General features: G+C 40.7%; 1 protein-coding gene and 1 long non-coding RNA gene across 8 annotated transcripts; one reads left to right on the top strand and one right to left on the bottom strand.

Annotated features, from left to right (window-relative positions):
- Nucleotides 1-45147: 45147 nt before the first annotated feature.
- LOC120100025 (uncharacterized) lies at nucleotides 45148-46671 on the top strand. The gene is made up of 2 exons (XR_015653256.1): nucleotides 45148-45388; nucleotides 46143-46671. It is a non-coding gene; the product is annotated as an uncharacterized LOC120100025 (long non-coding RNA).
- Nucleotides 46672-72803: 26132 nt separating this feature from the next.
- Hectd2 (HECT domain E3 ubiquitin protein ligase 2) lies at nucleotides 72804-141261 on the bottom strand. 7 transcript variants are annotated; one of them, XR_015628530.1, is made up of 21 exons: nucleotides 140939-141261; nucleotides 126582-126711; nucleotides 111120-111258; nucleotides 110224-110326; nucleotides 109783-109872; nucleotides 106979-107043; nucleotides 98682-98727; nucleotides 97028-97137; nucleotides 95219-95367; nucleotides 94554-94677; nucleotides 92113-92209; nucleotides 89268-89375; nucleotides 88368-88500; nucleotides 87395-87483; nucleotides 84359-84526; nucleotides 82455-82529; nucleotides 81683-81770; nucleotides 81492-81598; nucleotides 79705-79820; nucleotides 79106-79249; nucleotides 72804-75190 (listed from the first exon to the last, which is right to left on the bottom strand). XR_015628530.1 is itself a non-coding variant. In XM_087565150.1 (21 exons), the coding sequence occupies exons 1-21, from the start codon at nucleotides 141182-141184 to the stop codon at nucleotides 75070-75072; spliced, it is 2442 nt and encodes an 813-aa protein (XP_087421276.1). In that variant the 5' UTR covers nucleotides 141185-141261; the 3' UTR covers nucleotides 72804-75069.
- Nucleotides 141262-144179: the final 2918 nt, after the last annotated feature.

Below are 144179 nucleotides of genomic sequence, written 5' to 3'. Positions count from 1 at the left end.
CTTCATCACCAAAGTGACTCTGTTTTCTCCATGACTGCAGCATAAGCCCAATGAGGACGGGGCCTTTCTCATTCTCTGTTACTGTGGATCCCAGTGACCGGCATAGAAACCCTAGGAGTTCAAGAGTTATGTATTTATGGATGAAGAAGAAACGGTAATGGTATTTGATGTCTTCTATTTACAGCAGAGAAACTGAGGCTCAGGTTTTTAGAAGGCTAATGTAGATTTGCTTGGGCCAGATCTGGAAGCTGTGAGCTTTTATCCCCCCAGTAGCTTATTCTTCCGCTTGGACGGGTCTGTGGAACCAACACAGAATCATGGCTTTCCTTACCAGTTTGGAAGGAGGACCATTTTGTTTCTGCAGAATCACCTCATGAAGAAAACTGACAGGAGCCCTCAGGAGCTAAAGGACCATTTGCACACTTAGGCTGAGAGCAGAAACACACCAGTGTATGTATACTGAAGATGAATTAGAATGAGCCAACATGTGGTAAGACAGAAGCATATGAAATGGTGTCGGATAACCAGGGACACGAGTGGACCATTCATCACTGTTGGTGTGAGGGGAGACTTCTCTTTAGATTCTGAAAGGGGAACGAGGAGGCTCTTGAGGATTGATGTGAAGTTCAGGGGCCTTTCTCCAGTACCTGATCAGTAAGAGCTGGTTCTCTTAGCACCCCGAAACTGGATTACTCTGGCTGAAGACTAATCTGCTCCTATGTCTCACTAACTCCCACTGCTTTTCTTATATTTATTCCACAGAAGATGACAAGCAATGAATCATACCAAGCCACAGATGAACCCAGTGTGCTAGCTTTGGTAGAAGGTTACTCAGGGCAGTAAGAAGCTAATAATAATCGTTACCGGTCGGTGCTTCGCCTGGTCCACAGCATCTATGTTCCAGTGTATGAAAGGTTTAGATTTATTACCTCAATTATATAAGGTTGGAACTGTTTTTTTAAAATGGTATTTACTAGTTAACAAAGCAGCCCTTTAATCCTATGCAAAAGGAGTCATTTACAAATGAGAAATGATAATGAAGTTTTCTTTCTGTTTAGAATGATCAACTTGGGTTTTAACCTACTGAACATTGAGAGCAGCCCCATGGATGTGCTAAGTGAGATTAAATTCTTCAGTGTTGGGACAGCCCTGTGGGGTAGCTGGAGCCATCCCTGATTGCCTGCAGGGGTTAGAGAAAGTGGAGGAGTACTTGGTGTTGATTGGTATCCAGACTGTGCTCTTGCAGAAAGTTTGTGGAAGTTTTCACAGGAAGATCTCACAGGGAAGAGCCCGAGATTTGGCCTTCAGCTTCGTGGTTAGTAGAGGTAGAGTTATTTCATGGGACAGAAAATGCAAAATAATGATCCTCATTTACAAGATTTTATTTTATTCCAGACTATGAGTTGTGGCTGTTCAGTGAACTCATCAGGGACACAGACTCCTTCCACAAGTCTGATCCATATTTCCTGTGTATAGCTCCCCTCCCAAGTCTAAAATGGCTGCTGGTGTTCCAGCATTGCATGCAGGCTCCAAACAACTGAAATAGGATTGTATCGTTCTTTTAACTGCTCCTTCTCATCACCTATTCCCTTTTCTTTCTCTCTTATCTTCAGATATCAATACAGGGCTTCACGGTAGATGTTAGAGCCCACTACATTTCACATCTATTTTCCTAATGTATAATAATTGCTCAATAAATGCTTATTTCTGATGGTAAAGAGAACACAAGACCCTTCTTTGTGTTCTAGCTTCTAGGACAGGCTTTTACACTACCGAGCAGGAAGCAATTAGATGGATAAGGTGGTTTGGTACATGAGTAATAAGAAGTGATGGTGACTGTCCTGAACTGGGGACTAGAACCTGCTTGAAAGGCATCATCACTATGCCTTTAGATGCCAAGTGGGAATATAAGATATGTTTTCCTATTAATTAACCAGTAGATTAATAATGTATGATCAATTCATAAATAATTATCAATCAACAATTAACAACTATTTACTAACAGATTAATCGTGTGAGGTACATAATTAACCAATCTACCGATGAATAAATTATTAATCAATCCATTGATTGATGTGTGTATATAGGTACCTATTCATTACATGACATATGCAGGAAGGTCAGAGTACAACTTGTAGGAGCTGGTTCTCTCCTTCTCATCATGTAGGTTCTAGGGATCAAACACAGGTTGTCAGTCTTGGTGGCAAGAGCCTTTAGCCACTGAGACGTCTCACCAGCCTGTGAGCTGGTGAGATACAATCATACCATGCCGTCCTGTCAGTCCTGGAACTCCTGATTCCCCTTCTGTTTCAGCTTCTGGAATGCAAGCCTGATAGGCGAATATTCCACACTGATGTTCTATTTGATTAACTCGGCAGAAAATGGGATGCGATGAAGATTGGTTATTGCGTTGAAAGTTCATTTTGCTAATCACTCTGTTCCTCCCAGAAGACACAACATCTGAAATAACTGGTGAGACAGAGACCCTTCAGTCTGCATCACGTGCTTGTCACCATACTGACTCCCGTGTTGCTCCAGTTCTCTCAGGCTGGAGTCTCTGCTACTTAGAGGCAGAGGCCATCTCATTTATCACATCAGCCAGCTGAGTTCTTAAGCATTCTCTCCATATCCTTTCTTGGACCTCACTGGGTAGAACACAGTCTGGTTAGTAGCCTGGGGAATTTATTGCCACCGAGAAGCAATTGCTTGGCTAGGAACTAGAGTTCTATGGCTATTGAAGAAGGAAGGATGGCTATTGAGAGGTCCACGGGAATCTCTTTCACTTGATCCTGAAAACGATGGGGCCGTGTGGCATGTTGTCATGAAGTCCACGCCATAGTAACATGAGTTATAGCACACCCATTCATTTCTGGGCAGGACAAGAGTAGAAAAGAACTTCCTAGGAGCACATGATAGGAGAAGTGGCTCTTCTGTCTCATCCTGACTCTCGCACGTCCAAAGAGCAACATTCAGCCCTTGCTGGGTCCTCCCTGTGATGGTGGCTTATCCAACCCTGACCTTTCCACCCAGCTCAGAACTGGCATCGTCTCACCCCTTTCCCTAGTCAAGTCTCTATTTAATGTCTTTCTCCATTGTCCTTCAGCCCAACTACGACTCACAGTCTTCAGAGGGAACAAGTCCCATTGACTGAGGGGACTTCTAGGGATGGTCTCCCATAGAGAGTTTTGGGATACGGGGTCAGAAGGATAAGTACTGGGATTGATTAATGAGGTCTGTTGTGGTTATTCTGAAGAAATGATGAGTCTCGAGTCTGGATTAATCTAAGTCCTGTTGTCTTTTCCTTCTGGGGGGAGGGGAAAATACTCCACCGGTGTAACCCACAAGGTATCTGGAATTCACATAAGACATCCTGTTCCTACAAGAGAGGTGAACTCCTAGCTGCACTGAAGCCATCTGGAAGGGGAGGGGCCGAGGGCGTGATTGCTCACATGACAGGCGCTCTTGGCTATCCATTACTCTGGCAGCTCCATTGGATCCTGTCTTGCATCAGAACGATAACCCTTATCACCTCTCCTTGAGCTGAAGCTATAAATCCAGATAGGACTGGATTATGATGAGTCCCCTGGAGAGACTGATAGGCCTCACATTCAGGCTTCAGTGACAGCTCACTCACAGGCTAGATACTAAATATATCTTCTTATGGTGACAAGAACAGGGTTAGGGAGCACATGATCTTTCCCAGTCACAAGGGGGAGAGACCCTGAGCACTCTGACCTCAGGTTCTATTCCTGAACTGGAGGCACAGTCCAGGAATAGAATTTCTGTATCCAGGTCAACTGTTCTACTTGGGGTCTTTATGTGGGACACACACACCGTGTCACATGGTGACAAGTGTTGCAGGCAGCTGTGGAGGAAGGGGTAGGACCCTGAGGCATGCCTTGAGGGAATCACTTGGATGGGGGCGGGTTTCCTTCCAGCTGGGTGGGGACCTATGGGGAAAGGAAGAAGTCAGGGTTGGTGGGGCTGGAGAAAAGAAGGGACTCGAAACACCCCTGTCTGCCTCTGCAAAACACAGAAGACACTGATCTGAGTCACTACAGAATGAATCCATAGCCAGTGACTCACATGTTTATTCTTCCCCTAGCACCTCATCTCATCTCATTTCATGAGAGCTCAGCTGAAATTTTAATTACACAAATACTACATTAATACATTTCTTATTGTAAAACCTTGGAATAATACAGAAGTAGAAAAAGAAGCCTTCCCTTCTCTATTCTGTGTTCTCTCTTCAGAAGTAACTGTACCCAACAGTTTAATGTTCTCGTAATTTTTGTATATGCCATGCCACACTCTTTCTCATACACGTACATAGTAGTGTAGTATATTATAAAGGGCTATACATAATTCTCATATGTGCAATCAGGTGGCTATACATCCTTGGGTCCTTTCTATAGGCTTCAGAGTCCATCTCTGTAAAGTGAACATGATAATATTTACCTGACAGGGTCGATGAAAAAATTAGAAGGAATGTCAGACAGTGACTAACAGAGTAAGGTCTTATTATCACATTTAAATATGAGCATATGATTTATGATCACCCTAGTTATTCATTACTGCAAATATATCACACCAAAAATTGTGGCTTCCAAGATGTGATTAAAATGAGCAAATATTATCTCACAGAGTCTGTGCCCCAGGAATTCAGGAGTTGGGGGTTCTAACCCACAGGTTCTTAGATGCTGGCAAGGGCTGCAGTTCTCTGAAGGTCCAACTAGGAACGCTTAGAATCTTCTTCGAAGATGGCTCACTTGTATCTGTTAGGAGGAGGCTTTTAGTTCTTGTCACAGAGGTATTCTTGTTGACTGCTTAAATGTCCCTAAGACATGGCAACCATCCTACCCCCAAATTATGAAATATGGGAAAGAGAGAACAGGGAGAGAGATGTGTCACACTTTACGACAGACTCTCGAGTCCCACACCACCACCTCATTCTGTTCCTTTAAAAGGAATTACTAAATCCAGTTCACTTCAAGGGCTGAAGGGAGCTGGTGGCAGAATGTGACATATTTCATGACCACTACGGAGCTCGTCTTAGGCGCACATGGTAACTGTGCCCCATGCATTGTTTTATTACGAATTGCCTTTTTCACTTACCAGGACACCTTGGCAGCTTTGCGTGTCCACATACATGGAAGAGTGTCACCTTCTGTCTCAACCTACGGCTGGCTTCACCCAGTTAGATTTAGAGACTTCATTATTTATTTGTTTAGAGAAATAAGTCTTTCCGTATTTCTGGATGGAGTAGATGTTTAAAACAAGGATAAGGGGAGTCAGGAGAAACGATGGGCCTCCTCAGTATGGGACTGGAGAGTTCTGTTTTGTAGCCTTTCTCAGTTTGGGGTTTGTTTCTCTGAAAATGCCCAGTCCCAGGAAAGAGGGGCAGGAACTGTGAAAGGAGACAGAGAGACTGTGGAAGAGTGTGGACGGGTCTGTGAGCCTCTTCATGGCCTGTACCCTAACACCAGTGAAATCCTGGTGCTAAGGCCTCTGCCTGGAACTCATCTGGCTAATGAATACCAGTACTTCCTTGGCAGCCCAGAGCATCAGCCTTTTGGAGACTCTGTCTTCTGATGCATGAATTATCTGACTTGGAGGGTTCTCTGGAATACCTAGCAAGTAAACAGGTTCATCTTCCTTCAGACAGAAATGCCATTACACCCCTCCTCGATCCTGTCCCAGACTCACCTCTCTATAAAAGTGCAAGTGTAAAGTACGTCGCCATCTTTTTCTAGCTAGACACTCTTGGGTAGGGTCAGGGTAGACATTCTTACACGGTAATCTTACAGAAGATGACAGGAAAAACCTCCCACGTGGTGAGAGCTGGATCCGGACGCATTATCCAGGCAGAAGAAAAATAGCTCCTAGAAAGTGAAGTGGTTCTTCAGTGAAGTGGAGAGAAAATATGTTAAGAATCTCATGCATGCTGAAGACCTTGAGTTGTTTTTTTTAAGGGGTTGAGGGGCGCACACACTGAGTTTATTAAATGTATTGGGAGCAGTGTTGTAACTATCTCTAGAACTAACTTTGGGCCATTTATGGAAGAAAACCAAGGGCTGAATCAGCCCATTAAAAATGAGAATTTTTTGACAACCATCACCGGGACTGGGAGAGTCTTATTTTTTTATTTAAAATTTTCCTGAGTCAGGGTTTCTCTGTGTGCAACCCTGGCTGTCCTGGAAAGCACTCTGTAGACCAGGCTGGCCTGGAACTCAGAGGTCCATCTGCCTCTGCCTCCTGGGTGCTGGGATTGAAGGTGTGTGCCTGAATATTTTTTAGTAGAAAGAGTTTTTCTGGAGTTTGGTTTTAGTTTTTGGTCTTTTCCAAGGAAGCGACTCTCTGGCTTTTCATCTCTTGCTTTACAATGCTACTTAACTTTTCTGGGTTCTTATGAAGATTTAAATGAATTCATACAGGGAAATGCCAGACCCATACATCCACTAACAACACAGTTGCTGTCAGGACTGCTACCATCTCTGCCCTCCCTCTGACCACGCCCACTCACGCCCCGCTGCTACCACTGCTATCTCTAAAATCAACAAATCAAGGTTCCAATTGCTGTTGGTCTTTCTCTGCTATAAATACAGACGGAAAATCTTCCTTTCAATTAGCAGAGGGCAGGAATCAGATCATTATGTTTCTCTCTCCTCTTGAAAATAGATTGCCTTCCTTTGGGTCTTGGAAGGAACATCTGGCAGGAAAATCATGGGTCTGGCTGTGTAGGCCCCGGGAGAGAGGGAGACAGGAGAAAGGCTGTCTGCATCCCTCGGCCTGGTTCTGCAATTGGGTGTTTGGGATTTCAGGACTTTGCAAGGGGCGTGGCCCCTCTCTATGCTGTTGTACAGTTTGCAGGGCTGTGCGCTTTTTGTCTGCTAGGAAGAAATTAGATCCCTTTCCTATCTGTTCCTCTTCCCTGAGTCTCTGAATGAAAAGATTGATGTCCCCTCAAGTCCCCAGGCTGCTGGTGTCTATTCACGTCAGCTCAGGTAGTGGATCCAAGGCAGGTGCACGGCCAGTGTGGAATCCTGTCCTTTGGGTCTTCAGAGTGTCCATCTCACTGTGGAGGATCTCACTTTTAGGATCTCACAGTGATCCTAAAAGCAGCCCTTGCAATCACAAGGGGTACTGCTGTCCCTTTCTTTCTAAAACAGACTTCCAGCTTTTGAAATTACCATGACTTACATTACAGAGACTAATAAATCAAATATGGAAAATACGTCATCCGTAGTTGGCTCCCCATGCTGATACAGTCAGTGTTGTTTTCTCTATGCCTGTTGATGTATTCTGTTTTCAAGTAGGTATGCAATCATCTTCCATAATATTGTCTGTGGTGCATTTGCACGAACTGATGAGTCAGCAGCTTTCTCGATGTTTTCCGTCCTTCCCTGAGGCATGACTTTTTTTTGTAGCTCTTAAACTCTGTGGTGGTGGCATCTGCATTTACCAGTTAGTTGAACCGGTTTGCATTGGTGACCAGTGAGGCTGCTCACTATTTTCCACGGTTACTAACAGTGCTGTCTGTGACTCACACACAGCCCTGTCTGTTTTGATTCATTGCTCCCCTCCCTCCCCTGGCCAACACTTGACAAAGGGTTTGGCGGAAAGGCTGTATCCATTTGAGTTACTGAAAGAATTCACGTTGCTAGCTGGCCTTCACGGAGAGGCTCTGTCATACGAAGGGTCTGGGGCTGTCTTATGACTTTCAAGGTGTGGCCAGGAGTGGGGTGGGGTCAAGGCACAGCTCTTCATGATGGGCAGCCAGGCATGGGCATCCATATTTTGGAACTCCATTGCGACGTCCCAGGTAGCTGAATGAAGTGAGGTCCCATAGAGAGGTTGTGTGTGTGATAAACCTATTAAGAGGTGTCATTAACAAGAGAAAAGACCACGGGGACTGCTTGAAGCTCGATCTCTCTTTCCTAACCGGATTTTGTTTCTGACTGTTATGTGATTCTTGTTTATTCGTTGGATAGGGGTTAACTGCTGGTTACTGGTTGTTCGTTAGGACAATGGTCGGTTTGGCAATTAAAAGCATGTTCTCAGTATCTTGGGAAACAACCCCCTTTCCGCTTTCTGTCCCCAGTGCTAGCCCCTGAGGACTAGGAGTCCAGCTTGCCCCAAATTCTCAAGTGGCCTAGCTAAGGCCACTTAGAGTATCAGTGGCCAAGTCAGAAATAGAAGCCAGAGTTTCCTGTGACAAAGGCTGTGTTTCTCTAAGACAGCCGAGCTCTCGCCACTGGCCACATCACTCAAGCGCCTCTGGTTTTTCCATGAGAGCAGTGGGCTGGGGATCTGGTTCAAATGCAGGTTTCCATCTGATAGTCTGGGGTTGGGTCCTAAGTTTCTGTAGTCCTCACAAGTTCCCAGAGGGTTTACTTTTGTCTGGGATTGCTCTCGGAGCAGCAAGCAGCTAGAGAGTCGCTCAGTAAACAGCAGAGTAAATGACCTAGATAAAGACAGGACTCCTTGGCAAGTAGAGTGACATTTTAAATACTGATGACTGAAAAGGGTGTTCCTGATAGCTGTCTTAAAGGTCACATCCTGTTTCTGCTAGAAACACCCAGACGTGGGATCGCTCAACTGGCCAGAACACTCTTAACAGTACAATCGGTTCCTTTAGTGTATGGAAGGAGTGGCAAGGCAGCCAGAATCGAGGCTTTAATATTCCAAAGGAGTTTCCAGTGTCCCCCAGGATCCTAATTAATCACCTGGAGAAAGACCAAGGAGTCTGGGATAGGAGGAGAGCCTCACGCCACTGCACTGTCAGCCCTTAGGGCTTAACAGGAAAAGGACTGAAACGGAGCCTGGACCCAGGAGCACAGGTCTTGGCTGTTGAAGTGTCTGTATTACAGGCATGGCTTGCCCACTCCTAAGTACAGGCAAAAGACGCCAGCCTTCTTCAGGGACTGGGAATGGAGCTCCAGTAGTTACTATTAACAGTTTTCAAGGCAAGGGGTGGGGTTGAGGGGTGGCAGGTTGATCGGCGCCATGGAGGGATGAACACAGCAGGCTAAGCAGAGCCAGCCCCGTGGCCAGAGTTGGAGGGTTGAGCCTGCTTGTTATTTCTTCAGATTTAGAACCAGGAAACGCCATCATTAAAGCCGGAATGTGAGTCGTAGGGAGGGATGCAGAGGTTGGGAAACCTGGTGTTTTTGAAACTATGCTCTCTGGATCTCCAAAGAGTCTATGAGAAGGCATGTCACGGTCACTGCCAGTGCCATGTGGAAAGGGATGTGGTCCTTCATCCCGAGTTCTACATGTGTGGATTCTGAATATGATGTATTTCGGTAATAGGGTTTATATTTAAAAATCTTTTTATTTGACAGCTCAGAGAAAGGACGTAACTTCTCAGAGTTTTGTAGCCAGCTTGGGGCATAGCAGGGAGGTACGTGGGTGACCACAGCACTATAGGTTAGTCAGGACTTATAGATTAAATAGGTTAAAGATGCCCTCAACACTGGCATCTTCTCCTTGAGGGCAGCCTATTTCCCCAGTTCAGATCTCACCCAAACCACAAATCAGTGCCATTTATACCATGATCCAGGAAGCCTACACTACCTCAGAAAGGTTGTCTGTGTGGTGTGATATGTGTGGCCCCAGTCAAGCCTTAATAGTGGCCCATTTCACTGAAATTCCCATGGTGGGTGGAACAAGTTTTCAGATGAATTTGTGTCTGTGCACCAGAGAAATGGTGGTCCGGTTTCTGATCGTCCATTACACTGAGGAGGAGCGCTCACTAACACAGACTCTGGTTATGTTATAAGCATGCTGTATAATGTAGACCACAGATGAGTTAATGGGACCTGTCACTCAGTTTCTGGTTGCTTTCTTTGATAAGACCAGGTACAAAGGACTGTGGGTAGATACTTACAGAACCAGTTTAGGAGTGAATGTCTTTGTTTCCTTCCTTGTTCTTGTATTTGTGGTGGTCTCCACCAGATGGGGATTATGCTTGCCCAGTTCTAAGTCTGAGCTATGCAACATCAAAGACTATGCCTTACAATTTTACTGTGGAGAAAACAACTGCTTGAAAGAAAAGGTGCTGTACCTTCTGCCAATCCCCATCAAGGCTGTACCAGGCACTGTTTAAGGCAGCAATATTCTAGAATATTGTTACTGTGTCAGGCCCGTAGCCTATGCTAACTGACATGGTACTTTTGCGAAGGGTAAAACAGTAAGAGGCTACATTGGTATTGCTGACTTTACACTTAGCTTTTCTGTTCGCTTCATGATTCATCTCCAAGTTGGTGGTCTGCTCTGCTATTACAGAACCATGTGATTTGTGATTAAAGGATTCCTATCGGAAGGATCTAAGGTTGTATGGGTAAAATTATATGAAACAGACAATGGTTATAGGTGAATTGGCAAACGTTTTTAAATTCTATTTCATTAAGTCACAAAGAAAGCGCAATAAATGATGACCAGAAATAAGTGTCATGTGGTGCATGTGACATTCATGATCAGTGGCATCCGGAACATTCCTAACCATCACCACTCACTCAGAAGACCCTCATCAGAATTATTTTCCTTAATAGGCTAAGGCATGTCTTTTTTTTTTAAAATCTTTATTAACTTGAGTGTTTCTTATTTACATTTCCATTCTTATTCCCCTTCCCAGTTTCCGGGCCAACATCCCCCGAACCCCTCCCCCTCCCCTTCTATATGGGTGTTCCCCTCCCCATCCTCCCCCCATTACCACCCTCCCCCCAACAATCACGTTCACTGGGGGTTCAGTCTTGGCAGGACCAATGGCTTCCCCTTCCACTGGTGCTCTTACTAGGCTATTCATTGCTACCTATGAGGTCAGAGCCCAGGGTCAGTCCATGTATAGTCTTTGGGTAGTGGCTTAGTCCCTGGAAGCTCTGGTTGCTTGGCACTGTTGTTCATATGGGGTCTCAAGCCCCTTCAGCTCTTTCAGTCCTTTCTCTGATTCCTTCAACGGGAGTCCCGTTCTCAGTTCAGTGGTTTGCTGCTGGCACTCGCCTCTGTATTTGCTGTATTCTGGCTGTGTCTCTCAGGAGACATCTACATCCGGTTCCTGTCAGCCTGCACTTCTTTGCTTCATCTATCTTGTCTAATTGGATGGCTGTATATGTACGGGCCACATGTGGGGCAGGCTCTGAATGGGTGTTCCTACTGTGTCTGTTTTAATCTTTGCCTCCCTATTCCCTGTCAAGGGTATTCTTGTTCCCCTTTTAAAGAAGGAGTGAAGCAAATGCATTTTGGTCATCCTTCTTGAGTTTCATGTGTTCTGTGCATCTAGGGTAATTCGAGCATTTGGGCTAATAGCCACTTATCAATGAGTGCATACCATGTGTGTTTTTCTGTGATTGGGTTACCTCACTCAGGATGATATTTTCCAGTTCCTTCCATTTGTCTACGAATTTCATAAAGTCATTGTTTTTGATAGCTGAGTAATATTCCATTGTGTAGATGTATCACATTTTCTGTATCCATTCCTCTGTTGAAGGGCATCTGGGTTCTTTCCAGCTTCTGGCTATTATAAATAAGGCTGCGATGAACATAGTGGAGCATGTGTCTTTTTTATATGTTGGGGCATCTTTTGGGTATATGCCCAAGAGAGGTATAGCTGGGTCCTCAGGCAGTTCAATGTCCAATTTTCTGAGGAACCTCCAGACTGATTTCCAGAATGGTTGTACCAGTCTGCAATCCCACCAACAATGGAGGAGTGTTCCTCTTTCTCCACATCCTCTCCAGCATCTTCTGTCACCTGAGTTTTTGATCTTAGCCATTCTCACTGGTGTGAGGTGAAATCTCAGGGTTGTTTTGATTTGCATTTCCCTTATGACTAAAGATGTTGAACATTTCTTTAGGTGTTTCTCAGCCATTTGGCATTCCTGAGCTGTGAATTCTTTGTTTAGCTCTGAACTCCATTTTTTAATAGGGTTATTTGTCTCCCTGTGGTCTAACTTCTTGAGTTCTTTGTATATTTTGGATATAAGCCCTCTCTCTATCTGTTGTAGGATTGGTAAAGATCTTTTCCCAATCTGTTGCTTGCCGTTTTGTCCTAACCACAGTGTCCTTTGCCTTACAGAAGCTTTGCAGTTTTATGAGATCCCATTTGTCGATTCTTGATCTTAGAGCATAAGCCATTGGTGTTTTGTTCAGGAAATTTTTTCCAGTGCCCATGTGTTCGAGATGCTTCCCCACTTTTTCTTCTATTAGTTTGAGTGTATCTGGTTTGATGTGGAGGTCCTTGATCCACTTGGACTTAAGCTTTGTACAGGGTGATAAGCATGGATCGATCTGCATTCTTCTACATGTTGACCTACAATTGAACCAGCACCATTTGCTGAAAATGCTGTCTTTTTTCCATTGGATGGTTTTGGCTCCTTTATCAAAAATCAAGTGACCATAGGTGTGTGGGTTCATTTCTGGGTCTTCAATTCTATTCCATTGGTCTATCTGTCTGTCTCTGTACCAACACCATGCAGTTTTTATCACTATAAGGCACGTCTTCTTAAACCTCAGTTCAGCCCTATATTTCAGTACCGTGTCTTCCTGACTTAGTGACAAAATGTGTTTGACATTCATCTCCCTCACATTTTCCCCTGGTATTGGAAAACTAAAATAATTAGGAGTTCTGAAGTGTAAATAATTTCGTAAAAGTCACATTTAGTTTTCCTTTCACGCTGTGTTGTAAGCATACAATCCTAACTCTGGTCCTGTCACACTTAGCTTTCATGTGAATTTTAAGTAACTTGCTGCCAATTTGAGTTCAGAATTTACGAAGCAAGATGGTTCTAATGATTGACTCAGCCTCTAAGTTTTTAAAACATTTTTTTTATTGTCCCGCCTCTCTTGAGGGCAAAGGTTAACCTGCAGGTGTAACCTCTCTCCTTTCATCAAGTGGTTCCCAGGAATGAAACTCATGTGGACAGGTTTTGGGCTCAGTCGTCTCTGAGCCATTTGCTGGCCTGGCTCTAAAGTCTATGCTCCTCACTGAATCCACTGTCAGTGGAGGAGATCACAGGCTACAGATCCTGACTTTTCCCAGCTAAAAGGATCTTGTGCCATCCTTAGCAGAAGATGCTTGTGGCTGGTGGGAGGGGCTGACAACCTTATAGAAGCAAATTACACATTCTAGAATATTCCAGGAGAGATTTGGTGACTGTTTTGTTTCATTTCTAATTTGTTTGACTTCTTTGACGCTAGCATTCATGAGTGGAGATGAATAGCAGATGACAAAACAGAAAACTACTGAGTAACTTAAAATCAAGTAAACTGGAATCTGCTGCATTTGGAAGACATAAATTAGGAACTTTCAGCATGATGAGTGTGGATTGCTGCCTGTAGCAGGTAAGGGCAGGCACAAGATAAGGGTACAGCCTGTGATTGGGCAGCGGAAAAAGAAGTCGAGCTGAGAGTTTTACAGACGGGACACAGAGGACAGAAAGACAGAGAAGATGAAGGAGGAAGGGGGCAAATCTGATCCACATGGCTTTGAATAGCCAGAGGTAGTAATGAATATCCTAGAAGGGATTGAATAATGTGGGACAAGTTGTCCAATCTAGATGGGCAGCTTGTGTCAGTATCAATTGGCTCTGAGTTCACCATGTGGGCGTTTTGTGGGTTGAGAATTTACTGGTAGAAATCTGACTGATAAATTACAAGCCTCTAGAATTTTGATTTCCCTGGGTTATGGGGATTTGGAAATGTGAACGGGTTCCATAGCAAGAGAACCTTGAGCTGGATGGCCGCTGCGTGGGGACCATGGCGGTGAGGAGACCCCTGGCTGGTGTCTAGCTGGTGATAGCATGACAAGCATAGATTGATTTCTTTTCTTTTCTTTTTTTTCAGAGCTGGGGACCGAACCCAGGGCCTTGCGCTTGCTAGGCAAGCACTCTACCACTGAGCTAAATCCCCAACCCCTAGATTGATTTTTAATATTACACACAACAGACGAGTATGTGTAATGTTGAGTTAGTCAGAAGTCAAAAGCAGAAGTCATCTTTGTACGTCCAATGGCACAAAGAGGACATGAATAAAGCCGAGATTTGGGTCCCTCCCTCTTCACTGGTGCCCTTCCCCCTTTCTGTCTGAGGATTCTATGAGTAGAGCCTGCCTCTCTTTAGCTACCTTGGGGTGGCACGTATGGCACTTGGCTCAGTGGGCTTTATAGAGGCTTCCAATATGAAGATGGCTTGGGGTACTGTAGGACAAGCTTGGCTTCAGGAGGGGTTAATACATGTGAGGGGCGCCTCTCCAGAGTGCTGTGCAGGCTGGGCGCCAGTTCTAAGTGGCTCAGCCATGGAACATCAGTTTGCCCTAACAGAAATGCTCACATAAGGACGTGGGGGTGTGTCCTGGGGGGGCACATAAAAGACTTGGGGCATGCTACTCTAGTTGGAGCAGAGATTTGGCCAAGAGTAGGACTCTCTCTTCTATGGTTCAGAGACTGTGTTGGAATCAAATGTGGGATAGAGACTTGGACCATTCATTACATCTGAGCTTATGGTCTTCTCTCAAGTGTTGAAGCTATGGTACAGAACCCAAGGATGTCTCTGTAGGTAAGGACAGAGAGAAGGTTGGGACATTCACAGCCCAGTGGCTATGCTGATTTACTGCAATATTTAAATATTGGAATTCTATGGACAGATATTTGAAACTTTTAAATTCTATTTACATGTGTGCTTATATATACATATATATACATATATATATGTATGTATATCACATTCACACACATGTACATGCGTGGAGGCTAGAGGACCACTTGAGGGACTCTGTTCTCTTCTTCCACTATGTGGGTCCTGGGGTTTGAACTCAGGTTGTCAGGATTGTTGGCAAGAGTCTTTATCTGCCGAACCATCATGCCTACGTTGGAAAGGTATTGTAACAATGGTTTCTATGACTAGAAATGTTTGATGTCTCTTGACCTACCCTAAACTTCTGTATCAGTTACTTTTCTTCGTACTATGACGCATTTCAAGAGATTAAAGGAAAGAAATGTTTATTACAGCATAAAGTCCATGCAGGGAAGCCATGGTGGAAGAAACCAGAGGCTGACTGGTCGCTCTGCATCCCCAGTCAGGACACAGAGGGCAAACGGGAAGTGGAGAAGGGCTATAAAATCTGAAAGCCTGCTCCCAGTGACTCAGTTCCTCCAGCAAGGTTCCACTTACTAAAAGATCCACAGCCTTTCAAACAAGTGCTGACAGCTGGGGACCAAGTACTAACACATGTGAGCTGAAGGGGGACATTTCACACTCAAAACACCACGATGTCCCTGATGACTAATGTCAATCAGTGTTATTATTTTTAACTTCATTAAATGTGATCTCTCAGCCTTCTGAAGTAAACTGTGTCTAGGGAACGTGCTTTATATAAGAGTGGAATTCCTGGTGTGTGTGTGTGTGTGTGTGTGTGTGTGTGTGTGTGTGTGCAGTTTAAGTGTGTTCTGGAAATCTCCAAAATCTTGAATAGAACAAGGGAGTAGTTGATGCTAAGGCCAGCACTGAGCAAAGCCAGTGCCCTCTAAGTCTCCTGCTGCTGCTCCCATCCTGAGCCCACCCTGGACACCCCTCGAAGACAAGACCCTTTCTTTCACTTCTGCAGTACGGTGCTGGGAGATGACAGTCCCATATTTGAATAGCTGGAGTGCATTTATTAATCTATTAAAAAAAAACCAACACTGTTCTTCAGGGTACCACTCCACAGTCCCCTTTCTCATGAGACAAGTTCCTGCTTGCACCATTGAAATATTTTCCTACAGTTGGGCTGTCGTTAGGGTTATTTGTTTTTATTTTTCCACCCTGGGAATAAGGACAGATTTGTGGTTCCTTATCTCCGAGAAGGATGCTTTTACAGAGTGCCTCTTTTCTTCTTCTGGCTGCCTTTCCCCAGGACTCCGTGTATACAGTGGGAGGGATGAAAGGAGTTTTGGCAAACCCTGGAGAGAAACTCCCAGATCCTCCAGTTTTCTGGAGGAACCATTTAATTGATTTTTTAAAAAAAGTCTGCTGCAAGGTGATTTGCTCTGTTAATGTTCTATCTCTATGACAAAATACTTGAGAAACTCACAGGAAGAAAGACTTATTTGGGTTCCTATTTCAGAGGTTTCAGTCCATGGTCACGTGGGTCCATTGTTTTGAGGAAGGGTGTCATCGTGGGAGGGTGTGGCAGAGCAAAGCCATGCACCCCTTCACTGTGGTCAGCAGAGAAGGGCAGCTAGAGACCCAGTGTAGCCTTCAACTGATGTCACCTTCTACAGCTTCCAGCACCGCTTAACCCTTCTGGAGATCAATCCATTGATGAGATTAGAGCCCCTGTGATCAAATTACCCACCAAAGGTCCCCCTCTGAACATGATTGCTCTGGGGTCCAAGCTTTCAATGTTGGGGATAATTTCAGACCTAAACCACAACACTTGCTATCTCTAAACTTCTGGACATGATAGAGGTTGGCATCTATCTATTGAACAACTCCACTTCACCAGCCACTCCCTGACAAAACAGATTCAAACAGGCTTTGACAGCCGGCAGTGACTCACTGGGTCAGAGCGTGGGCACTCTCGCCTTTCTGACGTTCAGTCTGCTTAGAACTTCCCTGTTTTCAGACCTGGACTCCACTTCCTACATACAGCCTTTCTCTCCCAGAAATGCTTCCTCCCCTCCACATCCCCTTCTAAGTTCTCCTAGCCCTCAGAGGCAGCTCAGAAACCCTCCCTTCCACCCTGCCCTTCAGACATACTTAAAGTCACTAAGCAAGGTCCTCTTCCTCACCTTCCAGCACTATTCTTTGCCTGTGCTGGGTGCTTTGTATTTCCCTAGCTGTCCTGGCTTGTCAGCTGCCTGGTGAACTGCGTCTGTACCCTGGATCACCAGTTTGGGGCTTTGTGTCTGGACTCTCCTCAGGAAAAGGAAGATGATGATACTATATCTTTGCCTTCTATTTATTGTGAAGAACTTCAGATCCTGAAGTTCTTATGCCACAGAAACCAAGTCATTGCCTTTCTAGTTTAATGAGGAAGAAACGCAGTAAACTACAAATGAATCCTGAAACCACCATGCACAGTGTCTGCCCATCAGTACTTTAATGGGTTTCTAGATCTTTTCCTTCACAAAAGCCCCCTGAGTTATACACAGTCATTGCCTCCTTACAGATAAGGAATGAAACAATGTTTCATACCAAATCCAACAACTAGGAAGTGGTGCTGTAAGGACAGCCCCAACAGTGTCAGGCTGAATAAAGCCAGGAGAGAGGAAAGGAAGCCAGGGCTCACAGCACAGGGGCAACGGAAGTTGAAGGGCTTTAAGAAGGTCACTAGAGTTGAGGAAGGTCATGGGAGGCATAAGGAGGAGCAAATGCAGACTCTGAGTCACGAATGAAATGGATTGTACAGAGCAGAACCAATGTTAGCCAAGTCAGGACTACCGACCATTAAAGGCTGCAAGATGAATCAGAATAGCTATGAGTGTTGACAAGTATAAATGCGGTTTGCTCTGGCCATTAAAAACACACAGCTTGCTCTTCCCACCAACCTGTGAGGCCAGGACTGTATTTCTTGTTCAGACTTGTATGTGCCTATAGGACTTGCTAGGACAAGTCTTTAATATTGGCTATTCTCAAGATTTTACTCCCTGAAGAGATCAAGCTATTCCCCCATGCAGGTCTTTCTGCGACAGAGTTAACACACAGCCTTTCCTGTGACTAACAGCTTGTAACTTGGGCTACCTGGCTCTCCATGCTGTTTGACACGTGTGCTTGGTTAGATAAAAAAGCCAGTGATGAGAAATTTCTGCTAGCTCAGTCCCCAACTTGTAAAGATCTGATATCTTCTTTGTTCTTGGGACTGCTCATAGGTCTGCTACCGGGGATTTTTCCTACAGAGTCTCCTCTGCCTGCACCCTGTCTCTGTGACAGCTCTGTCCACCAGCCGGCCTTGAACTTACAGAGATCAGCTTGCCTCTGCCTCTGGAGGGCTGGAATTAAAGGCGTGCTAATGAAGCTCCTCTCCATGCCCTCCTTTTAGAGTGCGCATCATGTTTGACTCTCACGTATGTTCTATAACTTTCTGTCCAGGGCTCTCCCATCTGCCTGGAGGCCTGATTATGGTCTGGAGGCCCTTTCTTCTAATCATCCACCTTTCTTGGAGGGAATTGTGCTGCAGGATTTTCTTCCCTGGACCAACCACTGCTGCTCATTTCTAAGGTTATTATATTTAATATGACTCCATTGTACGCCTTCGTTAGTAGATATTTAATCTTCTTGTTGCTTTGGAGTTAGAATTTCAACTTAATTGGGCAAACCTTGGACTGTGTGGAACCAGCCTTTTAGCCTGCCTCCGCCACTTATTAGCACCTGCAGGTAGCTGGGTTTTGTTCTTTGAATCTGTTCCCACAATTGTCAACTGCAAAGAGGAACACTTCCTTCAAAGAAGGTTGTCAGCATTATGAGAAATAACGCATACAAAATAGCACAGCGGACATTGTCGTGTGTGTGTGTGAGTGTGTGCGCGCATGTGCGCGTATGCTTTGTAATCTTTCTAACACTCTGATTTCCTGCCCTTAAGACTGTATAAACCGACAACATGGCCACTCCACAGTATGACTAAGGGGAAGATTTTTATTGTAGATATGAGAGAGAGAGAGAGAGAGAGAGAGAGAGAGAGAGAGAGAGAGAGAGAGAGAGAGAGAACAGTCAGAGGCATCTGGCAGTGTCCAGAGCAGAGAGAGAAAGAAGTAGACTGAACTCGGCCAGCAGACTGGACTTGGCCATGAGAGAAGCAAGAGCAGAGAAAAGGCAGGGAGAGGGGACATGGAGAGAGGGAGGGCATGAGGAAGACAGAGAACATATTGAAAATTGCAGGATTATAAGGAGAATGAGTAGCTTGTGTGTGTGTGTGTGTATGTGTGTATGTGTGTGTGTGTGTATGTGTGTGTGGGGTCCAGCCCACTCTGGGAGGCACCATTCCTAGGCTATGTAAGAAAGCTGAGAGCAAGCCAGTAAGCAAGATTTCTTTTTTTTTTTTTTTTTTCGGAGCTGGGGACCGAACCCAGGGCCTTGTGCTTGCTAGGCAAGCGCTCTACCACTGAGCTAAATCCCCAACCCCGAGAGGACCATTCCTATCTGTGGTTATAAGGATAAACACTTAGAGTGTACTTAGGGGTTATGCGACTTAGTAGAGTGGCAGTTGTAGGTCCTCCTCCGAGATCAATGACTTCATTAGACCTGGCTGGTTGGCTAAGTTTCCAGTACCAGAAATGCTTGTCCTCTTATTGAGGAGGGCTGAAGTCCAATAAGAAGGATGTTGGTTACTGCCAAGGCATGTGCTCCACATATCATGCTGGGTGGATGGTTCATAGATATCATAGTTGGGTAGGACCATTGGTTGCCCCACTGCTTTGGAAGCTTGCATGACACTACCATCAAAGTTAGTCCTTAGGGAGGAGGCTTCCAGGTCAGGTCCAGCTCTGAGGCCCCTGGGCTCTGTGTCTGAAGCACATGGTATCTTCAGCAGCAGGGACCTACCTTCCTCCTCTGGCGGCTAACTGCAGTAGTTTGTAATGTTTTGGGGAGCGTCCTCAGCAACCTAGTCAGACTGTTTTCTAACAGCAACTGAAACCCAGCCAACTTGGGACCAGAGGGAACTCGGTAGAACCCGTCAATCAAAGGAGAGCTGGGCTACAGCTTTCCCTGTGCTCAGAATGAGCCCATCGGAGCATGGTGTGAGCTGACCTGTACCCTCCAAGAGATCTTGGTGATTGTTTTAATTCTTGGTTAGCTCTTCAGTGATGGTGTTACCAGGATACTCTCTAATGGGAGGCTCCCTAATTCTTTCACACTGGGGCGGTGGTATTGTTTGGATCTGAAATTTTCTCTGACATCCCACGTGCGAAAGGTTTGGTCTCTACAGTGACATTATTAGGAGCCGGCAGAATGTTTAAGATGTGGGGCTTAGTGGAAGGTCTTTGGGTCGATGGGAGTGTGTCCTTGAAAGGGAGAAGACTCTGGTCACTCTGGCTTCTTTAGCCACGGGGGATGGGTTTTGCTTTGTTAAAGTCCTTGCCATAGTGGGTTACTTTTGCACACACTCAAAAGCAACGGGACCCATTGGTCATGGACTGAAACCTTCAAAATCTTCAGTCCAGATAAGTCTTTTCTCTCAATAACCTGATTGACCCTAAGTTAACCAATGATCCTACTTCTAACCTCCAAAGGTTACTCTAAAGAACTAGTGACCTAAATCCTAAGGCTTGTCCCTTTCCTGTTCTCTGTTAACCTTGGTGATGAATCATTCCGAGCATATGACACCTCTCCCACTCTCCTATCCCCCAGCTAAACTTTGCTATCCTATGAGGAATTTCAGCATGCATGTGATGTGCAGAAAGGCAATTTGCAGGAATGCTCCAGGTCTTAGGGCCCAGGTTGGCCAGGCTATGAGCATTCCATTCATTTCCAAGCCTGGCCAATAAGTTTGCCTAGCACCAGTGCGGGGGAGAGGCTGAGGCCAAGTCCTCTGTAGCCACTAAGCTCCACTGACTTCTTCTCCTGGATCCACACTTGGAAGCCTGTGTGGCTCTCTGAGCCTGGGGCAAATGTCACTGGTGTCCAGGCTTTCTCTCACTGTCTGCAAAGACATCTTTCCCTTGGAGCGTTCTTTGACTTCTCTTTCCCATTTAAAAACAACAGTGTCCCAGTCTTTATAAAATAAGGAAATCCCACAATATTAATTGATCCTGACTACTCAGCTGGCCACAGGGAAGTTGGCCTGTAGACGTCTGTAGGGTTGAAGTTTTGCTGAACTCACTGGGCTGTTTTCTTCTCAGAGATGCAGCCCAGGTTTTCTCATGGAAGACACTTTCAGCCTTGCTAGTAGTTCTGTGGAGAGGTAGGAGACTGTTCTCTACCATCCTTCCAAGAGGAGACAAAAGCTAGACTCTGACTTGACCAAAGCTGTGACCAAATCGGTGGCTAGATCTGTCACCTGTGAAATTAACTGTAGCAGCAGGAGTGGGCTCTAACAGTGTTCCATATTAACTAGTCCTTCTGTTATAATCATGGGCCCAGGATATTGAAAATTGTTACAAAGCAGATCAGTATAGAATGCTCTGGTTTGGAGGCTGCTGGGGGCTTAGGACTCACTTAACTTTACATCTCCTGTGCCTGGTCCCGAAGGATAGGCCGTGTTCAGCAAACACTTGTTCAATCAGTGAGTCAATCAAAATTAGTAAAATGTACGCAGAAGCCCTGTAGGGATTTCAGAGAGAAACATTATCGGACTTTCTCCCTCTTTGAGGAACAGGCACGAGAGGACCGTGTAGTTAAGTTTGGAAAACCTAAAACCATTGCAGCTTGAGGAAGTTAGTGCTCACCAAGCCTCTGAGAGGACAGACTCGGCTGGCTGCGTTTAGTCATGAAGAATCACTGTCTTACATAAGCCTCAGAGACAATGGTGATGGAGAAGCCTTTCATTGCAGCGCCTAATAGCTGCTGCTTCTTCCCTGCATATGCAAAACCTTGAAGCATCACAGTCCTTACTGGGTCCCAGTCGCCCCATAGCCTGGACGATACGGAGGTCACGGACGGCGTTTCTTACAGCGAAGGTTAGTTTTCAGAATTTACTCTGGAGATGAACCTTGCAACTATCCAGGAGGAAGACAGCATTTATGAGGCACTTCCCTAACAGGTATGGCCACTGGGAGGGAGACACCGTGGGGCTGCTTCTCCACAGAAATGTCACCGCAGCAATGGCAGGCCCAGGAAATCTCAGAACTGGTAGATGATAGCATCGCGTGCTCAGGAAAACCGAACCCATTCTCTCCCACTACACTAAGAATGAGTTATGTCTTTGTGATCATAAAATTTAGGGGAATTGAGAACAAGCTCCTCAGAGAAAGGTTGCAGGCCCCAGTTTACTGATTTCTTAGCTTCCTTTCAATCTTCAAGTTCTGTGACGCTTGCATAATGGGGCGGATTCTCCTCTATGCATTGAACACAACCTCTCCACCCTCTTTTTCAGTCACTTGCTAATATCTTTGAATAAAGCATGCGGGGTTGGGGATTTAGCTCAGTGGTAGAGCGCTTGCCTAGCAAGCACAAGGCCCTGGGTTCCGTCCCCAGCTCCGGAAAAAAAAAAAAGAATAAAGCACGAATGCGTGCTTGCGTGCGTGTGTGTGTGTGTGTGTGTGTGTGTGTGTGTGTGTGCGCGCACACACAGACGTCTAGTCAGTTCTGGAGTGTATTATTTAAAATGGCTGACTGAATCTCTGCTCAGTGGGTCTCCAGCATTTAAGTCGCACTTAGGCCCCGACTGTACTTCTTATTTCGGTTTAGAAAGACATCTCCAACAGAGAAATGGCTCCAGGTTGCAAAGGGCAGCTTTAGAATTATTTTCTTTCTCTGCAGTTAGTGTCAGGGCAGACAAATAGATGATCACAGAAGCCGGTATTCCCTCCAGATGAGGAAAATGCTCCTGTTGCCTTTCCTGACTTGGGCTAAATGTGGCTTTCATACCCAAACCACTTCAGCCTCAAAAAGGAAAAAAAAATGATGGCTGGCTCTCCACTTAAGTGAGGAAGCTGACAATTACCTCCCAGCATGGTGTGACAGTTATGTGAACCTAAGGGCTCGACAGACAGTGGAGCTCTTGTGTGAGGGAATGGATACATCTCAGCAGGTTTTTGCCCTGGTGTTGCAGGGTGTTAAAATCACCCTCCGATGTGGATGTGAGGGTGTCTGAGATTGGCAGTGTCATATTCTAAACTAGGGGTGGTGGAAATGCTCAGTCTCTGTTAGAAGGCACTCCTCATCTCTGCTCCAAAGCCCAAGCCTCATATCTCTCTGCCCTGTGTATTCCGCTTTCATTAAGAATATTAAGCTGTTCAGTGTAGATGCTCAACTCAGAAACTCCCTAATTCTCTAAAATGGCAGCAGCCAAACCAAAATGAGTGCTGTGTTGAAAAGCCAGGATGGCCGAATCAGTGGACTTTCAATGTAGGGCAAGGGCTGTTGTGTGTGTCTTGTTAGAGGACAAAGAGGAAGTCTGATCAATCAAAGTGAAATTAAAAATTAACATGCTTCTGTTTGCTCACTTATAATCTTTGAATAGGTCAATACCCAGGGACTGTGCCAGCAACCTGATTTGAGGCTGGCCACAGAATATGCTTGAAGACCAGTTTGGGTAAAGAGGACTGAGAGCAGCTGGGCAGGACTGGGGTTAATTACAGCTAGGATATGGACACCCACAAAGAGCTTAAGCATTCCTTTCTGAGGGCTGGCATTTGTGCTGCTGGTATAGGGTTAGAGAGGACTTGGAGTCTTTGGATGGTGTGTACTTTAGTGGTTCACTCCAAGGAAGACCAAGGACACCAAGTGACACTCTCTCTCTCTCTCTCTCTCTCTCTCTCTCTCTCTCTCTCTCTCTCTTTCTCTCTCCCCTCTCTCAGGGCAGTATGGAGGTGTAATGAAGCTGTTTGAGATGAGACTGGTGTGTTTATAGAAGACAAGTAATCAGATAAAAACTAGGATTACCCCTTCCTTTTGTGTGCATGCGTGTGTGTGTGTGTGTGTGTGTGTGTGTGTGTGAGAGAGAGAGAGAGAGAGAGAGAGAGAGAGAGAGAGAGAGAGAGACTGGGAAGTAGATGTTACATTATAATTATTGACTTAAAATATACCTATTAGTGTTGTCTTAGCTAGGGTTTCTAGTGCCATAAAAAACATGATGATCAAAAATGACTTGAAGGTGAGGAAAGGGTTTATTTCAGGTTACAGCATCCCTCCATCATCCGGGGAGGAAGGGCAGGGATGTGGAAGCAGGAACTGAATCAGAGGCCATGGAAGGACGATGCTTACTGGCTTGCTCTGCATGCCTTGCCCAGTCTGTTTTCTTGTATTATCCACAATTGCCTTCCCAGAGGTGACACAGCCCACCTCGATCTGTGCCCCCAACCCTTGTCAATTACCAATCAAGAAACTGCTCCATAGACTTGACTACAGGCCACTCTGGTGGGGACCATTTCTTCAGTGGAGGTTACCTCCTCCTACATGACTATAGATGGAGTCAGGCTGACATAAACCTAGCCAGCATAGCCCAGAAAAAAGGGAATTAAGAGGTGTTAAAAATTCTACAGGACCAAGTGACTGAATTTCATCATTATAGGGTGTTAAATATAGACCAGAGCTGATTTATCCTGGGCTATTTTTAGTCCCCTTTGAAAGCAACTCACCACTATCCTGTTCCCAACCCAACACCCTGGTAGCTATCAAAGCTTTGCAAGTATTTTTAGCAGACCTCGAGCTTCCCCCAATCCAAAAGCCAAGAAGTCATCAGACCTATAGCAGAGTGTGCTCCACTCTGCCTTTACACATCGATCTGTGGCTCTACCAGTGTATTCAGTAAACGATGGATCTGTGACTTTCTGTGTTAGCTAGCTAACAGGCTCTCTTACAAGCACTTCCACAGGAGAACGAGTTTTCTACAGCAACCTGAACCCACATTCTAGGGCCAGGATCACTCAAATCTGTGAAAGTTGTGGGAGTGTTTTTGTTTGTTTGTTTGTTTGTTTGTTTTGCATCAACATCACAGTTACCAGTCTATAGTTACTCAATAAACATTTGATGGCTGAAGTTAAAAAAAAACAAACAAGCAAACGACTGGACAAAGCTTATGTAAGACTAGGAACCAAAGAATGTGAATTTTAATTTATAGCCAATCAATTGTTTGTAGTCATTGATCCCTGTCTCTACCCCTCGACCCTGTGTATGTGTGTGTGTGTGTGTGTGTGTGTGTGTGTGTGTGTGAGATTTGTCCCCTAGAGATACTTGGCAATGTTTCAATGAAGCTGCTTTGGCTGTCAGACTAGATATACAGCCAACCATCCTACAGCATTGAAATATCTTAGTCAAAATGTCCATGGTGAAAGACTAAGAAATATTTGTATAAATGCCAGTATAAGAGAACATGGCCAAATTGTTCATAGTGATAACCTATTCAGAGGAAGATGGAAAGAGTTTTGGAACACGATCTACAAATTTAATAATTAGTTTATTGTCAGGATTCTTTGTTGGACAGCATCTGTATATGCCCTGGAACTTAATACCTGTCCACTTCAACTTCCAGGGGATTGTAATTGCAGCAACACATCATTATGCTCAGCTTTTGGAATTTGTTAATTTTTATTTTATGTGCATGTGGTGGTTTAAACAAGAACAGCCCCCACAGGCCTGTATATTTGAATACTTAGTTACTATAAAGTAGAGTTATTTATTAGGGATTAAGGATTAAGAGATGTGGCCTTGTTGGAGAACGTGTGTCAGTAGGGGTGGGCTTTGAGGTTTCAAAAGCCCATGTCAAACCCAGACCCCGTCTGTTGCCTTCAGATCAGGAGTTGCTCTCAGTTAATGCTCCAGCACCATGCCTGCCTGTGAGCTACCATGCCGCTATGATGGTAATGGATTAAACCTCTGAAACTGTAAGCAAGTGGCCAATTAAATATACTTTTTTATAATAATTGCCTTGGTCATGGTGTCTTTTCACAGCAACAAAACAGTCCCTAAGGCAGTATATGAATGTTTGCGTGTGTGTGTGTGTGTGTGTGTGTGTGTGTGTGTGTGTGTGTGTGTGTATCTACAACATGTGCATGCAGTGTCTGTGGAAGCCAGAAAAGGGCATCATATTCCCTGGAACTAGAGTAGAGATGGCTTTAAGACACTATGTGGATCCTTTGGAAGAACAACTCTCTAAGATCCAGGTTCTAGAATTAAAAACAAACAAACAAACAAAATAACAAAACTCACCAGTAAATTACATTTATGGTCAGAATCAATAGGAAAGATGTCCGATACTTAAGCTGGACACTTAGAAAATAGGTATTGAAGAGGAAATCACCTAGTGCCGTCTGTGCCCCCTGGGCACAGGGACCTAGGAGCATTCGGGGCAGAACCCTTGCATTTTCTGCCTGTGCCTAGAGCTGAAAGCCAGTCGCTGGGCGTGCCTAGACACCTGAGTGCAGAGCTCTCTCTTCCCAGATCCTGCTGAAAGAAAGCAGGTGTACAGGAATGCTGTCACACAGTCTTACAGGAAGGCCAAGCCACTTTCAGAGTCAGCAAGACAAGCCAACACCAGAGACAACCTAATGGCAAGAGGCAAGTACAGAAACCTAAGCAACAGAAACCAAGAGTACTTGGCATCATCAGAGCCCAGTTCTCCCATCAAAGCAAACACTGTATATCCAAACACACTGGAAAAGCAAGATTTGGATTTAAAAAATCACATTTTATGATGATGATGGAGGACTTTAAAAAGGACATAAATAACTCCCTTAAAGAAATATAGGACAACACAAGTAAACAAATAGAAGCCCTTAAAGACGAAACACAAAAATCCCTTAAAAAATCCCTTAAAGAATTACAGGAAAACACAACCTAACAGGTGAAGGAAATGGACAAAACCATCCAGGAATTAAAAAAAGAAATAGAAACATAAAGAAAGCACAAAGGAAGACAACCCTGGAGATAGAAAACCTAAGGAGGTCAGGAGTCATAGAGGCAAGCATCAAAAACAGAATACAAGAGATAGAAGAGAGAATCTCAGGGGCAGAAGATTCCATAGAAAACATTGACACAACAGAGAAAATGCAAAATGCAAAAAGCTCCTAACCCAAAACATCCAGGAAATCCAGGACACAATGAGAAGATCAAACCTAAGGCTAATAGGTATAGAAGAGAGTGAAGACTCTCAACTCAAAAGACCAGTAAATATCTTCAACAAAATTATAGAAGAAACCTTCCCTAACCTAAAGAAAGAAATGCCCATAAACATACAAGAAGCCTACAGAACTCCAAATAGATTGGACCAGGAAAGAAATTCCTCTTGTCACATAATAGTCAAAGCTTCAAATGCACAAAACAAAGAAAGAATATTAAAAGCAGTAAGGGAAAAATATCAAGTAACATATAAAGGCAGACCTATCAGAATTATACCAGACTTCTCACCAGAGACTATGAAAGCCAGAAGATCCTGGGCGGATGTCATATAGACCCTAAGAGAACACAAATGCCAGCCCAGGCTACTATATCCGGCAAAAACTCTCAATTAACATAGATGGAGAAACCAAAATATTCCATGACAAAACCAAATTTACACAATATCTTTCTACAAATCCTGCCCTACAAAGGATAATAGATGAAAAACTCCAACACAAGGAGGGAAACTATACCCTAGAAAAAGCAAGAAAGTAATCTGCTTTCAAGGACACCAAAAGAAGAGAGACACACTAACAGAATTCCAACTCTAACAACAAAAATAACAGGAAGCAACAATCACTATTCTTTAATATCTCGTAACATCAATGGACTCAATCCCCAATAAAAAGACATAGACTAACAGACTGGATACATAAAGAGGACCCAGCATTTTTTTTTTTTTTTGGTTCTTTTTTTTTCGGAGCTGGGGACCGAACCCAGGGCCTTGCGCTTCCTAGGCAAGCGCTCTACCACTGAGCTAAATCCCCAACCCAGGACCCAGCATTTTGCTGCATACAGGAAACACACCTCAGAGACAAAGACAGACACTACCTCAGAGTAAAAGGCTGGAAAACAACTTTCCAAGCAAATGGTCCAAAGAAACAAGTTGAGGTAGCCATTCTAATATTGAATAAAATTGACTTCCAACCAAAAGTTATCAAAAAAGATAAAGAAGGACACTTTATATTCATCAAAGGAAAAAAATCTACCAAGTGAACTCTCAATCCTAAATATCTATGTTCCAAATACAAGGGCACCTACATTTTTTTTTTTTGGTTCTTTTTTTCGGAGCTGGGGACCGGACCCAGGGCCTTGCGCTTCCTAGGCAAGTGCTCTACCACTGAGCTAAATCCCCAAACCCGGGCACCTACATTTATAAAAGAAACCTTACTAAAGGTCAAAGCACACATTGCACCTCACACAATAATAGTAGGAGATTTGAACACCCCACTCACATCAATGGACAGATCATGGAAATAGAAATTAAACAGAGACATAGAGAAACTAACAGAAGTTATGAACCAATGGACTTAACAGATATTTATAGAACATTCTATCCTAAAACAAAAGAATATACCTTCTCAGCAACTCATGGTACCTTCTCCAAAATCGAACATATAATCAGTCACAAAACAGGCCTCAACAAATACAGGAAGATTGAAATAATCCCATGCATCCTATCAGATCACCACAGATTAAGGCTGGTTTTCAATAACAACAATAAGGAAAGAAAGCCCACATATATATGGAAGTTGAACAACGCTCTACTCAATGATAACTTGGTCAAGGAAGAAATAAAGAAAGAAATTAAAGACTTTTTAAATTTTAATGAAAATGAAGATACAACATACCTAAACTTATGGGACACAATGAAAGCAGTGCTAAGAGTGCCTGCCAAAAGAAACAGGAGAGAGCACACATTAGCACCTTGACAGCACACGTAAAAGCTCTAGAAGAAAAAGAAGCAAATACACCCAGGAGGAGTAGAAGGCAGGAAATAATCAAACTCAGAGCTGAAATCAACCAAGTAGAAACAAAAAGGACCATAGAAAGAATCAACAGAACCAAAAGTTGGTTCTTTGAGAAAATCAACAAGATAGATAAATCCTTAGCCAGACTAACCAGAGAGCACAGAGAGTGTGTCCAAATTAATAAAACCAGAAATGAAAAGGGAAATGTAACAACAGAATCTGAGGAAATTTAAAAAAAATCATTATATCCTACTACAAAAGCCTATATTCAACAAAACTGAGAAATCTGCATGAAATGGACAATTTTCTAGACAAATACCAGATACCAAAGTTAAAATAGGATCAGATAAACCATCTAAACAACCCCATAACTCCTAAAGAAATCGAAGCAGTTATTAAAAGTCTCCCAACCAAAAAGAGCCCAGGACCAGATGGGTTTAGTACAGAATTCTATCAGACCCTCACAGAAGACCTCATACCAACACTATCCAAACAATTCCACAAAATTGAAACAGACAGAGCTCTACCAAATTCCTTCTATGAAGCCACAATTACTCTTATACCTAAACCACACAAAGACCCAACAATGAAAGAGAACTTCAAACCAATTTCCCTTATGAATATCGACACAAAAACACTCAATAAAATTCTGCAAACTGAATCCAAGAGCACATCAAAACAATCATCCATCATGATCAATTAGTCTTCATCCCAGGGATGCAGGGATGGTTCAATATATGGAAATCCATCAACGTGATTCACTATATAAACAAACTCAAAGAAAAAAAAACACATGATCATTTCATTAGATGCTGAGAAAGCATTTGACAAAATTCAACATCCCTTCAAGATAAACCTTCTGGAAAGATCAGGAATTCAAGGGCCATACCTAAACATAGTAAAAGCAATATACATCAAATTAGTAGCCAACATTAAATTAAATGGAGAGAAACTTGAAGCTATCCCACTAAAATCAGGGACTAGACAAGGCTGCCCACTCTCTCCCTACTTATTCAATATAGTTCTTGAAGTTCTAGCCAGAGCAGTCAGACAACAAAAGGAGGTCAAATGGGTACAAATTGGAAAGGAAGAAGTCAAAGTATCACTATTTGCAGATGATATGATAGTATACTTAAGTGACCCCAAAAGGTCCACCAGAGAACTACTAAAGCTGATAAACAGCTTCAGCAAAGCGGCTGGGTATAAAATTAACTCAAACAAATCAGTAGCCTTCCTCTACTCAAATGATAAACAGGTGGAGAAAGAAATTAGGAAAATGACACCCTCATAACAGTCCCAAATAATATAAAATACATCGGTGTGGCTTTAACCAAGCAAGTGAAAGATCTGTATGACAAGAACTTCAAGTCTCTGAAGAAAGAAATTGAAGAAGATCTCAGAAGATGGAAAGATTTCCCATGCTCGTGGATTGGCAGGATTAATATAGTAAAAATGGCCATTTTGCCAAAAGCAGTATAAAGATTCAATGCAATTCGCATCAAAATTCCATCTCAATTCTTCATAGAGTTAGAAAGAAAAATTTGCAAATTCATTTGGAATAAGAAAAAACCCAGGATAGCTAAAACTATCCTCAACAATAAAAGGACTTCTGGGGGAATCACCATCCCTGACCTCAAGCAGTATTATAGAGCAATAGTGATAAAAACCGTATGGTATTGGTACAGAGACAGGCAGATAGATCAGTGGAATAGAATTGAAGACCCACAAATGAACCCACACACCTATGATCACTTGATCTTTGACAAAGGAGCTAAAACCATCCAATGGAAAAAAGATAGCATTTTCAACAAATGGTGCTGGTTCAACTGGAGGTCAGCATGTAGAAGAATGCAAATCAATCCATTCTTATTGCCCTGTACAACTGCCAGTCCAAGTGGATCAAGGACCTCCACATCAAACCAGATACACTCAAACTAATAGAAGAAAAGGTGGGGAAGAATCTCGAACACATGGGCACTGGGGAAATTTTCCTGAACAGAACACCAATGACTTATGCTCTAAGATCAAGAATCGACAAATGGAACCTCATAAAATAGCAAAGCTTCTGTAAGGCAAAGGACACTGTCATTAGGACAAAATGACAACCAACAGATTGGGAAAAGATCTTTACCAATCCTACATCTGATAGAGGGCTTATATCCAAAATATACAAAGAACTCAAAAAGTTAGACTGCAGAGAGCCAAATAACCCTATTTAAAAATAGGGTACAGAGCTATACAAAGAATTCTCAGCTGAGGAATATCAAATGGCTGAGAAGCACCTAAAGAAATGCACAACATCCTTAGACATCAGGGAAATGCAAATCAAAACAACCCTGAGATTCCACCTCACACCAGTCAGAATGGCTAAGATCAAAAACTCGGGTGACAACAGATGTGGAAAAAGAGGAACACTCCTCCATTGTTGGGATTGCAAACTGGTACAAGCACACAGGAAATCACTTTGGAGATTCCTCAGAAAATTGGACATTGAACTACCTGAGGACCCAGCTATACCTCTCCTGGGCATATACCCAAAAGATGCTCCAACATACAACAAAGACACATGCTCCACTATGTTCATAGCAGCCTTATTTATAATAGCCAGAAGCTGGAAAGAACCCAGATGCCTTTCAACAGAGGAATGGATACAGAAAATGTGGTACATCTACACAATGGAATATTACTCAGCTATCAAAAACAATGACTTCATGAAATTCATAGGCAAATGGAGGGAACTAGAAAATATCATCCTGAGTGAGGCAACGCAATCACAGAAAAACATACATGGTATATACTCATTGATAAGCGGCTATTAGCCCAAAAGCTCGAATTACCCAAGATACAATCCACAGACCACGTGAAGCTCAAGAAGAAGGAGGACCAAAGTGTAGATACTTCACTCCTTCTTAAAAGGGGAATACAAATATCCATAGGAGGGGATATGGAGGCAGAATTTGGAGCAGAGACTGAAGGAATGGCCATTCAGAGCCTGCCCCACATGTGGCCCAAATATATACAGCCACCAAAACTAGAGAAGATTGATGAAAGAAGTGCTGAAAGAGACCGGATATAGATGTCTCCTGAGAGACGCAGCCAGAGCACATCAAATACAGAGGCGAATGCCAACAGCAAACCATTGAACTGAGAATGGGACCCCCGTTGGAGGAATTGGAGAAAGGATTGAAAGAGCTGAAGGGGCCTGGAACTCCATAAGAACAACAATGCCAACCAACCAGAGCTCCCAGGGACTAAACCACTACCCAAAGACTATACATGGACTGACCCAGGGCTCCAGCTGCATATGCAGCAGAGGATGGCCTTGTTAGGCACCAATGGAAGGAGAAGCCCTTGGTCCTGCCAAGATTGGACCCCCAGTGTACGGTAATGTGGGGGGAAAAGGGGAGTGGATCAGGAGGGGAACACCCTTATAGAAGAAGGGGAGGGGGATAGGATAGGGGGCTTATGTCTGGGAAACTGGGAAAGGAAATTATATGTGAAATGTAAATAAAAAAATCCAATTAAAAAAAAGAAAATAGGTATTATCTAGATCCTAGTATAGAGTAATGAAGAATCAGTGAGTGTGGCCCTAACTACAGAGTTCAGCAGACAAGTTCTCACTCAGTAGAGTGGAAAGCTGTCAGTTTCCTGAATATTGCTTCTCTTTTCCAATTAAGAAGAAAAACCACTTGATTTCCTCAGATACAAATTACAAAGCAATGTTGAAAGCACTTTCTGTCTTAAAAGGAGGAAGTTCAAGTAGTTCTCAACCTGTGGATTGAAACCCTTTTGGGGTAGGGGAAGGTCAAACAACCCTTTCACAGGAGTTGCCCAAGACCACCTGCAGGTCAAACATTTACATCACGATTTATAACAGTAGCAGAATTACAGCTGTGTAGCAGCAATAAAAGTAATTTTATGGTTGTGTGTGTGTGTGTGTGTGTGTGTGTGTGTGTGTGTGTGTGTGTGTGTGTGTGTGTTACCACATCATGAAGAACTGTATTAAAGGGTCATGGCATCAGGAAGGTTGAGAACTAGTGCTTTAGACAAAAGAAACTCTAGTCTGTGTCTGACCTCTCAGCCTCCCTCTCTACCTCGACTAATCTGGTCCAGCCTCTGCCCTCAGAGGAGAATGTGGTGGCATGGCGCCAGGGAATAGACGTCCACGGAACCCTGTGCTTGTGCTGAGATTACTCTAGAAACCTCCATGTTCATCTTTCACTTTATGGGAGCGGAGATGGGGCCCAGGAAAGTTAAGTTTGTACGAGAACATGAGATGCAAAGAGCTAATTTCAGAGTGGTGTTGGAACCCAGGTTTCAGCCCCGCTCTGGGATATGGTGTGGTGTTGGAGCCCAGGTTTCAGCCCCGCTCTGGGATATGGTGTGGTGTTGGAGCCCAGGATTCTGCCCCCCACCCTCTGGGTTATGGTGTGGTGTTGGAGCCCAGGTTTCTGTCCCTGATCCTCTGGGTTATGGTGTGGTGTTGGAGCCCAGGTTTCGGCCCCCGATGCTCTGGGGTATGGTGTAGCTCCAGGACTCTCCTTGCTTCTCCTTTGTCAACAGAGCAGTTATCAGATTGCCAGGCCCTGGACTTGGTCCACATTCTGGGAATATAGTAAACCCTGGAAATCCAAATGGGAGCTGAGGACATTCCAGTAGCAGGCTGCACAGCAGCACAGCCTGGGACCATCGGAACACGTTTAGTCACACGTGGCCGCAATTCGGCAAGCCAGTGAGATCTGAAAGTGGTTGTGAGAGGGAAACCACACTTATGTTTGGCGGGCAGAATTCGTGGATGGGCACAGAGCCAGTATGAATTTCTTCCATAATAAAATGATGCATGATAGGTGAAGTATCTGTACATGTCTGTGTTTGTGTACATACATGAGGGTTACATGTGTTGTGTAGCTTTCCCTGAGGAGATGAGGAGCATCATCTATTCACTTCACATAGGGCACCTCCAGACCAAAGGAACGATTCCATTCAAATACAGCAGGTTGGACCAATGAGTTTATTGGATGTTTTTTTTAATAGGAACATAGATAAAGAGTTACCAACAGGGAATACTGGTGATTCGTGTGGATGAAAGGTCCTAGAAGGAAACCACCTCTCTTGAAGCATCTACAAGAGTGAATGCCTGACTAGGAGTTTGTGGTTGTGGAGCATTTGAACGTTGCCATCCCAGCTGAAGCATCTCTATCATTCGTTGTCCACTTTTGTGTCTGACGTAATATCCTATGACTGCCACACCTTTAACGTGTGTTTTGAGCCCTGATTCCGAAGCCGAGCACCTTATCGAAAGGTACCTGAAGCTCATGGTTTGCACTTTCTCCTCTGTGGCAATTTCCCTCCGCGTGGTTCCCACTATAACATATTTGGTAAATGTCTCCGTTTATGACTCTCTTTGTCCCCACACATTGGTAGAGTCTCACACACCCATCCCCACAGCAGAACATGTCTTCCGAGGTAACCTGAATCTGTTTCCACATCATGGGCATTCATGTTCTTGTTCTCTTGGAGACAAAGGCTGCATTTTTTTTGTGTTGACACTTTTGGCACCTAGATGTGGGGCCTCAAGGATCCACTTGGAGCAGTGGTCAGGGTCAGTATCAGATACGATCATGGGTCCTTAGTGCCTGGCTGTCTCTTGTTCCTTGAGTGGATGGCAGTGAGTTCTCTGTGGGGCTCAGGGCACCCTTGACTTGGCTACCGTCTGGCCACTTGGGTAGCCTATTATCTTTTCAGACATTGATTATTTTTACTCATTTTCAGAATGTTTATTTATTTGCTAGCATTCCTTTTCTCCTGCCATTTCTTAAATATTTAAATTCTGAGTTTTTCCTGTGACCTCTCCTCTTTCTTGTGAATGCGTGACTTTTGGTTTGGGGATTCATAAAGGCTTCAAGGATAGTAGACACTCATTGCCTCCAGCCCTGCAGGAAGAGACATGGGATGGGGGTTGGGGAATACCCAACCAGAGCTGCTCCAGAGCAGCGAGAGGCAGTCCCAGAGAACACACCTATTCCTGGGTTGAAGGGATTCTGTTAGGATGCATGCTGGAGCTCAGCTCACTTTCTTCTCCTTACTCAGTCTGTAACTCAAGTCCCGGGGATGCTGCCGCTCCTATCCAAGGTGGCTTGTCTCTCCTCAGGTAAGCATTTCTCCAAGACACACTAAGTTTTGAGTTTCCACATCAAGTTGACAATGAAGAAGTCACTGGGCTGTTGACTGCTTCTCTGTGCCCTTCTTACTCTCTTCCCTTCCCCACCCCCCATTGCCTCTTTAGACAAATCAGTTATTCCTCATCCTTAGTCAAGCCTGCCTAAAGTAAAGACGTTCAAGACTTTAGTTGTAAGATTTGAGATGTTAGAAAAACTCATCATGTAAGGTAATGATCTTAAGCCTGGTTTTTAAAAATGCAGATATTAAAATTAAAACGGTGACTTGTTTATTTTGTAAAGATCTATGTTGATTTTTATTCATGTGTGTGTGCACATATGTGTGTGTATGGATGTGTGATTCCTTGCCACATTTGTGTGGGTGCCAGAGGAGGCTAGGGGAGGGCATTTGATACCCTAGAGCTGGACTTACAGGTAGTTGTGAACTGTCTGATGTTGATGCTGGAAAACCAACTTGGGTCCTCTGGAAGAACAGCGAGAAGGGACGATTCAGTAAAAGTGCTTGTTGTTCTTACACAGGACCTAGGTTTGCTTCCCAAGCAGCCTCATGGTAGCTCACAGCCATCTGCAACTGCAGTGTCAGGGAATCTGATGCTTTCTGTTCTCCTTAGGCATCACACACACACACACACACACACACACACACACACACACTACATACACACATACTACACACACATACATACACACTACACACACACATACACACACAACACACACATACATACACACCACACACACTACACACACACATACACACTACACACACACAACACACACACACATACACACACACACACATGTACCAAACACCTTTACACATAAGATCAAAAATTTTAAAAATTAAAAAGAGAGGGGGAAAAGCCCCTCTTCAATGAACTGTGCTTTCAGGCTTAAAATGTTCACTGTGAGCTTTCCAGTGGAGTGATGGATTGTGATGTAAATTATATTGGCAAACTCTCATGTGCTGCTTGTGCTCACTGGGAGATGACTCTGCAAAGAACAGATGAGCTTTCTTGGCTCAGATGCAACCATGTTTGTCTCAGTGTCTTGTGTTTCCTGAGGCAGGCTGGCCCCTTGCCTCTATAACTGGGAGAAAGAACTGCAAAGAGGGGATCCTATAAACCTCGCATCCCTGAGAGTGGCTGCACATAAGCCCTTGCCAGCAGAGGTTGTTGGCATGGAATAAAAGTGCCTGCTATGAGAGTGGAAGGCAGACACGTTCATCCATGGAGGATGCTGTGCTTTGCCTGGATGCTACCGATCAGAAGCCCCAGCAAGACTATTTTCGGGAATTCCCCAGGTTTGATGACATCATTCTGCTTGCTGTCCAAGTTGGGTTACTCCAGTTGGGCTTTTGCTCGATGCTGTAAGTGCTTGATTTGATTATGCTTGCTCACCATCTGCCCAATTCTATCAACTATTTATAATGTGCTTTTACTTCTGCCTGCTTATATTTAATAATCTCACAGGAGAGAGCATGGCTGTTGTGGATCATATTTCATCTATAGCAGTGGTTTATACTTGTCATTTTTAAATATTAATTTTGAAAACTCTGGCACCCTCCCCCCCCAAAAGAAAAAAAAACCCAGAAAGCAAAACCAAACTCCCCACTCAAGGTTTATAAGACAAACAACTACCTTCTTACATTTAAAAGGAAACGAAATTGTTAAGCTATAATCTTATTAAATGCTCCTAAAATGTCTAATCTGATTTTGGCTGGGAAGAAAACAAATTCAACTTTAAGAGTCAGAAGAACAGGCTAAGGTTACACCAGTCTGGTGAGTGACACATCTGCTAACAGAACTGTCCCACTTCTTAGGTTTGGTTCCCAAAGACCCATTTCACTGCCCCCACTACCACCAGTCCCACTAGCAGGACCCTGCACCAAAGGCCAAGCTAGTTGCCAGAAGTCCAGCCCCAAACCTGGTCAGAGACTCCCTACTAGATCAGAGGTCATGGTGGCTACCAGAAATCTAGGCCACAAAGACCAGAAGACCAAAGAGGAAACAGAAACTAATAGACACCCATCCAACAAAGACAAAGAAACTCAGCACCTAGGGGGCTAAAGAGATGGCTCAGTGGTTAAAAGCACTAACTGTTCTTCCAGAGGTCCTGAGTTCAATTCTCTGCAACCACATAGTGATTCACAAACATCTGTAATGAGATCTGTGTGTCTGAAGACAATAAACTTTCATACAATAAATAAATAAATCTTAAAGAAAGAAAGAAATCAGCACCTAGACCTATAATTATCCCAAACCTAGATGCTTAAAGGGCAGTGTAAAACACCATCAACAATAGCTAGGGTAATATGGCACTACCAGAGCCCACCTATCCTATGACAGCAAAACCTGAATGTTCCAGTGTAGCTGAAGTATGAGAAATTGACCTTAAAACCAACTTTATGAAGATCAAGAGGTCCTTAAAGAGAAAATGAAAAAAAGAATCCCTTATAGAAATAGAGGAAAGAACAAAAAATTGGAGGAAATCAATAAATCTCTTGAAAGGCAAGAAAAAGAACTGAAAGAAATTAATAAAACTGTTCAAGACCTGAAAATAAAGAAAATAAAGAAGCAATAAAGAGAACACAAACTGAAGGAATTCTGGAAGTGGGAAAATCTGTGTACTTGAACAGAAACTACAGACACAAGTATCATCAACAAGAATACAAGACATGGAAGACTGAATCTCAGGTGTTGAAGATATGATAGAAGAAATAGATTCATTGGTCAAGAAAATGTTAAATCTCTAGAAACTCCTAACACAAAACATCCAGGAAAATCTGGGACACTATGAAAAGACAAAACCTAAGAATAATATGAATAGAAGAAGGAGAAGAATCTCAACTTAAAAACCCAGAAAATATATTTAACAAATTCATAGAAGAAAACTTTGCTAACCTAAAGAAAGATGTGCCTATAAATAAACATATATTACAGAGCACCAAATACACTAGACCAGAAAGTTTCCATGCCACATATAGAATAATAACCAAAACACTAAATATGTAGAACAAAGAAAGAATAAAGCTATAAGGAAAAAGGCCAAGTAACATAAAGGCAGACCTATTAGAATCACACCTGACTTCTTAATGGAGACTCTAAAAACCAGAAGAGCCTAGGAAGATGTCTTATAGACTAAGAGAGCAGAGATGCCTTCGGCCTGGACTTTCAATCACCATAGAAGAAGAAAACAAGATATTTCATGACAAAGTTAAATTTAAACAATATCTATCCCAAAACACAGCTCTACAGAAAGTACTAGAAGGAAAACTCCAACCCAAGGAAGCTAACTACACTTAAGAAAACACAGGCAATAAATACTCTCATACCAGCAAGACACAGGCTAGCAGAATGACTATGGAAACAGGATTCACTCTTCTGCTACATACAGGAAACACACTTCAACATCAAAGATAGACATTATTTCAGAGTAAAGATTGGAAAAAGATTTTCCAAGCAAATGGACCAAAGAAGCAATCTCTGTAGCTATTCTAATATCTAACAAAATAGCCTTCCAATGAAAGTTATTTAAAAGAGACACAGAAAAATACTTCATGGGCTGGAGAAATGGCTCAATGGTTAAGAGCATTGACTGTTCTTCCAGAGGTCCTGAGTTCAATTCCCAGCAACCTGATGGTGGTTCACAGCCATCTGTAATGGGACCTGATGCCCTCTTCTGTTGTGTCTGAAGACAGCAATTGTGTACTCACATACAAAAATAAATAAACAAATCTTTAAGAAAAAAAGAAAGGAAGATATTTCATACTCACCAAAGGAAAATTCCACCAAGATGAGATTTCAATTCTTAACCTATATGTCCTAAATGCAAGGGCACCCACATTTGTAAAATAAACTTTAGGAAAGCTTAAACCACGCATTGAACCTTACAAATTAATAGTGGGGGACTTTAATACCTCACTGTCACCAATGAACAGGTCATCTAGACAAAAGCTAAACAGAGAAATAATAGAGCTAACAGACATTATGAAACAAATGGACCTAACAGATATCTACAGAACATTTCATCTAACACAAAAGAGTACACCTTTTTTCTCAGCACCTTAGGGAACATTCTCAAAAACTGATCACATACTTTATCACAAAGCAAGTCTCAACAGATACAAGAAAATTGAAATGACCCCCTGTATTCTATCCACAGATTAAAGTTGGATATCAATAACAGAAACAACAGAAAGCCTACAAAGTCATGGAAACTCAACAACTCCCTACTGAGTGACTTCAAAGTCAAATCAGAAATAAAGAAAGAAATTAAAGATTTTTCTAGAATTCAATGAAAATGAATGCACAGCATACCCAAAACGTATGGCACACAATGAAAGCAGTGAGGAAAGTTGATAGCACTAAGTGCCTTCATAAAGAAACTGGAGAGACCTCATACTAGCAACTTAACAGCACACCTGGGAGCTCTAGAATATAAAGAAGCAAACACACCCAAGAGGAGTAGATGGCAGAAAATAATCAAACTGAGGGTCAAAATAAAAAAAAGAAATGGAAACAGAGTTTCATTGAAACAATGAAACAAAGAGTTTGCTCTTTGAGAAAATCTACAAGATAGACAAACCCTTATCCAATCTAGTTAAAAGACACAGAAAGACTATCCAAATTAACAAAATAAGAAACAAAAAGGGGGAATATAATAACAGATTATAAGGAAATCCAAAGGATCATGCGGTCTTACCTCAAAATCCTGTACTCTACAAAATTGGAAAATTTTAAAGAAATAGAAAATTTTATCAATAGATACCACTTAGCAGAGTTAAATCAAGGTTAAAAAAACAATTTAAATAGGCCTTTAATCCCTAAGAAAATAAAACCAGTTACTAAAAGTCTCCCCCCACAAAAAAAGCCCAGAGCCATGCTTTTTTAGTGTAGAATTCTACCAGACTTTCAAAGACGACTTAATACCAATACTCCTCAAACTAGTCCACAAAAATAGAAACAAAAGGAACATTGCCAAACTCATTCTATGAGGCCACATTTACTCTGATACCTAAAACACACAAAAACTTAACAAAGAAAGAGAATTTCAGACCACTTTACCTCATGAACAAAAAATGCAATAAAATACTTGCAAACTGAATTAAAGAACACATCAAAAAGATCATTCCCTATGATCAAAGATTCAGAGATGGTTTCTACATATAAAAAAATCTGTCAATGTAATCTACCATAGAAACAAATTGAAAGAAAAAGGAAACATGATCATCTCATTAGATGCCAAAAAAGCCTTTGACAAAATCCAATATCCTTTTATGATAAAAGTCAGAGATCACATATACAAGGGACATGAGATCTAGACACAATAAAGGTAGTTTACAGCAAGCTGATAAACAACGTCAAATTAAATGGAGGGAAACCCATATCAGTTCCACCAAAATCAGGAACAGGAGAAGGCTGTCTGTATCTTCTATACAGTACTTGGAGTTCTAGGCAGAGCAACAAGATAACGAAAGGAGATAAAGACAATGCAAATTGGAAATGAAGAAGAAAAGATATTGCTATTTGCAGGTGATATGATAGTATATATGTGACCCCAAAAATTCTACCAGGGGTCTCCTACAGCTGATGAACACCTTCTTTGAAGTGGATGGATAAAAGATTAACCAAAAAAAAAAAAAAGTAGCCCTCCTATATACAAATGGCAAACAATCTGAGAAAGAAATCAGAGAAACAACACCCTTCACAACAGCCACAAGTAATATCAAGTATCTTGGGGTAACTAACCAAGCAGCTGAAAGAGCTGTATGATAAAATCTTCAAATCTTTGAAGAAGGAAATTGAAGACATCAGAAGACGGAAAGATCTGCCATTCTCATGGATCAGTGGGATTAACATAGTAAAAATGGCTCTCTGACCCAAAACAGTCTACAGATTCAATGTAACTCCATCATACTCTAACACAATTCTTTAAAGACCTTGAAAGAACAATATTCAATTTCATATGGAAAACAAAGATAGGTAAAACAATCCTCTACAATAAAGGACCCTACAGAGATATCACCATGCTTGACTTCAACCTGTACTATAGAGCTATAATAATAAAAACTGCATGGTATCGGCATAAAAACAGACACATTAATCAATGGAATTGAATCAAAGACCCAGATGTAAACCCACACACCTCTGGACACGAGACTTTGTAATAAGGAAGCTGGAAATATACAATGGAAAAGAGACATCATCTTGAGCAAATGGTGTCGGTCTAACTGGATGTCTGCATGTAGAAGGATGCAAATAGATCCTTATCTATCACCCTGCACAAAATCTCAAGTCCAAGTTGATCCAAGATCTCAACATAAAAACCAAATACACTGAATCTGATAGAGAAGAAAGTGGGGATAGTCTTGATCGCATTGGCACAGGGGACAACTTTCTGAACAGAACATCAACAGCTCAGGCACGAACATCAACAATTAATAAATGGGACCTGTGGCTGTCCTGAAACTCCCTATGTAGACCAGGCTGGCCTCGAACTCACAGAGATCTGCCTGCCTCTGCCTTCCAAATGCTGGGATCAAAGGCATGCTCCAATGCTCCCAGCCATGATAAAATCTTATCATTTTTCTTTCGTAATCAGAATGAAAACTCATTTTGCAATATTGTTATTTTTTATTGTCAAAATATGAATATTTAGAAAATTTAAATCCCACATAACTGTGTTGTAGGGTACCTTAAACACATATTTAATCAAGAAGCATGGGATCTTAAGTTACAGAGCACCACATGTATATTTACCAGAGAGTATATATACAAAATCATCTTTTGTATAATTTGGATGGGGAGAGTTAACCCAAGGAACATTCTTTTGGTTTCTTTCCAGGATCTTGTTATGACAGAAACTGCAAAGAATTCTGATATTTTTGTTATATTTAGAAGTCTCTTATAATAATCTATGTCTCCTTTAGTAGAGGTGGCTTTTTTTTTTTTGCTTAATTTTTATAGACTGTACAGTACTTATTTTAGGAGATGGTGAGGTTTTTGAAGAGGAGTGACCAAGAGGAACTACAGAGAATATCTTAGGCTATGGAAACTGAAAGCTTTAGTCAGTTTTGAAAAGAATTGGTATCAATTGTTTAACCATCAATCCAGAGGACTGATGATCATAACTACAACTAAATATTTACATCATAATCAAATTAAATATTTGTCCATTAAAATAGTTTATACAATTGTTATGTAAAGGGGCAAAAATGTGGCAAGCAGAAAATTTCTTGCAGTAGATTTTTAGTTTTTGTTTGTGTGTTTGTTTTGCTTTTATGCTGCTGAGGTGAGGGCCATCCGGCAAGGGAATGCTTCACCCAGTGGGAAAGCATGAAGACAAACACTTGGATAAAATCTAGTCACAGATTTTAAATTGCTTACTTAGTAAAAGAATAAAATAAAATCCTCATTTTCCAAGCCAGTATTTTGTAAACATTACCAAGGACAGGCCAATATTCAAGAAAACCTTGTTTGTTTTAAGTTGTATATAAGAGTGTTGACCTTAAGATATTGTTTAGGTATTCCTGAGTCATCTTTAACTTTTCACAACATTTTTACAACATACCTAGTCTTCCATTTTTGAAATAAACCTTTACCTTAGGACAAAATCTGGAAAAAATACTACCTCATCAAAAACCATTTCTTTTTTCTGTAGATGTCTGTATCAAAAATATATTTCAGAACTATAACTATACATTTCAAAACCACATCTACTTTTCTTACCCGATTTCAATTTTCTTTATAAAGATTTGCAATTAATTATTTTTATGTATTAATTTTGCATGGAATTGTGCTCCCCCGCCCTGTCCCTCCTCTCTTCCCATTCCCACCTTTACAAACCCCTCCCTTCCATTACCCTGTCCCCTTCTCTTCAGAAGGGACATCCAGTGGCAGTAGGCCCAGGTGCAGTCCTCTGCCACTGAGGCCCAACCAGGCAGTCTAGTTAGGGGAAGGAGATCCAAAGGCGGGCAACAGAGTCAGAGACAGCCTCTGCTCCAGTTGTTAGGGGACCCACATGAACAGCAAGCTGCCCATACAAATGCGTATGTAAAGGACCTTTGTGCAGCTCCTGCGTGCTCTGTGGTTGGTGGTTCGGTCTCTGTGAGCCTTATTTGTTTTAAGCAAAGAGTCAAGCATCAGTTGTATCTAAGAGCGTTGACTTTTGACCTTAAAAGATTGTTTAGCTATTCCTGTGTCATCTTCAACTTTTCACAACCCTTTACAACATACCTAGTCTTCCATTTCTGGAATAAACCTTTACCTTAGGGCCCAGGCTAGTTGACTCTGTGGGTCTTCTTGACCCCTCAGATTCCCTCAGTCCTTCCTCAACTCTTCCACCAGACTCCCCAAGCACCACCTGATGTTTGGCTGTGGGTCTGTGCGTCAGTTTCCATCAGCTGCTGAATGAAGACTCTTAAGAGACAGTTCTCCTAGGCTCCTGCCTGCAAGCACAGCAGAGTAGCATTAACAGTGTCTGGGGTTGGCTCTCTCACAGGGGATGGGGCTCAAGTTGGGCCAGCCATTGGTTGGTTGTTGCCTCAGTCCCATCTTTTTCCCCGGGGGTCTTGTAGGCAGAACAAATTTGGGGTCAAGTATTTTGTGGATGGGTTGATGTCCCCCTCCCTCCACTGGAAGTCCCACCTGCTATAGGAGGTGGCCACTATAATCTCCATATTCCCCACTGATAGGAGTCTTAGCTACTGTCACCCCCCATAGACTCCCTGGCAGTTCCCCATCCCAGGTCTCCAACTAACCCCTGAGATGCCCCATCCATTGCCCCTCTCACTCCCAGCTCTCTCCCACACTTCCTCGTGATAAATAGGGGATTTTCATTTAGGTTTTTCAAGGATTCTAACAGCAGGATTGAAGTCTGCCACTTTCATTTTTTTTTTTTTACTTTAGAGTCACCTGTTTATGTTTGTAGTGAGCACGTCAATCATTTAGCAAGCATTTTACCAAATGCATTTATCCTGCTTAAGACCAGAGGATGCAGAGGCAAGTTACTACCCCCAATACACTGCAAAATAAAAATTATATGAAGTGGAGCACATTATGATTATCTGAGATGACTTTGCTTTTCCATTGGTTAAACAAGTTTTAAAATGACCATCTGTATTAATTTTAAAAGTTTAGAGCTGTATCTCGGATTTTGCTAAGATAATAGTAACCTTAACATTTTTTTCAAAAGAAGAAATAGCAATAAAAATGTTTCTAAAATGTTTACGGATATGCTAAGGTTAGTGTGAACTAAGTTTTTTTTAAACATGTATAATTTAAAAAATATGTATAAATGAAGTGGCCACAGATATTTTTTAGTTAGTTATTTTTAGGAACTTTAGGGGCAGATTGCATTTTGTCCATAAAAGCAATTACAGAGATCACAAACACACAAAACAGAAGCACAGAGTGTACATCTTAGGAAATCTAAGTAGACACTTTATATGTTTATACTTTAAGCCCGTGGAAGGCCCCGTGGAAGGACTGAAGGTTAAGCTTGCTGTGTGGAATCAGACTGTTCCTTCATTCCTGCTGGAGACATACTCTACAGAGACTCAGAAAACAAAAACAAAAACAAAAAAATCAACAACAAACAAACAACAAACAAACAAAACAACAACAACAAAACCCCCCAAACAAAAAAACCCAGGAATTTATATATATAGTGTGGGGTCTCTCTCTTTCTCTTGCTCCTGTCTGGATTCTATCCTGAAAGCCCACAGCAGTCTTTTTCCTTGAGACAGTTTTGTTCTTTCTAAAGGGAGAGGTCAGGTGGGGGAAGGGCAGAAGCAGTGGGGTTGAGAGCACTTAGTTTGCAGAATGTATGGTTAGTTTTTACACAACCGCTAACATCTTAAATTGGTTTCCTATCCAGTAATTCCTTTTAACTTAGATTTTGTTTCTAGAGTTTTTATTAATACGTTTTTAAAATACATTTCTTTTCTTTACGTATTTCTTGACTTTTTTTGCTTGTTTTACGTTTTCCCAGTGCTTCTCTGTGCAGTCCTGGCTGTGCTCAAATTCACAGAGATTCCCCTGCCTCTGCCTCTCTAGAGCTAGGATTAAAGGTGTGCACCACCACACCCGGCATGTTTCTTTAAAGTTCTTTATCATAGTCCAATGTGGTGGTGCGTAATCCCGAGTCTTGGAAGGCAGGGGCAGGAGGATCAGGAGTTCGTCTTCAGCTATATAGTGCTCATCCTGTAGGTTTAAATTTTCCCAGACTCCTCTCAAGGTAGTGTAGTCTCTCGCCTCATAGCATGGGAGGAGGGGTTTGAATAATATTCTCAGTAGGGACCATTATGACTTATATTTCTGTTTTATATTTCTGTTTATATTTCTGTGATAAAAAACTATCACCCTTGGAATGAGTTGGAAGTCTATGGTTGTAAGAAACAAAAGCCCCACACATGTCCACAGGTATCTTGTTCTTCTGGTGAATGTAGCCGATTGGAGAATCGGTGTGCCTGGCGGATGTCTGGCGGACGCTGCTATCCTGACTCACAGCCTTTGTAACCAACAGCACCCCGTGTGACTGCGCAGGCCGTCCTCTGACTTCCACATCCTGTGTGCGACGTGGGTGGCATTTCCCTTCAGGTTTCCACTGACTACTGGTCCTCTTGGTTAGATGAAATCAGGGTGAGAAGGAACCGGTCCAGTGTCACTTCATTTCCTCTCAGGCGGATTTAATAGTTGAACCGTTCCCAAGCTGTAAAGCAGAGCCAACGGTGAGTGCTGTAGTCAGTGAGTGGAGTCTGGGCTAGCATAGCTCAGCATCCAGCCTGGCGCAAACAAGGCGCGATTTAGGAAGCCGATCTGCGGAGGGTGAAACTAGTAAGAACTCATCGTTCTCTGATCACAGATATATCTGTTTGCTTATTTGTTTATGGAAGGCTTGCATAATGGTTCAGAAAGGCCCTGTGGACGTTCCTGCAGGCTGCGCTGTGCGTACAGCACGCAAGATGCTACTTGCAAGGACCATATGTGGTGCTCTAGGAAAAGCACGGTTTAGATTCCAGCTTGTCCCTACCAGTTTTAGTTGCGTGATCTTGGGGAAGAGCCTTCATGTCTCTGTGACTCAGTAGTCAAATGCAAAGTGGGGGCAATCCTTACCATAGAGGCTTGCTGGTGAACACTCTAGGGGCACTTAGTGATTGTAATAGTTGTTCTGTTAAATGAAACGGTTGATAGAATGCTCCTGGGAAGCTATTGGCTGTGGGATGTGTGCGCGTACGAGTTCTTGTTTGTGTGTGTTTGTGTGCATTTCTTGAGCATTTTAAAGTCAAATCCCAGACAGCATATCTTTGCACCCATAAATGTTTTTCAGTCTGTACTCGGAGCTGAAAGGAGCTTAAACATTACAATGAGAATTAAAAGCTCACCTCTAGGCAATGCTATTATCAAATGTACCCAATTAATTCCTAAATGTCACTATATCTTATTCACATTCAAACTCCCCTTTCTTTTTACTTTGTAATTCAGTATACTTCAGTCCTGAGCATACTGGAAGCCTCACCTTCCCCCTGCAGCGGGGCAGAGAGTGGTGACGTCATCACGGAGCTAGGATTTGCGTGAGTGAAGACGTCGTCGTGGTTGCACAGCATCCTGACATTCCCACCAGTGAGGTGGGACCTGGGGCTTTGGGCCCCTGCTGCCTGTGTTCCCCATCTTCTGCAGAGGAGGGAAGCATCCTTTGACACACATACTCTTGCCAAGAGGTCATCAGCACCAGGAACCTCAATTACTCTTACAGCTGCTTTTCAAATCAGACTCCAAAGTTCACGATGTGCTTATTTTATATTTTACGTAATTTGCTTTCAATCTATGTTTGTTTCCTTAATCTCCGATCTATCCTATGAATCATTTATCCCACACCTTTTTCTGCCGCCTCGATTTTCACGATTGCTCTCCATGGGGTTGACTTTTTCTCTATCCACTATATTTCCTGGAAAGTGTCCCATTAGATCCAGAATCTTGATACTTAAAATAAAAAAAAAATACTTCAAAAGTAGTGCTGAGTTATATCAGGAGGCACACAGCGTCTCCGTCTTCTGTTTTTGGTGATGGATCAGTGGGTTCAGATATTGCCAACTTGATAGCACCATTTCTAAAGTTTCTCAAAAAATACTCAGCCACCAAAGAGTGTTCCTGGATCAACCACTATTAGTTAAAATGGGGGTTTGTGTGCTTCCCTACATTTATAATAGCTTACACTTTACATATTATCTACCTTTGTTACTGTAACTTAGTTTAATGTGCTTGATCTGGTGTCAGGTGAGTAAGATGTACGGTAACTGGGGAGAACCCCAGCTATGTCTCCTGCTTGTAGCGTTGCCTTTCTGAATTTAGGCATCCTTGGGCTTAACTGGGCTCAGTTGGGCTGTTTCTGCTGTTTCAGACACTCTAACATGAGGACATTCTCTCCCACGTGTGCACTAAGGAAGGATCTGCATCCCACAAAAGATCTGACATCGTTATAGTAACACTCGCACTGTGGTTTGACATCACCTCCTTTTGCAGGGATCATGGGAAGGAAAAATTTTAGAAAGATGGGCTAACCCACCATGATTTGGGAATTTGAGAGAGGAAAAAAGGTCACCTTAGTTCATGAATCTGCCACCATGCCACAAATACTCATAAAAACTTGAAGATCCATGATGCAGAATCTAGTAGGGCTCCTATCTCGGGTCAGCCCACCCAGAGCTCTCCTCAGAGTGTTTGCTTTGCTTAGCTTGGTTAAATATACTTCAGGCTTAAACCGTTCATGCCATTTGATGAAGTTCTTTTTGTTGAGGAGAGACCTATAACAGACTTCCATTTGTTTATAGAGTGTCTTTTCATTTCTTCACGTAACAGTAAAATCAGTGTCTTCTTTTTCTTTTGTAAGCTTCCCCCTTTCTTTCCCCAGATAATTTTAGCTAACATTATTTGTCCTACTTTTTAATCTTGTTTCTTAATATCGGTTTTAAGTGTGTTACTATATTGTCATCTGGTGTTAAAATTGCTTTGTTTGAGTTTATGTTTTTTTCCCCTTGTATAAGTGACTTAATCTTTTTCCCTAACTGGCTTCCCAAAGTCTTTGCTATATCTTTGAAATCTAGTAGCTTTACCAGGTTGAACTCAATTCTAGTTTTCTGAGTCAAGTTTTCCTGGATTACTGTGTACCCCTTAGTGTATATATTTAGTTTTATTTATACAGCATAATTTACTTTTTAACTCAGGGGTCACTGGTTTGCTGGCCCAGTGAGAGACTAGGAGTTCACTAACTCTTCATGGGGCAGAAAGAAAGGAAAATCAATCAATCAATCAATCAATCAATCAGTCAGTCAGTCAGTCAATTAATCAATCAATCAATCAGGCACACACACAGATACACGCGCACTGGATGAAGGAGAAAAGGGCTTCCACTTTATTTTTGTTCTTAAAGTGTGTATACCTTCTCAGACAAAATTGCTCCATGGAAATTACCAGGTAGAACTGTTTCAGCGGGATAATTGGTTACATGGTTTCCTAAACACTTTTACGTTCTATAAGTTCACAGTAAGTTTAAAGCAATAGTTCCTGTCATAGGTTGAAAAGACTTAAGGAGTTACAGCAGAATTGTTTACAAGTCTTCTCATTAAGATCAGTACTTGATTAAACATCCCTTATCTATTTTCTAGCTCTACAAGTTCATTGTAAGTTTAAAGCAATAATTTTTTTAAAATTTTTTATTGATTTCATTACTTACACTTCAAATGTTATTCCCCTTCCTGGTTTCCTGTCCATAAACCCCCATTCCCTCCCCTCCCCCATACAGGTATTCCCCCCATACATCCCCCTTACTGCCCCCCCATATTACCCTGCACTGAGGGTCCAACCTTGGCAGGACCAAGGGCTTCCCCTTCCACTGGTGCCCCAACAAGGCTATTCTCTGCTACATATGCAGCTGGATGGAGCCCTGGGTCAGTCCATATATAGTCTTTCGGTAGTGGTTTACTCCCTGGTTTTATGTCACAAGTTAGCAAGGTTTTGCCAAGAGACAAATCATCTGCCTTGTGCCTTATTTTGAAGTCTTGTATAAACTAGTCAATCTTTTATTTTCTGTCTTTTCACCTGCAATAAATTGTCCACCCCAGTTTATAACCTTTATGACCGAGACGAGTGGCCTCATTCCTAACCTAGAAGAATGTTTTCTTTGATTGTGAATTTGTTCCAAGCCCATTTTCTTTTCCTAGTGTAATTAGCTCATGACACAGAACTCCATTTGCAGCTTTTTATTCCATGGGGGACTTAAGTTTACTTGAATCAATTCAGGAGTTCTATAAATCATCATCAGGAATTATAAAATAACCAATTCACCCAAACACCATTATAATATAAAAGTACATCTTCATATTAATTTACAGGGAAGTTGCCCAATAAGGAGGGCTGGTGCCCAGGATTCATTAGGCTATGTAATGATGGCAGGAAAGGCATAGCAGCAGTGAGAAGGAGTCCTGGGATGAAGTCTCTGGAGCTGTGCCTCTCAGAGCACACCGATAGCAGCCATGCAAGATGGTGGACCATCTCCAGAAAATTCACTTGCTTGCCATAGCCTTTCCTACATGGCTCTTGTCGTAGAACTCATTAAACTGTCCAGCATGCAGCACAAAACCCCTCCCCATCTCTGCCCTCTTCTGGGATGAGCCTTGGGGATTCCAATGTGTCTTTATAGTGCTAGGCCAGGTTCTTTAGCAGTGGCTCTCAACTGTTTGGAGCAGTCTCAAGATGGCGGAAGCAGCCCTCATGTTAAAAAGCAATTGTATTTTAGCCCTATGTTAGAACAAAAGCAATAGCCTTTTGTTAGATCAAAGCAGCCATATCTAGCCTGCACCTGCAGTTCTGCTTGAACTCGATAGATGGAATAAATCTGGTTGTCAGGTCGCTGAGCACCGGTGGTCAGGCACTCGTGGTCAGATCACTAAGCAACCCACCCTACTGTTCCCCCAATTTACCCAGTCAATATCCTGGTCATAGAGCCAGGCCCATTCTTTTGTGGTTACCTAACTCCTCCCCACATCTGGCTTCTACCAGTATATCTTCTGCCTGAGAAAAGTTGAAAATTGTCAGCTTGATCAGACCTCTTGACTTGCTGTCGGTTCTTTGTGTCTCTTGTTCCCCATTCTCTCCTAGGTGGACCCCAGACCCTGGTCGACTGCCCTGCGGGTCAGGACACTCAACCTTCCTTACACTGTGATCCTTTAATATAGTTCCTGTGTTGTGGTGATCCCCAACCATAAGATTATTTCACTGATACTTCATAACCATAGTTTTGCTAGTTATGAGTCAGAACGTGAGTATCTGATAGGGACCCTTGTAGGTGTCTTGACCCACAGGTTGAGAACCACTGCTTTAGCGCACCTTTTCTATCTCAGCAACATGTCCGGGGATGTCCTGTGGCCATGAGAAGACATGCTAGAAAGTATTGCTAAACAAAAGCCAGTCTTACCCCTCTATCACGTCTGCCACTGTACTCGATCAGATCAGCATGAGAGTTGATTGGACTCTGGTGTCTGTCTGTCTTCATGATGACATTCTTGACTTTTCCCAGTTCATATTTACCCTGTACCCAGAATATTATTTACAAACTGTAACATGGCTTCTCTTCTTAAAATGCACTGTGGTACCCCACTGCCTCTCAGAGAACATCTCAGATCCCCACTGTGCTAAATGTACCTGTGGCACCCCACCGCCTTTCAGAGAACAGCCCAGCTCCCTCCTTTGTCTGATGATTGCATGGCTGCTCTCATCACATGCTGTCCTCTCTCTTGCTCTTGACAGTCACTCTAGTCTTCTGCCAGTTCCTCATCCAGTTCTCTCCAGTGATTGGTTATGGTCACTTCCTTCACTAATATTTCTCTACTCCCTTCTCTCATGCCTGTCTGCTTAGAAAAGACACCAGGGGCCTCCTTCCTCCTCCCTTTTATTTCTATCACACGCAAACGACTTTTGTCTAGCACCCGCTTTTCTCTAACTTCTAGCTGGAGTTTGGGCTAAGCACAGGAGGAACATTATTATGTCATTAATTGCCCTCTCCAACACTGTCTGGCAGAAATTCTTAATAAATAATCATAAATTGAACTGGGCAGCCTCAAGGACACTATGCGTGACTGCTGGTGGTATGGGGACCATGCTAAATAAAAACCTCACACTTTTAAGAAAATCAGTTCTGCCGTATGGCATGCGTGTGCAGGCATCGAGACTCGCCCTCTAAAGGGGAAGGGAAGGATGTTGCATTGAGAGGTACCCCAGCTTTATTTTCAGAATTACCCGGTTCCATATGAGACTCCTCAGCTCCTGCTGATGAAGTGATTTCTGCAGAAAACTGGCTGCCTTCCAAGAGGAAGGAAGGGCTCTGGAGATACATCCTGAAGAGATGAAAGACTTTCCGAAATAGCAGCCTAATGGCGTGCCACATATGGGCTTTTCGATTTCACAGCTGGTTAGAAAAACATTTCTGGCTTCCACCCAGTTACTGTCTCTGTGGCTTCAAACACCCCAAATGTTAACTCCTAGTTGTCAGGGATTTTTCCCCCTTCCCTACTTGCTTCTTCCTGTTCAATACGGTATTTCTTATTTGTTTTTTAAAAGATTTTATTATATGTATATATTTTATTATATGCATATGTATATATTATTTATTATATGTATGTAGGTGAGGACACTGTCACTGTCTTCACACACACCAGAAGAGGGCAGCCGATCCCATTACAGATGGTTGTGAGCCACCATGTGGTTGCTGGGAATTGAGCCCAGAACCTCTGGAAGAGCAGTCAGTGCTCTTAACCGCTGAGCCATCTCTCCAGCCCCCAATACGGTATTTCTAATACAGTATTTCTAGTATGCAAAACCAGCATTGGACTTAGTATCCACATAGGATATAGGCTTCGTGGGCGGAGGGATGTAGCTCGACAGCGGAATGCTCGCCTAGTATACATGAAGTCTCCAGGTTTGGTCTCCACTAGGGGAGCACAGGCCCATAATCTAAGCAGTGATCTAAAGGGTTCAGGGCCATTTCCTCTACACAAAGAGATTCAAGGACAGCCTAGCTTATTCGACCTGGGCTCCGAGGAGGTGGTGCCTCACCTGTCTGTCGTCTCTTCAATCCTTCAAGTAGCTAGACTTTTCCTACACAGTGTTGGATGAACCAGTCACTTTTCAACCATCAATTCACATGAAGGAGATATTGACACCCACTCAAACCCTCCCTTCAAATGTGCTCGCCCCTGCTCACCTCACCCACCCACCCTCTCCCTCCTTGTTTACTATTGATGACCAAGGTATACTGGCTTAAGACAACCTTCCCTATTGAGTTTAAAGATGGAGGTTAAAACAGAGAAGAGCATGGGGCGTGTCTCATCTCTTCATATGACACTGCTGTGTGGGCTCTGAGGTGAGGAGGTTTTGGCAGGTGTCATAACTACACCGAGGTTCCTCCATCCAAACCTCTCACCTCACGCCTGCTTTGCCTTGACCTGGGTGTGGTCTCTCCACACGGTTAGGGCTTCTGCACAGCGTGGCAGCATCAGTCGGGTTTCCTATGTGACTGGAAGATTACTGGATCGCGTAAGGCAGAACACGGTATGTGGTAGAACCCTAAGGTGCATTCTGAGGGGGAGTCAGAAGCTGTGTACCTCGGAATGACTCAGTTCCAGAACCCACGAAGTCACTCTGCTGTCCCTCATTAGTAAAAGACAGGACAAGAATACTGAGATTTAAGGAGTGGGAAAGTCACCTCCACATTCTGATGGGACAATGAACTGCACTGTAGCTGGGAATATGGGCTGGGAGAGATCTCTGCAGTCATCTCTGGAAAACCCAATCTGGTGCACTCTGTCTGTACCTACTGATAAGGGGTAATCAATCAACTTTCACCAGTGAAGGCCAGAAGATGACTTTCAGTCAAGGTGACCCTGCGATCATCATGGACCTTTCAGGTTTTACTGTTTCCATAATCTGTTGGTCTGTCTGTCTGTTTGTCTGTTGTCTGTCTCTCTACCCATCCATCTACTTTATTTTTCAAAATTACACTAATTTACTTTGTATGTATGTGTGTTCGTGTATGTATTTATATAGTATGTATGCATGTATGTATGTATGGTGTATATGGAGGTCAGAAGACAACTTGACAGGAACTGGTTAACATTCCACCATATAGGGACTTGAGTTTTAATAAACTCAGGTCATCAGACCTGGCAGTATGTGTCTTTAACTCCTGAGCCATCTGACAAGCTCCTGGGTTTGTTATCTTTTAATCATGATAGATATTGGCTTAGAAAATTATATTTTTGGTATAAATGTATAGGCAAGATGAAAGGAACATTTTTGTCTAGTTTTTAAAAAACAAGATATTAATAAATGCGCCTTGTGGGGAATAAGGACCAAAGAGCTCAGGAAAGTCTGTAGGAATAATTTTCTTCTTAGAAATTAATGTGTGTTATTAGCATGAAGCTTGAGAAGTCTTGCATCCAAGAAATCTTCTGCAGGGTCCATGAGAGGGGGAAAAGGAAGCAGAGGCAGGGCTGTGGGGAGATGATAGAGTGTGAGAGCTGAAAGCGAAAGGGGGAATTCAGGCCAGAGGTGTGACTAGAAAGGCTTAACCAGAGTGGTGGGGCACGGTGGTAAAGAAGAGGGGGATGTGGGGGAACCACCAAGCTAAACTTGTATACATAAAACTCAAGGAAACCTGCTACAGTGATTGGGAAAGCGTCTAAGGCCAGCATAGTCGGGTTAGAGTAGATGAGCATGTGTAAGCTAATTAAAAATAAAATTTAACTAGAGGGGCTTAGCCAATGAAGAGCCTTCTGCACAGACAGGAGGACCCAACTTTGGATTCCCAGCCCCCACATAAAAGCTGGGCATGGCAGTGTAAACCTGCAACTCGAGTGCGGGAAGCAGAGACAGGAGGATTCCTAGAACTCATCGGCTGGCCAACCTTGTCAAGTTGATGAGTTGTAGGTCTAATAAAAATGGAGGTACGCTGTAGGTATGTGGGTAGATAAAGCTGCCCCCAAAAGCCGTAAGATAATTAAATGAAAATCTCAGTGCCAGGGTTGGGCTACCTCTCTAGGAGTTTCTGGCTAGGCCCCAGAGACCCCTAAAACAATACAAGTTATTGTTATGCTGCCATGTAGGCTGCTATGCATGCACGGGAGTTGGGGAGGGTCATTAAAAAAAATCTTACTCATTTGTGGGCTTTATTTTTTATATTACCAATTTATTAGGCAAGGGGTGCCCACAGGTGTTGGGGTGACAAACTGTTTAGGGGAGTTATGAATTTGAAGCCCATCCCTTAGAAGAGAATTCACATGCAGTTCTACTAACCGGCTCAAAAGGTGGTTGTGGAAGAGCGCGAAAGCCACTGTTGTTGTATTGCTAAGTGGACATGATATGCTTGTCAAGTTGCCTTCTGGGCATTTACGTTGATGTCCAAAGATTAGTGCTGCTGTCTGGTTTGATTAGCGAATGTTAACACAGACTCACAACTCACCTAAGTGCTGAGAATGAAAGGCTGGTTAGGGCTCAGCCGTCACAGAGATATCTATGTCCTCCCTCCAAGGCTCAGCGAACATCAAGGAAGAAGGCACAGAAAGAAGATAAAGTCCAGAGAAAGATATGGAGTGCTGTGAAAGTTGGACACGGGGTTGCAGTCTTGACCTTTCAACCAACCATGACTAAGTACACAGGACTGACTCTGTCTGTGTGGGCGTGTCGTCCCACACCCTTGCCCTAGCACCCCAGAGGCTTGTGCAGGCAGATCTCTATAAGGCTACCCTGGTCTCGATAATGAGTTCCAAGTCATCCATGACCGCAGAGTGAGACCGTCTCAGTTAATCAATCCAACAAATCAATGACATTCTGTCTTGAGAGGGGGAAGGGCTTGTAGGTCCCACCCCTTCCTGAGGATCTATAGGTATTTAATAATTGCTGGTGTCTGGGGAGCGTGGGGACATTTTCTTCAGTGGTGTCGATAAGTCGCTGACAATCTCTCACCCTTGTTTCTGTAAGTAACCTTGAGTAAACTTACCAGGACACCAGAACCAAACTAAAGCAAGACACGAGCGTGTGTAGAAGTGTAGAATAGTTAGGAAGAGGGTCGGCGGGAGTGGGAGGACTCCAGAGACGGGAGTGGGAGGAGTCCAGAGAGGGTAATAGAGTGTGAATTTGATCAAAATACATTATATACATGGATGAACACACTATGATGAAACTCATGCTTAACAATAAAAGTAAAATTTTCAAATAGAAAAGAAAAAGAAATCAGGTCTTCAGTTCTGGGGGTAGAGGTGGAGAAGAGACAAAAAGAGAATCCTCACGTTCATTGAATTTGGGCATCTCTTGGGTTGTTCGTGACTATTTCTAGCCCTGCTGTGATCTCTTAAAATTTACATTTATTTATTTAGGTGTATGTTATGGGGATATATGTGTGTGTGTGTGTTGTGGGTGTCTGTGTGTAAGCCAGGGGAGTTTGTCAGTCTGTGGGTTTTGTGTATTAAAGTCAGGGAGTCAGGCTTGGTACAAAAACTTCTCCCTGTGGAGCCATCTTGTCGCCCCCACTGTGAGTGAATCGGCACTTATCGGGTCTTGATTTCTTCTCCTATGAGGTGGTGATTTAGATGTGACCTTTCCAATAAGGTCAGCCCATAAATGGCACCTGCATTAGCGTCACTAAGCTCTTTCAGCCTCACCCCGTTTTCTCTCTCATTCTCCCCTAGAGCTCTACCAGGGATGGGACCTTACAGTTTACAACAGTCTGTCCTTCCTCACCCTGCTCACCTCAGGGACTGCACTGAATGGAATGCTACTCCTTGAGAAAAGCACCTGCTCTGGGGAACTCTCACGTAGCTGGATCTGTTTTCACAAAGACGGGCGCCACGTTGAAAGGAAGTTGGACCAAAATGCGGATGCTCCCACTCCTTAAAAGGGGGAACAAAAAAATCCATAGGAAGGGATAAGGAGGCAAAGTTTAGAGCAAAGACTGAAGGAATGGTCACTCAGAACCTGTCCCACATGTGGCATATATATATATATATATATATATATATATATATATATATATAAATACCAAAACTAGATAAGATGGATGAAACTAAAAAGTGCATGCTGAAAGGGACAGGATATAGATGTCTCCTGAGAGACACAGCCACAGCACGTCCAATACAGAGCAATACAGAGGTCAATGCTAGCAAACCACTGAACTGAGAACAGGACCCCATTTGGGGGGAATTAGAGGAAGAATTGAAAGAGCTGAAAAGGCTTGCAACCCCATAAAAACAACAATGCCAACCAACCAGAGCTTCCAGGGACTAAACCACTACCCAAAGACTATACATGGACTGACCCATGGCTTCAACTGCATATGTAGCAAAGAATAGCCTTGCTAGGACACCACTGGAAGGGGAAGACCTTGGTCCTGCCAAGGTTGGACCCCTAGTGCAAGGGAATGTGGGGAGGGATGGGAAGGGAACATCCATATAAGGGAGGGGGAGGGGATAGGGGGCTTATGGACAGGAAACCGGGAAAGGGAATAACATTTGAAATGTAAAGAGATATATCTAATAAAAAAAGGAAAAAGTGAAAAAAGAAAGAAAGAAAGAAAGTTAGTTGGAGAAGGCTGTAAATTCCTTCTGTGTCACCTTCTCTTCTCCAGCCCTGCTGCCTCGAGAGCTGTGGGGCACTTTATTAAATCAATTCATCCTCAATCAGTCGCCTTCAGAGGATACAGCATTCATAAACTAATACTCACCACCTTATACCAACCAAATTGGCTTAATTCTTGTACCAAAAGATTGTTATAAAACCCTGTGGGATTGGGAGGAGGCCAGTCAGGGAACAAGTAAAGCAGAGCTTTGGGGCTTGGGCTAGGAAACAGAGTCTGTCTTTAGGCAGGAATGGAACTAGAGAGAGTGTGCAAAAAAAAAATCTGGCATTAAAGGACCAAGGTGCCAAGGGAATAGCATTTGAAATGTAAATAAAGACATATATCCAAAAAAAAAAAAAAAAAAAAAAAAAGAACCAAGGTGCCTGTTCAGCTTTGCCTTACCAGGCTGTAAGGCCCAGGCAAGCCACTTGCCTTCACAACCTTGGCTTTCCTGGCCTGAAAATGGAGCTTGGGTAGACTTCCATATGCAGATAGGAGTGAATTTGGTATGAGCTCCTAATGGTCAAGATATGCATGCTTTATGATGGCCAGGGACACAAACAAGAGTGGTCACAGCATGTTTTTTTCTTTGTTGGTTTGTTTTTTGATAGCCCAGACTGGGAATCACCTGAATGTCTATTCACAGTTAAATGGGTAAATAAATATATTGTATGAGACTCACAGTGAAATCAGTGAGGAAGGCGAGGGCTTGGTACTACAGTACGTGCCAAGAATGGATTAATCTCTCAGACATAAGACCAAGTCCTAAAAGGCACAAATGTGAATCCAGGTGATGCCACTTGTATGAACATGAAAAATCTCAGTTTAAGATTTTAGAAATGACAGCAGTTATCCCTAGTCTAAGTGTCTACAAGGGGCTGCCCCGCACAGGGGCTCTCTAGGTTACTGTTCTGTTTCTAGACCTGGATGTCAGTGTCTTAAGGATCTGGAGAGATAGCTTAGCAGTTAACAGCACTGGCTGCTTTTTTTTTTAGAGGACTGGAGTCAGCTTATAACACCCACGTGGCAGCTCACAACCGTAGGTAACTCTGGTTCCAGAGGATCTGTGCCCTCTCCGGTCCTCCATGGGCACCAGGCACATATGTGGTATGCAGACACACATATAGGTAAAACACTCACACACATACATTTTTACCTAAAATAATATACACCGAATAAAACATTCTGAGAAGTTGGTAGCGGTGGGAGAATCTAATGACACTTAGTCACCAAAGTCCCACTCCCAACTCTTCCTTTACCACCGTCTGTGGTGGCTTGAATGACAATAGCCTCTGTAGGCGCATGTGTTTGAAGCTTGGTCTCCGGTTAGTAAAACTGTTTGGGGAAGTTCAGGAGTGTGGCCTTGTTGGAGGAGGAGGTGTGTCCCTAGCGATGGACTTTGAAGGCCAGTCCCAGTTTCTGCTCTCTCAGCCTGCAGATCAGGATGTAAACCTCTCAGCTAACTGCCCCAGCACCATGACCGTCTGCTTCCCACAGTGATGATCCTGGACTCACTCTCTAGAACTGTGAACAAGCCCTCAATTAAATGCTTTCCTTTATAAGAGTTGTCATGGTCGTGGTGTCCTTCACAGCAATAGAATAGTAACTAAGACATCATCCTGTGCCCTTGAGCAGCCGGTCTCTTCTGTGGGCCATATCTTCTACCACACATTGAGCAAAGCCTTGAATGAGATGACATTCTCTGGAGCAGCCCTTAACCCTCCAGCCTCTGCCAAACCCTTCTCATGCACACTGCATATCAAGAAAGCCCCTTCTCCATCATTGACCCTAAACAACACCAGGTCAGAAGGCCCCAGGTGGACACCCAAAATCTATGAGTGTCTACCACACTGGGACAATCTCTGAAGTTCAGCCTCACAGGGAAGCCTCGAGATGCTGTGTAAATCTGATAGAGATTACTTACACTGTCATCATGACAGCTCAAAGGCAAGACTGCAGTCCAACTGGCAGAGTGACTGAGCTGAAGCGTGTGGACTATCGATGATGCCTTTGATTACTCAAAGCTGAAGCCATCCATCGGGAAGCAAGCTGCATCAAACAGGTTGAAATTCATGGAGCCAACAGGCCGAGTGTTGAAACTGGTTACGCAAGTAGCCACAAGGTTTTGGCAAAACTTGGCAGAGGAGCCTCATGATGAAAGACCTTGTCAGGAACTGCTGGTGTCGTCCTTTCTGCGGTTCTCTGTGAAGGCCATATGCTGTGCCCCAATGTAGGTCTCCCATCTAAGTTTGGACCAGAGAAGCCCAGGGATAGTTCCCATCACTTGATGAGTGTCATGCCCTGTGTTAATCATGCTGGAAGTTCGTTCTGTCAGTCCTCTTAATAGCCTTGTCAGTTGGCTCCTGTTAGCATTCAGATGGTATAGGTGAGGAGAAGTGACAGGAGTGTTCTGACAACGCCTGAGTTTTTACTGTAGTTATTGCTTTCACTGTTGCTTTCCCCACGGGAGTGAAGATAGTGTTTACTGGGCATCCGCAAGAAGGCAGTCACCGCTCACAGTCCTCAGGCGTCCCATCACCTTAGCTGGCTGTCGCCCTTACTTTGTAGATGGGTTGATGTCTGTAGGTGTTAACACGATTCTGTCATACAGCAGGAAGAAGGTTTAAACTTGGTTCGACCAATCCAAGAGCCTTTATTCTTCTTTACTTTTCTCTGTCCTCTGATCCCTTTGAGCCTTTGCTCATAGAGACAACCACCCCCAAAGTTCTCCATGAGGCTCCACACGCATGGCCGTGAGCTTTAGGAGAACTAGTGCATGGTCCCAGCTCTGAAAGGCTAGGGCTCTGGTTGCGTCTCATCTCTGTTTTCTGCCTCGCTAGGCCGAGGGAACAGAGAGGTGTCTAGAGCTGCACGGGACCCCATGCTAAACTGGGGGAGCTGAGATCATGTGGGCAAGATCCTGGAAGCTTGGTTGAGGGTGTGAACTGGAATAAGCATCTCAGTCAGAGAAGGGTGGTACCTGCTCTAACATTCTGGAAATTAACTGCCTGAACAAGGACTTGGGAAGGACCAGGGGAGGGGGGAAGCCATGTAAGAGGCTCTAACTGCTCACTGCTACGATTTTAGCTGCTTTATAGATGATCCCCCACAAATACACACACACACACACACACAACAAACACACACACAACACACATACCATACACACACACCACACATACACACACACACACACCACAACACATGCCATACACACACCCCATAACACACACACACACCACACACACACACACACACCACACACACACACACACACCACACATACCACACACACATACACACATACACCACACATACCATATACACAGACACAGACACAGACACACATACCATATATACATACACACACACCACACACACACACACACACCACAACACATGCCATACACACACCCCATAACACACACACACAACACACACACACAACACACATACCATACACACACACCCATAACACACACACACAACACACACACACAACACACATACCATACACACACACACACACCACAACACATGCCATACACACACCCCATAACACACACACACACAACACACATACCATACACACACACACACACACACCACAACACATGCCATACACACACCCCATTACACACACACACACAACACACACACACAACACACATACCATACATACACACACACACGCAACACACATACACCACACATACCATATACACAGACACAGACACAGACACACATACCATATATACATACACACACACACATACACAACACACACAACACACACACACAACACACATACCATACACACACACCACACATACACACACACACACCACAACACATGCCATACACACACCCCATAACACACACACACACCCCATAACACACACACACACAACACACACACACAACACACATACCATACACACACACACACACACAACACACATACACCACACATACCATATACACAGACACAGACACACATACCATATATACATACACACACACATACACAACACACACACAACACACACACACAACACGCATACCATACACACACACCACACATACACACACACACCACAACACATGCCATACACACACCCCATAACACACACACACACACACATACACACACACACACACACTTGCCTATTAGGTTGCTCTTTCATAAATGTCATAAGATCATGGCCTCACACCCTCTGTCCACACGGAGGCTTGGACAGAGGCATCAGCCTGTGAGCAGACGCAGAAACAGAAAGAACCACAGGGAAGGGTGGGGCAGGGCAACTTCTATCCAGATCAGCTGAGGCACTGCCAGGTGACCCTGACTGGAGTGCCAGGATGCCCAACCCTCTTACAAACTCTCTGGGTGACAACTGCAGGCTTTGCTGAGAGTTGACTCCAGGAAGTCTTGACAAGAGGAGGAGCGGTTTGGTAAAGGCCAATGTACCTGAAGAACCAGCGTGGAGCCATTGTTGGCCTGGCCAGCTGTGTGATGGGCGGGCCAGTCTCCTCCCCTTCCCATGCCTGGATTCCTGGAAAGTTGTATGTTGACCAGGGCAGTTTGGTCAGCAATTTTCTTTTCTATTTCATAGAGATTTGGAGGCTCCATGAGTCTATAAAGAGACTTGAGGCGGAACTGCAAGCCAGAGGGCAGATGACTCTGAGCCCCTCACCTCCATTCCAAAGGAAGCCTTCTGAGCTCACTGAGTTATGCTGTGTGTACCACTGAGAAGTAGCCTGCCCTTCCGTCCTGTCCTTCCCAGGATGGGAATCATCCCCCTTCCCAGTGTATCCACTCTGTATACACTATCTGCTCATTATTACACAGTGGCCCCTCGCTGATGTTACACCCAGTGCAGCAGCACACAGTGCCAGCATTCAAGAAACTCTTATTTTACTTAAGAGTGAGCCCAAGCTGCACACACAGGGATGCTGGCAACTTGGTTATGCCAAAGAGAAGCTCTCAATTTTCATTTAAAAATATTTTTAAAAGTGTTTTCTCTGAAAGTTCTTGATTTGTTAAAGAAAAACCAGTGTAAGTTTGGGTACTTTGTCTGAGGTTTTGGACACTCACCAGAACAGGGATTCTTAATTGTCCCCATCATGACCCTTTTTGGTCTAAGAAAGGCTTATACACCCCAAGCACATGGGTACATAAAGTAGGTATGAAAATTAAACATTTACTGATAATAAATCATGTGCATATTAATGAGTTGAATGTCGTTATTTTATATAAAATATGAAGTCCTGACAGTACTTGGTGCTGTAGGAGACAGACAGCTTCAATCATTTTCAGTTAATATTTTTTATTTGTAGTAGTCAATGCCGAGAAGTCTAATTTATACAATGTAGCAGTAAAACTGGGAGAAGTAAGTTCAGAGCCATTTCAGAAAGCGTTGAAAATTATATCCTAATCCTAAGATAAAATTTATTTAATAATTTGTAAGTGAAAATTAAGTTAGCAACTCAAACGTCAATTTAAAAATTCTAGCAGAATGTGGTGGGGGCAGTGAGAGGGATGGGGGGCAGAAGCAGAGAAGGATGGGGGCAGGGCGGGCAAGAACCAGGTTTGTATAAAAAATGCCTGGATAAAGTCCATTACTCTGCAAGCTAACATAAAACACGAGTAAAACATTACAGGATGCTATTTGAGGAAGCTAGAAAACATTACTAAAATAATTTGGTGTGTGGGTATCTGTGTGAATGTGTGGGGAGGGGCGTGGGGATCCATAAACTAGGAAATAATTGTGGAGGTCAGTTCTCCCCTTCCACCAAGTGGGTTCTGGGAGGTCAAATGAAGGTCAGTAGCCTTGGTGGTAAATGCCTTCATCCAATGAGCTGTCTTGCTGGTCCAATAAAAAGTTGTCGCACAATGCGATCCAAAGAGATGCCAACTTGATACACATCAAGGAACAATGATAGGGAAGATGAAAAAAATCTTTGTTTTCTGTAATTACACCATTATGTTTCTGTAGGTGCAGAAAACTTCCTACATGTTCCATACATGTCCCCAAAACGCAGCAGTTCCTGACGTGCCGTAATCTTGCGGCTGAGCCCGGGTGCTTCAGGCATTTGTTGGCACTCTCTGGTTTGTTGGTACTCTGTGGTGTGACCGCATGTGCTGTCCGAAGTTCACTTGTGTGCTCAGGGGAAAGCCTGCAGTGGAATCATGGGAAACTATCCACGAGGGCTTCCAGAAACACTTCAGACTCCGTAGGCCTTTGATTTTGAATTTTTGTTCATTGTGCCCTCAGAAAACTTTTAATTTGTCAAACTTTTCAACCCCCATTCCCCCAATCAATGACATGACCCACAGTTTAAGACACTGGGCACTAGGTCCCTGGCATATTTCCCATGGATAAATTCAGACTCCAGATATTAAAAACCCAGACTCCAAAAGGGAATCAAAGTGTTGGCCTCTAAACCCTTCGTCTAGATGCCCTTTGAGAGCAGCTCCATTGACTTGCCCTCTCTGCCCAGCCCCCTGGGATGCTCCCAAGTGAACTAGCTGTGTAAGTTTCTCTGGATCCCTCTTCTCCCTCACATACATACCCTTGGCTGTTCCTGCCTAGCATCCTGCTCTAGCTTAGCTCCTGCCAAGCTCTGCTCCCTCCATGGAGAGCTCCTCAAGCAGGTTCGAGGAAGGCGGCAACATCCACAGCACGTGTGATGGTTTGAGTTTGAATCCCTGGCCCCAACTTGTGGGTGGGCGGTTTGATTCCACATGCTTGATTCAAGGGAAGTGATTGGATCCTGAGGGCTCTAATTCCATCATGGATTAGTTTCTCGATGGATGCCTAACGTGGCTGTGCCACTGAGGGCTGCTACAAGCTTGGAGCTGTGCCCTGACATGCTTCGTTCCGGGTACCTTCCTGTCTCTTTGCTCCCTGGATGACACAAGGAGAGCGGCTTCCTCCTACTATGCCCTTCTGCCATGAGGTTTCTGCCTTAGCACAGGCTTAAAAGCCATAGAACCAGATGGCTGTGGACTAAAACTCTGAAACCACAAGCCCAAATGACCCCTTCCTCCCCGAAGTAGGACTGTTCTGGCATTTTGTCCCAGCAGTGAGAAGCGACTGACACAGGAGATGATGGCCTGACACCTCATGGCTGGTGACACTGAAAATCTGATGCTGCGAAATGCATCCATTCCCCAAAGAAGTCAGCCAGAGAGTCTTGGATCTGAGTGGCTGTGAGATCACCTTTGTCCTTTGTGAACTTCCTCATGAAGTCCTTGATGCTCACAGGAACTCATTAGTGACAGCTTAATGACTTCCAGGCTCGGGCTTTGCTGCTTAAGTCTGTCCTTGTCACATGGGCCCTCGGGTGTCACATAGCAGCGTGCACTGCTCCCTGGAGTTGGGCTACCCACCACTCTCTGCTGGATGTCTGTCCTGATTGGGTGAGAGTGTGACCGCCGTAGCTACTCCAGGGTGTCTAAGTAGAAGAGGCCGTTAGTGCCTCCAGTCTCAGTGCTGGCTGAGCTGCCTTTCTGGGCAAGCTTCTGCTCTCTGGTGAGTCCTGGGGCAGTGCCTGAATCTTCCTCTCCTGAGCTGTGTGTACCTCAGGCTTCTCTGCATGTGCATCCCTGCATGGTGAGTGAGGAGACTACTCCTGGTGATTTTGGAAGATGCTAGCACTTGTCTAGACCGACAGTCTTCCCCGGAGCTCCTCAGTCATATCGCCTTCTGTTAAAAGAATAGTCTGATTGCACGAGGCTGCACTGGAGGCTGTCGAACAAATTTCCCAGGAGACTGCTAACACAGAGGAATGGGGGCTTCATAATAGGAGAGCCCAAGGGTCTTTAATGTCCCAGGCCAAAATAAAGTGGGGCCTGGGTGTGGCCGTTACTGTTCTTCTGGGCTCTGGTGCTCTTTCACAAGCTCCGGTCAAGAACGTAGGAATGACAACCAAACTCATCCCCTGGCTATGTGCAGCCATAGAAGAACATGGCTTTGGGATTCCCACCTTGGCTTTAATGGCAATCCTGTTGTTTACAGTTCGGTGACCCAGCTCTGCCCCCTCCCCCTGCCCCCCCCCCCCCCGGGAATCTCCAGTTGGGGGAGGGGCTTATTTGCCTTTCTCTTTTGAAAGGTCTGAATTCAACCCTGAGAAATAGGGACTGTCCTATTTTCTTTTATCAAATATACCGAGGGTTTTCTAAAGTAAACAAACGGGTTACTGAATAATTGACCTACATTTCTCAGGACTGCGGCGGGGGTGGGTGGGTGGGGGCAGGTGCACTGCAGAGATGGTGCTGGGAAGCAGTGATGGGGAGAATCCTGATTCCTTCAGCCAAAGTCACAGTTTAGATGAGTCTCAAACACAAACAGCACCATCCTCAGAGAGAGAGAGAGAGAGAGAGAGAGAGAGAGAGAGAGAGAGAGAGAGGTCTTCTCTTCTCAGTATTATTTGTGCCATATCTGGGAATGGAGGAACCTCGGAAATTAGTTTTCAAGTACTTTGAGACACCATGCAATTAAAAGGCCACCTGAACAACAGCCGGACTAATGCAGGAGGGCTGTGGCTAATCAAAAAGATTCAGGATGGCACTATGGGCACTGTGTCCACTGTATCTTCAGAGGGACTGTGGGAATAGCAATACTTTTGGGGACAGGCACAACAGGTCTAGAATATGACCAGGTATTATTCTGTAGATTCTGTGAACATTGCTTAGATGGCAAGTGGAACTTTCCAAATGTAATCGAGTTTAGGATTTTGACCGATAAACCATCCTGGATTATCTGGGCGCTGCCAGTGGTAGCCGAGAGGTTCTTCTAAACAAGAGAGGAAGCACAAGAGTCCATGCCACACTGCTGCTTCTGAAGGTGAAGGATAGGTCCCAAACCAAGCTATGTAGGCAACGTTTGCGACCTAAACAAGGAGAGGAATCAGAGCTTCCAGCAGGAAGGCAGCCCTTTCAAGACTGTTTTTAACTCTATAAGATACATTTGGCATTTATGATCTCCAGAGCTCTATGCCAGGAACTGGGTGTTCTTTTAAGCCTCTGCCATAATTTGTTGGAGTGGCGATAGGAAACTGATAAACCTTCATTCATTGGTCTTATGTAGGGGAATTTTAATCCAGCAGCATGGCTGCTCGGGCAAGGGAATCACATCCAAAGACCTATATGATAGCTCATATCCAAAGATATATATATGATCCCACCAGAATGCAGACGTGCTCTGGATTACAGCGTGATCTGTTTGGAGTACAGACATGCCCTTAGCGAACACCTTTAATCCCAAAAATCTAAAGTCAGTTTGTAGAAGGAAGCTGCCATCTTTGAAAGTGATGTCTAATTGAGGGGCTGACAAATTGATGTATCAGAGAAAGATTTGACAAAATAAGTCAGAGGAGGATATAACCAATTCTCATGACAACTACTGAAAGGCTACTTTAGAGAACAGCAGCGGGGGGGGACAGAGAGAGAGAGACAGAGACACAGAGACAGAGACTGAGACAGAGAGAGAGACAGAGAGAGACAGAGACTGAGACAGAGACACACACACACACACACAGAGAGAGAGAGAGAGAGAGAGAGAGAGAGAGAGAGAGAGAGAGAGAGCGCAGTTTTACTAGGACAGGTTTACAGAGACAGGTTGTGAAAACAGACAAGCCAGAACAGATCAGCAAAGCCAGTTGACACCAGAGAGTAAGAAGGAGCCAGAAGTTTAAAGCAGATTGCCAGAGTTAGTTTGAGGCCAAGCAGAAGCCAAGAGACACTGGATTGAACCAGTTAGCTTGGAGGATTAGATTGTACGGACACTAGAAATTCCCAGGCTTAGGCCTAGGGATAGTTAGAACAGAGAAAAAAACACTCTGGGTCCAGCCCAAACTGTGTATTTGCACAGGTTGAGTATAGCTCTCATCTTATCCCATCATCCGGGGAAATTAAAGTCACAATTACCATCTTATACATGGAGGTGTCCTTTGATCGCCCTTCCCTAAACCCAGATGTGAATTAAAATGTTCTGCCTGGAGCCATGACAGCTTTTCAGTTCTTGATGATCAGAAACTAAACCAACACTCTCGGTATTGCCTTCTGGGTAAACCTGTCACCCTGTGGAACTCTTCCTAGGACCTTAGAATCAAGAAGAAAAGTGACAGGCACACCTTCCTGATCTCCTGAGTGTGTCCAAGGACCCCAGGGTTCATAGATTCCAGGCTTTTAGCATTTGCCAGGGAGGTGGATAAATGCTCTTGTCTCTTATGAAGCCCTGGAAGTCACTTGCTTAGGGCCATAGAGTAGGCTAGGACCTGAGCATGACTGAGATGGCCTTTATTCCTAGATCTCAGCCAGCTTTTAAGGAATGGTCTGAAACCTTCCACAGGGTAATCATCACATTCGGAGGATTTGGCTCTGGGCCCCACTGCAGGTGGTGGTGGCAGAAGACAGGATGGGATCATTCTCTTCAACATGAATGTCCTGTACCAATACAAGTTGCAATGTGCCAAGCTCCTTGCTGAGGTGAGGAACACCCTCACCCTGGTCTCCTGGGTGGTCAGAACTTAATGTGTATTTTGGATTTCCCAATGCTTTCCTAGGAGGCCAACAGGGGTTGGGGGTGGGAGCACTGGCAGCCGTGTCCTAAGGTTTGCCATGCAAAGAATGTCCCAAGTGATCCTTTGACCGCCAGAGTTTCAGTGATGAGAGTCAAAGCAGAAAAGTAGGTCATTTGGTGCAAAGTAGGGCGTTAATTTAAAGTTTCCAGATTTTTCTCTTGGCTCAAGAAAGATCATAGCCTCTCAGAGCCTTGGAGGTCTTTTCTCCTCAGATTTAATTACTAGATGAGTACTAATGTGCTGGGCTGGAGCTGTTCATATACTCAAAAAAAAAAAAAACTTAACAAAATTGGAGATGGAAACTGCATTGATTAGACAGGCCTTCACTGAACTGGCAGGTCACAGATGTTACTAATAGGTTTTAAGTCCCTATCACTCCGCCCCACTGAGCATTCTCACAGAGGAGGGGCAGTAAACGCAGGTATCTATCTGGGGACCCAAGTAACTTCTACATCAGTGGTTCTCAACCTTGCTGCAACTTCTACAGTTCCTCATGTTGTGACCACCAACAATAAGATTTTTTTTTGCTACTTTATAGCTATAATTTTGCTACTGTCCTAAATCATAATATAAATATCTGATATGCAAGGTATTTGATATGTGATCCCAAAGAGGTTTCTGCCCACAGGTTTAGAACTGTTGTAAGGTCATTGGATCTCCAAATACAGGACCTTTGTAAAATCGGTTTTGGGGACATGGCTTAGATTCTGACTTCTAGTTGTCACCAAACTACTTCTCCCTCAAGCTACATATATAGCTTGACCACATTTTGACTCCATGCACAGCCATGTTTGCTGTGCATGAGAGATGTGCATGGGAGCATTCAAGGAAGTCTTGCTTAGTTAGAGCTGGCCCCACCCTTTGCCGGCTGCAACTCTTGGGAGAATAGGTCCTGCACTTTGTCTGGGCAGCACAGTAGAATTGGCCCTGGTGGCATGGGTGAGGGATAGCCAGCCCCAGATGGCATAAGAAAGGGGGAGCTGGCCCTGCCTCCTGCTGGGGCAGTGCTGGAGAACTGGTCCCGCCCATCACTGGGACAGAGCTGGAGAGATAGCTCTGATGTCAATGGCACAGGAAAGCTGGTGAGCTGACTAACTTAGCTTCCATCCAGGCACAGATCCAGGGCTTTGAGTTGCCCACCCCAACAGCTACTTCATCTATAATTTGCCGGAGTGCACGAAGGGACCAGTCCTGCAGGATCTCCATGATAGGGCAACAACAGATATCCAAGGGAGTCCTGGTGAGGATCCAGTATTGATAGAGTAGTAGAAGCCAGAGGCCTTGAACCAGATTAATGACTCATTGCAAAAATGACAGCATTGCAATGACCATTTGCAAGTAAAGTTGTTTGGGCAAAAGGTATAATGTGTGACACACCATGACACAGCACTCTCCAGGGTAAGATTTGGTTGTTGCTGTTATTTTTGTTGGTCTGCATTTTTTTTTGTTTTGTTTTTTTCTTTTTCTCTTTTTTTGTTTTCTTTGGGGCAGGGAGGTTGCAAGGGTGGAGGGTGGATATAAAGGGATGGGAAGAAGAGTGGGATTGGGGTGCATGATGTGAAATTCACAAAGAATCGATAAAAAGTTATTTTTTAAAGTGACCTCATAGGTGTGTGGTATCAGCCAGTCTTGTCACAGTCTTCAGCTGCAGGAGTCTCAACTCCATTGGGTTCTATGTCAACCTTACAGGAGCTGCCTTACTCTTTTATCACCATCTTTTCTTTATCTAGTAACTTTCATGTCTCCCCAGACTAACTGGAGCATCTCCTTCCTGAGCATTCAGCCTACGACCCCAAGGGACTGAGCTGGCTCCGGTGCAATGTAAACTGAGGTGGTACTTGCTATTTGGGGCTTGGCCTTGGAACTATCCTGGGTAGGTGCACGATGCCTTCTCCTTTAGTTCCCTGAAGATGGGCTTCAATGGCGCTCTACAGCAGGTAGACCCATAGATAGGGCGGAGGTTGCGGGAGATCAAGAACAGAGGCCTTGCTATCCTGAGCCTCCTTCAGGGCTCTATTAGAAGTGAGCTTGCAGTGGACACAGCCGCTGAGTTTTGGCCATGAGTTTGCCAGTTCAGCTGACCTGTCCTGACTACTCTTCCCTTCTCCTCTACCTCTTTCAGTACAAATGGAGGAGTTATAGAAAGATGTGTCTCTAAATAGGGGTGCTCACTGGCAGGTAGTAGTGGACACCCAAGTGCTGACTATGGCCAGACTTATGCTTAGAGATTCCTGGATCAGATGGTTAGGTAGAAGTAGTTCTGGAGCAGCTTTTCTGTAGAGATCTAAACTCCCTTAAAATGTAGTCTAATGCCACTATGTTGTTATCAATAAAGAAGCACCAGTCTGATAGGCGCAGCAATCATAAGACAGGGAAAGTAAGCTCTCATTCTAACAAAGAAGAGACTTGAACTGACTATTCCTGGTTGTCAACTTGACTGTATCTGGGATGAATTACAACCCAGAATTGGAGGGCTCACCTGTGATCCAGATCTTGAGGCTGGAACACACAAGTTTCTGACCTGGATCTTGGCATGGAGATCTTGAGGTACAGTGGCTATGAAAAGCTTAGGTTCAGGCAAGGTGGTACACGCCTTTAATCCCAGGAGACTAAGGCAAAGAGATCTCTGAGTTCAAGGTCAGCCAGGGACAAAACAAGCCCCAGATCCAGGCATGGTGGTACATATCTTTAAGTTGGACCACACCTTCTGCTGGAGGCCTACATAAGGACATTGGAAGAAGGAAGAGTCACCCTTATTCACCTGCTTGCACTTACTAGCCAGCACATCTGCTGGAACCTACTTCTACAGAAGAGCAGCTCAAACAACCAGCCTCGTGGGACTGAGCAACTACTGGATTCTTGGACTTCCCATTCACAGCTGACCATTGTTGGGTTAGTGGACTACAGACTGTAAGTCATCATAATAAATTCCCTCAATACAGAAAGACATTCTGTATATTCTTCGACTCTAGAGAATTCTGATTAATACAAGACTAAAATTGTCCCTTCTCCTTTTAATAATAGAGCTGGTTTGGGATATAGCATATTGAATTCCCTTGACTATGGCATCATCCATGCCTTTGATAAATGCAGTGAGAGGTGGCGATCCATGGTATATAGTCGTATATACTGTAGGTGAAAGACCCCAGCTTAGCAGCAGTAACGCCATTTTGCAAGGCTGTACTTAAGATGACTGGTTCAGGGAAAGGTTAGAACACTGAGTACACAGCGGCTGCCAAGCAGGATGTGTATGGTTGAAGGCCTGGCAACAGGACCACTGCGGTTGAGCGCCTGACAATGAGAAAAGCCCCGGGAGAGGTCCCACACCCTGGTGGGGGGCCGAGTCAGCCGTTATGTTCCAAGAAGGTAACTAGGAAACTTGCCCCCGGGCTGAACCCTTACCACATTAGAATCCACCAATTATATCCCTGTAACCATGCATCTGCTTCTGTATGCTTGCTTCTGCTCCCCAGAATCCTATAAAAAGCCCATCCTTGGTTCCGTGGGGCGCGCCAGTCCCCCGAGTGACTGAAGTGCCCACAGGTGCCTGTGTATCCCGACAATAAACCAAATCCTCTTGCTGATTGCATCCTGTGGCCTCGGTCTGGTCATTGAGTTGGAGGGTCTCCATCCCGAGGGAAAGTTCTCCCTGAGAGCTTTTCATAGGTAGCTAAATCATAGGTAGGTGACAAATGGAAGATATGTGGATAGAGGTGACTTGTCAACCGAGTACAGAAGCCATGGCGGCTAGAGACATTGAGATCTGTTCTCATGGTTATGTAATTAGGACTTGGGGTGGGGGTGGGTATGCTGCTGTAGTGAGACATGGGACTCTAAACCCATTGTCACACTCTGGCCCAATAGAGGACAGCTACCAGACAAAGAACATTCCATTGGTCCCAGACAGGGTTTCCTTTGCCTTGCAATGGCTTTGTTTTTCTTTATTATTAAACATAATAGTTTAGAATTCATATACTCAAATTTTGTCATATAGTGGGATGGAGAGAACATTTAATACCTTTATTCTCTAGGTGCTGGCAGTTTCAAACATTGGCTTTTGTTTTTAACCCTTTCATTGTAACACAAGTTGGGTCAGAGCACAAGTTTTAAATATCTCTTTTTTTTTGTGATTCTTTAATTTTTTTTATTTGTGTATATTCCATGTCATGGGATATGATATGTCCATGGGGACCAGAGGGTATCTGATCCCTTGGAGTTTGAGTGACAGGAAGTTGTGAACTGCCTGACATGGGTGCTGGGAATGGAGCTTGGGTCCTCTGCAGGGAAAGCAAACTGTCTTAACCACTGAGCCACCTCTCCATCTCTTGAAGCTCTCAGCATGGCTTTATGATTAGTTTAGCATTGTTTGGGAGGATTAAAGCATCTCATAGGAGCCAGGCAGGACAAGGTGAACTGAACAATGGAAAGCCTTTATTACTGGCTGGCATATGTGGCTCTGGGTTGCTAGGAACAGAACCACTGAAGGTTTCTCAGCAATGCAGTGGTAGGCTCCCTGAACAGACCTGAGATGGCTTTCACAGAGATCAGACTAGAACCAGCACAGAGGTTAGGTGGTCAAGGCCTAGACTAGGACAGTGGCAGTGTAAATAGATCCACAGTGGATGTGGAATTGCTGGACCCTGGCAAGGTTACCAAAGGGACAAGGAAGAAGGAACGATTAAATAGATGTCTTAGATGAAGTAGATTAAGGTAAGCTACTGGGGAGACGGTACCATTATAGAGACAAAGGAGGGGGGGAAGGAGATGGTGCTGATGTTGACAGTGCTAAAATTAGTAGGAAAGTCAGATGTGGAGGCCTAGGGATGGAATTTAGAGAAGGCAGCATGCAGGGCAGAGTAGAAGTGGGGGTCCCTAAGAGTGATGAAGATGTCCATCATGAGCTTCTTTCCAAAGGTAAATCCTTACTCCCTTCCTGGAAGAAGTGAAGATAGTCCTCCAACCTCCCCTTTTCTAGTCAGTGGCAGAATTGCAGCAGAGTGGGAGAGCCCTGGACACCACAGTTCCCCTGCAGTTGTAAACACATCTGCCCAGTGTGTGTGCCTTATTAGTTTAAGGATTCCTCAGCCTGGGGTTGGGGATTTAGCTCAGTGGTAGATCGCTTGCCTAGCAAGTGCAAGGCCCTAGGTTCCGTCCCCAGCTCTGAAAAAAAGGAAAAAAAAAAAAAGATTCCTCAGCCTTATCAGGGAATGGGGTCGTGGGCTTCATTAACTATGCTGGTTTTGTTTCTTATTTATTGATTTTATTTTCCTCTGTGATTCATGGGGATCCTCCCCTAGTAATTCATAAATATTTATCTCTGTTCCTTAAGTTCCCCAGTATTGGGAGTCGAGGGGAAATCACTGAGACTCACTGGCCAACCAGCCTATTAGAAGTGGCGAATTCCTGCTTCAGTTTCTCTGTGCCTCACTCTTTCCCCACCCCTAATAAATAGCTCCTAAAGGTTATTTATAAGGAATTAAACTCCTAAACGTTAGGAGTAGGTTTATTTGAATACTTACCATAACATTCTCTCCTCATTTTCACTAACTTTTCTCTTTCTTAAGCTTAGGCATATGGGCAGGAGAGAAAAGGCCAAGGGGCAGGCCTCAGGAAGAACACAAGTGGGAAGTCCCCAGACATCCACTCCTGGGCGCACTCCACTGCTACTGTGTATCATCTGGTGACACATCTTAGTTATGTGACCATTCAGATACTGCACACAGGTTCATACCAAAAACACGCTAAGGCGATTGACTATACTGTGTCAACTCCATAGCTCTTGAAGGTGTATGTTTTAGTAATTTCCTAATTGAAGTATCTTGTAAAGAGCAGTGTAATTTTAAATTTACTGTTTTAATTAATTGTCCAGTGTTTAAAGAAAAATGAACTGAAGCTTGACTGACTGTATAATTTTAATACTTGAAAATGTACACAGATAAACTCAATACAATACAGATTTGTACAAAAGAAGGACTGCTAAAAACACAGAAGAAAAATAAATAATAGGTTTTTTAAAAAAGGACAAGACATTTTATAAATACTAATAAATACTGTGCAATGCTTTAATTTACTATGGCAGATAGAAAAACTCAAGAAATCATTAACAGGTTGTATATTTAAAAAGCTACATGAATTTTCTAGCTGATTAAAATAAAATGTAACAGTAGTAGTTTTTACTTTTAAAATGAGGTATTATTACATTGTAAACCAAAACAGAGCATAAATATATGACTTAGCAATTAATGGTTATAAACTTCAACTTAATAAAAGACAACAAATTTCCCATTATTTATGGACTTTGTCACTTACAATTTGGCTTGCCTGTGTACTTGCAAAAGTGACATAGCTATCAACATACATCGTTAGACATGCAAACCAAACCAAACCAAACCAATACTATTTCCATGAGTCAGCCTTAACAAATAAAAACTTCGTTTACATTTTACTGAAAACACTTAAATCTGGTTTCCTATACATAATTCTTTGTGCTTGTTAGTAGGAACCTACATTAAACATCTCTACGAAGTGCAAGAGAGAAGCAGTTTTATTTGCATATGGATTTAAAACAATATACACACCAAAGCAAACGTACCTTTAGCTGTCTTAGGCTTTCCAAGATTTTAAAGAAGAAGTATCCTTTTGGTATACTCAAATGGGAACGTAGTCATTTGCAGTCTCAAGCCTCACAGGAAAGGAAGTTGGGTTCTCTAACACACGTGGGTGAACGTCAGAACTATGGGCACACTGACGAACTGCTGCACCCTGAGTTCTGCTGGTTGGGTGCAGGAAGCATAGCAACAAGGAAATGCCTAGCTCAGGAAGGGGGCCAAGTGTTACTTGCCTGTGGGTCATGTGCTGGTACTAAATGCTGGTTTCATTCTTATTGCGAATGTCACTTCAGAGTTTTCTGAAGAAAAGCTATCAAAGAAAAAGTCTTGAGATGGAAAAGTTTGTAACATGCTAATAAAACTGCTTCACTATAAATTAAAACAAAACAAAAACTCTGGGGCTTAAAAATGCAGTTTTTACATGCTATTTTATTATAAATAGAAAACAAAGGTACTTTTGAATTTACTATATTTAGAATCCAGTGAAAAAACAAACATTTTAGCCAAAATGTCAAACTTCTACATCATTTTGACATAAATGTTTTTAATTGTATTTCACTTTTGTCAAATATCTTATCCTACATTTTCCAAAAATTAGTGTTTTTGTATAACTGGTGATCAAAAATGTAGATATAAGTTGTACATCAAAATATATAAAATAGCCAGGTTTCTTTTGTGCTTGTAATTATTTTAAGTAGTCAATGACTAGTTTGGTCTAATTTGCTCTACTATATTGATTTTTAAGGAGAAATACCATTATACAAACATGACAGGATACTCAAGTAACCAATTTACTGTCAGGGAGCATGCAGACTAACAATACTTAAAAGAATATAACCATGAATCCAATTGGTCTGAAAATACTCTTGTACAATCATCTTTGTTGATTTGTAAAAGCTGTATACACATCTAAAACCCTAAATTTACTTTGTAAAAATAAATCTTTAGCAATAAATGGCACTATCAAAATCCCATGATTCTTCGGCTGCTGTGTAGTGTTATTTACATGCTTTTCAGCAACGGTGAAAAGATCTTAGAGGACCCCAAACCGATGTATCAAAAGACCCTGTGAACTGCACTTGCAGTTATACTGTTGTTACCTTTGTATGAAAATATGGCTACATGCTTTAAGGTAAAGATAATGTAGCTCTCTGCTCTGCTACAGTGTGCTGCCAGCACACATCTGCCACTGGGTTCCATCACGTCACAGAAACACTCTTACTGCACTTGGCTTTCCCAGTGGACACCTGTGACAAACTATATATGGACAACAACAAAGTGCTATAAAAAGACTGCTGGACTCAGACCTGTTTCTGCCATAGGCTCTTTTTCTCACTGAATACATTTCGGAAATATATATATTTATATATATTAAATCATGCCTTCACTACACATATTTCGTATCTCAGTAAAAAAAAAAAAAAGACCCTCATTATTTTAAAAGTGGTGAGCTTTGTGAAAATGTTTTGAAACCGAAACATGAAAGTTTTAAAGGCACAGTAAGAGGGAACTGAGTGCTACATATAGAATACTGTATTTCAAGTCTTCTAGGTTACTCAAGTCCAAACCCTTCTGAATTTGAAATTCCAATAATCAGTTTCTGTTTCAGATCTTTTTTGCTCTTGTATGGGGGAAGGCAGAGTTGATTGAAGCAAGTGTGTGCCACAGGTAACCTAGAGGGAAAAATAAAAATTTAAGGAACACTAAAACAGACAGGAAACGACCAAGAAAGTTAAATGCTGCAAACATTGGGTTCAATTTTCCTGTTCCGTGATGACTCTGTCTTCATTATTGAGGACTTGAGGATCCAGTGCCATTCCAGGTAACGGGGCTTGTTTACAGACAAGACAATCAGTACTCCTGCCTTCAGTAAACTCTAATTGGAAAAGCATTTTGCCAGAGTCAGACAGATGTGAATTTAAATACTACTCCCTCACTTCTGTGGGACTTTGAGTCGCTCAGTGTCTCTAGATCTCAGTTTCCTCACCGATATGCTAAACTGTGCACTTACATTAAAAGAAAAAGACTGTGATCTACACTAAATACCTAGATGGTATATTGCTAGAGTTCAGTCTTGATTGTCAGAAAGTTGTAACAAGCCATTCTGGACCTGCTTTTAAAGCTCTTGTCCTCTATGCACACAGAACATCCAGTCCTTGAGTCCTTCTGATTGGCTCTTTCCACATCGTTCTACCAGGTAACACTGTTGTCTTCATCCAGAGTCTCTAGAGACATCTCAGAGCCTTCTCTTCAGTTTTTATGAATTGCTTAGCATCACAATAGCTTTCAGCAAAGTCAGTAAGTATGTAAGAGTGGAGAATATGCCAGAGAATACTTAAGAAGAATTCTGTATGATCAGAGTTCATACTGCAAGACCATACAAAAAGACTTACAAATACTAGGTCAGTTACCATTTATGGAGGCTCTGGATTATGATAAGCACTGCAGCATACGCTGATATGCATTGCTTCATTTAAGCCCCAAGGTAACCTAGAAGTGGTTATTATCCCTACTGTATGGATGAGGAAAATTAGACCTGGGAATATATGGATCAAGTATCCAAAGCTGGAAAGAGTAAACTTGAGTTGCAAATCCAGTCAGATCTGACTCCAAAACCAGTGCTATTTGCTAAGACGTAAAAAACCATTGCCACTCACATTCAACAAAACCATTAATCATTAATAGTGTGCCTTACAGAAGGGATGAAAATTCTTAGTTCAGATGGAATATTGTCCTTGCCTTTTAAGGAACACTATCACTGTACTGGACGGAAATGTCATGTGTCTTTGACAGTTACATTTAATAAATGTTGAAGGCCCTGCTGGGAATCTAGAGTCATTCCAGATTCAGAATTAAACTATCTCTGAAGTAAAAATAATCAGAGGCATTTATATGTTGCTTTTGTATTAAAATAAGTTACTCAAATTACCTTTTAACTCAATCATATTTTTATTGCTATAAATATTCAAAAAACTGTTGAGCAAATAAACCTGCAAATGCAAAAGCTTCTCTTGACATTTTCTCATTCTTTTAATTATGACTCGTATAGAAATTTCTTAATTATATAAAAATATTCATTTATGTTTTAAAGTATAATCTTTTTATTTTTTGTGTGGTATATGCTCATGTGCACATATGTGTGGTAGTACACACATTCATGTGTGTATATAGAGACCAGGGGAAGATACTGGATGTCTATTCTTCACTCCCTGCCTTTAGCTCATTGCAACAGGGTCTCCGACTGAACCTAAAACTTGTCTTTTCTTTGACTTGGCAGGCAAGCCCTAGTGATCCTCATTTGTTTCTGCATCCTTACTCCAATTCAGGGTTGTAAGTTAATGTGGCCACACCCCTGGCTTTTTATATGTGTGCTAGGGATCTGAACTCGGGTATTTGTGCTTAACCAGAGAAGGACAATATTGTGATCCCTAAGTATAATTGTGACATCAGCTTAGTCGTTCAGGAAATAGTTACTACATGTGTTCCTGTATGGAGTATACGATAAATAAGGCCTGCCCTCTATGTCTTGAAGAGACAGTGCAATGACAGCAATATAAAGTGAAATAAAATTTATTGAAAAAATGATGACTTTTTGGTGTCACAGGAAAAGTCAACATTAAAAAAGATCTTCATGAGAAGTAGCAAGCACATATCACATAAAAATGTTTGAATTATCCTAAATGCACAGAACACATGAAACTCAAGAAGGATGACCAAAATGCATTTGCTTCACTCCTTCTTTAAAAGGGGAACAAGAATACTCTTGGGAGGGGATAGGGAGGCAAAGTTTAGAACAGAGGCTGAAGGAACACCCATTCAGAGCCTGCCCCACATGTGGCCCATAAATATACAGCCACCAAACTAGATAAGATGGATGAAGCAAAGAAGTGCAGGCTGCCAGGAACCGGACACAGCCAGAATACAGCAAATACATAGGTGAATGGCAGCAGCAAACAACTGAACTGAGAACGGGACCCCCGTTGAAGGAATCAGAGAAAGGACTGAAAGAGCTTGAAGGGGCTTGAGACCCCATGTGAACAACAGTGCCAAGCAACCAGAGCTTCCAGGGACTAAGACACTACCCAAAGACTATACATGGGCTGACCCTGGACTCTAACCTCATAGGTAGCAATGAATAGCCTAGTAAGAGCACCAGTGGAAGGGGAAGCCCTTGGTCCTGCCAAGACTGAACCCCCAGTGAATGTGATTGTTGGGGGAGGGCAGTAATGGGGGGAGGATGGGGAGGGGAACACCAATATAGAAGGGGAGGGTAGGGATTAGGGGGATGTTGGCCTGGAAACTGGGAAAGGGAATAACAACTGAAATGTAAATAAGAAATACCCAATTTAATAAAGATGGAGAAAAAAAACCTCTCTGTAAAATGTCTCTATATATTACACTTTGTCTTAAAATTTCAGCAGTTAATTTTAATTTAATTTAAACATTCTAGAAACATTTTCCCAAAACAAAACAAAAAAAAATGAACAAATCAAAGGAATGGGGGAAGGCAGGAAGTGTGTTTTAAGGATGAACCAAAAATAATATGTGGATGTAAACAGAAATGATGGACTCTAGGAATGGAACCGATGAGGTACAATAAAGCTACTAGTGCCAGCTTGTCAGGACCAGGTCAGTGTCATGGAGAAGGAGCTGTATAGGAACCTGGACAGGAAAGTGGCCTTAACTCAGCTAGGCATGAGGTGAAAAGTAAGAGTACCAGGGTGGGACCAACTGGGAAAGCATAGAACCAACTCAAGTTCGGAAATGAAAGTCCTGGAACAGGATTTAAGAACGTCCAATGTGTGACCATAGGGCAAGGGTGATTATGATGAGAGCCGTGCCTTCTCGGAGTAGTTTTTGAAGGCACAGAATAGTGGAATAGGAGTAAGGAGAACCAGAGTGAATTACCCATTAACACTATTAGAAAACTGTTTAACGTCATGGTCTTTACCACTTCATATGTCAGGAGCATAAGACTTGAAAGGTGCCAGTACCAGTACTTAAAAAGTATTAATACAATAGTTACCTCTGCTCCTTTCAAAAGCCCCAACTTCATAAATTTCCTAATTATAAAAATCATTTACACAAAAATGAGGGCTAGACAACATGCTACTACAAGGTTCTAAAAAAGTCCACAAAGCGAATACCTTACATAGGTATTTAAAAAGAGACAGAAGAGTATCACCATTAGTACTGGGATGTGCCAACACTGCCAGGAACTTTCAGCCAGTCTCCTCTGTTTTCAAGGTCACGTTGACCCTGAAGAATTTTACATGAAAATGACTTCAGATTGAAAGACTTTTTTGATTCCAAAATTACTAATAAGTTACATATTAAAAATAAAGTGAGCTGGGCAGTGGTGGTACATGCCTTTAATCTTAGCACTTGGGATACAGAGGGCGGTGGATCTCTGAGTTAGAAGCCAGTTGCCAGTCTGGTCTACAGAATGAGTTCCAGAACAGTCAGGGCTACACAGAGAAACTCCATCCCAAAAATTCAAACCAACCAACCAACCAACCAACCAACCAACCAACCAACCAACCAACCAACCAAACAATACAATAAGTAAGTTATAACCCAGAGTTTACCAGTTAGTAGAAGTTTCATTCTTTGAAATTTTAAAATTCAAATCAGCCATCCCTCCAACAGGTACTCTGTCGCTTCCTGTGGTAAAGTGTAGCAGCTTCTTCTGAAGTTCAAGAGGAAATCCAAGCACAACATCCCAAAAGTATCTACAGAAGGAAATTCACACATGACGCAATCCTTAGAGACTCTTATAAACTAAGTTCTGAGAAAATTTCTCTAGTATAAATGTGTTTGATACTAGAATAAAATAACATTTTAAACATTATTTAACCAGTCTAACAATGGATAACATAGAACTTGTTTTTTGTTCTCTATATAATATACAAGTTTTTTTTAAAACACAGTGCCAGTAAAAGGCTATTTATGAATTTAGCATCTTTAGAAAAAAATCTCTATACTTTGATAGAAAGAAACTGATACAATTTTTTCTCAATAAGATTCTAAATACATTCCTATTTTAGTACATTTTTAGAAATAAGTGAAGACAGAGTGGGGCTGCAGAATATTTAACGTAAGTAATTGAAGAATTCTAAGTTATATGAACGAGCAAGGCACATTCTGTTCTGTTCTACATATGTGGCACCTGAGGGTTAGTGCTTACCTTATGGTCAGGTCTGTTTTTGCATAGCCATCATACTGTGTACTCCTCTGCAGTGCGTGCATATCCAGTTCAGGACTTCCACAAACCAGAATTTCAACCTCTTCTGGACGAAGCAGCTGTCAGTAATCATAAAAACCATAATGAAAAGCCTTAAATGAAATCTGAACTGGTTTTATTGCAGAATCAAATCATATACATTATGATAGTTTCAGTAAATCAAATGACTTTTTTTTTGTTGAAAAAAAAGCTTTCCATTTATATTTTTCTACTAAAGTATTTTGCTTTAAAAGGTTTGTATCTTATAACAGTAATTAGAAGTTTGCTAGAAAACTGAAAAAACAACTCGGCATGAACCAAACTCATTCTTCTCCAGTCAGCAGGAAGCACTGATGTGTTCTGATATGGCTGTCCTGTCACCTTTGTGGTGCTCTGTGCACTGCAGGCTGGGTAGTCTGCTAGTCTAGACCTAGTCTAGACTCACTAGCTTTCTACCTTTTAGGTGAGTTAGTTCTCATTTGAGAGTAAATCTGAAAAATAGGCAATACTATGCCATATAATTTTTATTTTCCCTTTCTTCATCTTCCCACTACCAGAGTCATAAAACTTAGTTACAACTCAACAGTACTTCTTTTTTTTTTTAAAGATTTATTTATTTATTATATGTAAGTACACTGTAGCTGTCTTCAGACACACCAGAAGAGGGCATCAGATCTCATTATAGATGGTTGTAAGCCACCATGTGGTTGCTGGGAATTGAACTCATGACCTCTGGAAGAGCAGTCGGGGGCTCTTAACCACTGAGCCATCTCTCCAGCCCCTCAACAGTACTTCTTTTACAAAGGTACGTACCAGCAAGCATATTACAAAGTTACTCTAAAAGAGTGGTTCTCAACCTTCCTAATGCCACTATCCTTTAATACAGTGTCTCATGTGTGATGACCCTCAAACACAGAATTATAGTTGCTGCTACTTTATAACTGTTGCTTCTGTTATGAATCAATCCAATATACAAGATACCTGCTATGTGACCCCTCTGAAAGAGCTGTTATCGACCCCACAGGGGTCATGACCCACAGGTTGAGAACCATTGCTCTGTAACAAGCCAGAAAGAAAGCCTCTTGTTCCTGCCACCATTAGCATTTTGATAATCCATTTCTTTCTTCTTTAAAAACAACATAAATGAAAGGCTACTCCAGACTCTCATGATAAAACAGAAGGGACATATGACAGGCAGCATGGCATGTGCCTGGTTATTTAAGGTGAGAGAATCATGTAGTATTTACAAAATGGTATTCTAACTCCAAGTTACATGGTCAAGACAAGTCAAAGCACCATAAAAGCCCACCAGAAGCTGTGGAGGAGTTGCTGAGACCCTAGGGTAGGCAGGGCAATCACACAGCACACTCGCACATCCCCCACCCGGGAGCCAGGCATTAACTCTTCTGCTATGTTTACTCCTAAGTCTCAACATCTTCATACAGCTTTTAAAGCCCTGATCTAAGGCATAGTAGAAAAGAGAAAGAGCTGAAGTCACATTTTTCTTTCTCTAAAGGAGAAAGGTGAAAGAGGAACACTACTGTTATTTCTAATTTTAGAAACGTTTTGATTCTTTGTGAGGTTCACATCATGCTCCCCAGTCCCACCCATCTCCTAATCCTCTCATATCCGCCCAATGTCCTTGCAACCTCTTCATTTCCTAATTTTAAAAGCTTATCTATTATGATACTTAGGAATTATCTGCTGTACCATTACAAAACATAATCAAAAGCTTAAAAATTTAAACTCACCATTAGGGCATTTGAAGCACACACGCTATGAAATCCACAGTAAAATGCAGCAAATTGCTTATAGATAGATTTGTTCAAAAGGAAGTCAGTATAAAGCTGTACATATTCTGGAAAGCAATTTCACATCTGTTACACAGTCATAGGAATAAAAAGGTATAACTCACTGCGATTTAAAATGGTATCTAACTTACCTCTTCTATTCTGATTGGTAACTGGAATCTTATCACCCCCTGGCTTTAAGTTATAGGATTTAATTACTCCAAATTCTTCTTGAAAAACCTGGTGGGCGATACCACATGTTAATTGGACTGTTGACATACAGAGGCTTCGGGTGGGTAGATCCGTAGAACAGTTCTGCCTCTACATTAACACACAACTGCCACAAGCCTCAACTTTCTAGTGATATTTATATTAAGGGGTGTCATTCTGAGGTAAAAAAGCAGGTTTCCAACCCTTCCTGTTAAATACAGTTAATGTTTTAACAAAGCTCACAGAACCTGTATGGCAAGTGAGCAGAGTGGAAATGAGTGGTTTTCTGTTTGACTCATTACCTGCTCCTAAACCTCCTGTGTTGGGGCAGTGTAAGAGGCCAGCTAGCTTTGGAGTAAAGCCAACCAGTCACGGGAATATGCAGCTGTCTTCGGGGCGTACCATGCCCTTGATGAATTCACTTTCGCCTGCTTATCTGCATGTGTCTGCAGTACTGTCTCTATTACATTTGATACTTTTAAAATTAGTTAAGTGAGAAAAGTGTTGCTATAAGGCTCAAAAATCACAATTCTTGTGTCTGAGACTCCTGAGTGCCTAGACCTCTGATACACTGCTACACTCAGACTAAAGATCCTTCTCTTAAGAATTTACATGTTGATTATTCTTGTTCATCTAACAACAAGTGCTTAGGAACAATGACATTTTCATATTTAAGATTACAGCTCATACACAGTGCTATGCTTTCATCAGTACCTGGAATGTTGAATAGAAATCTTCTTCAACATTGCCTTCATATGATAAGAGTTCCTTTAATCCATGGGCCAACTCCTGTAAAAACAAATCTGTGATCTATCTTTTACAATCAACTAGCATTACTTCAAACTGTAAGGGGACGACTGTGGGTCCCTTACCTGTGAGAATAAAAAGTGAACTCATATTTTAAAACAAATATTTGAGATGTGCTTTCTAAGACTCATGATACTTGCTAAAGATTTCTACCATCCATAGCTTGGAAAACCTGAAGTCCATGCCGGAGGGAACTGTCCAGTTCATACCACAGAAATCTAACTCTCTGGTCCACTATTAAGCAAACAGGTGTTACAGTTCTACTGTGACTTCCAGTAATTCCTGTCTTCCTGCCACATCACCTATGGGTCTGCAGTGCGTCTCCCTTTCAAATCACATATATATTTAAAATGTGCTATTCCAGGATGCAGTGCTCAAACCTTAGACACACAGCTCATATGCATTAAGGGTTTACACATTTCGTTATCGTGTCCTCTTCTCCCAAGAAAAGCCTGAGAGCGCTGGGAGAAGTATTTTCTTATTTTAGTTATCTATGAACAAAACTGAAAAGAAGAACTGGCTCAATATTTCATTTTTTATCAAGTTTCATGAAAAATTACTCTTAATTTATTAAATTGTTTGAAGAGATAAGTAATGTCATGGGCTAGAATAATTTTACTTTACATAATGCATTTTAATTTCATTAAAAGTACAGGGATCTTAGATCTGGCAGGGTAGAGGTGATTTTTATCCCGATTACTATGACTTTATATTTATATATATAAATCTGTATCTATATCTATAGCTCCATCCTACAATCACCATCTGTAGGAAAGTCACACTGCACTGTAGGAACCACATAGAGAATGGGGAAGTCTACCATCAGAAACGGTATCTCCCCACAGTCTCCTGGGTCCTCCTCATCTGGGATGATGCCTACACCACCTTCTGGGAGGACCTTCTCCTAGGGTGATGTCTGTGGAACCTGCTCTTAGAATGAGGCTTCCCACATGCCCAAGATGACTAAACCTCCCATGATGAGACCTTCTGCTTTCCCTGCGATGGTACCCACTCATCCTAGCATGACTCGGCTACAGTTTTGTATTACTTGGTCTGTTTTGTCAGATCATGATGCTGTGTCTGAGTGTTTTCTGGTAGTACAATAAAAGAAGACTTCTCCCTGTTTCTAGCAAAGAGAATAGTCTTGGATAGGAGGAGTGGGATAAAAAGTACCATTTTCACCTGTACTGTGAAATGTGAAAATAAAATTGTCAGCGGTTTTTCACGTATTTTATATAAATCTAGGTAGGTAGAGATTTGACATGCCTATTACCATAAAGTATATTTTAAATTATGTTTATGTGTGTAAGTCTGTGTACGAGTATGTGTATATGATTGCAGAGGCCAGAACTGTTGGATTCCCCAGAGCTGGAGTTAGAAGTAGCTGTCAGCACTCTAATATGGGCCCCAAGAACTGAACTTGGGTGCTCTACCAAAGCAGTAAGAGCTTTTAACTGCTGAGCTAGCTATCTTTCCAGCCTATTATTTGCTTTTGATTATTATTTTTAAAACAACCTAGTATTTCCATAAAGACATTAGGGCTCAGAAAGGGTAAATAACTCACCCAAGTTTACAAAGTCAATAAACGGCATGGTCAGCATTGAAATCAACGCCCATCAGACTTAAAAATCTTTACTGTTCTGTAAGAGCTTAGGCACACTGCAGAATAGTCTCTGTAAAGAAGGGACTACAAGGAAGACAGAGAAGAGTTCTACAAGGGAAGCCTGATTTAAAGTAAGATCAGCATTACAAGACTACAAGTAAGGAGGCATTCACATAACACACAACTACAAGATCAATAGCATACTTACAGGCATAATCTGGCACAAGTCGTCAATGGTAACACTGCAGATGCCTACTGGTGTACTCTGATCACTAGGTACAACAGGAGGGCTCAGTAACTTTTTGTAACAGCAGGGAGGAAAACGAATATCCAAGGTGATGCTGTTATAAACAGCTAGTCCCATGAGCTATGCATACTAAATGTTAAGTATTAACATAAAATCCATGACAACAAATAAGTTTCGAATTATGCACCAGTCTTCTTATATACTTCTTTCAGATCTAACACTGGATTTCTGATTAGTCCAACACACCTCTCTTTTTTCTTTATTTCATTTCATTTACACACTATAATTCTTGATTAACAAAAGTCATGGGAAAAGGTGTTTATTTGATAGGATTTAATGATTTCAGGCATTCCTATAAATTATTTAATATATAAAAATTACTAAATTTAAGCAAGTATGTTGGTGGTTTTGTAAGAAGTACTTGATTTTAGAAATTACCATTTTTAGTTATTTAAAGTGAAGAGTGTGTTAAGGGAGCTGGTATGAATGAGCGCACTGATGTACACGTACTGTTACCGAGACAGTGGTGTGAGCACACCCATATACAAAACTTGAAGGGCTAGAGTTCAGATGCCTCATTTAAGTTGTAAAACTTGCCTTCACAGCACAATGTAACTTAGCCATTTGCTGAAAAAGGAAGTTCAGATCAAATTTCCTGGTATTTAAAGGTCAGTTATTATATTAAAGTTACTTAAAGGGTTAGGGGGATGTTGGCCTGGAAACCGGGAAGGGAATAACAATCAAAATATAAATAAGAAATACTCAAGTTAATAAAGATGGAAAAGTTACTTAAAGAGTAATTTATTTTACATATTTAAAAGGAAACCTAAACATATAGGCCTAGAAAATTGCTGAAAAAATTTTGAATACTGTGAATTTAAGTTGCAAAGGTTAAATGAGGGCTGGAGTCATAAGAAATGGCTATACTGTTGTCTAAGTAACTGCACAGGCTGATCAGTGTGTGTAAGAAGATAGAATCCACAAATACACTTAAATATATAATCAAGATAGTAGCAACAGTGATGACAATCATAATATTACAGTGTTGTAATTCATAATTATCCACTATGATAATAGCCTCTAAACATTTTTCACTTAAAAATTTTTAATACTAAAATCCTCAAAGCAGGTTGCCCACAGTAAGGAAGTAGGTTAATAGGTTTCTGCTACAGAGCCTCTCACACAGAAATATTATACTTCACACCAAATTAACCTGCTCTAGTTGAAACAGGGATGGAGTAATTTTTCTGCCAGTGTCACTGAGTGCTTTGTGCTGTGGATAGTCTGAAAACCTGTACTATACTATATTGTTTCTATACAGTTTCAAAATCCTTTTTTGGTATAGGTAATTCTACTTTTAAAATATTACTGTTATTAATACTCATAACATTTATAATTTTACAATTATTATTTTGTTTTATAGTTCTATTTCTTGTAAACACTAAGATTTTACCATATTTAAAAATAACTGCAGTCAAACACTAATTGTGGGAGTTTAATTTTAGACACACTTGTTTAACATAAAATATACACATAAGAACATGCTTAGTATGATCTTTTAGGTACTGGCTGAGTAAAAACCACGGATATCATAAAAGAAGATGACTGGCAATTCACAGTCTTATGAAAAGCATTATTTAAAAGTTCAATAGCTAACTTTATTAGTGATATCAGGAAGTCAAAATATCACAACTGTGAGCTGTAACATAGTATTGTAAAGCAAGATAATCACATGCATGAAGAAGTTCAAATAGATCAAAGTCAGTAAAAAGTACCACAGAGTTGGACACACTCAAGTGAGACCTGTAAATTAGAGGAAAACAGGAATCTAGGACTTGTTCAGCCTTCTTGGATAGTGTGAAATTAGTCGTTCTGGACCTTAGATATGACAATCTATAAGCGTTTCAAAACTTGACTACTTCAATGTGTATTTTTATTTCCTGCTTTTTCTTTCATATACTCTTTCAAGTTCCTCAGGATTTAATCACGGTAAACATGACATGGCCTGATATGGACGGATGCTCAGCACTTCCTCCAGTCCCAGGGTGATCACTGCTTTGTAGCAAGTCAGTAACAACTCAGCCTTTCAGTCCCCCATCCTCTCATCTTAAATTCTCTGGGACAAATACAGTATCACATCGTCTCCACCTTACAACCTCACCACACTTATTTTTATGCTAATCTTGGGTTTAGTGAAGTCACAAACCCCTTAGAACTTACTGTTAATGGACGGTACATAGCCATCTGACTGACGATAAACTCCCCTGCACTGATGCTCATCGACTTATTTAAATGCTAACCTTCCCAAAGTTGGAATTTTCCCTCTTCTCTACACATCTTCAGCTCTTGCTTATCTTTTTACTCTTCTTTCGTTTCCTACAATTATACTTCTTCTAACTTAAAAAGCTAATATACAAGGTATCTTTGTCTATTATCTAATCTCTCTTTGTAGTGAAGGAATAAATTATACAACATACCTGAGATAGAGATAAGAAACAGCAAATGAATTTATAAAATTAAAAAAGCTGTAAAATAATTATATGTGTTTTAAATATTTCCCATAGCATTCACTTTTTAATTTTTTTTAGGGTTACCTCCTTCATGTCTCAGGATTTCAAGGTACTTAAAAAAAGCTAAATTTAATTCTTATGATTTCAACTTAGTAAACTGAGTAAATGAGCACAAAATGCAAGGAGAGAAAATAATTTATTACAAATGGAAAATAATCTAGATTTTAAAAACTTAAATTTTTGATAATTTTGATATATATTTTGAGATAAAAAGAATTAAAAGTCAGTCATTTTCTTTAAATGTATTGAGACTATGGAGGTTTGATAACATATATATTATATATATATGAGAAAATCTAATAAGTCTGATGTTTAATTTTCTAAAACAACATCTTTCTAAACTATAGATTGAAAAATTAAAAAAAAAAAAAACCCTTAAAAAAACTCTAGTCTAGTAGCACCTCCTAGTGGAAAGTTTAAAGGATACAATTCCAACCAATCGGAACTCAGAATAGTTATCACACTTAAAGCTGCTAAACCAATGGCAGTGTGAATCCTTGTGGTATGTAAACATGCCTGCGGGGAAAGCATAATTTATCCACAAGATGAAAAGCACTGGTAAAACACATATGAAATCTACCAAAGGCAACAGTTCTGTTACGAATCATCTTTCATGTTAAAAATTTCACAGAATATATTTACAAATCTTAGTAAAATATTTATGGAAGGCATTTTTATATCTTTGGGTTTTTACAAGGATGTACAAGATTTTACACATCTATGTTATCCATAACATGTATGATATGTATAACCTTTGAAGAAAAACATCTAATAGACACATAATTATGTAAGCATTTTCTCTAAATAAAATATAATACAGATTTTGTCCTTAAAATTTAACTTATGAATTTCTACTTCATTTGTCTGTGGTTTATGCGTGTATACATGTTCACCTGTGTGTGAATCCACAGGTTAATGTCAGGTGTCTTCTTCAGTCATGGTTCATGTTATCTTTGAAAGAGTCTCCCACTGACTCTGGACCTGACCAATTAAGATATCTCTCTCTCTCTCTCTCTCTCTCTCTCTCTCTCTCTCTCTCGCTGCTGTTAAAGGAGTGTTGGCAGATGGAGGATACTTGGGACCTAAGTTGAGCCTCGGGCATATACAGCCAGCTGTTTACTGACTAAACCACCTCCCAACACCACAGACTTCTATTTCTTAAAATGACTATTTAACGGAACAAGCTTCGCATACTAGTACAGAAAAAAAGAACCTATTGGCTTGTTTTAAAATTCTGAATGTTCTTTATTTCAATGGTACACTTCCATTCATTTCATTTATTCAAGAGATGTACGACTATTTCTGTACAAATTCTACATTTACAGCTGATGAAAATGTCAGGGCTACTACTAAACTCTAACAAGTCTAGAGTGACAATGATCACAAACATTAACACTCACCATAATCTGGATGGAAAATCTGGCGAATTAGAAGAAGGAACCATTCTTTAGTCAAGCCACCCATATCCAAACCAGCTTCACCTACAAATGTAACTTTCAATTTCTTCTTCAAGTCAGCTCTTTTCCGGGTCAGCTATTTGAAGAAGTTATGTAATAAGGCAGAACAAAGAGCAATAAAAAGGGAATTTATTTATTTTTTTAGTTTTTGGGAACAATATTAGGCAGACTTTAGCTTATTTTTACTTCCATAAACATCTACCCATTCACACATCTATCCATCCATTCAATTTGTCTGACAGGATAAGCTAGGCGTTATTGTTTGTTTTACAGACTAGGAAAAAGAATTAAGGGTATTGCCCCCAAGAATCATACTGTGTCCAAAATTTTAATTTAGTAAACTATAACTTTTTATGGCCCCTTCTCTTTCAACACTAAATAAAAGCCCCACATAGATAAAATAGCCATTATCTCTAATACATGATGGTTTGACTGCAGCAGTGTACATGCAAGGAACTTTGCAATATACATCCATGAGTCAATGTTGGTGTGAACCTACAGAGGTCCTATACCCTATAGGTCAGACCTCTAAGTTTACAGATGAGCAACGTGGGGTGTGGAGAGCTAAAACTGACTTGTTTTACACCTAATCAGAAGAAAGATGGCTGGTCTAGAGTCCAGGTAGAACACTAAGAAACATGAATTACATATTTACATATTCTACATCAACTCCTATGAGGAATTAACCAACTACTAATAAACATCAGAATGTTATAAAAGCTTATTTATATAAAATTTCTCTTAACTATATCAGCATTTATGCAGGTATACATATTGGCACAGAGAAATAATAGTTTAAAACATTTTAGTAATAAGTCAGAACCATTCTGAAATAAAATATACCTCATCAAGTGAGTCGCTAACCAGATGTGTCCTCCTTACTTTCATATTTAGAAATAACATATTCATATCAGGTCTTTGTCTTCGTGATACTTTATCCACCAGACTTTGCTAATTAAATAAGAAAGCAAACATTTTCACTTTTACTTAAAGTATAATTTCATTTAAAACACTTAAAACAGTCAAAAAAGCTTAATTCTTTTTTATGTGATCTCGCACATAAATAATTTCATAAATCAATTATATACATTTTAGCTTGTGAAACATCTTATTATTACTTTATTTTGGAACCCTGGTAGCCAGTAGGTACAAAAATCTTGCTCAATTTTATAGTGAGAAGGCTGAACTGCGATTTCCACAGGAGTCAGACTTTTGATAGCAAAGTTTCCTGTGTAAAAAAGCATGTATTCCTAATGCTAAGCTCAGGTTTAAACTATTTTGGATACTTAATTTATCCTAAAAGAACAGTGTATTTCTAGAAAGTAAAAAAGTTAATGTGTCTATAGGTTTAAAGATATCAATGTTCAGATCTTTAATTCTAATAGTTCTACATTGGAGAATTTTAAAGATTAGATATAAATTTATTCCATGAGATATTTATAAAAATATTATCAATAAAATCAAAGCTTAAAACTATCCTAAGTATATCTAATAAGTGGAATATAATGCAGCTACTAAAAATGAGTAGGAAAACTATGCAGACAGTTCAAGCAGGGATTAAAATTATGTATATAACACTACATTGCCTCTGTTGATTAAAGAGTACCAAAAGAAAATTTACCAAAATGTAAACATATATGCTGGGTGATACATATATAAAAGATTTGAGAATGCATTTTTCATGTTTCTCCAAAATATAAGCACTGAGTATATAAAAACCAACATATTAGAATGTATAAGAAATATATGCATGTCATTTATTATACAAAATCAATATATATATTTATTTACCTAGATAATGATTATTAGACTAATTGTCTTTGGTGACAATGAAAATAAATTCTGTACAAATAAGGATCAATATTTTAGACATCTGAAGTATATTAATGTGCTATAACATAATAAATATCTCATGCCCCAAATGGAGTTTGAGGTTTAAGATTTTGTAGATTACTATAATAGATGACAATTCATAGCCTCCCCCAGGCCTCCAATCTCGTGTGTGAAGATTCTTAGTAGATTTTTGTTTTTCTGGGTCCTAGCTTACTAAGGAAGTCTATATTCCTGGACAGTGTCTTGTGTAACAGATCTTTGTCCTATCCTTTCTTTCTCGTCTTCTGATCCTGTTCTTGACCCTATGTAGCTGTCACATGTTCAAGTAAATATCTTTACCTCTGGATGCTAATGAAGACAAGCTTAATGGTCTTTTCACTAGAAATGTGTACTTGCCATAAGAATGCTTCAAATGGAAGAGGCCATCAAAGGCAGAATTTTAGGCAGTCTTATGGAACTAATTTATTTACTTAATTTTGCAATTTCAGACTATAGCATAAGCTGTGCCAAAAGAGTCACCAGTCATTAATTCAAGTGGCATGGGAGTTAGGAGGAACCTGTGAGAACTAACAATGCCTCTGAGTCTTCAGTCTACTCCTCCCTCTCATGGTCTGTGAAAGCATGCGTATCTGGGCTCTCCTTTCCCATTGGAGAACTGCAGCACGGAATGGCACGGAATGGCATCTGACACATTAAACATGAGTAGTAGCACACTGCTAGATACATCTGATACATTAAGCATGAGGAGTAGTACTGCTAGAGAAATCTGGATAAATTAGTGCTGTCTACTTCATTTAAACTGTAACAAACCACACAGCCACAGTAAAAGAAATTACTTTAAAAAAAGACACGATACAGAAATGCGATGAAGTCAAATGTCAGGATGACTGGCTATGCAGATCAACTTTTCAGTAGCATGCAGTGTCACATATGCCACTTAATCTCATTCTTTAGGGGCAGCATGGCTTTGGAATTCTCTTTGGAGCCAGAGGCAATAAAATTTCTTCTAATATTCCCATTCTCAATGCAAGCTGATTTTTTGGAACTTCTCAAGCAACAAAACCTTTGTCTTTTTCTTTGACAGAAAAAAATTATACTCAGGAACTGAACTGCTGATGAATAAAATATTATTTTTATATTTTGAAATATCGTAATTTATACTTTGTCATTGTAACTCTTGAAGAAGACTTGGTAATAATTTGTCTACTCTGTTTTTCTTTCCATTTTAAGACGCCAAGCTTCTCTTTCATCTTTAACACTGTGCGTATTCTCATATGCACAGACACCCAGTATGCGCAAATGTGTAGGGGAGCAGTGTGAGCGCTCACTCTTGCGCTGTCCTCAACAGTGGTAGGCAGTGCAGAGGCCCAGGGAGAAACTTCACCTTGCTCTCCATTTTCCTAGTCTGTCCTACTGTCTGTGCATTTCCCATGTACTGAGAAACAATTATAAGACCTTTCACTTTCCTTGAGCGTATTTCTTAGTTTTATAGGATATATATTAGTGTTAATCACCTAATGTCTTGGTTGTTTCTAATTTTCATCAACTCCAGAATGTGTTATAGTGTGAATGATCAGTGTTAAGCTCTCTTGGTCTTCTCTTGGTTACAACAAGCTCCTCAAATTTGGGTCTATGAGAGAGATTTCTGCTACATTTATAATATACTGGGAGGCTGACTAGATGTGGGGTGTTCTATCTCCCATATTGTGAACAGGGTTACCTTGTGGGAGTAATAACATGAATTATAGTTTTAACATTTCCTGATTACACTAAAACAATTCACAAGACAGTTAACTTATTTATTATTTACTATATTGATTACAGTCAGCATAAACATGTTTCATAGCTGGCTTACCCTTGCGATGCTTATCATCTGTTGTTCTGAGTCTCTTTGAATAATGATTTTTTTTGCAGTTATAGAAATAACGAATGGGTACTGACAGAAGGAAAACCTGCTTTATAAGCGAAAACAGAAAAAGCAAAATGGTGCATTTTTAGCAAAAGTACACTAAGGGAATCTAAGGTACCCTCCTTGCAATATAAAACATTACTTTTTTTTTTTTTTTTTGGTTCTTTTTTTCGGAGCTGGGGACCGAACCCAGGGCCTTGCGCTTCCTAGGTAAGCGCTCTACCACTGAGCTAAATCCCCAGCCCCAAAACATTACTTTTGTATGGTGTTTTACCATTCACAAAAGATTTTGTGTGCATGAGTTCATTTCCACAAACCTATGAAAAATGTATCATTCCTAAAAGTACAGTGTTTTAATTCTCTATAGGAAGCCACAACTAATATGTGCTAGTCACTTACATTGTTCACACAAATCATTTCCATTTTCACAGACACCTATATTATCACCTGTGAAAAACGTGGCCAGCAGCAGGACCAGGAAGCAAGTGTTGATGGTCCAGAAATAGGACAGAATATTTACACGTTCAATGAATATACAATTTATTATTCAAGGACTATTTCTGGTGTGTGAGCGTCAGAAATGAACAAACAGTGATAATCATAGCATATAAAAAGCAGTCATAAATTTAAAAGCAATATAATAAAATGAGAAAACTGCAAAATATGAAATGTACTACTTACAAAGATATAACATTATTATCAAAGGGCATGGGAATAACTTGTCTCCCAGATCGGAGCTACGTCTTACACTACATAGGAAAGGCACAAACTACTCAGTCATAAACATATGTGAAAGAGTGAACACGGCAGCAGTAATGCTTTGAGGTTTAGGCTCCCATTAGAAGTGGCTGCAGTGAAGGTGGGGTAGAGTTCAATGGAAGTAACTGCAACAACCCCATCAACTTTAGCTGTACTCTGAACACAGTAGGTGGTGGTCTTATAGCCACTAGTTGCAAAGAAGATATGAGAAAGAAGAGATAGTCCTATGTACTGAACATTACACAGACTTTACTCTGATTCAAAATTGATAATAAATACATATTGCTCAGTACTAGTAACTAATGATGAGTTACTAAGTCAACTAAAGGTTTGAAATAAAAGAAAATGCAACAAACCTAAAAAGATATATGTTGGTTTCATTATATACTTTTAAACAGTGCTTCTCAACCTTTGCCATTTTAGTTTTATAAAAAATAAAACACATAAAAACTACTATGTGTATGAAGTACCCAGGTAAACACCCCACAGTCAATGGTGACTTGCCCTGAATTCCAGATCCCATTCCAGATTCTAGCTGACTTCCCAGGGCAGATGGGGCCACTGGAACACCTAGGTAGTGCACGGTCGGTATGTTCCAATGTGACTAGAAGGACTTCATATTAAAAACTTACAATGAAATAGTCAAACTATTAGTTGGTTTATGGTTACACTTATACTAAAACAGGAATGAGAGCATCTTTGCTCTCTACCAAAGAAACTCTACCAAAACATTATTCCTCAGACGACTGTTCATATGTACACTGAGATTTGAAAGAGGGCCATTATAAATTTTAGGTCAATTCTGGTAGAATTACTGGAAATTTTAAGGAATGGTGTGTTTACGTGGGCTCTGTGGGTCTTCTACATGTATATTCACATCTTTCCATCTCTTGAATATTTCATGTTTGAGAAATAAACTATGTTTTGGATAGGTTTGATGTAATTCAAAGTAGAAATGTACACAAAAAGTATTGTGTATTCCAGAATTTGGCCAAGCATTTTTGAAAATCTGTTACACTAAACTGTGAAGCTCCTTTCTCTGAAATATCAATTCTTTGTATAAATAATTCATAATCACTTTTTGTTGCAGACTGAGGGAGCGGCCATAAGTGTGTGATCAATGAACTGGACTAGGAACTGGTACACTGTGGCCTCTAAGATAAGATGGCTTATCACCAGTTTTTGTAAATAAAGTAATCTGGAACATTCACAGTTATTCATTTATATAGTATCTAAGGGTTTTCATGCTGAAATAACAATATGTATTATTTACAGAACTGAAAATATTTATCTTCTAGTCCTTTAGAGAAAAAAACACACTGCTCCTTGTGTGATGACAGCACACTGAATAGTAAGCTCCAAGGAACCTCATACATAGCGGAAAAACTCATTGTTCTTGAAAAGATACTATTACTTAAAACGAAACTATATTAACATGTGCATAAACTGAAAATGTAGCAAAAGTTAAACCTCTCAATAGACAAAATCACATTTTAAAGCTACATATCTAAATGACATGTTTATATACATAGAAATTATATACATACTATTTATACAAACTTAAAGTCCAGTTATTACTTTAAATAGCATTTTGTTAGGTAAATAATTAGATGTGTTACTGATCATACCTGTGAGAATTCCCAAAGCTCTGCCAAGTATGATACTCTTCCATGAGATCAATGTGATCCAAGGTAGAATTATAGAAATCAGTGTAAGGAACAAGGGGTGGGTGAACCAAATTGTTGGCAGTATCTGTGAAGAGAAGTTCTCTTATAGTGTTCCTTTCCAATATGTGCATAATCTATTCTAATAAAATTAATATTTACTGGCTAGCCTTAACTTAAAACTTCTGTTTTAAATAACTACCGTTCCAATGAAAAGGCATTCAAAACTCTGTTAAAAATAGCTATTTCTTGCTTTAAAAAAGTGATAAGGATCATAAAAATATTTAGAGAAGGGGCAGATGGTCATCTACTCGTCATTTCTCCATCACTGTTGTCTCTTGTAGAAGTCTTCAATAATTAGTGGGAATTCCTGTTTTCTCAGCAATGAATACTTAGTGATTCATATGCACCATAATGCAAGCAGAAACAAAGCTCTTCCCAACTTCGTAAAATATTCATAATTAAAAGTTTTATATTTTGTAAAATCCATAAAACAGAAAATGACTTTGTTTTCTTCAAAATAATGGTTTAAAAGTTAAAGCTATCTCTCAAGTACTTAGCGACCCTGAAGACAAGCCCCTAATACTCATCAAGAGAAAAGGAAGAGTGAGTGAATTATCAAAACCTACTAAGTAAAGCCAGAACTTTAGCAGCTGATGGAATCCACCAGGTACACTTTGTTAGAGGCGGGAATTCTTCAGGTTTTGCTGGAAACAGGCGTAAAGAAACAAATTGCAGCAATCTCTCTACCAGTTGCTTGAATTTCTTCTGGGATAATCTGGTAAAGATTTTGAAATAATTCTAATCAAATTTTTCATTTCTTATTTTGTCTATATATTTGTTAGAGACCAAACTACATCCGATATGTATAGGATATAGACTATTCATTCTCACAGATTATATTTATTAAGTTGAAAACATTTCAAAAGATGTGAAATTCTACCAATACTATTTCTCAAATAAGAAATAAACACAAAAATTACTGCAGTTATTAGTATAATTTTTAAGTCTTTCAGGATTTACCAGTTTTCATTATTCACAGAACCTGTTCTGGAAGACTAACCTGTATGCTACGATTTGTTCCCTATGCCCCAGGTCAGCACTTGTGCTTTCATGGCCACTTGTGGACATAAACAGTGGTGAGAACCTCGAGGCATCGGCATGTATGTATGAATGAGATTCAGCGGGGTAGTGCTTTAACCTTTGTTTCAGTTCTCACACAGTAACCAAGTATCTTTTCTATAGTCTGAGATCATGTTTTTCATATTTTATGCCTTTTTTGATTATTCTGTTATTTTTTTTTCTTTTTTTTCGGAGCTGGGGACCGAACCTAGGGCCTTGCGCTCGCTAGGCAAGCGCTCTACCGCTGAGCTAAATCCCCAACCCCCTGTTATTTTTTAAAATGGCCCTCCAGCCAGGCACTGGCGGTGTACACCTGTAATCTCTATAATTGGGAGACTGAGACAGGAGGACTGTGAGTGAGAGGCCCACTGGGATACAAGGTAAGTTCCAGGCTACCCTGTCTCAAAATCCAAAGATCGTACAATGTAATAATTATGTGCTGGCTAGTCCCAATGAACAAGACGACTGTGATGTTATCCAATGAACAAGGGGGACGTGGCATGTTGTACTTACAAAGTGTGTGTGTGTTATAGCATTATTAGCATTGCATATGGTACAACCATCATGATCTCAACTTAACCAACTTACATGGAGTAAAGCATCAAGTACAAGCACTCATAAAGTGGATGCCTGGTGAGCTGACAGGACTGTCATCAGAGAGGCTCCTGGTAACCCACCCAAGCAAAGGCTCATTGACGTGTGTTAGACAGCATTGTTGGTGACTTCATAAATACAGTTAGTTTCTGAATACTACTACCAATAATAGTAATTATCACTAGTATAATCAATAGTAATAATTATTATTATAGTCATCATGAGGCCTGACAGTATTGAAATTTTATTTTGGAAATATTTTGCCCTTTTAGTTTTTTCCCATCATGGAGAAATGTCTACTAATGTAAATATAGACTCGATGGAAAGAAGTAATGTGCTTTTGTAATCTGGTATTTTTAAATAAGGAGAAAGTACCACATATAGTAAGATGTGCTAACAGAGAGGAAATAAAAAGACACATAATAAAGCAAAAGTTGAGCAAATTCACTTGAAATGTATAAAAAACAGAAATGTGTTACATAAAAGCTGCAAGTGGTCAATATTTTCACAGGAACATGGTTACTTAGATTAAAAATATTTATGTATCTTTTATGTATTACTGAAGTATACATTTTATAACTGGCTTTTGAAGCATTTCAAAGTATAAACATCATTCCTAAAAATCTTCAAAACATTTAAATATTATAAAGGTTTACAATAGTTTATCATAAAATTAATAATATCACATTTAAAAGTGAGAGACTATGAAAGTTTTTGTTTACTTTTTAAGCCAGTGAACTAGGAAATGGTGGTCAGCTTCCACTAAGGTAGCTATCTGTCGTAGCAAGTGAGCATAGATGACATATGTAGATGTGATATTAAATTGAGGATTCTGAAAAAGATATTAAAGATAACTGTGTTAAAATTGTGTTAACAAGGAAAAACACAAATCTTAATGAATTTTAAGCACCAAATTCAGGAAGCTACACTTGAGTTTGTGTAGTTCTTTAAAAACAATCAACTTGTATTTAAGCAAAACTAGTTTCTGTTATAGGCTCTGGAGTCATATATTAGCTGTGCACCATTAGGTATGGTTTTAAACTTTAATTCTCAATTTTCTAGGCTGTAAAATGGAAATAATATCTCAGGAGTCATTTTGAGCTTTAAAAAGAAAACATATATAAAGCATCTTGTCCCATTCTCCATAAATGCTGTCAATCAATCACTCTTACTCAATTAAACAGCAAGAGAACATTGTGGGTTTTCTTGATTTAAAAAACAAAAGGAAAACCAGGTAAATGTACGTTGTAAAACTTTTGCACTGGGAAATAAGCTGGCTTCATTTGTCACAGAGAATAGCAAGCATGTGCTGTGACAACTTTCAAATGTTAAAGGACTGTGAGAATGCTCCTAAACTAAGTAAACCCCATATTAATCTTTCAAAGCTGAAGCTCTTTTGCAGTGTTTATTTCATAAATTTCCATCGAAGTTATAATATTAAAACTCAGGTGCCAGGTAGAGAGATGGTTCAGAGTGCCTGATGCCCTTCTAGAGGTCATGAGTTTGGTTCTGGCACTAAGAACTGTGTGCAGTGTTAGTCCCAGAGCATCTGACTTCAACCTTCATGAGTACTCCACACAAGTAGCTCACACACAGACACACAAATAAAAATTAAAAATAAATAAAAAAATCAATCTGATTGTGATTTTAAAAAAAGAGAACACTGTTTTTCAAAGCTGACTAATGAGGCAGGAGTGAACTTAGGGCGCTGATCACTTCATCCAGTGACAGCTCTGGGAAGAGTGATGTGAGCAGAACTTACAGCTGACTAACACATGCTTCTAAGAGCTGAGCTTTATGCTGTCATCTTATAGCTTTTCTCTATCTGCACATTCCCTACACTGAAGTTAATATTCTTAACTTCAAATAAGTTAATATACCTGAACAACAAATTATAAAGAATGGTATAATGTAGTGTGTTAACTAAGATAATATAATTTTTTAAAAAATTAAAGATTTGATTTTACTTAATACCTTAATATATTTTTGTATTTTTAAATCTATCTCTCTCTCACGAGAGAGCAAGTATCAGTTTGCTTTCTAACAAATAACTAACAACTTTTATGTTTCTATCAGAATTCTAATGAACATAACTAAAAAACAGAAGCCTAGTATAAGGGGAAATTCTGTAACCTGTGCCAATTAGGTGAGAGGAAAGTGTCTGAGTGGAAAGGGAAGAATATCCAAACACTGTGGAAAGGAGGTATGAACTCACTTATAATTTAAATTCCTCATATAATTTAGCTCCTGAGTCTCTTTGGGTTACAATTAAATATTATTCTAAAGAGTATTAATACTATTGCCAAGTTATAGTTATCTGATATAATTTAATTTGCACATGCAGATTGACATATGAATTCAATAACTCTAACTTACCTGTAACAGTATAAAATATGCTCTAAGATCATCTTTTGTTCGTGGACTGGAAAAGGGACAGATATGATTAATTACAGTTGAGTGGTTAATTTCATAGTATCTAATAAAACATGACTATTATATATGTGTTTTTAAGAACTGAGAAGCCAAAATAAATTTAAGTTTACATGCATTGCTTTTATTGAGATATAAATGTCTCTAGTGTGCTTGGAAAATAGTAGGCTGGTTCTGAGAATCACTTGAAGAGCAGGTTACTGAGGAAAGCTGTAGCATTTTAAGGTAAAGGCTAGACTATGGAGAATGGGATCCCTAATGGAGGAGTTAAGAGAAAGGACTGAGGTAACTGAGGGGGTTTGCAACCCCACAGGAACAAAACCAGTATCAACCAACCAGACTCCCCCCAGAGCTCCCAGGGGCTAAACCACCAGCCAAAGAGTACATGTGGGGGACCCATGGCTCCAGCCACATATGTAACAGAGGATGGCCTTGTCAGGCATCAGGGGGAGGAGAAGCCCTTGGTCCTGTGAAGACTGGATGCCCTAGTGTAGGGGACTGCCAGGGCAGGGAGCTAGGAGTGGGTAGCACCCTTATGGAGGCAGGGTTGGGGGAATGGGATGGGAGTTTTCTGGAGGGGAAACCGGGAAAGGGGATAACATTTGAAATGTAAATAAAGGAAATATCCAATTTTAAAAAAAGCCTAATAAATAATCAGTAATTTAAAAACACATATTCTTTTAACATGGATTATTTTTACTTAATATTTATTTATACACTAAAGAAAGAAAATGTGCTTCAGCTTATAGTCCACTCCTGAAGAGACAGAAATGTCTGTAACCTGGCAACAAGTAGGCCGACAGTAGATCCACACCTCTCCTGCTCCTCCAGATTCAATCCTCCAGTCTCATCACCCAGCTCTGAAGCAGAAAACCTGCTGTGGTCTCTTTTTCTTTCTGGTCCCACCTCCAAACTGATCACAATCTTTTCCTCCAACTCAACCCATTATCCAAGCCGCTAATACCAGCAGGCACACCCTGGGAAAACATCAGCTTAGCAGGCCATGGAAGCAGGTCCACAGAAAATTTCCTACTAGGCAGCAGACAGCAATCATACTCTGAAAAGCCAAAGAATAAACAGAAACCAAGGAACAAAACCCCCATCCAACAAAGACAAACCCAGTACTGCACCTAGACCAGTGTTGCTTGTTCTTAACCTGTGGGTCATGACTCCCCACAGGGGTAGCATATCATATCTTGCATATCAGATATTTATATTATGATTCATATCAGTAGCTAAGTTACAGTTATGAAGTAGCAACAAAAATAATGTTATGATTGGGGGTCACTACAACATGAGGGTCGTAGCATTAGGAAGGCCAAGGACCATTAGACCTACAATCATCCCAATTCCAGATACCTAGATACTAATATAAAAACACCATCAATAACAGCCAGGGCATTGTGTCTGCTATCCTACCACAGCAGGCCCTTTTATCACAGCTGAAATAGAAGAAAAAGACTTTAAAATCACCTGAATGAAGATAACAGAGATCCTTAGAGAGGAAATTAATAAATCCCTGAAGAAAATCTATAAAAACAGAGTGGAAGGAAATGAATAAAACTGTTTAATATTTGAAAATAGAAACAGAATCAATAAAGAAAACCCAAATTGAGGGAGTTCTGGGAAGGAAAAAAATTTAGAAATCAAAACAGGAACTACGGAGGCAAGCTTCACCAACAGAATACAAGAGATGGAAGAAAGAAGCTCAGACACTGAAGCTACAATAGAAGAAATAATACACCAGTCAGATCTAAAAAACTCCTGACACAAAACAACCAGGAAATCTGGGACACCATGAAAAGACCAAATCTAAGAAAAACAGGAATAAAGGAAGAAGAATCCCTACTCAAAGGCCCAGAAAATATTTTAAAAAAATGATAGAAGGAAAATTTCCTAGCCTAAAAGAAGAGATGCCTATAAAGGTACAAGAAGCATACACAACATTAAATAGATTTGACTAGAAAAGAAAGTCCTCTCAGCACTTAATAATCAAAACACTAACTGTACAGAACAAAGGGAGAGTATTAAAAGCTACAAAGAGAAAAGAACAAGTAACATATCAAGACAGACCTATTAGAATTATACCTGACTTCTCAATGGAGACTGTAAAAACTAGAAGGCTCTGGACAGATATGCTGCAGACTCCTAAGAAACCACAGATGCCAGCCCACAGTACTATACCCAGCAAGACTCTCAATCATTACAGATAGAGAAAATAAGATATTCCATGAAAAATCATTTAGGGAGGAAAATTCCCAACCTAAGAAGGAAAACTATAACCATGAACACATAGGAAATAAACAATCCAGACAACCAAAATTAAAGGAGGTGGAGCACATGCACGAACATACACATGCACACATGAACTCACATGCACATGCATGTACACACAATCACCACCACCACCACCACCACCACCACCACCACCACCACCACCACCACCACCACCACCACAAATAACAACAAAACAAGAATCAACATTCATTGGGCATCAATATCTCTCAACGTCAATGGTCGTAATTACCCAATCAAGAGACACAGACTAATAGAAAGGATGCCAAAACAGAACCCATCCTTTTGCTGCATCCAAGAAACACATTCCAACATCAAAGATAGAAATTATCTAAGGATAAAGGGTTAAAAAAAGATATTCTAAACAGACCTAAGAAAAACAAGTTAGTGTAGCTATTTTGATATCAAACAAAACAGACTTCAGATGAAAACTAATTAGAAGAGATAGGGAAGGACACTACATACTCATCCAAGGGAAAATCTACCAATATTATATTTCTAATATTAACATCTATGCCCAAAGCATACACCTTTGTAAAAGAAGCACTACTTAAATCACATATTGACTCTCACACACTGACAGTGGGAGACTGCAATACACCATCTCATTGACAGACAAGTCATCTAGATAAAAAGTAAATATAGAAATGCTAGAGCTAATAGATGCTGTAAACCAAATGGACCTAACATATTTACAGAACATTTCACCCAAACACAAAAGAATATACATTCTTCTCTGTACCTTATGGAATTTCTCTAAAGTTGATCATATACTCAGACACAAAGCAAGTCTCAACAGGTTAAGAACACTGAAATAACTCACTCCATCCTATCAGGTCACCATGGATTAATGCTGGTTATTGACAACAAAAGAGATAATAGAAAGCTTACAAACCATGGAAACTAAACAGCTCTCTTCAGAATGAAAAATGTGTCAAGACAGAAATAAAGAAATTAAAGACTTTCTAGAATTGAATGGAAATAAATACACATCACACCCAAACTTAAGGGATACATGAAAATTGTTCTGAGAGGCAAGTTCATAGCAATAGGGCCTACATTAAAAAACTGGATTTACCTCATATAAGCAACTTAACACCTGAAATTACATCCAAAAGAAGTGTAATAAACTCAAGAAGTAAACTCAAGGCTGAAATCAATAAAATAGAATCAAAAAGAGTAATACAAAGAATCAATGAAACAGAGTTGGTTCTTTGAAAAAAATCAGTAAGATCAACAAACCCTTATCTAAATAACTAAAAGGGGGAGAGAGAATATCAAAATTAACAAAATCAGAAACAAAAAGGGTAAGAAGGTAACACCTGACACTGAGGAATTCAGACAATCCTATAAACACACTTTACAAGCTGAACTCTACCAAATTGGAAAAATCCAAAAGAAAGGTTTAATTTTCTTTATAGATACCATTTTTTTTAAAAAGTTAAATTAAGATCAGATAAGCAATTTAAACAACTTATAACCCTTGGCGAAACAGAAACAATCATTAAAAGTCTACCAACCAAAAAAAGCTTTGGACCAGATGGTTTTAGCATATAATTCTACCAGACTTTCAAAGAAGAGTTAATACCAATATTCCTCAAATATTCCTGCAATATAGAAACAGGAAAAACACTGCCCAATTCATTATTCAAGGCCATAATTTTTCTGATACCCAAAACCACACAAAGATCCAAGAAAGAAAGAAAATTATAGACCATTTCACCTTATGAACATAGATGCAAAAATACCCAATAAATACTTGCAAACCAAATCCAAGAGTACATCAAAAACAACATCCACCGTGATCAAGCAGGGATGATTCAATATATAAAAATCAGTAAATGTGGGTTGGGGATTTAGCTCAGTGGTAGAGTGCTTGCCTAGCAACTGCAAGGCCCTGGGTTCGGTCCACAGCTCCGAAAAAAAAAAATCAGTAAATGTAATCCACCATATAAACAAACTGAAAGACAAAAACTACCGTATCATCTCATTACATGCAGAAAAGGCCTTTGAAAAAAATCCACTATTCCTTTATAATAAAAGTCCTGAAGACATTAGGGAAGCAAAGGGACATATCTCAACATAATAAAGACAGTTTAAAACAAGCCCATAGCCAGTAGCAACTTAAATGAGGAGAAACTCAAAACAATTTCACTAAAATCAGGACTAAGAGTTCTAGTACTTGAAGTCTTAGCTACTGCAATAAGACCTCTGAAGGAGATGAAGGGGATATGAATTAGCAAGGAAGAAGGTGATACCATATGACAGCATACATGAGTAACCCTAAAAAACCCACTAGAAAACTCCTACAGCTAATAAACACCTTCAGCAAAGCAGCTGTACAGAAAATTACTGTATTAAACCTAGTAGCCTTTCTATATACAAATGACAGCCTAATAAAGAATCAGAGAGGGGTTGGGGATTTGGCTCAGTGGTAGAGTGCTTGCCTAGCAAGCGCAAGAGCGCAAGGCCCTGGGTTCGGTCCCCAGCTCTGAAAAAAAGAGAAAAAGAAAAAAAAAAAAGAATCAGAGAAACATCACCACAAAAATCCTTAAATAATATAAAATATCTTGGGGTAACTCTAACCAAGCAAGTGAAAGACCTAATGATAAAAAAATCTAAGTTTTTTAAGAAAGAAACTGAAGAAGATACCAGAAAAGAGCAAAATCTCCCATGCTCATGGACTGGTAAGATTAACATAGTTAAACGGCCATCCTACCAAAATCAATCTGCAGATTCAATGCAATTCACATAAAAATTCCAATACAATTCTTCACAGATCTTGAAAGGACAATTCTCTAACTTATATGAAAATGCAAAAAAGACCAGTATAGCTAAAACAATCCTGAAGAATAAAAGGATTGTTGGAATCTCACTATTCCTGATCTCAAGTTATATTACAAAGCTATAGTAATTAAAAACAGCATTGAATTGACATAAAAACAGATGTTCATCAAAGGAATTGAATCAAGATTCAGATATAAACCCGCACACCTATAGACACCTGATATTTGATAAAGAGGCCAGAAATACATATTGGTAAAAAGATAGCATCTTCATCAAATGGTGCTGGTCAAACCGAACAGTTGGATGTAGAAGAATGCAAATTGGTACATTCTTAAAACCCTGCTCAACACTCAATTCCAAATGGATCAAAGACCTCAGCATAAAATCAGGTAAACAACCCAACAGAAAAGAAAGTGGAGAACAACTTTGAACTCACTAGCGTGAGAGAAGACTTGCTGAACAAAACACTGATAGTACACTCATATCAACAATTAATAAACAGGGCCACATCAAACTCAGAAGCTTCTGCAAGGGAAAAGGTACTCATTTACAGTGGCAGCCTACAGAATAGGAAAAAGATTTTTACCAACTCTACATCTGACAGAGGACTAGGAAATAAAATATCTAAGAACTCAAAAAACTTGATATAAAAAACTAAATAACCCAAGTAAAAATGGGGTACAGATCTAAACAGACTTTTCAAATAGGGGAAAGTCAAGTGGTTGAGAAATAGTTAAAGAAATTTCAACACCCTTAGCCATTAGGGAGACACAAATCAAAATGACTTTGAGGTTCCATGCTAACCTCTGAATGGCTAAGATCAACAACACAAGGGACAGCTCAAGCTGAGGAGGAGGGCGGCAGGGAGAACACTCCTCCACTGCTGGTGGGATGCAAACGTGTACAGCTACTATAGAAAGCACTGTGGCAGTTCCTCAGAAAGACCCATCTACCTCCAGATCCGGTGCAGTGGGAATTTTGGTTTCTTTAAAAACATAGAAATATTATGGGAAGTGGTTCTGTTTTATCCCTGGTGTGCGATACGGAGATGCTTCCGACTGTCCACAGCAGCAGACTATGAAGTGCCTCATGCCCTGGCGGGGCGGACTTTGTCAGCTGCAGACAGTTTCTGCAAGTGTATGGTGTTAAGAATTCTGGGAACTCTTGAGAGGATATAAAAAAAAGCGGCTGCTCCTCTTCTTCCTCTTCCTGCTGCTGCTGCTGCTGCTGCTGCTGCTGAAGATCAAACCTGCCCCAAGGAACGCAATGCCCCTAGTCAGCAGGAAGTAGTCTAATAATACTGATGCTCCCTTCCCCTCTAACCTTCTTTCTCTCCTACCTAGTGTTGAGGGGTGGGAGTTGGAAGGGTAAAGAAAGGTGGTAGAAAAAAAGAATCCAAAAAAGTAGCCAAAGGTCTGGTTTCAATCCAGCTATACCACTCTTGGGCATATACCCAAAGGACAACTGATCCTATCATAGGAACACTTGCTCAATAGCACTTGGGTGGCCAAGAACCAGAGACTAGATAGTCCAGAGACTTAGGATAAAACCAAATGCTCTTTGTCTAAAAAAAAAAAAAGTAACAATGAGTCCTAATGCTATTCTGCTATATTCATAGATTGTTGCCTTATCCAGCCATCACCACAGAGGCTTCCTCCTGCAGCAGATGGGAACAAATACAGACTCACAGTCAGACATTATACGGAGACCTTGGAATACACAGCTCTAAATGAGGTATCTCTCTCAATCAAATCCCTCCCTTAGAGCTCAGGGAACTCCATGGAAGAGGAGGCAGATGGAATAGGGGAGAGAGAGCAGACAAAGGACACCAGGAGAACAAAGCCCTCTAAATGAACTGAGCAAAGCTCACATGAACTTTAGAGACTGAAGCAGCAATCACAGGGCCTACATGGGTCCTCTGGACACCAGTCCCCTGCGTGTGTGTGTGTGTGTGTGTGTGTGTGTGTGTGTGTGTGTGTGTGTGTGTGTGTGTGTGTGTATACTACAGCTTTCAGTTTATGGGACTCATGAATGTGTAAACGTGTGGGTCTCTGATTCTGTGCCCTTCTCTTTGGGCTCTTTATTTTTTTCAATTGTCCAAATTATTTTATTCTGTTGATATCTCCTAGAAGCCTATTCTTTGCTCATGAGAGACAGAAAGGGAATGGATCTGGATAGAAGAGGAGGTAGGGGAGGAACTGGGAGGAGTTGAGGGAGGAGAAACTGTTTTCAGAGTATATTATATGAGAAAAGTCTCTATGGTTAATGAAATGGGGAGAATGTCTATAAACCAACTCACATCCAGATGCTAATTAAAAGAATTTTACTTGGGTCATCCTGAAATATCTTGACTTTAACATTATCAGTTTTGTCCAGGAGAGTTTTAGTCCCAAATCTGACCAGCATTTCTCACTTGTTCAAAGTTTATAGTATACTGTCACAGATACATAGAAGTAACTTTCAAATTTAAAAATGATTCCTGAACACGAAATCATGAAATTCAAGATCTTTCACTGGATCCCAGATTAAAGGCAAAACTCAGACATTAGAGCTTTTGGGAATATTAAACTCTGCTGAATTTTCTCTCTGCTCAAGACTTAGATTTTCACCTATTACTTTAAGTCTTTTTCCATTCCATTTAGGATTTTATCAAACTACAGTATCATTCATGTTTACATGAATTGTTAGGCATAAGCAACAAAAAGTATGCATGGGCTTGACATCTTGATGTTTTTGATGAGGTTTTTGTTGTCATGCTCAGGAAGTAGCCAAGGTCCAGTTTGGTTTCAACTCTTTCTGGCCTGAGGTGATTACCTGAGGTAACAAAAGCTATTTTCTGGAAAAAAAAATGTATAGGCTACAAAGAAGCCCAAGATTATGGACTAACACTCAACTTATGTCTGCATAGCACATATATCTGTACACAAAAATTCTTAACACATAATTTTAAAAGTCATAGATTTCCTTTTGCATATTCGCAGATCCAAGAAATCCAAACCTCAGGACACTAAAAAGCTTTGTTTCCAGTATTCTATAATCCCTTTCTGATCCATGTCTTATTAAAACTCATATAAGATACTTCCTAAGATTAAAACAGACATAAAGAAACATGAGATATGTATCTAAGTCATCTATACAGATTAAATATCAGTTACAATTACCCTTTCCATTCTTGTAACAAGCTGTTAATGATTCCCTTCAATACTGACTTCTGAATATCTTGAGGCTAGAGGCAAAAGAAAATAATAAGATATAATAATTATTAGGATATTTTGTGATTTTTACATTATTTTTACTTGCAGATCTGTTTGAATAATGACGAGCAGACTTAGTGACTGGAGAGTAACCCTCAGAGCAGTGTCCATTTCACACCTGAGAACTCCAGGGAGCACCAGTTATGTAGACTACAATGAGATTGCTCTCTGGGATGTGCAGTATATAGTTTGCAGAAATATACAAGGTGATCTTTTGATTACTAGCAACAATTTTATGAAACTGAAAAAAAATTCATTTTTCTTTCCTTGAGAGGACAAAAATCACAAGTCCAACAGTATTGTATTTACTAATTTAAAATGTTTGGCATACATCTACACAATGGAGTACTATTCAGCTATTAAAAACAATGACTTCATGAAATTCATAGGCAAATGGATGGAACTAGAAAATACCATCCTGAGTGATGTAACCCAATCACAAAAACACACACATGGTATGCATTCACAGATAAGTGGATATAGCCCAAAAGCTCAGCTACCTAAGCTACAATCCACAGACCTCATGAAGCTCAAGAAGATGGATGACCAAAGTGCGAATGGTTCAGTCCTTCTTAAAAGGGGGAGCAAAAATATTCACAGGAGGAGATATGGAGACAAAGTTTGGAGCAGAGATAGAAGGAATGGCCATTCAGAACCTGGGGATGCAGTCCATATACATACAGCAACCAATCCCAGACAATATTGCTGATTCCAAGAAGTGCATGCTGACAGGAGCCTGAAATAGCTGTCTCCTGACAGCCAGAGCATGACAAATACAGAGGCAAATGTGAGCAGCAAACCATTGAACTGAGAACGGGACCCCCATTGGAGGAATCAGAGAAAGGACTGAAAGAGCTGAAGGAGCTTGAAACCCCATATGAACAACAATACTAACCAACCAGAGCTCCCAGGGAGTAAACCACTACCCAAAGACTATACATGGACTGACCCATGGCTCCAGCTGCATATGTAGCAGAGGAAGGCCTTGTTGGGTACCAATGGGAGAAGCCCTCAGTCCTGCCAAGGTTGGACCCCGCCAGTGCAGGGGAATGTCAGGGTGGGGAGGCAGGAAGGGGTAGGTGGTTGGAGAAGGGGTATACTCTCATAAAAGAAGGGGGAGAGGGGGTGGGATAGAGGATTTATGAATCAGGAAAGGGAATAACATTTGAAATGTAAATAAAAATATCTAATAAAAATATTTGGCATATATTTTGGCTATGTACACCTTGATTCAAGTTATAGTTTTCAGTATGTAAACCAGGCTAGCCTGGACCTTTTGCTTTTCCTCAGCTTCTTAATTGCTGGCATTACAAATTGAACAATTATACCTGAACACTTGGGATGCATTTAATTCCAACAAGTTAGTCCTGTTGATTCAGCAAGTGTTACTAAGCTATGTTCTACTAAAATTACTTTTTCCTTTTATTTTAAGATGATAATGTAATTACATCATCCCCCTTTCCCTTTCTTTCCTTCAAACCCTCCTATGTAGCCTTCTTTGCTCTTTCAAATTCATGGTGTCATTTTATTAATTATTATGTGTGTATAGGTAATATGGCACATACACACAGTCTGTATAATGCTATTATGTGTATTTCTGTTCTCAGGGAAGATCTTTGGTATTGAATAACTAAATAAAAGAAAAACTGTTTTATCCTAGTGCTCCAAACAAAGTCATAAGAAAGGAAAGTATAGACCAATGGTTCTCAACCAATGGGTCACGACTCCTTTGGCAAACCTCTATCTGTAAAAATATTTCCACTGTAATTCATAATAGTAGCAAAATTATAGTTATGAAGTCACAACAAAAATTTTTATGGCTGGGGTTCACCACAACGTGAGGAACTGTATTGTAGAGTCTCGGCATTAGGAAGATGAGAACCACTAGGATGGTTGATGTGCAACAGTCAACAAAATATTAGCAAAGTGAACAAAAAACATGAAAAGAATCATACACTGTGGCCATGCAGGATTTAGTCCAACCTTACAAGGGTTATTTGACCTTTGAAAATACATGAATATAATTAATCACATTAACAAACTCAATTCTTGATCTCTGCATAAGACCTACTGTCTCTGAGCCTATGTCACTTCCTGTGACTGACTCAGAACTAAACTTTGGAGAATCACTCAAGTCACATTCCCTGAGTAAGTAAAGTAGGTTGGAGTCAGTGAGAGGAGGAGTGGGATGAGGACCTGTCAGAGGGAGGACCAGGAGAGGGTTAACAACTGGACTGTAAAAAGGATTAAAGAATAGTAATAAAAAGTTTAAAAAAAGAAAGTCTTTCTAAATACACATTAGATACAGAGGTATTTTCTGTTGAATTCTCAGATAATTAAAAAAAGAATAATCTAGTGATTTGAAAATCTTATTATAAAATTATATTGAATGTTTAGTGTAATTATGTTACAAAGTGGCTGCATCTGACATAGAGGAACTGGAGAGATGGCTCAGAGATCAAGAACACTTGCTAATCTTCCAGAAGACCTAAAATCGGTTCCCAGCACCCATAGACCTATAGACCACACTCCAGTCCATAAGCAGGGATCAGGTGTCCTCTGCTGGCCTCTGTGGGCACCCTTATACACACACACATTCATTCACACAAACACACAGATTGAAAATTAAAATCAATCTTTTTAAAAAATAAGAGTTGTGCAATAGAAACACAAAATTATCCTACTGAAATATGTCCATAAACAATACTTACAGTATTAAGTAAGGCATCAAATACAGCATTCACCAAATTGGCATTAATCCCAGAGTCCTCAATAGTATTAAATGAGGCTGTGGCATCTTTCTGCAAATTCAATTAAAGAATTAAATATGTTTAATATTTCATGGATTATTCTTAATAATATCTGAATTATACTTTTTTATAATCTCAACTAATCTTATTGTTTGATGATCAAAAAAGAATCATTGAGGTGATTAATTATTGAAATAAAATTAATGCTTTGGTTTTAATAATTTTTAAAATCGAAAGAAAAATAATAGTGAAATAAATAAAATACTTAGTAAATCACAAATATTTTGATACATATAATTTAAAAATACATCCATTGTTTAAGTCAATACTGACTATAAAATAGTCTTTTTAATTTTAAAATTATAAGTGAATGAAAAGTACCTTTTATATACTATTTATTACCTTAAATGCAGCATTTAATTCTGTGAAAGAATCAAATGCAGTTATATAAAAAGCATGTACTGTTTTCCAATTTCCTGTGGCCTCAGCTTTTTCTAAATCTTCCCTATAAAACAAACAAAATTATATATTAATTATAGGTTGAGAGAAATATCATTCAGCTAAACAGCATTTCTTTAAAAAAGAATATTATGCTAAATATATAATTTTAAGGCTGAAAACAACATAAATCAGTTATAGTTGATATAAACAGTATATAAATGTGTAGTTCTTCATTATATTAAAATAGTAAATCACAGTTCCCTAAGAGTCTTGCTCTGTAGCCCATGTTGGCCTCAAACCTGGAGTGTTCTTCTTGCCTTAGACTCCTGAGTGCTAGAATTACTGGTGTGTACTATCATGTCCAGCTAAAAACCACTGCCTTGAGATGTGCCCTTTCTCACTCTTTCCTTTTCCCCCACAGCCCATCTTCTGGAGCATTCGTACTTTAACTCTCTCCTTTGCATTCCCATGTAAGTGCTTCAAATTATGCACTTGGATTTTCTGAATGGTGACACAGCTTTTAGAAAATGGTTACATAGTAGATAAATTTGTGTGTGTGTGTGTGTGTGTGTGTGTGTGTGTGTTTTAATGGTAAAATTAATTATTGCCACCATTTTGAGACAATTCTGACTCATTCACTGGTGTTTGCTGTCTTTTGCTACAACATATCCACTATCCATTATTCACACATTTATTTACATCTTCAACTTGAGATATCTTGTCCTTGGTGTCTTCAGTTTTGTCTAATATAAGAATCTACAAGTTCAGCTAATTTTTCAGAGAAAGACATTAAGCTATGCAAAACACTGACATGCAGGTAACTGTCAGTCTACATAGAAGAGTGAGTTAGAACTTACTCAAAGTCTTTCACAGTTTTGGGCTGGCTAGGAAGAATAGGTTCTGGAAGGGGTGGGACCTTCACTTCAGATGATAATGAATCCATAGACATGCGCTGTTTTTGTCTAACGTCAAGACAAATTGGTGGTAGGTCTCTCACTGTGAAGTGTAAGAGAACATTCCACGTAATGAATCAAAGCTTTTTCAAATTAGCAAATACCAGGGTAATTTAACATAAACAGAAAACAAAGCATTTTATAATGCATTCACTTTGGGATTATGTAACAAAGCTCCCATCCCACTGAAAGGCAATTTCCAGCTACTTCATTTCTAACAGCTATTAGACTGTGCTTTCCATAAACTCAGAACCTTTAACAGCTATTTAACTATACCTTATATAAAGTTAGAGTTGACTACCATTGATCTCCATTCCTCCCCAAAGCCCTTCATAGATGAAATGTATAGTTCTTTCACTCTCCTTCCTTTTTAAAGTGTCTTTCAAGGAATATTTCAGTGAAACAACATTATAAACACTTACTAACTTTTCAGAAATAGGCGAATCACTTACGTGCTTTCTTATCGGTGTCCACAATAAGTAAGATTCTATTTGCCTCTGTACCCTTACTTTTGAGTTTTGGACTGGCCCATATTTGTTTTCCATTTTCTTGAAGTAATTACATGTATTTAAGATCTTACTTTCTTATTGTGGACATGCATTTCTCGTGTGTTTCATGGTCTTCCTGGCTGTTCCTTCGTTCCTTATTATAATAAAAATTTGTAATTGAAAATTACAAACTTTGACCATGATCCTTTTTGTTGATTATTTTTACTTGAACATAATAATTTTAAGCTCTCAGAACTAAGTGCACCTCTGTCCTTGGCTATTTCTGTGTAGAATCCAAACAAAGAGAACTCTGTGACCCTTGTACCCCCTTCCTTCTACTTGTACTCAGCTGTTAGTTTTCTTCAATCCCTATGCTACTCAATTTGGTTGTAAGCTCAGTAGGGGGTACCCTGGGATAAGAAGGGGTTGTCAGTTATCTTGGAGAATTCTGAGGGATCTCATTGCTTCCTCATCATGGGACCCTATCCTGGGATGTTCTCTACATTCACTTGCTCTTGATAAAATCCCTTCAGCTTCAGCTTTTGTTCTAGAACCTGCCTTCTGCACTTAATAATGAGTATCTATTACTTATTTTGAAATTCTCTTATGCTAGGGTCCACCAACAGCTTTGCTCAGTTCTCCTGGTACCACCTGCCCAGGAGCTCACACCAGGGAGAACTTATATTTTGGGTTATTTATTCTGTTTATTTTAAAAGGTTTAAGTGGCCATTTTATCAGTTAACTTTATTGTAAATTATGTTCATGATTTTAAACATTGATACATAGTTAACGTAAGTTTTTACATAGTGATTTAAGGAGACTGAAAAACTGCTTGTTTCTGCTGTTATACTCATAGTCACAGAATCTAGCACTAATCCTTTTTTATTTTAGAAAATGGAAAAATTCTCTGGCAAGTCCATTAGCTAATTTTACCTATTTTTTTTTTTTTTTACTGTAGTACTTTGTATTTTTATAGTTGGGGAACTTGCAATCTAAATCTCTTTTATTGTGTTTTTCTTCACTGAAGCATATGTAAACACTAAGAACAAAGTTCAGTAAACAGAAAATGATCATCAGAGTACTGATATCATCAATGGATTAACTGACTGGTAAGTAAGAGCTGAATGGGAAATTAGAAGGTGGGGCCTAACTAAGAGCAATTAGGTTACTGTTTTAGTCAGCGCTCTTTTGCTGTGAAGAAACACCATGACCATAGCAACTCTATAAAGGAAAACATTTAATTGGGGCTTGCTTAAAGTTTCAGAGGCTTTGTCCATTGTCAATGATGGGAAGCATGGCTGCGTGCAGGCCAGGCATACATAGTGCTGTTAGTTCTACACTCAGGTTTGAGGGCAGTAGGAAGACAGAGTCACTGGTCCTGGCTAGAGCTTTTGAAAACCTCAAAGTCCACCTCCATTGACATACTTCATCCAACAATGCCATTCCTCCTAATTCTTTCAAATAGTGCCACTCCCTGGTATCAGACATTCAAATCGATGAGCCTCTGAGGGCTATTCTTATTCAAAGCACCAGGTACTTATTTACTGGAAGTGTGCCTTTGAAGGGTTTGTCTGATCACTGTCTCTCTCACCTTCCAGCTGCCAGAAGGTGAGCAACTTTACTTACTTCTCTGCATTTGTCCCATGTGAAACAGCGACTCAAAATGAATCCTCCCTCCCTTTAAGTTCTTTTTCTCAGGTATTTTGTCCCAGTTATAAGGAAACTAGCTAACACAGTCTATTTTAAAATAAACTGTCTCTATTAGAAGATAGTAGAATTTTCAATTTTTCATATGCCCCTTCTTATCCCAGGGTACCCGCTACTGAGCTTACAACCAAATTGAGTAGCATAGGGATTGAAGAAAACTAACAGCTGAGTACAAGTAGAAGGAAGGGGGTACAAGGGTCACAGAGGTCTCTTTGTTTGGATTCTACACAGAAATAGCCAAGGACAGAGGTGCACTTAGTTCTGAGAGCTCAAAATTATGTTCAAGTAAAAATAAGCAGCATTAAAGGATAATGGTCAAAGTTTGTAATTTTCAATTACAAATTTTTATTATAATAAGGAACGAAGGAACAGCCAGGAAGACCATGAAACACACGAGAAATGCATGTCCACAATAAGAAAGTATGGTTTTCACACTTATTAGGCAAACTTGAAACACTGATGGCTGAGCCCTCCTTAGAGTCTGGGGTGAAGCAGGTAGGGATAAGACATAAGAAATTCATTTATAACAAGCTCCCAGGTGATGCTGATGTTGCTTGTCCTGGGATGTACTCAGTGATGTGAGGTGAGAAGGTAGTGATGCTGAAAACATGCAATATAGAATTTCTTCATTTCTATAATTATTTTATATCTTATTAACTATGCAAATATTAAAGATCAAGCAGTTTGTACTATAAACAAAGATTTGATAAGGCTTAATTTATTATCAAATAAAATTAAACATTTCCAAAATGATTTATGTTTAAACATTTTTTATTACTAGTGAGGAACATTTTAGCAGAAAAGAACTTAACTCCAGCCTTGTTAAAATGATCTTCTGTTACTCTTCCACCTTTCCTCATTCTTCACTAGGCTTACCCTTTCCTATCCCTTCCCACACACTTTTCCCAATCTGGCTATAAACACCCTCTATTAAACACAAACAGATTCATTCAAATATAAATCAGCTTATTCATAAACTAAGCCTATATGGGTGTACATTTTTATACCCACTCACTTTTATTAATACCATGCTGGGGTAGAACAGTGAAATCGAGTTAGTAAGAGAACTTGTTTGGCAGAGCCTGAGAGCAGGAGAGTCTTATATAAGAGAAACATGAATGCTGAGGCTGGGAGGACTGTCCAGTGAAGTAGCGCCAGAGGCTGACAGCAGGTTTTATTTTTAGTTCCAAAGGTAACTTGCAGAATGTTAACATGCATGTTAATGAAATTCAAGTCTGAAAGAAGAGCAGAATCCTTTGCTCATATCAGTGAATGGAAGCCAAATTACAGGATGTGACATTCAGCTATTAAGGGAAGAAAAATAACAGCTCACAGCTGCTCTTATGTCCCTAAATATCAAAGCATTGTTTCTAGAGAATGGTTTTTTTGCCTTTTTTCACAGATGGCTTTTATTAAAGTTCAATTCAAATGAGAAAACCAATAACTATGGTGATTAATTAAACCTCATGTCAATATCATAAATAAAACAGGAAAATCTTCATTCTGACATATGTAACTGCAATATATGAGGATATTGTAACACAGTAAAAAAAGCAAAAATACACTTGTGAAAACGTGTCATTTAGGTTTCATTCAGTCAATGTGTGGAACTCTGTGCTAAATTGATAAGCAGTAAAAATTTTCCTTCCTTTTAATAAAGTGCTGCCTATTTTGGTTGCTTAGAAACATTAGGCAAAACACTTGAAGCCAATATAAGAAGAATACAACCACGACGAGGACTGGTGGTATAGTCAAGTATGTGTAGATTAGAATACAGTTATGTATAAGGGTGTGAGATTATTTTGCCATCTAACTATTTACGGATTGACTTTGATTAAATACAGAATATGTAGCTTTCTATAACTACAATAATCAAAATGAAAACTGACATTTTGATTACATAAAGACAGTTCCTGCATAACCACCAAATATAGTAACACTAACTCAGATATAAACAAAAGTATCTATGTAGATTGTTCAAGAGAAGGAACCTAGATCTATGTGCTGCTGACAAGGAAGTAGGGGCAGACAGAGTTGTTGCTTTTAATACACAACTGCAAAACATCATACCCTAAAGTTTCATAAATCAGGGACTTAATCTATTGCTTGCTGAGCTACTCTGTTAACCTTAGTCACTGAGGCTCTTGGAACATCAGCTCTGATATAAAATGATTAAAATGGTCAGTCACTTAGGGGTGTAACTGAATAGATTGCTTGAGTGGGAGTAGCTTACCCTTTGTGTGTTTAAGCTATCAGCTCTTTAGGAAAAAAATTTTTTTATTAACTTGAGTATTTCTTATATACATTTCGAATGTTATTCCCTTTCCCGGTTTCCGGGCAAACATCCCCCTCCCCCATCCCCTTATGGGTGTTCCCCTCCCCATCCTCCCCACATTGCCGCCCTCCCCCCAACAATATAGTTCACTGGGGGTTCAGTCTTAGCAGGACACAGGGCTTCCCCTTCCACTGGTGCTCTTACTAGGATATTCATTGCTACCTATGAGGTCAGAGTCCAGGGTCAGTCCATGTATAGTCTTTAGGTAGTGGCTTAGTCCCTGGAAGCTCTGGTTGCTTGGCATTGTTGTACATATGGGGTCTCGAGCCCCTTCAAGTTCTTTCTCTGATTCCTTCAACGGGGGTCCTACTCTCAGTTCAGTGGTTTGCTGCTGGCATTCGCCTCTGTGTTTGCTGTATTCTGGCTGTGTCTCTCAGGAGCGATCTACATCCGGCTCCTGTCGGCCTGCACTTCTTTGCTTCATCCATCTTGTCTAATTGGGTGGCTGTATATGTATGGGCCACATGTGGGGCAGGCTCTGAATGGGTGTTCCTTCAGTCTCTGTTTTAATCTTTGCCTCTCTATTCCCTGCCAAGGGTATTCTTGTTCCCCTTTTAAAGAAGGAGTGAAGCATTCACATTTTGATCATCCGTCTTGAGTTTCATTTGTTCTAGGCATCTAGGGTAATTCAAGCATTTGGGCTAATAGCCACTTATCAATGAGTAAATACCATGTGTGTTTTTCTGTGATTGGGTTACCTCACTCAGGATGATATTTTCCAGTTCCAATCATTTGCCTACGAATTTCATAAAGTCATTGTTTTTGATAGCTGAGTAATATTCCATTGTGTAGATGTACCACATTTTCTGTATCCATTCCTCTGTTGAAGGGCATCTGGGTTCTTTCCAGCTTCTGGCTATTATAAATAAGGCTGCGATGAACATAGTGGAGCACGTGTCTTTTTTATATGTTGGGGCATCTTTTGGGTATATGCCCAAGAGAGGTATAGCTGGATCCTCAGGTAGTTCAATGTCCAATTTTCTGAGGAACCTCCAGACTGATTTCCAGAATGGTTGTACCAGTCTGCAACCCCACCAACAATGGAGGAGTGTTCCTCTTTCTCCACATCCTCTCCAGCATCTGCTGTCACCTGAGTTTTTGATCTTAGCCATTCTCACTGTGTGAGGTGAAATCTCAGGGTTGTTTTGATTTGCATTTCCCTTATGACTAAAGATGTTGAACATTTCTTTAGGTGTTTCTCAGCCATTCGGCATTCCTCAGCTGTGAATTCTTTGTTTAGCTCTGAACCCCATTTTTTAATAGGGTTATTTGTCTCCCTGCGGTCTAACTTCTTGAGTTCTTTGTATATTTTGGATATAAGGCCTCTATCTGTTGTAGGATTGGTAAAGATCTTTTCACAGTCTGTTGGTTGCCGTTTTGTCCTAACCACAGTGTCCTTTGCCTTACAGAAGCTTTGCAGTTTTATGAGATCCCATTTGTCGATTCTTGATCTTAGAGCATAAGCCATTGGTCTTTTGTTCAGGAAATTTTCTCCAGTGCCCATGTGTTCCAGATGCTTCCCCACTTTTTCTTCTATTAGTTTGAGTGTATCTGGTTTGATGTGGAGGTCCTTGATCCACTTGGACTTAAGCTTTGTACAGGGTGATAAGCATGGATCGATCTGCATTCTTCTACATGTCGACCTCCAGTTGAACCAGCATCATTTGCTGAAAATGCTATCTTTTTTCCATTGGATGGTTTTGGCTCCTTTGTCAAAAGTCAAGTGCCCATAGGTGTGTGGGTTCATTTCTGGGTCTTGAATTCTATTCCACTGGTCTATCTGCCTGTCTCTGTACCAATACCATGCAGTTTTTATCACTATTGCTCTGTAATACTGCTTGAGTTCAGGGATAGTGATTCCCCCTGAAGTCCTTTTATTGTTGAGGATAGTTTTAGCTATCCTGGGTTTTTTGTTATTCCAGATGAATTTACAAATTGTTCTGTCTAACCCTTTGAAGAATTGGATTGGTATTTTGATGGGGATTGCATTGAATCTGTAGATTGCTTTTGGTAAAATGGCCATTTTTACTATATTAATCCTGCCAATCTGTGAGCATGGGAGATCTTTCCATCTTCTGAGGTCTTCTTCAATTTCTTTCTTCAGAGTCTTTTTTTTTGTTCTTCAGAGTCTTGAAGTTCTTATTGTACAGATCTTTTACTTGCTTGGTTAAAGTCACACTGAGGTCCTTTATATTATTTGGGACTATTATGAAGGGTGTCGTTTCCCTAATTTCTTTCTCGGCTTGTTTCTCTTTTGTGTAGAGGAAGGCTACTGATTTATTGGAGTTAATTTTATACCCAGCCACTTTGCTGAAGTTGTTTATCAGCTTTAGTAGTTCTCTGGTGGAACTTTTGAGATCACTTAAATCATATCATCTGCAAATAGTGATATTTTGATTTCTTCTTTTCCACTCTGTATCCCTTTGATCTCCTTTTGTTGTCTGATTGCTCTGGTTAGAACTTCAAGAACTATATTGAATAAGTAGGGAGAGAGTGGGCAGCCTTGTCTATTCCTTGATTTTAGTGGGATTGCTTCAAGTTTCTCTCCATTTAGTTCAATGTTAGCGACTGGTTTGCTTATTTTCATGACATAAATCTGCAGATCCGAAAAGAATAAGCCAAAAGGCTATATAGCCTCAAAGTTAAAAGGAACATGTAAACACGGACTTAGATGCAAGACATCTAAACACAAAGCTCAATGAAGTCGGATGAAATGGATGAAGGAGATGAAATCTGGACGTGGCTATTTAAATAGTGAGGTCATAGAACTAAAGTGAAACTGAAGACAATCTTAGAACTCTTGTTGGTTTCTCTTTGTCACAGTGTCACAATCCCTCTCCACTCCTACTCTAGCAGAAATCTGGAAATTTACATTCTTTGGAGAAAATAGGCACTTTGGACTGGGAGAAATGTTACAGCTGTTATAAGAGCAGCAAAAATAAGGGAAGAAAATGCTAACTGCTAAATTCTAAAAATTATCAAGAAACTTCTTTCATCCCCATCCTCCTGACAAATCAAACGCCCGATTCAGCTTCACTCCATAAGGCCTCCCTCTCCCCACATCACAAGAGGAGATTACAGCTTTCTTGTAGAATCTGACATGCCTCAAAAGAAATAATGGTGTTAATTAATCAGATTTCCCTAAACAGGCCACCTGTATCATCTTATGATAAAGCTTAAAGTCAATAACCTTAACCATGGCTCAGATTTCAATTATTTGGTTCCTTACTATAAATGATAAGCAGAAAACTAAATAGCAGCTTCTGACTGAAAGCCTCCAACGTGAAAAAGACATAAACAAAGACAAATAAAACTTGAGTTAATCATGAAAGGAGACAGGGTGAAAACCTATCCTAGAAAAATACAGTTTTTATTTCTGCTGGATTAAAAAAAATCACAACATAAGAAAGTTGTGTAGAAGAAATATTCAGGATGTGACAAAGAAATCTTAGTAACTAAAGACAGTTACAGAAACTAAATACTCAGCAGATAGGACCTTCATGCTGTTGAGCATGGAGGTGCACGCCTATAATCCCGGCTAGGCAGGAAGCTGAAAGAGAAAGATCAGAAATTTGGGCTTAGTCTAGACAACTTTGCTAGACTCTGTACAGTGCTTGCTTATTATACTGAAAACCCTACATTCAATCCTTGGTGGTAGAAGGGAGAAAATGGGAGACAAGATCAATGGAGAAAAGAAAGAGTTTAAGGAAATTTCCCCAATGACAGAACAATGTAAGTCAAGAAAGAGGAGAGGGGGAGGGGAAGAAAGAAAAGTTTAAATAAGGATCTCAGAACGGCTAGGATTTAAACTAGAGGGGATATAGAGAGAAGGGACAGAAAAAGCAGAGGGAAGAAATAACTAAAAGTTTTTTTTTCCTGGAATTTAAATACAGGAGCTGGAAAACATAAGGTGGCTACCAAGTATGTGTCATAAGAGATTTAAAAAGACTCAAACCAAGGCTTATTACCCTGCAGTTTCAAACCTGAAAGAAATGGTTCTCTGAGTTTCTTCAAAGTAAGCCATGAAGAAAAAGGCAGAAATACAGAGATAGTTAGTTGTCTTACAAAAAGGACCAGAACTCATAGTGGCCTAAATGAGAGCTTTATTTTGTACAGAGTGGACAGAATATGCTGAGAATTAGTATTATTTGATATTTGTCATTACCACCATCTTGACTGTCCTTGTGATCTGAAACTGAAGAGAGCATGAACACACACAGCCTGCACGTTCTCTTAGCTAGTCCTGGTTGGCTGCCAGTGTGCTGGTGAACTTCCTACATTCCTCTTCTGGGTCCACTGTTTGAATAAGCTAAGGAGACTCAGGTCAACTCATAGCTTTTGTGTGCAGTGCTCTGGTCAGTTGGAAAGTCATGTGTCTGCTAGACATCAAAGGCACTGATAAAACAATCAGCCCTCAGCTGTTTGGGCAGCTGTCTGTCTCAGGGTGCTTACAGAGGGACAGAGAACAGGGCAGTAGTGACCTCTGAAAAGGACAATGCACATGGAGTGGGCTCACTGAGACCTGCTGGTACTGCGCTTTTCTTAATTTGAGTTCATGGACTTCAATTTAACTACTACTGCATTCAAGGTCTGCGACATATTTGAATTAACTTGTGCCCTCAGTTGCTCAGTACTCCATGAAACAGAAACTCTGTTCTATCATAATCTCTTCTACAATTCTTCACCATACAAATATATACAGATGTAAACATATAAAAATTACTCATCACTAACATTTACTGAACTATATAAGGTATGGAACTAAATATGTTTTAAATGTTTTCATTTATCCTTGTAACTACAGGATAGCTTTTTACTACCTTGATTTACAGGGAAAATAAATAGAATGAGATTAACTTTTCTAGAATGTCAGTTTGTACATTATAGAAACAGGATTTAAATCTAGTCTGAAAAGCTATAAAATTTGTATTTTTCTCCAATATTGAACAATGGCCAATCTTCTACCATGAATGAAGTCAAGTAGCAGAAGGCAAATCTATTGGAAACAGAGCTAATAAACTGTAAATATGCCCAGAATGTTATCCCAAGAAAACCAAAAACATCCTTCAAAATCAATCAAAATCATTATACTAGCAAATTCCATCATACATATTACTTATAAAACAGGTACAGAAGATATTTTACAGTTCATTAGCCACAACTGCCCCATTCTGTGACCATTAAACAAAGGCCTATCGGGGTTAGATGGTTAAGAGTATACACACAGTTGCAGGCAGTCAGGTGATAGCATGGGCACCATGAAAGGCATAATGGAACAATGTAAAGGTTCCCTCTCTCAGTTTAGTTCTTGTGCTGTTTTTGACTACTTCAGTTGTGGCATGAAGCAGAAAGTGGGAAAGACCAGAGTAGATTAGTTATAACAAGTGGTGTTTACATCACTGTGTATAAGAGTACTTTTCTGAACATTTAGCAAAAAGAAAGCTGAAGGAGGGAGAAAGGAAGATGAGGGGGGAAAAACCCTATGATTCATAGAACTGTAGTCATTAGAGCCAAATAAAGCAACACATTCACTGGACTGGGGAGATGGACTTTTACCAAGTTCAGTGAAGTTTATGTAAAACTCTAAGCATGACTGAAGTGTTCTTTTATGTACTTTGCATTAAAAATACAAGTTATTTTTGTAGAAGCTCATCTTTAATGAACTAGATGCTTCATACTAGATTGTCTTACAGAATTAAAGACCAAAGAAGGACTTAGTATTTCACTAGGGCAAACAAGCCAGTGTAGAAAAATTATTTTCTATTCATTTTTTTACACAGTAAATTGCTTAACAATTACAGACTACATGAAACATGAATACTAGGTCCTTGAGATACCTGGATTTGAAACCCAAGAAAATTATAAATATATGCATGTCCAGATCTGACAGTCACACTTCCAGGAATATCTTACAAACACTTTGCAGATGAACAAAAGGGAATATATATATAAAGTCACTTGTGGTACTGGTTCTGCTTTAAAAAATAATGGACACAATTCATCCTTTTTAATGAGGTCTGAATAAACATGTACATCTAATATAATGGAATACAGCTGTAAAGAGCCAGAAAGATACCTGAAATAAAACAACTGAAAATAACAATCCAAGGTGCTGGACAATGTACATGTAGGTTGTGTGTGTGTGTGTGTGTGTGTGTGTGTGTGTGTGTGTATGTGTGTGTGTGTGCGCGCGTGTGCGCGCGCATATATGTATGTATGAGAATATATGTTTTTAATTTTGAAAAATACATTATTTATTTAATGTATGTGAGTACACTGTAGCTGTCTTCAGACACACCAGAGGAGGGCATCAGATCCCATTACAGATGGTTGTGAGCCCCCACGTGGTTGGTGGGATTTGAACTCAGGGCCTCTGGAAGCAGTCAGTGCTCTTAACTGCTGAGCCATCTCTCCAGCCTGAGAATATATATATTTATATCTACACAATATAATACAGGAGATAGAAGAAAACATGTGATAGTGACACATATGAAGCTACTTATTTTTATACCTGTTTTTTCTAAAGGCTGGAGCAATTCTATTAGTGTTTAAAAGAAAAGCCCTAGACAGGCAAACTATAAATCTCAGCAGCTGTTCAAAGGCAGAGAACAGAGAAGAAAAGAAAAAAAGCTGTGCTATTTGAGTTCAGCTGGCAGGAAGGTCAGCTGCATGGTGGTAGGCAGCCATGTGGCTGGGAGGGAAGGTTTAGCGCTGGGGAAGCCAATGAGTTAGGAGAGCATGCTTAGAAAAGAGAATGAATAAAAGAGAAAACTGTGTTTCCCCAAGTAGTTCAGAAAAGCAGACATATTTCTGAAGCTGCATGTCTGTGTGTTAAGAGCCTGTGGGCTGCAGGATGGAGAAGCATACTAACTCACTGAATGGATAATTATTCTACCATCTCTTCAGGGTGGCCTAAGGTGAGCCCACTTTTGAAGCACATAAATGTGTTATTCAAATGGTTAACTGGAATATAAAACTCTGATCAATAGCCTTTCCTCTCTCTAAAATAAACATTTTAGGAGCAGACAGTAGTAAAAAAGATAACTAATGCAGGGAAATATTTTTTTCAGACACACTTTGCTCCAGGAATAGTTAAGGAAATAACGAAGGCACTTGTTCTGCTGTAGAGATTTAGTCCAGTACCAGTCCATTTTCAAGGAAACCTGAAGTCCAGGGTTATTTGAGGCCTTGGAGATACTCCCAAGGTAAAAATCCTAAGGTGGCAAGGCCTTTGCTCTCCCCAGACAGATAGCCCTACACCAGGTTTCCTTTAACCACTTATTTCTGCCTGCCCTTCACACTGATCTTAAATGGAAACTGTACTCCTTTACCTGCAGATACATCACAGGACTTTCATGCAGACCTAACCACTGAGTTGAGACAACCTTCCTTCCCTTGGGCTATTTTAGAGTGACAAAGATGCATTCCTCAAGCGAGAACTGCAGAGTTTATGCCACACCAAGGCTCTGTTAAGAATAAACTCATGATATTAGCTGAGCTTGGAATTAAACACTGGCTTGTAGGTAAAATGGGAGTTCATATCCACTCTTTCCTGAATTACCAACAAAACAGAGAAATTTCAAAAGGCTTGAGAAAGAACTGCTTTGCCTCTTTTAAAGGTGTTTTGTGAAGTTTTTTAAAAAAATGTTTTAGGCAAGTTTAAAAGGAGGAAAGAAAAGTACAAAAAGAGAAAGGAAGAAAGGAAGGAATGAAGAAAGAAAAAGGAAGGAAGGAAAGAAAGCTGTGTTACCTACACAATTCCACTTTTACTTATCTTCTAGGCCTTTTTTTTCTTTTGAAGATGCTGCATCATCCCTAGCAGCTGTTATAGTAGGTAAAACACCTACACTTCTCAGCTTTCTCAAAGGACAGCCAATTTGACAGGCTTACCTAGACATGTGATCTACAGGGAAGAATGGATCCCTCAACTGTTAGGGAACTCACACTGGGGTAAACCACACTGGGCTTCCACAGTCTCTCTAACACCACTTGGAGATCAGAGGGGAAATAAGCTGTTAAGAGAGTGCCTGGCCATAGGTCCTGCTACCAGAAAAGGAAGAAAATTATAATAATTGCTAAGAATTTTAAACTTCTGAAGAAATAATCTTAATTGACAAGTGAGAAAGTCTTCTCAAAAGAAAAAAAAAAAAAAACCAAGGAATTATATGCACGCCTACATAAAGACTCAGTCTAATTCCCATTCAATACGAGTTCTTTCTGTAGCACCTGTGACACGAGAGCACACTAGAACTAAGGTGGTGCCCAGACAGAACAGTCAGCCGTCTAGACAGAGTTCTATTAAGGTAAAGAAGTCTGCCGAACTGTTCATGTAGAGTGATGTGAGCAAACACTCCAAGTTGAGTGAGTTTGGTGCTAAGTTCAGATTCCACAAAACTGGTTCTTAGGAGAGAAAAAACAGGCAAGAGGTAGGAGTTTAGCTAGCTGGAACATATTTAAAGTCAACAATTTTACTTGAAAACCTATAGGCTGACAAGCCAAGTTCACAAATCGAAGTATCTGTACAGGTAAGAAAGCAAGGGACAGGTATGCACATGGTACAGATACACATTCGTGCAAAACACCAATACATAAAATGAACAACCATAAGATAAAATAAAAAAAGAAAAGATTAGGTTTAAATTGAGAATGGAATCAAAGGCCATCTAAACAAAAAGCTGAAACAAAGGTTACTGCTGTCTACCACATTCTGACTTCCTGTCATACTCAAGTTTACAGTTCTCTGTTGTGCTTGTGTCCCTGTATCTCCTTAAATGTTTCAGGCGTAAACCAGGAACCTGTAGATGTGACCTTAAAATGGATGGACTCTCTAGGTAGACAGAATCCAATCATACAAATCTCTTACAAGTGGATCTTACACTGGTTGCAAAAGGCAGAGCTGAAGAGACTGGAATCAACCATAGAATTCAAGAAGGCTAACAAGCCAAAGGGCCCAAGTGAGGATGCCTCAATCCCACTTGGGAGGGAGAAGAAAGCAATCATGGGGGGCGGAGTGAGGGAGGGACCTGGATGGGAGAGGGACAGGAAGGGGAAAAGGGGAACATATCAGGTATTTGGGGGTGAAGTAGTGAAACCCTGAGGGCAGGCAGAAAGAATGGAAACAGGCAACCTTGGGAGGTAGGAAGTGGAGAAGACCCTTTAGAAAGTACCAGAGATCTGGGAGGTGAGATATACTCGGGACTCAGAGGGAGGGACCTTAGATGAAATGCCCAACAGTGAGAGAGAGAACTTGCAGAGTCCATCTCTAATAGAAAGACAGGGCTTGGAGCGGAGGGATGGAGTTGCCATCCCACAGTCAAAAACTCTGACCTAGAACTGTTCCTGTCTGAAAGAACTACAGGGACAAAATTGGAGAAGAGACTGAGGGAAATGAGGTCCAGTGACTGGCCCAGCCCAACTTCGGATCCATCTCAAGGGGAAGCTCAGAAGCCTGACACTATTACTGATGCTATGGTGTGCTTACAAATAGGAGTCTAGCATCACTGTCCTCAGAGAGGCTCAACCAACCAACGGACTGAAGTCAGGGACCCCTGTATTTGAATTAGGGAAAGGCTAGAAAAAGCTGAATGGGGGGAGAGAGGAGAATATAGGAAGACCAGCAGTCTCAACTGACCTGGATCCCCGAGATCTCTCACACACTGAACCACCAACCAGGCAGCATACACCAGCTGATATGAGGCCTCCAACACATACACAGCAGAGAACTGTCTGGTCTGGTCTCAGTAAGAGAAGAAGCACCTAACCCTCGAGAGACTTGAGGCTGCAGGGAGTGGGAAGGCCTGGTAAGGTAGATGTGGTGGGTGGGGACATCCTCTTAGAGATTGGGGTTGGGGTGGGGATTCCAGAAAAGGACCCTATTGTTGGCCTTGAAAGAACAGCTTTGATATTATTGAGAACCAGTAAGAAGGAATGTGGGAAGGAACTGTGTATGTCTACATGACAGTCAGGAAAGGTGATGGCACATCAATCTTACAAAAACCAATTTTGCCAGCAATCTGATGGAGGTTAGAAAAAAATATTTGTGCAGATTCCAGCCCAACCAACATCTTGATTTCAACCTTGAAGGGGTTGTAAGTATAGAGACTAGCAACATCCATCCAGACTTCTGACCTAAAGAGCTGTGAGTGAATACCTGAGTGCTGTTTTAAACCTATATGACAGTTCATTGTGCAGCAATAGAAAATATGAGATTTTAACTATTGTGAGGGTACAATGAAATAGCCTTTCTAAATTATATAAATAAGTGTTATTATCCAGCTGATATGTCTAAACAGAAATCATTATATATAACTCATCTCCTAATATTAGACTAATTTTCTTTATTTCTCTATTTCTATAAAGCTACCACAACTGTACCTTTCTTTTGCTGTGTTGTGGAACTATGACATATATGGAATGGAACATACATATGAGGGTGTAGGTGTAAATAAATCAAAGGAAGAAAGACGTTATTGAAGGTAGAGGTCCAGAAATAAAGTTCTGCGGATCTAACCTCTAAAATGGTACAGTAGGTCTAATACTATTGCCGAAAAGAAAGCTTTTGTAAGACTAGTTTCTCATGTAAGCTGTTTGACTAGAGCATGAGGGCATTTCAAATGTCAAAGATTTGTTTTGTGTTTCCATAGGGAAAATTATCGTGAAGAAATGTAAGCAGCTTATATTTGCTACATTAAAATAAGCTATATAAAGAAACACTAAGTATTTACATAGCTTATTTCTCTCTTTTGTAATAAACTTATTAAAAAATGCTAAATAATTGAAATACATTTGAAGCAGTTTAATACCATAATATTCTTTCAGCCAAGACACAGACATTACCATTCCTGATGTTAGGGAGAGCAAGATGGGTAGGCGAGCTTCTATTTTCAGCGGCTTCTTTCTTCTGGGTAACACTTGAAACGAAGCTGCTAAAAGTGGAAATCTGGCCCTTGGATCCTCTGTCCAAGCCCTAAAAAACAAAGCATCTTAAAAGTTTAGATTTTATGACAGAAAGACGATAAAACTATTATATATGCAACTGACTAAATTATCTTAAGCATAAAAGAGCCACAGTAATCATCTGACGACTTACATACTGGTAAGGTTTGCAAAGAGGATGACAGCAATATACCTATTTTATAGTTATTATGAGGTTTAACAAAATCTACTCATAAAATATTAACAACCACCTTTTGTACATAGTATATAGTCCACCAATGTTAACCACTTTAATTAGATATTTAGATATTTCTTTTATCATTAAAACTATAAACTTAAATAATTTATGAGTTATAAGTTGATTTGTTAAAGTCTTTACAGTGATGTGATTCGACTTTAAAAATTCATATAAGGGGCTGGGGATTTAGCTCAGTGGTAGAGCGCTTGCCTAGGAAGCACAAGGCCCTGGGTTCGGTCCCCAGCTCCGAAAAAAAAAAAAGACCAAAAAAATTCATATAAAATGATAAATCATTTAGTCTGTTTTTTTCCAAAGCATTCTAATTATAGGTATACCAGGATTAAAAAAAGGGCTAACCATATAGGGATCCTTAGGTATAGACCATAGAACATGCTAAAGAAGAAACTACCCATTAACATATTTTCCACCTCAACACCAAAAATTCCTAAGTGATTTAATTAATTTATATTTTGTAAAAAAATATAAATTATAAAAAAATAAAAATTAAGCTGCAGTCCTGACTTTAGGCCTTTTCTTAGTTCTTAGATTTTTCTAAACTGATGTTCCGGATCTTAAGACAAGGCTTCTCTATACCCTTGCTGGGCCAGAACTTGTTCTATAGCTTAGTGTGGCACTGAACACCTGTCTCAGTCTCTCCAATGCTGAGATCACAGATCTATAGCACCATACCCCACTCTACATGCCCATGTAAATGTGTGCCGTGCTGCACATGTGGACGTCAGAAGGCTACCTCAAGGAATATGCACTCTCCTTCTGCCCTGTGGATCCTATGACTGAACTCAGGTCAGCAGTCTCAGAGGCAAGCACCTTTACCCACTGAGGCATCTTTCCAGTCTAACATCTACTTTTTAATCTAAAGACAGTTTCACAGTAAACGAGGAGGTTCTTTTTCATTTCTTTATTTACTCACCAGATTGATTCCATTTACTCTTTTAGAACCAATTCACCCATAATATAGCACATATATTTTTGCTCACCAAATATTCATGGGTTCTCTCCAAATTCCCTTCCTCTTTACAGAATCATCTGATTAACTCTGATAGGCTAGAAGTAGAAATCACCTCTATCAGACCTGATGATCCATTTAAGATTAGTGGGGAAAATCCAGCTTCTGCTGTTTTCCAGCACTGTAACAATGAAAGATGCTAAGAGCTGAGGTTCTGGATTGTTCATGAGCTTGGGTCTAAGCAGAACCACTTCTGACCCACAGGCTAGATGTAATAACAATAGTAAAAACCCTTTAGAGCTTTTAAACACTGAAACTGGGCTGTGTAACTGAAACTACAGCTCATAAGGATTCTGTTCCTTCTGTGTTTTATTTTTCTGTGAAGCCAGTCACTCTTGTTAAATCTTACAATGTATTTCAACTACTCCAGAGAAAGTAACTGTCCTCATACTGGTCTATTACGCTGGACTTGAGTCCTTATTCATCACAGGGCTTGACATAACTTATGCCCAGGCCCTGAATCTAATTGTGCTTTCCTTTTTAAAAGGTTATTAGTATTGGAACGTGAAAGATGGCTCAGGAGTTAAGAGCACTGACTGCTCTTCCAGAGGTCCTGAGTTCAATTCCTAGCAACCACATGGTGGCTCACAACCATCTGCAATGGGATCTGATGCCCTCTTCTGATGTCTGAAGATAGCTACAGTGTACTCATAAGTATAAAATAAATTTAAAAAAGCTATTAGTATTAAAAGAGCTCAAAGAAAATGAGTTTTAGATACTGTATTTAGAAGTGGATTTAAGTGACCTTTGGAAATCAGTTAATTCCTATTTCACAGGTAAGGACAGTGGAGTCACCTGAGAGTCACAAAAGTCAGCAGCTAAGAAGTAAAAGAAAGGTGATAGCTGGGCTGAGAAGATGGCTCAGTCATACAGTAGACTTAAATTTGATTCTCAGAACCCACATTTTAAAAAGCCAGGCATGGTAGTACATGCTTTTAATCCTAGCATTGAAGGAGTATTCACAGGCAGGTCTCTGTAATTTGCTAGCCAGACTCTAGGTCAGTTGAGAGAGACCATGCCTGAAAAACACAAAGGGGGAAAGTGTTTGTAGAAAGTGCCTCAAAAGTTGTCCATTGACTTCCACTGCATGTGTATACACGTACACACCTGTACACATGTGTACCTGAACACACAAAAATATGCACGGACATGCACATAGGCTTCACCTAAATGAAATGAGACAGTGAGAATCTGAACTTGTGGACATACCTCCACAAGTACATAGATGCAATTTTCTTATGTGTAATATCTCTGGCTGCTCACTGACTTTGCTATTGTTACTTGTTTTTACAGCTCAGCTCAGTGAATCCCAAGTTTATATTTCTAAGTTAGATTTAGTGGTGACAACACTGTCTATAAAAGTTCAAGGTATCTAGGCTGACAAGATGCCTCAGTTGGTAAAGTGCTTGATGCATAAGCATGAGGACCAGAGTTTGAACCCAGACACCCAGGTAATTGGCCAGTCTATCTAAGTGCTGAAGAGAGGCCTTTTCTTAAAAAGAACACGGAGAACAAATGAGGAAGTGTGGCAGGAATGGTAGGGCCGCTTCTACACACATGGACACAGACATATAAACATCTACACATACACACAAAAGTTGAATATATCCTTACCTTGTCTTAATAAAAACAAAGCCTCCAGGAACATTGTTTAGTTCATTTGTAAGATTTTGAAATATAATAATTTAGTTAATTGCTATGTAACTGCTAAAGTGAGAAACATAGTGTTGGGGGTTAAATCAACACAATTTCAAGAAATGAAACCTGAACTGATAGAATTGAAACAGTGACTAAGGGGCTGGGGATTTAGCTCAGTGGTAGAGCGCTTACCTAGGAAGCACAAGGCCCTGGGTTCGGTCCCCAGCTCCGGAAAAAAAGAACCAAAAAAAAAAAAAAAAAAAACAGTGACTAAAAGATGGTAGTCTAGCTAATCAAGAACAAAATGGCAAGCACTATTTCCAGTCTAAGTCTGACACACAGTGAGGATGAAGAAACTGTCCAATTAAGTTATACACGAAATGGGACAATGGACAAAGCTTCAAATTTCAAAAGATATTTTGGCACCTCAAAGTCAGAGGGCTTACTGGAAGGACATCTTAGGATGATTTACACATACATACAGTTTATGAGTAACTAGACAAGGAGCCAACGTTCAGTAACAAACATGTTTTACACGAAAAAGTGACTGGTATTTTCTAATGGGGCTTTGTATAGAGCAAGGAATAATACTATATGTGAGATACCATAGGAGGTAAAGAATAAGTGATCAAAGAGAAAAATTCCAGAAGAAAGCAATGTGTTACAAAACGAGTGGGAGGGTTGGAGACATGGTTCAGTAGTTAAGAGGACTGATTGCTCTTCCAAAGAACCAGTATTGATTCCCAGCACCCATGGACGGCTTATAACCATCTGTAACTTCAGTTTCAAGGGATCTGACACCTTCTTCTGGCCTCCAAGGATGGTGCACAGACATTCATGACTGCATAAAACCTATACACATAAGATAATTTAAAGCAAAAAGGGATTCAAGAATGTGAAACAATAGAGTGTGTGCCTATCCCAATGATTAACTACAATATCTACAAACAGATTCAGTGGAATGGAATGGCAGAAATCATATAAATAAACTGACAAATAGGCAGCTATAGCATAAATGCAATGAAAAGGACAAGAATCTTGGCTAACATCATAGGAGTGAGGGGTAGGGGGCAATGGAGACTGAAAGGTTAAAGAACATTACAACTTCTTAAACTTATGACTATCACTGGATTGCAGGGTTTTCAGTAGTCTTATCTGGAGTTCTACAGTTGAATACTAGAGATGAAGTCTTGGAATACAGCCAGCCTGCAAACAGTGGGCTGTATGTGTTGAAGAACAGACAGGAGGAGGATACTCAACCAGCTGTTACAGACTGAAGCACAAAGAATCGGGGGTTGGAGGGGGCAGGGAATTGAACTTCAACAACTCATTGAGAGAAAACTATACTCAAAACATTTCCACCTAGTACACTAATAAAATTCATTCTCCAGGCAGACACTGCCCATGAATTTATTAGAAAGTTCACTATTTCAAGCACCAGAAAAGTTTTATGTAGTAAGTACAATAAATTTTATTTTGCTAATACCTAACAAGGGCCTCCATAGTTTTCTGCCCATATAAATATGTGGGTAATATGTAAGATTATAATATTAAATAATCTTAGAAAGTTAAATACACAAATATTTAGAATACCTGTTCCACTCATATTAACATATAATCATATATTTTTAACCTTATTTTCTTTGAATATTTGAATAACCACTTTCAAAATTCGCTGATGAACAGTATCTGAGTCAAATTTCTAATTTCTTAAATCATATTTCTCTTATATATGCCAAATAAGGAGTATACAGTTTTCACTGATCAACATTAAGTGCCAATTTCTGTTGTATACAAAATTTTAATACAATTTACTTTGATTATTCTCCATCCTCCAAAAACTGCCTTAGAAGATAGACATTTCTGTTTACACTCTAACACAATACTTGATAAAGCTATAATTGACCCTGTTCCATCACACAATGCTGTAATATGGTAATATCTGTCCTCTATCTTACAGTCTCTGAAATAAAATACTTTAAATTGAATTTCTAGAAGTCTATAAAATCCAACCTTCAGCCTCAAGGAATCAGGGTAGACTACCTATACCTATGATGGGTATAAAAACTACTTTTACAGAAGAGTAAATGATTTCCTGAGATATTCAGTTAAGGCTATTATGGCAAATGAGTAGTGTCTTTATGTTTTAAATTAAAATAAGCAATCCTTAAGATCTCTTGCTTTGTCAATCTCTAAAATAAACTCTCCTAATTACAATCAGAATCATATGAGACCTAAGACCTCAAGTGTATTTAGAGTCTATAAAAGAACTATTTCAGGTCTTGAAACCAGGCAAAGATATGTTCTCTCTTTATGTTCTTTCCCCACAGCTAAGATGTTAGATCCAAAGTACTAATTTTACAACCTTCCTTTAAAATGTGGAGTCAGCTGCTCCTAAGTGGTAAACAGCTAAATAGCACCAGCACCAAGTAGAATTTTAGTATGAACCATATCTTTTAAAGGATAATAAGAAATAAAGATAACATTCTTTGAAATAATTTTTATTATTGCTAAATTGACACAAGGCTCACTGAAAATAGTTCACTTTTTTCTTAACAAGACTCTAAGCCCAAAATAACATTATTTTCCACTATAATGGTCACAAAGCAATTAATCTAGAGACAACTGATAACTGACCCCCATAGGCATAGAGCTTCAGTGTTCCCTGGCCATCAGGAAGTAAGGAGGCCTCTGAGATTTATTCATTGCCTAAACACACACACACTCTCTCTCTGAAGCTGCAGCAAAATACTTTTAGGCTTTCTGTTTGTGCATGTGTCTATGCATAGGTATGAGCACATTTGTGCAGGTATACAAAGGCAAGAAGAGAGCATCAGATCCTCTGGAGCTGCACTCATAGGTAGTTGTGAGTCATTTGACATGGATGCTGGGAAATGAATTTCAGTGCTCTGGAAGAGCAATAAGTTCTCTTAACCACTAAGCTGTCTCTCTAGATCCAAAGTACTTTTAGAAAAAGGTCACAATTCTACAACCAATTATTAAGAATCATGTTGCTCTTTAATAAAAACATATGAATTAACACCAAGTTGATTTTTTGTACCTCTTATAACAACATCAAGAATGATTTTTCAATTCAGCCTAATTAGTAAAATTTCATATTTATATTTTATATTTAAAGGATATGCTCAACTATATTCATTCCAGTCTGTGATCCCCACAGCTGACCTCCTGGTGCTGGGGGTGGAACATGACTTTGTGCATGCTAGGAAAGTGCTCTACCACTGGGCTACACCCCCAGCACAAATATATTCATCCTAAACAATATTTTGACTATTTCACACTGATCTCTCTTAATGTTGAGATATCAACTTAAAAACAACTAGTTATCTAGACAAGGCTCACCGTAAAACATTTATTCAGGGCTAGAGAGTTGGCTCATGGTTAAAGGGAACTTGTTGTTCTTATAAAAGACCCAGGTTCAATTCCTACTACCACGTGGAGGCTCACCACCCCCTCAGGCAAGCATAAAAATGGTGTACAAATGCAGACACAGAAGATAATAAAAAGACACAAAAATATTTTAAAACAAAAATTTTATCCATACATACAACTGTAATGCTAGAAAAAAGTAGGTGAAAAACATAAACCAAAGCTTCCCAGAGCCTCTCTGTGCCACCTACTTCCTCATTCATCCACTGTTGATCTTTTTCTTCTCAACTCTAAAAATAAGCAAGTTAATTTTAAAATGCAACAAAGAAATTGCTAATTTTGATAACACGAAACTATATCTCCTATGAAGCTCTTCTTCTTCAAATAGAAATTCATATGAATTCTTACATTGAGGAGTTCAGAGTGCAAGGCATCCCTTAATTTAATTCTGTGTGGACTGGAAAGGGATGGATGGGTAAAGGCAACAGATACAGAGCTTGAGACTTGATACAGAGGGCTGCTAAGAAAAGTACCAAAATAATAGGAATGGCAAGGGCTGGCTGACTTATACTTTCTCTCTACAGATGTAGCTTTTTCATGTGTATTATTTTAAATTTCATATCTATTATGTGAGTAGGTATTACTATTGTTTTCCTCATTTTATAGACAATTAAAAATAGCAATGTGGTCTCACAATTGACATTTTGGGGGCATTTTCTAGTTCACAATTTATAAGCATGTTTTTCTCCAATTGTTAAATATAGTCAAATTATTTGTGTCCCAAATCCTGAATTAAACATGAATGGGAAAATGAACAGATGTGCATTCTGGCCTTGCAGCCAAAAAAAAAAAAAAGTTGAGAGACTTTATGATCCACTCAAAATTAGATATCCAGAATATGTATTTATATAGCTACCAGCCTTCTTTTCTTAACTGAAAACTCTTTAAGTACTATTTTAATCTCTCTTTAAGAGGTTATTTTTACTTTATCAGATGCTTTGTTTTATATAGAATTTAACTACATATTCATAACATTAAAACCAAATGATCATATATTCTAGAATATATTTACTTGACATAATATTCCTACCTTTGGAAAAAAACTGAACTAATATGTTGCTGGACCACATCCTCTTTCCAAATTGGGATTACTGCTTTAGGTGGAGGTTCTTTGTGCGACACCTTGCCACCAGAGAGGGACAGAGAGCTCAGAATAGAGGAAAGAACATAGATTTTAAAACAACCTTTGTACCTCAGTATCATTTTACCCTTTGGTAATATACAAGAATCTGACTCAAACATCTGTTCCAGAAAATGGGAAAAAAATCTATACAATGGGTTGTTGTGTTTGTTGAATATATTAACTGACTAAATGACACATGACACATGAAAAACGCATAGTGCAGAATATGTACTCAACACTCATGTTATAAGTATATGATTTTTTTAGGAGGAGAGACAAACAGACTAACTGACTGACAGACTGACTCACTATGTAGTCCCAACTGTCCTACAGCTCAAGAGATGAAGATTTCGCTAAAGTGCTAGGTCGAAAGCATGGACCACTAAAAAAAAAAAAAAAAAACTTTAGTTTATTAAATTATATAAGATACATTCACCATCATTTTTTTTTCATTCTCTCCCTACATCACCTCATTTAGAATATAATAGACAAAAGGCACAAGAGGTTACACATGTAAGATTGTTCAAAATGCTAAGCTGTACAGAGTTTAGGGAAACACACACACACACACACACACACACACTTTTTTAAAAAATGCTACTGGCTGGACTTTTAAAAAAAATGCCTCTTTCTCCTCCTCTTTTACCTTCTCCTCTTCCTTTTTCTGCCTTCTCCTTTCCATTCTCCTCCTCCTCTCCCTCCCTCTTCCTCCTCCTCTTCTTCCTGAGAAACCTTCTCTGGAACTAAGTCTTTTTTCCCCTGTATTAATCCTTCTATCTTTCATTCCTGTCACCTAGGTTCCATACTGTGTGGCTCTTCTATCCCGTACAGTTTATCCTGTGCTCAACACTCCAATGGATGTGCTCATCATCTCAAGCATGAACCACAAACCTCCTTCCTTCACTTTCTTCCTCCTACTTCCTCTAGTTTAACCACATACTAGCAGCAATTTTGTTATGTTGTTCTTTTATTCAAGGAATTCCAAAGATTTCCCATTAACCACAGGGTAAAATATCCAACCGTCTCCAGCCCCCATGCATCCTTACATACCTCCCACAAGTCCCCAGCATGTTTCCATTGGGCTTGTTTTATTGTTCCCTAGTTTATTTTTCCCTTTAAGGCCTCTCAAGTTATTTTCCCCACTGTTTACATATTTTATTTTGCTCATTCAGATTCTATCATTCCTTCAACTTTACTTCAAGACCTTTCTTCACAGTTCTGCGCACACTCATCATCTCCATATTACAAAACTGTTTCTGTAGCTTATTGTGCTTTTATTTATTTATTTATTTATTATTTTTTTTGGAGTTCCAGTGGGATGTTTATTGAGATCAATTAACAAAAAGAAATAAGATTTTACCAACTATCTTTTCTGAATCGTATATAAACTCTATAAAGACTCAGGTCCATAGACATGTACATACAACTACACAACCCCCTGAACATTTGCCAATTAAACAGAAAGCCAATTTCCCATTTCCCCTAATGTTTTCGAATTTTTAAGTACCCTCTGTTTAAAGTGGAACTGGTCCTGTGTAACTAGGGACATTACAATTATTGCGGCTTTTACGTACTGATTTGTTCTTTATCCATCAGCCCTGAATCACCCAAGTTAGGATAGTCTAGTTAAGCCTTGTCTGTATTTTCTACCCAAGTGAGTACCAAGCTAAGCATGACGTATGTTCAGAAACTGGTAGTTCCATCTTGGTCCAGAGGTTCCAGCAAGCCCATTTACACACAACACAAACCGTCATTCTTGTCCTCTGCATACGCCTTAAGAGTTTTCCCTTAAACTCTTCTACCTACTTGACACAGTTCCTAACCTTCTATTTGTGGGCAAACTTCCCTTTGAATTTTAAACTAGGCATGGAGATGTATCTCAGTGGTAGAATATATATGCACAAAGCCCTGACTTTGATCCTCAGCAAAATACATACGCACACACATGCACATGCAAACTCACACATGTGCACACACAGAGTTTAAACTGACTTTCACCTCCCTAGTTTATATAATTTATCTTTTTTGAACCTATTTTATTCGCTGGTATATTCCATTCCATGGAGAATCCCTCTTTCCTGTTCAACTCATTAAATACTGAAGGAAGCAATAAAAACTTGTCCTTACGGGGCTGGGGATTTAGCTCAGTGGTAGAGCGCTTACCTAGGAAGCGCAAGGCCCTGGGTTCGGTCCCCAGCTCCGAAAAAAAGAACCAAAAAAAACAAAAAAACAAAAAAAACTTGTCCTTACTTGCCACAATTAATTCTGCCTTTCTTTTGTGTATCTTCTCCTTTATTTACCTGTTTTCTAATATTTTTATTAAGTCACTAATTTATGCATTTGTCTCCATTTCAATCTGCCAACCGTAGTGAAGTCAGGATTCTCATTTCCAGAATCTGGGGCTTCTTGAGCATCTCTCACTGAGCCACTTTAACAGCCATTCCTTTCAGTAACCTCCTGCCCCCATCTTTCTTTTTCTTTTTAATTATTATTGGATATTTTTATTTACATTTCAAATGTTATTCCTTTTCCTGGTTTCCCCCGACATAAGCCCCCTATCCCATCCCTCTCCCCTTCTTCTATAATGGTTTTTCCCCTCCCCAACCACACTCCCTTCCCACCTCCCCACCCTGACATTTCCCTACAATGGGGAGGGGGTGTCCAGCTTTGGCAGGACCAAAGGCTTCTCCTCCCATTGGTGACCAACAAGGCCTTCCTCTGCTACATATGCAGCTGGAACCATGGGTTTGTCCATGTGTACTCTTTGGATGCTGGTTTAGTCCCTGGGAGCTTCAGTTGGTTGATATTGTTGTTCTTATGGGGTTGCAAGCCCCTTCAGCTCCTTCAATCCTTTCTCTAACTCCTCCAATGGGGACCCCATTCTTAGTTCAATGGTTTGCTGCTAGCATTCACCTCTGTATTTGACATGTTCTGGCTGTGTCTCTCAGGAGACAGCTATATCAGGCTCCTGTCAGCACGCACTTCTTAGCTTCATCAATCTTATCTAGTTTTGGTGGCTGTATATATATATGGACTGTATCCACAGGTGGGGCAGGCTCTGAATGGCCATTGCTTCAGTCTCTGCTCCAAACTTTGTCTCCATATCCCCTCCTATGAATATTTTTGTCCTCCCCCCCCCCCCCACCCCGGCCTTAAGAAGGACTCAAGCATCCGCACTTGGGTTGTCCTTCCTCTTGAGCCTCATGTAGTCCACATAGAACCACTTTAACAGCTACTCCTAAACAGATTTGGGGTGAGAGTGTAGTTTTAAAACGGATTGTGGAGCTGTGCTCATAGCTTTTTTTCTTTTTTTTTCCCCAGAGCTGAGGACCGAACCCAGGGCCTTGTGCTTGCTAGGCACGCGCTCTACCACTGAACTAAATCCCCAACCCTCGCTCATAACTTTTAATTCAGTACATACAGCATTGGTGTTTACTCTTAGTTATACCAAGGAATTAAAAGAAAAATACCTCTCCGTTCTCAGAAATTCTGATTTAAAAAGCTTGTATTTGGGCCATCAAAGTGTTTCCCAGTTGATTTTACTGTGCATCAAAAATTAAAAACTGGTATCTTAGGGAGGGATGTCAGTCAGAACCAATATTCTACCTACCAAAGTAACTCTATGGTCAGTCTCCTTTGAGACCTGTGTCAGGAATCTAAATGGAACTTGGCATAAAGGTAGTATCAGAATTTATCAGTTTCTAGCACTCTCTCTCCCATCCTGGCATCCCTCTTTAAACATTCCGAATCTAGCTTAAACCTTTTACCCTTATTTAGGATTAGAATAACCTGGCCTCTTCATTTCAGTGAGCTGTCACTCTCACTTGTTTCTACACCGTCATAACCATGTCACACTGATTTTTCTGAATAAGCCATGATGACAGGGCCACTTGAATTTAAATATAAACTCAAAATGGAAAGATGGAGCTATTAATTGGGGCAAAAAGAATCACTAAAAGCCCCAAAGTTACCAATGTCAATTAGGATACTGAACAAACTTTGAGTTCTGCTTAAGCTCTACTGAGTCTAAAAATAAACTAGGAGGCCATAAACTGTCTTTCCCTGCCCACCATATTCTGTTAAGCCTTCCCCACTTCACGGGAGAATTCGATCATCTCAGATGCTCTTGCTTTCCTGATCTTCAGATGTTAGCAAATTTTTTTCCTTAGGCCTTTTATTGTGATGCCTCAAATTTTCAGCTCTGAAAATTCTCTTGAAAAATACGCATACATGCTTGCACTGTTCTCTTAAAAGTTCATTGAAAAAATCCAACAGCAGTATCAATGTCAAAAGACATTTTAAGGCACCACCAGTAACTGCCTCAGAATCCCAAGTTTTCTAAATTGTTTTTATCCTCAATGTTTACTTAAAGATTTAAAATTTTCTTAAACTATAGTCTTTTTGACTAGTCCACAATCCTGAAAAAAATGTCTTTGCAATTCATTTGTTAGCAAAAATGTGAATGTGACTTGAAATGGCATAAGGCTTAGTAACAGTTTTTTAACCTTATTCTATTTAACAGAATAGACAATGCATTGTCTACAATTTTAAATACTACTGATACTGGGAAATTGGCCAGGACTTCACTGTAGGCAATTACATGTGGTAATACTTAAAAAGATTACTTTCTTAAAATCTGAAAAACTTGAAATTACTAAGACCTATGGGCTTCAGATAACAAATGTTAGACTTCCATCTACATTGTATCAGCTTCTGTAAGTTCCAAATTTCTCTTTCAGTTACACTGAAATTATATATAATATATAATAAATAATATATAATAAGTAATAGACATTATTAATTATATATAACATATTCTTTACTACATATAATTTGGGAAAAGATACTTGGTGTTAGAAACTAAACTCATTCATAAAATTGCCTCTAAAAGCAGATGATACATTTTCCCCCTTAATAACCACCTTAGGAAAAAAACTGCTGGGAGCATGGGGTGAGGACTGACACCAGAGGTTTCCCCTGACCTCCATACACATACACCCACACTTACACGTTTACACACACTAGACACATACACGGACTTGAAACAAGGAAACCACACTGGCATTAAGAAGTTCTACATAATAAGCTCTGAAGACCCTGGGCACCAACAGAGTACAACACGAATGACAAACTGCTTCAGAGCATCTCCCAAGGTAATCCCTAACCACAGCTGCAATTTACCAGTCAGTTGTAGCTATGCTTTTAAGTGTGTGTCATTGCTGTCCACAATTTGCTGCACTGATTGGGATAAAAGAGTTGTCTTTAACAATTTCCAGTTATTACAGGCTTCAGACATTTTTGAAAAACCTATCAAATCATAACATTATTCTGATACTAAGACTTTATAAAGAAGAGTGGGATATTTTAGTAAGTTCTTAGTCATCTAGGAGGGCGGCTTCTACAAACTAATTGCAAAAAGAAATTTTAAAAATGTATAATATTCCCTAAACTTTTACTATTTTGTCACGTACAGGTGTCTTGACAAGTCATAATCTTTAAATACATGAAAGCAAACTTGCCCAAAGTATCTAAATAGTATGTCAAATAAAAACGTCAAAACCAGAGGTTAATTATAAAGCAACCAGACTCACAACCACTAAGTACAAACAGGGGCGGAGGGAAAGCGGGGATGATGTCCCATGACATCATTTGGCAGTATGGAGTTTGAAGGCTGAGAGCGCCTTCCAAATAACCCTTGCAAAATCCAGCTGGGAAATTGCCCCGGTAAAGCTTAGCTAGCCGAGTTTGAAAAGAAGAAAAAGCCTCTCTCCTTGAAGTCACATGTCAGTGCCATATGAAAAAAATCAAAGCATCCAGGCACGCATCTGCCTCCCACTACCCCGATAGCAAAGAAAAGGTCAGAATTAGGCGGAAACTCGCCCGAGACTGTAAGGGGAGAAAGGACGGCAAAAGCGAAGGGAAGCGCTGCCTCTGCGCCCACAGGCAGGTTTTCCCTCTGTGAAAGCCTCACTGAAGCCAAACTGACACCTATGCTCATCCAACAGAGGATGCCAATCCTCTGGAGAAAGTCGGGAGTCAGACCCCTGAAAATGAACTCCCCGCTTTGGGCAGCGAACCACACACTCCCCGAGCGTGGAAGGTGCGGTTCCCTAGTGGTAGCCCTTGCCCTCGAGGCGCGACTTCCTCGGGGTCCCCTCTCCAGGCTGCCTTCACCCGCCGCCCGGGAGCCCCCAGGCCCCCGCCGCACCTACCGCGGCTGCGCCGGCCGTCACGATGGGCGGCAGCTTCTCGCGCTCGGGCTCTTTCCCCTTCCTCTCCTCAGAGGCGGCCGCGGCCACCGCCGGCGGCGCTCCGGGCGAGAGATCCCGAGCCGCCTCACTCATGTCTGGCCGGGCGGCTGAGGCGCGAGGCGGCGGCGGCGGCGGCGGCGGCGGCGGCCGGACTGCAGCCGGGGCGGGCGCTGCTGCTGCGGCGGCCGCGAGAGGGCTCCTTCCAACCGCCGCCGCCGCTCCGCCCCCGCCCGCGCGCCCGCGCGCCCGGATGTCGGCGCGCGTGCCCGCAGCCCACCGCGCGCGCCCCGGGCCGGCCGCCAGGCTCCACCGCCCCTGCGCGCGCCCGGCTCGCGCCCTCGGCCGCGCGCGGCTCCCGCAGGTCGTCCGGGGCTCCGACCGCGGCCCCGCGTCACGCGCGAGGACCGCTGAGGAGAGGGCGCGGGGCGGGAGGTGGGGGCACCCGGCCGCCATGTTGGTTGCGGGTTGTCGTGGGCGGGCCTCGACTCGGGAGGGCGACGGGCCTGTAAGGAATGAGACGCGGATACTAACCCTAGCCTTCCCTTCACCTGTTGTGGCGGATGAGCCGGGGACCTCTGACCCAACTGGTGGCCCTTGACCTTTAAACTCCTCGGGGTCACGTCTGCCCCTTGACCTTCCGTTTCCTGCGGGTCCTCCGGTGCCAGGGAGACTGCTTCCCTGAGCCCCCTTAAGATTAGCCCATTCCCCATGCGTCCTGTCATAGCCTCGTCCTACAGGAGAGGAGCTTGGGGTCGGGAGAGGACAATGCGGCACCATGCTCCCCTCCCACACATACACCAGGGCAGGACGGCCAGGCCACACTTTCCATTTCTGAGCCACGGTCCCTCATGACTGCCAAATCCGCCTCTCCCTTCCGTGCCCACGCGCCTACATTTTGCTCTCTTCCCCACCCCCATCTTTCGTTCCCTCTAATCCCTTGTCCCCTTCCGTTTATAAGTTACAGATGGACATATCCAAAATGCTGAGTAATCCGTAATAAAGCTCGTAATAAATTCTGGGTAAGAACGTTAAAACTGAATTACTTTAAGCCGAGATGTTAAAATATCGCCACCTCCACCACCCAACGACGTAGACAATTTCCTTTCTCCTCGCCCCCTCCTTTTTTCCTTTTATCAGTCTGCTGGAATGGCAGAGACACCTGCTGATGGAGGAGAAGGGAGGGAGGAAGTGTTCACTGTGCCACTTACTTAAAATAGAGAATTTCTCGACACTGAGGTCTTCGGATTTTTAGCTGAGACTTCGTTATTTTATTCATGGAGAAGTGAATTTTCTAATCCAAGAATGCTCAGATCCAAATACAAGAAGCATGAATATCTTCTGAAACAAACTCAAAGGGGATTTGGAGAATGTCACTTTACATAATTCGGAATCTGGCAGAACTAAATAGTTACAGTTCTTCATGGCAAGAGGCTTGTTTTCAAACCCAGAATTAAAGCAAGTAATGGAGGGAATAGGACAGTGCCTACTGTATTGCTTTGGGAATGATAACCTTTGCTTTTATTTATGGGGAAGTCTTTGCAGTTTTAATATTTGGGAATGATAAATTTTGCTTTTATTTATGGGAAAGTCTTTGCAGTTTTAATATAATTGCTGTCACCAACATTTCTTTACTAACAAAAAGTGTGGGGGTTGGGGATTTAGCTCAGTGGTAGAGCGCTTGCCTCGCAAGCGGAAGGCCCTGGGTTCAGTCCCCAGCTCCGAAAAAAAGAAAAAAAAAAAAAAAGTGTGGAACAAGTATCATAAAGTAGCCAGGAATTTCAATCCTGGTAATCTTTACAGCCAAATGACATAGGCACTACTTTGCAGCATCTCATTCTGTTTCCTTTTCCTTGAATTTTTGTTTTTAGACCTCTCTTCTTAAATCTCTGGACTGTCTCAGAGACATCTGTTTTCTTTGAGCAGGTCAGCATGCTGAAAACTGGTAACAAATATTGCGAAGCTAACACTTTATTTTAAATATATTTCAAGATATACCGAGCTGCTGGGTCTAGACTGGCAGGATGAATCCTGAAATGGTGCCGTGTTATCTTTCCTATTGTCTTCAACTAAATTTAGTGATTTGCTATTAAAATACTTGGATCAGAAACGAGCTGGATCGCATGCCTTATGCTCTCACTTTCCGCGTGTGAGACAAAATAAAAGTGTGTCTGTACATCTAGTCACATTCAATAGAACAAAAATATTTAGATATTGGCAAAACACTGGCAACTCAGAAATGTTCATTTCTGCTGCCTCAGATGAGATAAGCCAACTGAAACAAGCCCATTGGAGTTCTATACAGGAAAGATAAGCAACACGGTGAATTCGTTTCCACTCCCTACTAAATGCATGCTTCTCAATTTACCACCTAAAGTCTCTTTCATGCCTCCTGTGGGACTGGGAGGTAGATGGGGGTGCTCTTGGTAAGCTAGAAAGATAACTCTGCAGGAATGTGGAGCCTTGTAAGGCAGCTGTCAACAAAAAACTTTGTGTGTCCGCTGGATCTGGGGGTTGGGGGAGTCAGTTCTGGCTGTTCTGTATGCGGAAGAAGCTTTGCAGCGACACCAAGTTCAACGGTCAAGAACAAACGTTAGCCTTGGAAGAAGTGGGGATCTTCCTAAGTCCAGATGTAACCGGACTAATCAGGTTTTGCATCTGAATTTAGGAAGGTGAAAGACCTAAGGAGGAGCGAGGTTGCGAGGTTGCGGGGCAGTGAGATGGATTTAGAGACGTTATTTCCAGAGAGGACTGTCAGGGCTAGAGTTGGAAGGCAATGGGAAATTTGACGGAGCACCCCCTAATTACACACAGGAACAGTAATGCACTGGACAACAGCAAGATTGGTTCTGAAAGAGCATTTAAGATCAGGTCCTAGCCAATCATTATGATCATGTGGTCTATTTTAAATGCGTGCCTTACTTTGTCTTACTTTTAAGGTTCTGTCACACGAATGTGTCATGTGTGCTTCCTTGCACACGTGGTGGTCAGAAGGCAGCATGAGTCAGTTCCCTCATTCTGTCCTGTGAGTCCCTGAGGTACCGAGCTCAGGTGTGAAGCCCGGCAGGCAGCGCCTTGATCTAGTGAGCCTTGGGACAGATTTTTTAAAGAAAGCGCCTTTTTTTTTTTCTTCATATTCCTATTTAGTACTGGTCCTGAAACAGTGAAGTTGATAAATGTACTTCTTTTAACCATGTTGGCATACGTCCTTGGGTACAATGACTAACTTTTTGGAGAAGAAAAGTATCCAATCTATTTCATTACAGAAGAAAGTAGGACGCACTGCCCTCAAAATGACGCAAACAAGCAGTGGAGGTGCTATTCGACAGAGATGTTCTCTAAGACCCTGTTCAGGACCTTTAGGCTGTCTCCAATAAGGGCTTCTGTTTTCACACACCCACATAATGATACAGCAGTTCTAACTTTTATTAAAAACAAAAGCCAAAACTGTACACAGACTCGTTCCTTAGACAGCGTCAACTGGTGTAACAATCATGAAAGAAAAAAAATGTGAAGTTTGGGGTGCGGGGTAAGAAGATGGAGAGGATCTGGGAGGAGTAGGGGCAGGGGAAAGAATATGACCAGACTATGTTATGTGGAAAAGGATAATACAAATGTATGAAACAGACGTCTGTGGTAGTAGAGAGTGGGTTAGTGATGACTTAGGGACAGAGGTCAGAGGATGCAGGGATGGGAAGGACAGAGTTGGAAGAGTGACAAAAAGTCACGTTTGTAGTAGATGAATTGAACTGCGCTGGCCATATTCACCTGTGTG

Source organism: Rattus norvegicus, chromosome 1 (genome assembly GCF_021556685.1).
Source record: "Rattus norvegicus strain SHRSP/BbbUtx chromosome 1, alternate assembly SHRSP_T2T, whole genome shotgun sequence".
NCBI classification, from domain to species: Eukaryota; Metazoa; Chordata; class Mammalia; order Rodentia; family Muridae; genus Rattus; species Rattus norvegicus.
The sequence above is the reverse complement of the archived record's forward strand: the minus strand, read 5'-3'. Positions and strand labels throughout refer to the sequence as shown.

What these genes read in the sequence shown, in the direction of transcription:
- Hectd2 (XM_087565150.1), bottom strand. Translation starts at nt 141,184, where the DNA reads ATGGTGCCGCATTGTCCTCTCCCGACCCCAAGCTCCTCTCCTGTAGGA. An exon ending in TTAGCGACTCACTTGATGAG is followed by an intron (nt 88,501 to 89,267) that starts GTATATTTTATT and finishes TTCTTCAAATAG; the next exon opens with CTGACCCGGAAAAGAGCTGA. An exon ending in AAAACAGACCTGACCATAAG is followed by an intron (nt 79,250 to 79,704) that starts GTAAGCACTAAC and finishes TTCCTTCTGTAG; the next exon opens with ATACTTTTGGGATGTTGTGC.